Source organism: Ostrinia furnacalis, unplaced genomic scaffold (genome assembly GCF_004193835.3).
Source record: "Ostrinia furnacalis isolate ACB-3 unplaced genomic scaffold, ASM419383v2 OfSCF3206, whole genome shotgun sequence".
Classification (NCBI taxonomy): Eukaryota; Metazoa; Arthropoda; class Insecta; order Lepidoptera; family Crambidae; genus Ostrinia; species Ostrinia furnacalis.
This window is the reverse complement of record NW_021133445.1, coordinates 1140-145318: the sequence shown is the minus strand read 5'-3', so window position 1 is coordinate 145318 and position 144179 is coordinate 1140. Positions and strand designations below refer to the sequence as shown.

The 144179-nt window shown below is 35.8% G+C and overlaps 8 protein-coding genes across 20 annotated transcripts in view; 4 read left to right on the top strand and 4 right to left on the bottom strand.

The window, feature by feature from the left end:
* Nucleotides 1–20441, bottom strand: part of FDL (fused lobes) — a 110125-nt gene extending 89684 nt beyond the window's left edge. For both annotated transcript variants that reach the window (XM_028311115.1, XM_028311114.1), the window contains exons 1-2: nt 19842–20441; nt 1517–1567 (exon numbers count right to left, since the gene is read on the bottom strand). The gene's annotated coding sequence lies outside the window, so the exon portion shown is untranslated. The remainder of the gene's footprint in view (nt 1–1516; nt 1568–19841) is intronic.
* A 2079-nt stretch (nt 20442–22520) lies between these two features.
* LOC114357507 (uncharacterized oxidoreductase YjmC) lies at nt 22521–31540 on the bottom strand. Of its 3 annotated transcripts, none has more exons than XM_028311129.1 (9): nt 31406–31539; nt 28318–28477; nt 26783–26971; nt 26117–26232; nt 25598–25696; nt 24515–24601; nt 24156–24264; nt 23469–23629; nt 22521–22789 (listed from the first exon to the last, which is right to left on the bottom strand). In XM_028311129.1, the coding sequence occupies exons 2-9, from the start codon at nt 28466–28468 to the stop codon at nt 22622–22624; spliced, it is 1080 nt and encodes a 359-aa protein (XP_028166930.1). In that variant the 5' UTR covers nt 28469–28477; nt 31406–31539; the 3' UTR covers nt 22521–22621. The 3 variants fall into 3 exon arrangements, with proteins under 3 accessions (XP_028166930.1, XP_028166929.1, XP_028166931.1); XM_028311128.1 differs by lacking the exon at nt 31406–31539 and adding an exon at nt 29060–29083; XM_028311130.1 differs by lacking the exon at nt 28318–28477 and having other exon boundaries at nt 31406–31540.
* A 1576-nt stretch (nt 31541–33116) lies between these two features.
* On the top strand, nt 33117–41629 carry LOC114357513 ((2R)-3-sulfolactate dehydrogenase (NADP(+))). Its single transcript, XM_028311148.1, has 9 exons — nt 33117–33204; nt 34240–34408; nt 38062–38250; nt 39432–39547; nt 39852–39950; nt 40066–40152; nt 40333–40441; nt 40821–40981; nt 41371–41629. Exons 2-9 carry the CDS (start codon nt 34258–34260, stop codon nt 41530–41532), a joined length of 1074 nt encoding a protein of 357 aa, XP_028166949.1. The 5' UTR covers nt 33117–33204; nt 34240–34257; the 3' UTR covers nt 41533–41629.
* Nucleotides 41630–58714: 17085 nt separating this feature from the next.
* On the top strand, nt 58715–113354 carry CSP9 (chemosensory protein 9). Of its 2 annotated transcripts, XM_028311125.1 has the most exons (6): nt 58715–59088; nt 91680–91886; nt 98838–98973; nt 109044–109169; nt 109893–109970; nt 112549–113354. In XM_028311125.1, the coding sequence occupies exons 1-5, from the start codon at nt 58878–58880 to the stop codon at nt 109963–109965; spliced, it is 753 nt and encodes a 250-aa protein (XP_028166926.1). In that variant the 5' UTR covers nt 58715–58877; the 3' UTR covers nt 109966–109970; nt 112549–113354. The 2 variants fall into 2 exon arrangements, with proteins under 2 accessions (XP_028166926.1, XP_028166925.1); XM_028311124.1 differs by lacking the exon at nt 109893–109970.
* A 6697-nt stretch (nt 113355–120051) lies between these two features.
* Nucleotides 120052–121335, bottom strand: Dhpr (dihydropteridine reductase). The gene has a single exon (XM_028311138.1). The coding sequence runs from the start codon at nt 121040–121042 to the stop codon at nt 120338–120340; it is 705 nt and encodes a 234-aa protein (XP_028166939.1). The 5' UTR covers nt 121043–121335; the 3' UTR covers nt 120052–120337.
* A 1344-nt stretch (nt 121336–122679) lies between these two features.
* LOC114357512 (ninjurin-2) lies at nt 122680–129830 on the bottom strand. 9 transcript variants are annotated; one of them, XM_028311142.1, is made up of 4 exons: nt 129564–129830; nt 126338–126514; nt 125181–125288; nt 123132–123865 (listed from the first exon to the last, which is right to left on the bottom strand). In XM_028311142.1, the coding sequence occupies exons 1-4, from the start codon at nt 129603–129605 to the stop codon at nt 123626–123628; spliced, it is 567 nt and encodes a 188-aa protein (XP_028166943.1). In that variant the 5' UTR covers nt 129606–129830; the 3' UTR covers nt 123132–123625. The 9 variants fall into 9 exon arrangements, 7 of the variants coding, with proteins under 7 accessions (XP_028166947.1, XP_028166943.1, XP_028166941.1 ...); XM_028311140.1 differs by lacking the exon at nt 129564–129830 and adding an exon at nt 128652–128970; XM_028311141.1 differs by lacking the exon at nt 129564–129830 and adding an exon at nt 128652–128970 and having other exon boundaries at nt 125181–125225.
* Nucleotides 129831–132015: 2185 nt separating this feature from the next.
* Nucleotides 132016–136620, top strand: LOC114357510 (uncharacterized). Its single transcript, XM_028311139.1, has 6 exons — nt 132016–132384; nt 132612–132735; nt 132975–133261; nt 133484–133659; nt 135373–135505; nt 135824–136620. The coding sequence occupies exons 1-6, from the start codon at nt 132262–132264 to the stop codon at nt 136538–136540; spliced, it is 1560 nt and encodes a 519-aa protein (XP_028166940.1). The 5' UTR covers nt 132016–132261; the 3' UTR covers nt 136541–136620.
* Nucleotides 136621–136876: 256 nt separating this feature from the next.
* On the top strand, nt 136877–139192 carry LOC114357506 (uncharacterized). Its single transcript, XM_028311127.1, has one exon. It carries the CDS (start codon nt 136951–136953, stop codon nt 139126–139128), a length of 2178 nt encoding a protein of 725 aa, XP_028166928.1. The 5' UTR covers nt 136877–136950; the 3' UTR covers nt 139129–139192.
* The last annotated feature ends 4987 nt before the right edge of the window (nt 139193–144179 follow it).

Here is a 144179-nt window from a genome sequence, read left to right as displayed (position 1 = left end):
AAGTCTCTACTAGGTATTTTTACTTGAAAGTAGGTACCAAATTTTTACCAAACATTTTGCTGTCGTTCGCGACTATTTTAGAGCCAAGGCAGAAACAGTTACTACCCGCCAATCATGACTAAGTACTGTATGGCTGGATGCCTGCTAAAAATAAAGTCGGTGCCTTTTCACTCCAAAATAGTAACCCACAAATTCAGTCTAAATTGAACGGCTGCTACAGTATAAAATAGCAGGCTCAGTACGCTCGATGGGACATCAAACTAAACACTGCGTCAACGTGAATGTATATTCGTAGAATCATTTATTGTCTCATAGATTTAATACGCGATTCGTAAACATTACAAACATCAATTAATACCTCAAAAATTTACTTAAAATTGTTAAGTATCTTAATATCGCCAACATAAAAATTCCCCTAAAGATCGCGTGAATGGAGGCAATAGCCAATTTGACAAATGGCTGTGCGTGGAGGGCCAAGTCATCTTCGTGTATGCTACCTTACTCCACCCAGAAATAGTCGGTTGTCAAAGATTTGAGTCGATTATAACACCAAAAATGTATTTAATACTAGCGGCCGCCCGCGACTTCGTACGCGTGGACCCCGTTTTACCCTTAGGGGTGAAGTTTCGAGTTTTTTAGGGTATACCCGGAAATTATTCAAACTTTTCTCGCTGTAAAAACCATCCTTGGACTTCAACAAACATTTTAAAAAAAGAATTGGTAAAATTGGTCCAGGCGTTGTTGAGTTATGCGCTTACCAACACATTTTGCGATTCATTTTTATATTATAGAAGATTATTTTCTTATAGAAGTTTCAGACAATTAAGCGTTTAATTGTAAGATAAGAAGGTCCACTTTTGTCGGTTTCCGACACAATTTAAGATAAGTGGAGTTTTAACATTATATTTTATAGTAACTTTTTTACTACTGGCTGGCTTGCACCATCTTACTTTAACTTTGACAAACATCAAAAATCTGTCCAACTCCATACAAAATGCACCGGTTATCGTCATAGTTACCGTTAAAGTTAGGTGGTGCAACTCGGCCTAAGCTTATCAAACCTATGAAAGAAAAATTTTGCAGTTTATCTGACGGATAAATATGTATATCAGGGAATTGATTTTAAGCACTTAGGCCGAGTTGCACCACCTAACTTTAACAGTTACTAACTATAGCGATAACCGGTGCTTTTTGTATGGAGTTTGACAGATTTTTGACATTTGTTACAGTTAAAATAAGATGGTGCAACCCACCCTTAATGGTGTATGGTTAAAGCTTACTGTCAAGTCCCATCTTTCTAGATAACACAATATATCCAGTATCCACGTAACGATAAGAGCTTACTGCCTTAACTTCCACTGTGAGGGTACTCAGCCATTTTCAGGGAAGAGCAGCATTTTTTGCTACCCCTGCATTCTGCAATCCTGTTAGTTGGCCACTCGGGCTGCGTCCAAGGGCCCTTATTGCAGCCTCCTGCTCCTAGAAAATGTTGTAATTTAAAGCCTAGATTACTTACTATTTGGTTGTGGTCGCCATTATTCGTGCTGTCGACATTTCATTGATTTATCTGAAACAAAATTGAGATTATTAATTTCTAATTTATGTAAGTACGTGTGATTTCACAATAAATAAACAGAATTAGAATTTAATTTACCAGAGGCTTTTGCACATTCTAGTTCGGTGGTAATGTAAGGTTTAAGTACCCTTTTTTATCCACAACGAGGAAGCTCTTGGCCTGTATCTCACTTGATGGTAAGTGATCAGGCCGAAGGCGGAAGCGAGCTTCACCCGGAATCCTCAACCACCGAGGAGGCTTTCTTACCTCTACTGCCGGAACACAACGATGCTGTTAACATTGTTGTTATGGCGACTGTCTTAGGTAAGATGGTAGTAGCTAGCCAGGCGGGCTTAGAACAAGCCCTACCACCAACCAAACAGAACAGAAAAATCTGCCCCCACTGGGAATCGAACCCGGGACCTCTGCGTCTGAAGCAGGTGGTCTTACTACTAGACCACAGAGGCGGTCAAACCTACTGGTTTTAGCGACATACAAACAACATAAGATATCAAGATAGATCTTACTATATTTTACATAAATTATAATACTTGTGTATAGCTATTTAATCTACAAAACTGCAAGACATGTGCCCTCCTCCAATACATTTAATGGATGTCATTTACAGAGCTCCGCAATCTGACAATGAAAATGGGAAGCATTTTCTTATTGACATGAAAGAAAAAATATATCCCTGAAAATTCCAATCGAAAGAAAACGCACTTTATCACAACCAAACAAGGTTCATTTTAAGTGAAATAAAATGCATATTTCACAAACAGTCGTCAATAAGGGAAGTAAAAAATATTACACCATAATCGACTTTTTATTGTGATGTTCATTAACTTAAATTATGTAATAAAGGCTGATAAATTGCAAAAATATTCTTTGAGAAGAATTGGTGATAACGAGTTTCCTTATACAGTCGGCTGCATATTAGAATCTCGTTTTTGTTGCAAATTCGCACCTATTACCATACCACAGGTGTTTAGCTACATTTGCCGTCGGTACAGTCACCAACATAAGAGAAATAGGCTTTGAAATACAATACATTCGTCTGAATAATGTTTTGGATTTATATCCTGTTTTTTCTTTTTCTTTCTTTCAAAGCATATTCCTTTGAATTAGGAATAATTATAAATAAACTAAAATATAATAATTAACTGTAATGGTCCAAGAAAGTATAAGGTAATAAGATTATAAAAGAAACTGATTAGCATATCCATTATGCTTTACTCGTACAATATGGCCATCAATTTTATGGTTCCGGTGTTTAATATTAAAATATAAAAAGTACTTAACCTAACTGCGGGCCGATTAAAAATTTACGTTAAAAGGTCAGAGTTGAATAACATTGCATTGTTTTCCTTTTAATTTCCAGGAAAATGTGTAACTTATTAAGGGCTGATTTTTCAATCGTCAGATATCTTTTATCTGAAGAATAAGTTTGGCACATTGACAGTTTCAGTATGGGAAATATGTCAAAATGACAAGGTTATTCTTCAGATAAAAGATATCTGAGGATTGAAAAATCAGCCCTAAATGAAATAGGAAAAAATAACTTCCACCGATAAATGGACGTAAGTAAAGCCTTTCCTCATTTCAGTCAAAAGTTGAAACGATGCTTCGTCGTCTCAGCCAAATGACGTCCACTGCTGGACAAAGGCCTCCCCCAAGGTTTTCCACAATGAACGGTCCTGCGCTGCCCGGATCCAACGAAACGATGCTTAGTTAGGGATAATGTCAACTCAAATGACTGTTAAAGATTCCTATTATAAGCGTAACAGGTAGAGACAAAAAAGTAGAAACTTTTGTAATTAACAAACAATTTTCTATTACAGAAGTCTCACATTCATGGGATAAATTAACGTGATTTCATTTCCATCCTTGCCAGCCGTCCCTACTCCCTGTATACTCGAGTTCTAAGCAAAATACGTAGCATGTAACAGTGCAAGTGCGCCGTTAAGTGGCCTCAAGAATTTCTGCTGAGGATCTCTTGTAGGGACTCCATAAGACTAGTGTCAGGCGACAGAGGAATAAATATCCATTATTACAGAAATAGATAAAATAAAAAATAAATACGTTCAGTCCCTTTCCTTTAGTAGAACGGCACGATATTTCTTTGCCAGGTATAGGTGTTGGCGACAAAACATTTTCCATTTCTGTAGCTAACATTCTGTACAGCTACAGAAATGGAAAATGCTTAGCTTTAAATACACAACTGTATTTCAGATCACTTATAAAAGCTACGCAACCGAATTATATCCAAAAAACAAGATGGCTAACACCGTTGCTAGGCTGCAGTCCATAGACCATGGCCTAGCATCGGTGTTACCAGATCTGTCGCCAACAATAGGTACCTACGGGACTTATCCCACCACTGTAACTCCTGTATAGGCTGACTACACAGCCAGGATCTACAGCATAGCCTTCAATAAAACCTAACCAGTGAAGGTCGAGTAGTCCCGGGGATAGCTTGAATCTACAGCGAATTTAACCAGAAATTTCGAAATCCGAGTATAATGACAACTTCTCTCCGTTGCAAACGAGAGACGGGAGAGTGATTTGGTAGGTAGGTAAAGATTGTTTGTTTAGGTTTACAATGTGCGTGTGTATAATGGAAAAACTTTAGTTATTTTTTTCTAAATAGCCTCAAACATCCTTGACATTAGGCACATGATAATGGAACCGCAAACGCTGCTCATCGAAGCTTGAAACTTGTAAAATAACTTGTTGATAACAAATAATGGCTATAATAACAAACAGTCACGCTGCTCGTGTCGTTTGGAGCAGATGATTGTTATGTGTTGGAAAAATAAAGTTAAATGGGTCCGATTAATAATATTACGTAACTCACACGACCTTCGAGTCGTTTTGGTCGAGTATATCTACGTTCCTGTACCTACATCTAATCTAGAGACAGCAGAGCAACCATATTCCTAAGCAATAACCTTTACTGAAGACTATTCCTATTTCGAACAGTGGCAGTGTGCTTACCAGTTTACGTTAGGTGTGCTCGCTAGCGAGTGCATAAAAAAATCAATGAAGATTTTAGTTCCTGAAAGTAGCTGCTAGAGGCGTTGTACAATGTCTTATACAGGGTGGAAACGTTAAGTGATCTCACTCGATTATTTCTAAACTATACAAGATATTGAAAAACTGGTTACTAATCCTGAAAGTGCTTCATGAGCTCTTTTAAACGGTACCAATAATAGGTTACAGAATAAACTGGGTCTATCTGAAAATTCAATGATTCCAGCTTCCATACTAAATGTATGCCAGACACACAATATCAGAAGTGTATTTTTTTTTATTTAATAATAAACTTTTAAAATAAACTCGTAAATTGTATTGTTATTTTAAATTATTCATGGAAAACATTGGTTTAGGCTTTTCTTGCTATAATATTGTCAAGAGATGAGTGTCATGACTGTGGTTGTACTAAATGTATGGAAGAAGGGAACATTGAATTTTTGGATAGATCCAGTTTATTCTGTAACCTATTTTTGATGCCATTGGATACACCTTGTGAAGCACTTTTAGAATCAGTAATCAGTTTTACCATATCATCTGTAGTTTTTAAAATAATGTGACTTTACCAAATGTATGGAAGCTGGAAACATTGAATTTTCGGATAGATCCAGTTTATTCTGTAACCTATTATTAATACCGTTTGATAGAGCTCATGAAGCACTTTCAGGATCAGTAACTAGTTTGTTGATATCTTGTATAGTTTAGAAATAATCGAGTGAGATCACTTATCGTTTCCACCCTGTATATTATGTCATTTTTACGCAGTCGCTCGCTGGCAAACTCACTCAACTCAGCGTCAAATAGTTCGTGACACTCAAAGTTGCAAAAAAGTTCGCGACACGTCTTTGTTACAATTGGAATAAGGTTGTATTGTCAACTTTTTGGCCACTTACACAGGTAAATAAAGTTACCTAATAGGTATGTAGATTCACAAAACCCAATTGATGAGGGTAAAGGATTACGAAATTATGGCGATGATGTTCTACGTATTCGTAATTCAATTCAAGTCGTATACCAACTGTCCCGTTTGCTGAATGATTTGTGGTGGCACCAATCCGACTGAAGTTTATGCGCTTTCACCGGCCTGAACGGATTCTAGCCGGAATTATCTGGATTAAACCAGTTTAACGAGCAAACCTTGTTATTCCCAGGTATGCTACGGTGAGCTTCAGGATAAATCAATTTTCTCGTAATTAATCTTTTTTAGGGTTCCATAAAAAATAAGAATACTTATTGGATCACTTCTCTTGGATATCAAGACTTTTTATTCAAAATCACGGGATGACATTAAAAGGCTTTGCTCTACGATGTCCTGAAGTTGTAAAAAAAAGTTTCAGTGCAGATGTAATCTGGACTCGTTGGGAATCAAAGTATGAACTTACATCACTGAATCCGATAATAATTTTGATAAAGTAATGTCCACGTGGACATAGTAATTGAAGAATAAAGGCAAGTAATGTAAGATATGACGAAGGTACCAGAAGAAAGAGTGGGAAAACTAAAAGAGTAATTAATGACAATTATGAGTATGAGTTTGATTACGGAATCCTTAGTTCGCGAATCCAACTCGCACTTGACCAGTTTTTTGTAGGTACTGTTGAGGACACCTACGCTCTCATTATGGGCGCAAATAAAAAACACGGTTTTAAAATATCCACAATTTACTTTGAATTCATTTCAAGTACCTACCTACCTAGTTTTTCTATAAATAGCGAACAATAAGTACCTAAGTACATAATATGATGATGTTGACGCCCGTTGTTTGATTGACTGTGTTGTGGGAAGCTAGAGTGCAATTAAAATACACTATACTATATTATATCTACTATACTTATGTAACATGTAACTATTAATTAATCCTTGATTGCAAAGTGAAATAATAGGTAATGTTAGATAATTGGGTAGTCGACATCACACATTAATGACGTACTTATAATTTTTGAACGATAAGAGCCCTACATAGGTATGGAAAGAAAGTTACGTGTATAATGTAACTTTCTCGTCAAAATATTTGACTAGTCATTGATTCCACTACACTATAAGTAATAATACAGATAGGTTATGCATATACTTAGCCAATAATTTATTTTATTTTAGGTTTGAGGAAAGAAGTAAGGAAGGAAACTTGGAATTATTGGTTTAATGGTGTCAAATAGGTTACATAGAGACTGTTCTATCTCCTTTCAATATATTTTTATATTTTGTTTGAAATACTGCTTTATTAGCCTGAACAGTAACTTCGTAACTGCTGGCGTGTGATTACGCCATAATGTTATCATAACGGATGACATACGTAAACATATATTGTGAACAACTATTACCGCTATTATTCGCCCGAACAAACAATCTTGTTTACGCTACCGCATGAGCCGCGTTTTGAAATTCAATTTAAAAATTGTTTGTGAATAGCAAGTTTACATGGCCTCGAAAAAATAGGGTTTGTTTTCCATTTGTACTTTTCTTTCAGCCGCTTTCATGATGTTTGTTGATACAGTTCGTAAATAGATTGGCTTTCAAAACAAGCGGATGATACCTCTTAATTAGGTAGTTGAAATGGCTTCTATAAAGCTTTCTTTTTTGTTTACTTACTCGTACTTGGGTTATTTATACCTACCTATAAATAACTTAAAAAGTTTTGTACGTCAGCTTATACTTTTAAATATACCTATCATTGGTCGCTTACATAGGTACCTAATCTACTATATAAAAATAAGTCGGGTTTTCCTCCCTGACGCTATAACTCCAGAACGCACGAACCGATTTCCACGGTTTTGCATTCGTTGGAAAGGTCTCGGGCTCCGTGAGGTTTATAGCAAAGAAAATTCGGGAAAAGGGGGTAAAACAGGATCCACGCGTACGAAGTCGCGGGCGGCCGCTAGTACATTATGCAATTCACATTTTCCATAGGTAGATAAGACTTATTAAAAGACGATTCAATCCCAACGAGTAGCAGCCTCCACTTTCTTTCAATTGTAATAGCAGCATATGCATAGGACATCGCCTCTATCAATATCTGTATTTTTTAACCTCAACGCGGAAGCCCTTGGCCGTGCATCACACCTGATGGAAATTCTTGGAAAAAATTAAGCAGTCATAGAACTAAGTATCTTGTGGGTGGACGTCCCTCGCTGCGTTTTCCGGTACGTGGCCTCCACTCCAGAATCTTGCTACCACATCGGACCGACGACCCATCGGTCTTGCTGGACCGACGACATCATAAAGGTATCAGGAAGGCCCTGGACGCAGGCCGCTACCAACCGGGTAACATGGAAAGCATAGGGGGAGGCCTATGTTCTGCAGTGGATGTCCTATGGCTGAGATGATGATGATGATGATGATGATGATGAGAGGTCTAAAATGCAGTCGATGCCAGACATCGGCGTAGGGAGAACAAGTCGATGCGTGATTAACGAATACAGAAGACGTCACATTTATACCAAATAAGACTCCTAACCATAACTTTATGTAAATTAAATGACACATCAAGTTTGCAGTTCCCACTTCACGAAGGAAGCAATGGCGTGAAGGAAATAAGCAAATTACGCGACGAATGGGCCAACGCCGACCTCAAAGTGTAACTCGGTTACAGGGGCACGAATGGGGCATAAAATTACAATAATAATTAAATATGTGTAGTAATCATTCGTTGGTGATTTTACAGCAAATAAAATGACTAAATTTAAATTTAAACTACGAGTTTATTTCCAGAGTAGGCGCAAGTTTTACAATTAATATCGAGAACATGTTTTGCATATATTGAAAAAGATTCCGTTTAAATAACTCAACACATAGGTTATATTATTATTATCGATAATATACTTTTGTAATAAGTAAAATGTGCGATTAAGATGATGGCAGATTAATCGGTCCCAGAAAAAGCAAATGCAGCTTAAAGTTTATGCAACAGATTTCCCCAAACGATAAAACCTTGATTGGCCTTTGAAGTCACTGGTAGCTAAGCATCTTCACGGATGAAGAGAAAAATCAGGCGGAACCTTTGATCTTAAGAGGACTGCGTGAACTGCGTCACCGCTCTGAAAGAAATGTGGTTTAGAATTTAGTATTAATTTTTTATGTGTTTATCAATTTACATACTTTATAGACTCGTTATTAGCGGTAAGTTACGTGTGCATTGTACACAATTTTAAGGATTCTCCATAATTTAATTTTAGGTCAATGGAATGGAATATTTTGAGAGGCTGAATTTTTTACTTGATGCGAAACGACTACGAGTATAACCTTGCAAGCCTTTTTCTAAAAAACAAACAATAAAGCAACTAACAATGCATCCGAAAAAAGAGCGCGTTTGTTTACTCATGTCGTCATGCTTTAACAATAGACACGGCACGGGCAAAGAAACCGTTATTAGGAAGTATTGATAATTGTAAGCTGTTATGTGAGAAAACTTATTGTTTCCGACTACAGGAACGTCGTCTATTGCATAAACAGATTTCCCGGTATTGTCTTATATTTTGTCCGAAATTTCGAGCCTATTGTCCGTATGGACAGCGCACTGGTATAGAAAATTGGCAATAAACGTCTCGGAGTAGTGATGTGACTCTACTAGGCCAAAAAGTGGGACAAAACCCGAAATAGCTTCAAAATTATATGGCTTGTAAATTTTCCCATTACAGCAAATTAATGAAACTTATGTCATAATTCAACTAACATGTAAACCTCTTCTATTTCTGAAAACTACATTAAAATTCGTTGAGTGGTTCGAAAGATCTTAGGGCACAAATAGCGAGAGTGACTTTGTTTGATACTATGTAAAAAAAAGATACAGAGCAGTTACTTCCAGACGTTTCTGTAAGATTTAGGTCATAATCCTACGGAAATTTTCTAAAATTAAAATCAAAATTAAATTACGTTTAAAGTAATTTACCGCTGTCCCATCCGCTGTGTCCCATTCAATCCGGGACAGTAAAAGCCCGTATCTTGGTCGCACTAGCCTGGCCGGTACTGTCCCCTGTCCGCCTGCAGGCTGGCTCGAGGTTGTACCGAAGTATGCTGGGACCAAGTCGGCCGGCAGTGTACTAGGATAGTCCATTATTGAATTTGTGTACCACAGTCGCCTTGTAGGTAGAGGACAGATTTGAGAGCTCAATTAGGGGATTAAACGCTTAACCTACCTAAAAAACTTAAATATTTTTTAACGAAACTGAAAAAATTTAAATAAATTTATTTATTATTATTATTAAACTGAAAACTATTTTTTGCTTAGCCCAAAGGTAAACAGGCAGAGAATGCCCAATGGCATTAAGTTTGCCTTGTGTACCAATTATAATATGCCATTAAAGCTTAAATAAATAAGAAATCTTAAAAGGCACGCACTAAATTTCAATTGAACTAAAATTAATTAAATGTAGAGTAATAAAAATAAACTGACCATAAACAAAGATTGAACGCTATGATAGTCTAAAAAACTGCTGACGTAGTCAAATAAGTAAGCAAGAAACTTTATTCGTGGTTTCAGGAAATACAAAAACTTTGGAGATGGCGCTGAGAGTCAACTTGGAAGAGATAGTGTTTCGGGTCAAACAGTTCTTTGGAATTTGAAATTAAAAACATCGATAGTATATTAAAACCAAGCTTATTTTCACATGTACTCTTGCGCTGTCACATTTTTGTAGTAAAAAAACTTTTTTTTTATGGGACAAGAGGCAAACGAGCAGACGGATCACCTGATGGTAAATGATTTCCGTCGCCCATGGACACCTACAGGCCCGCATCCTACAAGTAAATAGAAGGTTACAGTGTCAAGCTTGAACTGCCCTCTATTACAAGCGATTTAACAGGAATCGACATGAGTGGGTATAGGTAGACCAAAATGTAGTTAATTAACATCAATCCGATGAACGAACTTTACCCAGAGTTGTGAAGCAGGAAACAGACCAGCATCTTGCTCTACTTAGGTATCTCTGTTAATTACTCATTATAAGTTCGAGCAATTGAGAATGTTACTAGGTATGCAAAATCACTTAAAACCTATGTTACAGTTAAGCTTTTACATTTACAAATACATTAGTTTTTATTTCATTCAAAAATACCCAGTAGTTATGATTTTATAGGCATTCAAAGTTCGCTTAAATATTGAGTCCCGCCGACGGTCACGTGACCCCGCGTGACGTACATTCACAGTGTCCGCTCACTAGAAAACGGATATAAACATACTTAAATACATTTTTTTTTGTAAATACAAACTTATTATACATATTAACACCCAGACCCATCACAGAAATTAAAATTGAACCTAACCCAAACTTGATGCGATTGTGTCGTTTTATTGCGAATTACCTTCCAGCTCCATCATTAGACCCTGATTACTATATAGAATTAAAATACTCATCAATACAAAACGAACGAGCCCAAACTCGATGCATTTAAGTCGTTTTATTATAGAGTTCCTATGGCCACCTTCCAGCTCCATCATCAGATCAGCTCCATGTCATCATAATATTGCACGGTCATCCAAATCACATGTGTTTGCGAAATTTCAGCTTAATCGGTTGCCTGGAAGTGGGTCTTAATTCAGCTTGCAAGATTCCACCCATACAAATATGAGCCAGTCACTGTAATATGACGTCACGCGCATAAAATGGCGGGCCGGCCGCCGCCCGCACTTTTAAAATTCAATATCTTGGAAACTAATTGACGTATCAAAATAATTCTTTCACGTGTATTTTTTATTTTTAACAGAGAATACAGAAAGCTAAAAAACAAAATTAGTGAACATTCTTCATTAACTAAGGGCCGCCATTTTGAGGATCCTTTCCTGATTTTTACTATGAATTTATAGATTACTAGCTGACTCAGCGAACTTCGTTCCGACTATGTTTATCAGAAATTATGTATGACTAGCGGCCGCCCGCGACTTCGTACGCGTGAATCCCGTTTTTCCCGCTAATTCCCGTTCCCGTGGGAATTTCGGGAATTCCTTTCTTAGTGCACCTCTACGGTACCTAAGCTACGTCCCTTCCAAATTTCAAGTGCCTACGTTTAGCCGTTTAGGCTGTGCGTTGATCTGTCAGTCAGTCAGTCAGTTTCTCCTTTTATATATTTAGATTTAATTGAGATTTTTTTTTTCAAATCAGGCCAGTAGAATCGGAGCCCATTCAATACAAACAAATAATCAAATCTTTCCCTCTTTACAATATTAGTGTAGACAATATGGCAGGCTTGATATTTATGCGATATTAGCCAGTAATTTCAATTCTACAAACAAACGATAGTCACGGTCAAATCGCTAAAATATCGTTATTTCGCTACCACAACCGAACACGAAGAATCGCCAAAACGAAATGCATTAGTTGTCGCTACGTGTTAGCTATTTTGGTATTTGCGCTTGCTATCACTTGCTATTATCGTATTTTCAGTCTTACCACAGATTAGGCAACGTTTAAAGAAGAGTTAAAATAACAAAGTGTATATTAACTAAGTACGGGAACCATAAAATGGTTGTAAATACCTACCATGTTACCTTTAATGACCAATATCTTAAGTGTTTGAGTAGGTACAGGTTAACGACATTCAGTATCCGAGAGAGCATTCACCTGAAAAATGGGGTAAAAATAAGTTAAGTGACAGCCCTGAGCTATTTGGGTTTCTTGAATTAAGCTAACTAGTCACATTTAGCGAGTAAGTCACTGATCACTCCAAGTTTGTATCTGAATCATTGGATAACTTAGTATTTAGGAGAGATGGATGGCTTCCCGTCACTACGATACCTAAAGTATCTCCAAATGTAGCTTTTGAAGACAAACTTTATGGTGATCTGTGTGCTTACCATGAGTTGACGTTAGGTGTGCTCGCTAGCGACTACGTATAAAAATGACATTAATTGTATGACATATTGTGCAGCGCCCCTAGCGGCTACTTTCAAGAAACAAAATATTCATAGAGATTTTTGACGTACTCGCTAGCGAGCACACCTAACGTAAACTCATGGTAGGTGCACAGTGCTTTTAACGTCAAAACAAGTCACGTTTTATAGGTAATTATAGTTATTCCTCAAGGAAGTAGGTACATAATACAAGAACGAATAATTAGACTACTATTCTCAGACGTTGTTATCAGAGATTTCCTACCTAATCCTTACTTTTATTCTTTTTTTGTCTTTTCAGCTTATTTTTTAAAATTGAAGGAATTTTATGTTGCCAATGTTCTTAATTAATGTCTTATTCTTTTTTTTCCGGCAATGTATTTTCTTAAAAGAATAAATTACTTATGACTTATTTATTTAGCTCGTCTAATAAAAATATTCTCATTCACCAATATTACCGCCATGCTTTATTATATTTGATTAACGTATTTGCCAGTCTGATGAGCGGATATTGGAGTGGTGATAAAATGAGAAATTAATATCGTCGGGATTCTGTCACTGTATGAAATACCAATAAAGTAATCTTTATTTTAATAATCATCAATAACGGAAAAAAAAGAATTGAAAGCATTAGAACTATTTTCGACTTCTACCCGGATGGAGTATTGGAGTCGCGGGCAAAAGAATATTCAAATAAAAAACATTGCCAATTGATATTTAACTAACGCAATAAATAACCTCGTAATTAAACTTATAATAAACTAGCTTTCCGCCCGCGGCTTCGCCCGCGTGGAATTTTGTCTGTCACAGAAAAACTTTATCGCGCGCGTCCCTGTTTCAAAAACCGGGATAAAAACTATCCTATGTTCTTTCCCGGGACTCAAACTATCTCTATGCCAAATTTCATCAAAATCGGTTGCGAGGTTTAAGCGGGAAAGCGTAACAGACAGACAGACAGACAGACAGACAGAGTTACTTTCGCATTTATAATATTATATAGTTGGGATTAGCGAGAAACTTAAAGTAATTACACCCAATCACATTAACATAAGTTGATCAATATAATTCAGGTTAAAAGTAAAATAACAATATCAATTGAATAATGAAAATGGTTATAGGTACAGTCGCGGAATGAAAAGGTTCGTCACCTTAGTGTCGGTTTTCGCTTGCACTAGGTACCTACTGTAAGAGTCAAACCTGCCAACATAACAGTGCAAGAAACAGTGCTGCTAACATTTAAATAAATATGACGTTTCCTAAAGAATAAGGTTTTGCTTGTTTAATTTTCTATCCCATGCAATGTTACAAAATGTAGTTTTTTTTTTATTTAATAGAAATAATAATGGCAGGTTGAACCGACAAGAAGGTTTTAGTTTGTCAATCATAATAATCTTGACAAGATAAATCGTCAAACAACTTTGATCTGAATAATTTTTAACTTTACTGACGAACAGTTAAAGATTATTTTCTCTAACTCGAGATTATTCTGTAACATAGTTTCAAAAGGTAATATGTGCTCGCGATTCGTTGAAGGAATCAATTTGAAAACTGACGAACCTTTTCATTCCGTGACTGTACATAACGTGAGAAATTATCTTCGCAAAAGACTGAATGAATTACAGGATTAAAAAAAATATTATAAACTACCTATTCTGGTAAAGGTAAGCCTATAGACGTCCAACTTTGGTCTCATCAAATCATTTTTGTTGTATTATGTAAATTGGAATATGCATATTCCTTTAGCACAGCGTGCATTAAAATACCTTACTTGAGAGTTGCCAGACCTTGATTATTCAAATACTTGCAGACGCTTCGGGGTAAAGGCGATTATGAACTTCCCACTAAGTGTATCGCTTACATTTTGGGTCTAAAACAAAGTGTGACAGTGTTTAAACACACGCGTTTGAAGGTGTTGCCATGTGTGAAAATATTCGACGAGATTACAAAGTTATTTTATGACTTGATTGATGCAGAGATGCTGTGAGAGTAAGAAAAAGCATGGTGCGGAAAAGTTTGTCGACATTCCACCAGCTCGCACTAAACGTTTCGATAACTCTCTTATAATGCGAACAGTTAGGAACTGGATTTCGCTGTATCTGTTTATTGCCATAGTTTTTACTAATAGTTGTATATAATATTGTCCATAAATACTAGTTCCTTTCTACTTTATGTAGAGTCGTCTGCGGCGCAGCTTAAGTGTCCTAAATGTCTCTCTTAAAAGCATTTTGAGCGGACAGTTGCAAGGAAAGGCTAATTTATAACGCGAATGTGTTTTAGAGAATGTTTTTTAAGTATAAAATAATGCTGCCGCAAGGAGGGGCTGGCCGCCGCAAGCGTCAAGGCACACTATATCCTCATTACGCGAATTAGCGACTTTCTACCTGAAAGTTACTAATTACCTACCCATTCTTAAAACACTTTTTATTTAAATTAATCTGTAAATATTCGTGTGTTTATGAATAATATTTTCATGATTACCACTGAAACACTGTTTTTACAGTCGATTTTTTCGTGTCCTATTACCACTTCACTGACTGTTCACTGATTAACTGGCAAATTACTTAATCAATCAATTGGAAATAGTGTACCCTAACGTTTCCAATTACATTGATGTATGTGAAACAATTAACATCATTCATTTCATTATTACTTGAGAAACTGAAAACAAAATAAGCAAACATAGAATACGCTAATCGGGGGGACTACGAGTAAAAAAATAATTTATTGTGGGGGACAAAAGCACCAAGGGACCACTAGATTTTCCCCTGGTTTTCGCTAGTCATAATAAAGAAATTAAAAATCTTTCATTTCAAATACAAGTTCCACATTTTCGAATTGTCACTAATGGGTAATTGTTAAGTAATTACCGTGTCATAAGATGAAGTGACCGTATCTAATTAACCCTCGTGAGTGATATGATCTCTTTACAACTTGAACCAATTGGTTATTGAGGCGACTTTTGTCAACCTTTTTGTTATTTTTATGACTTGTATTGATAGACTTCTAGCTCATAGGTAGGTAGGTACACTTATGTATTTTTTATGGGTTTATATTAAACTTGGATACTGATACTTAAGCATACTTTTAAGTTTATCAAGGTAAAGGTAAAACCAAGTAACATTTAGATAAGTTTCTATTTTTTATTTTTAACTTCGATTTCTTTACAATATGTGAGCTTTTTTACATTATGTATTTTCCCTTGCGACGTCGGAATAAATTAATTAGGTACCTATTGCCTGATTTTATTTTTAGCAGGAAAACAAAGCAGGAACATATTATTTATCAAGAATGTACTTTGGGCATGTAAGCGCCATCTGGAGTAACTAAGTGGATACGCAAAAGCTCCCAAGCTCTGCAAAGTTCTAAAGCGTCGCTTCTTGGTTTAACTATTTGTAGAGACAAAACAGAGATGGCGCTCTGCAAAATTATTATTTTTTTCAGTCGCAAAGCAAAGGCTATAGCAATCCTTCAAGTACAATCGCCAGCACTTCATCATTTTAGCCATAGTAACATTGATTTCCTTATTATAATAACATTATTTTGATAAGTAGCGGAAAACCATAAAATGATTTAAATAATGGGTATTTTTGATGACCATTGTTTAATGTAACCCACTTTTTATTTATTTATTTATTAATATTTAGGTACCCTAATTAAATTTTTAAGCTAAATTAATTTATTATTCTCTCTACAAAATATGACTGTCTTTCAAGTTTCAACTTCAATTGCAAAGTGAAGTTTGTTTTCAAATCTTGCTAATGTTTATATAATCTACGAGAGCGAGAATAGTCGAGTCCTACAATGCATGGACTAGAATAAAAAAACTTTTTTTTATATCTTTGAAGGTGTTCCTAATCAAAGTAATTTCATTTGTGTGTGTGTTATCAGTGGTTGAAATTTCGTCGCACTCGATACTGAATAGAGTGAATACTGACTGATTGGTAATCAAAATGTCACGGTCAAGGCCCGTTTATTATCGCACGGTTGCTTACATAAAAATAATGAAAGAAACAAGCTCATTATCATGTTTATTGGTTAGAACTGTACCTACGTAGTTACGAGATCAAAAGAGGTCGCCATAAGCCTAGGCGCAAACCACCAACTTTTAGTTGGCCGATAGTTGGGCCCGATTTGAATTTGTATGAAGAATCGGCCGATACCAAATCGGTGTAATGTACGCACTTTCATACAATGTCCTTAACTGATTAACAGCCCGACCTAACTATCGGCCAACTAAAAATCAGTGGTCTGAGCCTAGGCTAATGCACTCCAAAATTGGCTAGGTTTCGAAGTCGATGCGACTAGTTAGTTTTCAATTGCCTTTCACTAACGATTATAAGCCAACGTCCTCGCGATTGGGAAACATATTGTACACAATGACTGTGACAGACATTGCGCAACTTCTTTCCAAGGAATTTTCTAAAATATGTTGGATTTATAACATAAAAAGCTGTCTTTATAAATCCGTAACTAAACTGTTTGTAAAAGTGCAAGCGATGCATGTAAAAGCAAAGCGTGAAATGATCGAGTAGAACGTAAGACTGCATCGTGCTTTCCATCAAAGCTATGTGAGGACAAGGACAATGGAAATAATAAAAGGTTCATCCTTTTTTCTTCAGGAGTTGCTGCTAAACGCTTTTTATAGAACACGACATTCGACAGTCAGACACACATCGAAATGCAGATTATTTGATCAAATGTAAATTATGTAGGTAGGTAGGTACCTACGTCTTATCTTAATGTAATATTCTGTGACGTAAGTTAATTTCAAACGGAAAATCCATTTCAAATCTTATCGAAAACTTACGGTACAGATTAAATCAATTTCATTCATCAAAACGTGAAGTGCCATAATGCTCTGCTATTTTTTTTTTAGAATTGATTATTTTTGTGCCATATTATGCACAGGTCAGTTTCAATCAGGGTTCGAAAATATCCGATATTTATTATAAATATCAAAATATCGGATATTTATGATATATATCCGATATATATCAACTTTGATATATATCAATTTTGTATGAAAGCCATACTATTATTTTATTGTATTATTCATGAATACTATTGCATAAGTGTTACATAAACATGTTTTTAAAACTTAAAATCAGACAAATAAAGCAAAAACATAAAATTTCTTTTAAATACGGCAAAATCAACTAAAAAAATAAAAATCTTATGTCAAAAGTACAAATACAGTAACAAATTTTAAAAGTTGATATACCTATATCATAAAAACCGGCTTGATATATATCCCTTGATATATATCCTCGAACCCTGGTTTCAATCATACATAGGTTTTTTTTAAAACTCTTAAAATTCAATTAACACACTAACAATAAGTTACCCATCACTAAGTAGGGAAGCCAATGTATTTAAAACAGCAATCCTCCAGGACTATCTGAAGGGTTGTCTGGAGGAGATCGTTTTATAGTGATAAGACCGCCTAAATTGTGCCTTACTTCGTAACCATTTCATATCATCTTAATTCCTACGTAGTATTTATCACGTAAAAAATCGATTAGTGACATAATAAATTATCGATAAATGTTCGAATTTCTCGTCACGCCTCCATTAATGCCTTGATAATAAGAAAATACAATCGTTATCTAGCAAAACAAAACAAACGGTAGCTCTGAAACTATCGAATGAACAAGCAGTAGTGATAATAAAGTCACATGGCAATCAGCAATCAAACGGTGTACCCATACGACTAGTAATAAAATACAGTCGCAGCATAGCATCTGGTTTCATTATGAAACGTCAACGAGTAATCGACCCGCGTCGAGTAACGTCAACAAAATAGGTTAGCGTGTGAACTGTGTGCAGGAAGGCGCGCAGGGCGCTGGTATCTCCTGCCTCCGCGCGAGAGATAGCCTCTTCCTGAGCCACTACCTACTAAACAAAACATAATCTACTCTATTATTTTAACATTCCAAAATTTTACTATTGAATTTGTTGTATCCACAATGGTAAGTTGTCATCCGGGACTACTAAGCCTTCACTAGAAGCCAAACTGTAGATCCTGGCTATACAAAAACATTACTCAAACTCCAGCATTAGACCTCGAATTTTAATATTTTGATGACTGCAGATTTGAATCGATTCTTAGGTGTCATTTCATAGTTTATAGGCTTAAGATTATGAGTCAAATAGATTACAGTTAGAGTCTAGAGAGAATATGGCAGGCAATATACCATATATTGCAGAATAGAACCCTAGTTACATTTGTGGTACAATGAGATTATTTGACACAAATAAAATGTTGTTGTTATCAAAACTTAAATCTCCAATCACTTAGAGTTACTTTTAATCATAGTTTATACGTTTATTCATAGTTTTTTTATGTCAAAATATTTAAGTTTGGATATGAATTAAACTTCGAACAAAAAAAAACATCTTTGATTAAAGTTTCATGCATCTTCGTCTTAAAGCTAATTTTAATTATTTATCTTCAAAACTATTAAAAAATAATTGAATAAACAAATAAATGAGTTAATTTCATACACCATTTCAGGGTTTTATTTGGTTTTAATATGGATACCCTTCAATATTATAGCACAATATCATAGTTTGCTCTTATGTTCAGCAGTTTGTAAGGTCCTATATTAAACGGACCAAACGGACAAAAGTAAAAAAAGTAATGGTACGCAAAATAGAAACAAGTACAGATTTTAAGATGTTTTATTTATTAGGCAAGTTAATTACCATACATTAGTATGTTAACAGTTACAATGCCTTTAATTACAAACAGGTAGTTATCGGTGATAAGCTACTTTTATGGTCCGTGTTAAAAATAATGGTTATCGGCAAAGAACAATTTCTTTATGGTTGTTAGCAATCAATATATGATTTGAAGTCGTTCAACTTTTATTGCTTTTTTTATTACTATTTTAAAATTATTGGAATAAATATTCCTACAATTTTGTACTTAAATAATATGCCACTGAAATACATGTCTGAATTAAAAACTTATAGAGGTAGAAAGTTTATAATAAAAGTTTAGTTTTTCTTCAATTAATTTTGTGCTCACCAGTGAATACAGGAACTATTTTTAAGTAAGTAACTAATTACAGTACATTTTGTTTTGGCATGTAATAATTGGTATCAGTTCAGGATGCTGATGGAATCCGATAAGGTAGGGAATAAGTAGTTCGGATGTAGGACGTTTTCTAGGTTTCAATCTCATTATTCAGGATTCACAGGAAACGGTGCAAGTAGGCGATCATTTTGGATAACCAAAAACTCAATTTTGGAGTCAATTAGGTATATCTTGGTATTAGGATATGATGAAGGAACCTGAAACAGAGGATGGATACAAAGTATTTCCAGGTAAGGTTTAGGTTAAGATGGACGTAGGATTTTGTTAAATTAAGTACCCAATTCAAGGCGGAAGAGACAAGTAGGAACTCAATTTTAAAACAATGTACTTACCACAGAAGTGAAGCAGACGTATCCTCGTTTAGCCAATTCAAAGTGGCAGTAAATAACGCACAAAGCACCCACACAAATCCACTGATTGTCTGGACTCGTAATAACAAAATTACTAATATTATTTATCAAAACAAGATCCCACTGTCACTAAGTCGGGTTACGATTCATACACTGTTATTTAATTTCAACATTTATCTCTTTTTATCATCACTAACTTCCGTCACTGAAGCTGCTGGTTTAATTGAACTTTAATCAATCCGTCATACGAGTCCTTTTAATTTAAATTTTCGTTTTTTTACCGATTCTATCAAAACAACAATGACGTTTGACAGAAACAGGTTAACCTCACGCTCACTCGCATCAAAAAATCCTTCACGATTTAGAAGAGAAAGCTTTGATTTATATAAAAATATATCTGTAACACTTTGTGTTTCACACTTTATTTAAAATAATTTAAACTTGCTTAAAATCACGATATATTGGAGTTATCCAACACAAATTATGCGCACGCAAAAGACTTTTCCCGGGAGAAGAATCGGGTATGAGCAAGCGAGATGGCGAGACAACCGTACCAAGCGGCGACGACGACGGGTTGACTGCTCGCAAAAAAAGGCGACAGAGACAGACAAAACGAATGAACGAATGAACTGATTGTTGAAGGCGCGGTCAGTACTTTTGATGATGATGTTATTGTTTGAGTTGTTTGGTCAGTAAGTTAAACATTATTAAAAAGGTACGGCTACTTATTGTAGGTATGTTTAATAAGTAAGTTATTTACCTATAATATTCTTTATTAACCCTCCCAACGCTACAAACAACTCAACAGCTGATGAATTTTGAATGTAAAAAGTTAACAGTGCGAACTCATTCGATTTTCTGTAAATAATAAACTGTCTGCAAAAGTCGGGATCCAGAATTTTTGGGTTCATTAATGAAGAAATTATTTTAAAATTAGGTCACACTTGTTTCAATTTCCCTCGTGGACTATCTGCATATTAATTACCTATTCATTCAAGAAACAATTTTCACCCCAATGAACTCCTTGCTAGTCACAATCGCCTCCTGGGGGGTCGATATATTCTCAGATACTTAGATCACTTTAGGTCATTGCAATCAAGAAGCACGTCACTTGCTCGTGAACACCACGAGTGTGTAAAATATTTATGGTTGCAGGGAGTCATTGAATGCAGAGCCATCGACCGTTGTGTGTGACCTTTCTGCCGAATAAATGAGTTATCACCTAATAATGCAGCAACTTTGGCAACGCCTAGCGGGAGCACTTTTTAGGCCATTCAGAAATAGACCGGTGTCGTAACTACGCGTGGAGTTCAGTTTGAATTAGAACCAAGTCAAGTGCCATGTATCGTGGTGATATTATGTAAACTATAGGTACCTACATACTTTCTTGGTACCTATTTATCTACTCTGTTAGTTCTATAAAACGTAGTAGGTAGTACCTACTTAGTAGCGAGTAAATGTTTAGCCTAACAAGCCTTATAACGCATTAGGCATAATTCTTTATAAGGCAGAGGAAATATTGCTCCTCCAATATTTTTACCTATACATTGTCTTTTAACGTCCAAAAAAATGAAAAAATCTCAACTTGCTATGATCGTTTTAAGCGAAATGTTAGATTATATTTTTATTAGTTTTGTAATTAAATTCTGGTTTTCCTTTATCAAGACTAGGTACCACGCTCTACGAAGCGTGAAAATGACGTTTGGATTTACTTATTTAAAATTACTTATAAGAGAAAAATAACGGTAGATAAAAGGGTTAAGTAACTTAGTAGGATAAAATAGGTTTCCAAAGAAAGCCAGTAGCAGTTATAATTTCTCTTCAGATAATTTACGACTAAGTATTTTCAGCTTTGTTAAATCGTGTTTGAATCGATATATAAGCGAGAAATCCAAGATAGTTTAAGGTCGGTAACCAATTAACGTTAAACCCATAATTAAAACTGTTGTAAAAAACGCAGACCCTACTATGTAGGTAGGCATGGTAATTGAACTTTCACCTGCGTTATGGGACTGTTGCATTGCGGAATTCACGTGTAATGTATACCTAGGTACTATAGGTCTTTCTTTTGTTTGATAATCTGATTTTACTTCTGTTTGCTGTTTTGTGTCATGTGTCCTACTAACAGGATCCAATTTTTTTTTCTCATTGCGAAATTCTGTTATTAACAACAGTTTACAGTACCTTTTTAGTTTTTATTACGGTTTTCGAAAAAGAGGAAAGTGTATTGCCAATTGCCGGCAACTGTTACATTTATTTGTATTAAATATTTTGTTAATTACTGGCAAAACTGGTAATGTAAATATGAAATTGATCTTACCTACTACGAAGAAAAAAATCTCTGAGCAGCGCTGAATGGTAAAATGTCGGGCAATGTTCATATTGAAACAATTTTCTTCGTTTTCAAAAACTAAGTCTTCGAAAATATGTCTTGAAATCAGTCCAAGAGAAAGAAGAAAATCGAAATAAAAGATTAAGAAATGTGCAATAACGTTTAATTATATCAGTATAAAATATTTATATTTAGATAGCTAATATCACACAATCTTTTTTAGAATATAAAATAATGAAGATATGTCGAAATGGCACTAATACATAATGTATTTAGGTATATTTATACCTATTTTTCTGTTATTCATTGAACAAAAAAATTAATCAATGTTAATGTTTGAGGCTCATTTTATTCATAACAACATTTTACTGTAAGTAATAAATGCAGAGTTCTAATATTCAAATTCTATAAACTTAATCTGCAGATGTCACTAGTTGTCTGGTATCACTTCCATGGGCTTAACTTTCAGTCTTTCCGCCAGGGCGGCGCTAGAGTCAATCTGTTGCTGGACATACGATACTGTGCCGCGCGCATCAGTTTCTTTTGCCGACTTCTTCTCCTTGTCTCCAGGCGCTAAAACTGGTAGGTTAGGATCCGTCTGGAAAAATAGAAAATACCTTTAAAAAACCAATGGAGGTAACAATTTTTTAGTCATACACTCTACATTACGGTTAATCTTTGTTGTTCTTCTATGATGATGATCTATCTCTATATTAAAATATTGAAAATGAATATTATTAATTTGCTCACATATCTTAATTACTTAATGCTAGTTATTATATTATAGAGACATCTAATAAATAAAGATCTTCATATTTTACTTCGCTAAACTAAATAAGAAACATAATAGGTTTTCTCAATAATTAAATTATTACCAAATACCAATTAACTATAAGGTTTATAAATATTTCAAAAAAATAATTAGTTAATTCAATTATTTTAGTTCCAAAAACCATCACGCGAAAGCTATAGGGTTAAAAATTGAATGAATGAATGAACGGTAACGGTACCACAAAGGCATAAACGGTACAGTTTTGTTTGTTTCTGACACAGGGATTATTAGAGGTTTCTGTCCATATCTGTGGGTTTCTGACTTTGTTATCACCATTCAGCTTTCACCAAAATCACAACCAAAATAGCCCTAGAAAACACCAAACTATTGACACTAGGTAAGTACTTTTAAAAATTGCATGTGCAAGCTTTAAAATAAACTGTCAAGCCAAAATACTGCTTATCATGCTTAAAGTGAGGTTTGTGTGTAGAATTCCAGTTCGTACCGGTTCTAGTTGCCTCCAGTGTTGTATGGCCTCAGTAAGGCGATCTCCAAAGCCGGGGGCGAAGCACTCAGGGTCGACAGCCACGAAGCAGTGTCCCAGGTTGGCAGCGCCGCCTGTTCCGGCGTGGGACCACGAGCGCACGTGGTGCCCGAAGTTTGAACCTGACAAGAAATTGATAATATTCTATAGGTCGAGATACAGAGCACGTGGTCGAGACGAAATAGAGATGACTTCACCTAATATGGCAGTGGATAGTGATTCAATCTTGATTTTTGTTTTTAATGTCACATTAATTGTATCCTATCTACCTACCTACTAGCTAGACGAACTTAATGCCATAAAGTATTCTCAGCCGTTTACCCTTGAGCTAAGCAGAAAAAAATAGTTACAAAATCGCACGTGTTAAATTAAGTTAGCTATGTTACAAAAGCACAACGTTAAGGTAAGTAGGTAGGTAGGTACCTACTTATGAAAGTAGGTAGGTAGGTAGTTCTCATTCGTTTAGTCAAAGTTCTCATTCATTAAAGTATTTTGTACCATTCAATGTTTTTGCTGTTACTTCATTTTGCATATTATGAGACATCTTTATAAATGCAGTCTCTACTCTAATCTGCCTGGCTGTCATGCATGAAGCGCCATCTTTCTGTAGACTGTGGAACTATTCTCGGGTATTCATAATATTCTTACCAGCAGAAATTCCGCAGAACAATTCCACCATAGCTGCCAGTCCGAATCCTTTGTATCCTGAGGTCTGCTCTCCTCCACCCAATGGCATCAAACATGCTGTGTTGTAGCCCTGTAAAATAATACCTAAATCATTTTTCCAGAAAATAAATATTTTTGGCATCCTCGAGTGTTTAATGGCTAACTGCCAGAGCTATTAATAAAGTCAGTAAAACCGATAATCCATTCTAAGCGGTAATTCCAGACGTATCTAAAATATATCGTGAACTGCGTGCATGCATAGACCAGTGTAGGTACTCGTATAGTAGCTTTTACGTGCACTTTTATATTTATTGTGGGAAGAATTGGAGGTAGTTACTAACCAGTTCAGCATCTGTCGTCTCCTTGCCATCAGGTCCTTGTGCCCACCCTCTTGGTATGGGTTCTCCTTTTCTTCGCTGCATTTCGATCTGTAAAAGTATTTATTTACTAGCGGCCGCCCGCGACTTCGTACGCGTGGATCCCGTTTTACCCCCTTCATCTATCTTACGCGGTTTAGATTTTTTCATACAAATGTTTTTTTCCGCTAACTCCCGTTCCCGTGGGAATTTCGCAATATCCTGTTGTAACTAAGCTTCAAGTTTACTAAGGTACCTGCATGCCAAATTTCAAGCGTCTAACTTAAGCGGTTTAGATTTTTCATACAAATGTTTTTTCCCACTAACTCCCGTTCCCGTGGGAATTTTGCAATATCCTGTTGTAACTAAGCTTTAAGTTTACTAAGGTACCTGCATGCCGAATTTCAAGCGTCTAACTTAAGCGGTTCAGATTTTTCATACAAAACGATTTTCCCGCTAATTCCCATTCCCGTGGGAATTCCTAAGTATCCTATAACCTGCCCAGGAGTATGAAGAATAATTGTACCAAGTTTCGTTAAAATCCGTCGAGTAGTTTTTGTTTCTATAAGGAACATACAGACAGACAGACAGACAGACAGACAGACAGACAGACAGACAAAAATTTTACTGATTGCATTTTTGGCATCAGTATCGATCACTAATCACCCCCTGATAGTTATTTTGAAAATATATTTAATGTACAGAATTGACCTCTCTACAGATTTATTATAAGTATAGATTAGTCTGAATATAATAAAAATGTAAGGCTTCATTTCTTATCATTTACTTAGGAAAGGGCTAGAAATAAACCCCATCTTGAGGGGCTTGTAGGCCCGTCGCGCCGTGTAGGCGGGCAATCGCCGGGAGGGGTTTTGGTAGTGAAGGCTTTGCCCGGAATTCCACAGTTCCTTTCCACTTAAGGCGATTGTCGGAGACCACGGTCTCATAAGTATGCCCTGTCCTTCTGACTTTGTGAGCTCCACATAACCTACCCTGTCCTCGCAGGGTAGGTAGGTATATATAATTTGATACATTATCCCCGAAAAAAAATCTCTAGAATAAACTTGCCTTGCCAACTGCGACGGCTGTTGTAGCCATGTCCAAGTAGAATGATTCGCCCTGCGACGCTGGCGCCACCACGGACATAGGATTTGTCCCGAGAGCAGACTGGAAGGTAAAGAAACAAACATTACCATACAATAATTAAATAAATTAGGTAGGATAAAACTTATAAACTCTTGGAAATTTTCGTATTTCGTCACTGATATTAGTAGCTTTTGTTTTTAGAGTTTTATCAGCATTCAGCACTTGAAATACGAAATCAGTGATTGATAAGTAAGTAGGTACTACCTATATCATCCATTATTTACAGGTATGAATAGCCCTATCTATCCTGCCATTAGTGTACCTACGCAATATACTCAAAATCCATGATATTGTGCGTACACAGCCTAACTAAACAGTGAGAATAACTAGCTACCCTACCTATAGCCGTGTCTTCTCTACATGATGCGTTTAATTCATTTTGACGTGAACATTTCCACTTATTTACTTTAGTCGATGTACACAGTGTTGTGTGACGTTTACCTGTTTACTCCTCGTAGGAGCCAAGAGAGGCGATGTGTTCGTGAACGCCATGCCTATCAGCCCCTTGTCTGCTGCCTTCTGCGCCCACCAGCCTGCCATGCCGTTGTGGTTTGACCCTGAAATATCCATCAAATTGTACAGTCTCTATCCAAGAACCAATAACCAGATAATTTGTTGTTGATTTTGATTTTGATCTTGAAATATTCGTCAAATTATAAACAATCTATCGAATCTAGAATAGAATAGAACATTTTAGAAATCTACACGTGCTTTTTGATTCGACTGAATTCTCTGGTACCTAGCGCTCTATTGCCTTAGATAGAGTCAGCATATTTATCTTTAATAGTTATGAGTTATGTATTATTATGGCGTCTCTGAAAGCTAACAAAATCAACCTATGTCATTTCGAATTGAAAGATTTGGAAAGCCAAGAATTAAAGAAATGTGATTAGAAATATTGTCTTCTGTAGAAGACTTGGCGTAGAGGGCACGGAAACGTTTATCTTCTATAGACGACCGTGGCGCTGAAAAGGTATACCTAAATATAAGACACTTTTCAGGAACTGTTTTTACGTCTAAAGGTCTAACCTGCGGGATATTTGACAACTAACATTAAAGCCCAAACTCTGTTCTTGTAACCATCAACTGTTTTTGTAATTAACATACCTTTTACAGTAACCCATCCAACGCCAGTATTCTTCGCCTTGCTGATGGCCACATCCATGGCGAAGTGGCTGGCAGTGGCTCCCAGCACATTATTGGCGTCGATCCACGCGGTCGAAGGGCTCTCCTTCAGGATCTTCGGCTCGTTGTTCGGCTGGCAAGCACCGCTTACTATGTCGTTGACGTACATTTCTGAAATCAAATGATAGGACTTACAAGACTTACTGCTGCTAGCACTCTCTTCGAGGATATTTCTGCTTGCAAATGGTGGTGTTAGTTTCAACTTACTTGTACATGATTATCTGCTATTTGGTCTTTTTTTTAAGTATAGGGTAAAAACGTGAATGACAAGTAAAAACTATTGTGGAAAGGGTTGTAGTTTTGAATCCCGCAAGGGACACATGTAATGTCACGCTTTAATAAAGTAAAAAAAGTTATTTTATATGGTTATGTTTAAAAGTAATATGATTCCGTTATCAAGTACTGGTACAGGTCCTGCTAAGTTTAGTTAATAATTGGTATGATATAGTTGGAATAATTTAACTAGTTTTTCAATTGAAACTGCTTTCTAATTTCTAAACTAGTTTTCCTTGTATTATATTTTTAGTACTACCAATTTTCCCTTAAATAGACGCTGGCTCTCTCTACGCACTATTTGCGGAGAACTAATCGCCGGGCATTGACTCTACTGAAAGCAGTCTTTCAAGTTTAAATTATTTATTTTGCCCACCAAATGTAGATACAAAGTGTTATCGACTCTCTTTATAGGCACTTTCCACGGTCGTTATTTGGAATCACTAGGACAGATGGCTATCTAATCACTTATAGGTATGTCTGCTTTGAACATACTAATCATACATTGACGTGGCAAATGATCCTGCTGTAAAACAATGAACAGACTTTTAAACGATCATTAAAAAACTCATTAAAATTCATCGTAAGTGTTAGATCTTAAACAATTCCTGAGATGACTCGCTAATAAGGAAGTCGTAGATTCACACTTCGTTTGTAGTTTATAGCGGTTACACTTAGCAGGAAGATGCTATACTTATACTTATAAGGAATGAAAAATAATAGAGCAGTTAGTATTACAAAAATGCAAAAGTTATGAAATTCACGCCGCGTGCAGAATTTTTCATTTTATAAGTATTAGAGCAACACCCAGTAGATCATGATCTGAAATTTGTTCTAGAATGAACCAGATTAGTGCCATGTTATCCTGTCTTAATCTTTCCACTTAATCAATTCAATTTGTCTTATAAGAATCACCAAAAGCATCCTTATTATGAGTAGGTATTGGTTGAATTGATCACCACAAGATAGGGAGAAAAGTCGCAAGAAATAAAGACAGTTCGATTAAGCGTTACCTAGGTCATCTAAGATCTAAGGCTGAGTTGCACCACCTTATTTTAACCGTAACAATAACAATTACCGGTGCTTTTTGTATGGAGTTTGACACATTTTTGACGTTTGTGAAAGTTAAAGTAAGATGGTGCAACTCAGCCTAAGAATACAAAGAAAAATCGTCTCAAACTAACCAAGTCTATTCAGACCATGGCTGGGATGCCCCAGCCTATCAGCCTGTATGAGCAGCTCGGCTTGCTGCTCAGCTGCCTTCGCCGCTGCCCCTGCTGCCTTCAGGCAGTCCGTCATGAAGCGGAACGCGTCTGCTGTCGCTACCTTGCCCATTTTGATAAACTGCAATAAAGAAAACCAGTGCAATTTGAAAAATATTTCATTTCTAGTTACATTTAAGGCACATTTTTCACTACTTCTATTCATTGCTACGTACGTAGTGAAGGTTTTGTATGAGGCACGGACTGGTTAACAACCATGTCCAATATACAGGGTGTCCAAAAATGTTTACAAAGAAAGTCCAGATACCATTATTTTCTTCGTGTTGCCTTTTCATATGACATATTATTTGACACTTGTGTAGTCAATAAACATATTGTAGGTTATTCAGTTTTTTTAAATTGCATAGCTACTTGATACCATGTGACACCATACCAGTGTACGACGAACCAATAAAGATTTGTGACAACGATGTGTTATTTTTATTTCATGCAGAATAGTCAGGAAATTAATTACACAAAAAAACGGTAAGTTAGGTAACAATAAGCTATTTGTACAGCTGTGTACTAATACCTAGATACTAACAAACTGCAGTGGCACTAATTATAAAATAATATTAAATAGGCAGCATTAAGTTTTCTGTCCTTTTAAATTGACAGTTAAAGCAGTCATCTATCTACTGCGAAGCTATCTTTAAAAACTCACCATTTTTTCACCAGGCCTTGGAAACTATAAGTAATATCAAAATTATAGTTAGACTTTCAAATCCTATCAGAAATCAGAATCATACGTGTACCGAACCCAAGTTATAGTATACCTACTTAGGTACGCCCGTATTCACAAACATTACTGAGGTCTCACAGTGCGCGTGGACGCACAGGGTGACACACGAACCAATCACAGCCACAGAGTTCTATTCAACGCTGTGCGTTCGATTTATCGTTTGTGAATATGGGCGAAAATATTGTAAGTAGAAAACAGCACGTTAAACTTAGCACTGTAGGATTTTATGTAGTTGTAATTGGGACTATTTTGTAACAAAAACTTATAGTCTGATGTGCTGCCGTCTACGCCATGGTTAACCTTGAGGGCCGCCGTTTAAACCATTATAAAGTTTGCTATTTTTATTTGAGACGATACCGCGCTTCGCTGTACCGAATACCTACACGTCCTTCGTCAAAATAAACTATCAGACATCGTTCTGTGTGCTTACCATGAGTTTACATTACGTGCGCTTGCTAGGGACTGTGTAAAAAAATGACAAAAAATGTATGACAGATTGTACAGCGCCACTAGGGGCTACTTTCAAGAACTTCATAGATGTCTTCATAGATGTTTTTGAGTATAGTATAGTCTGATTTGCTGCCGTCTACGCCATGGTTAACCTTGAGGGCCGCCGTTTAAACCATTATAAAGTTTGCTTGTTTTTGACGTAGGTACTCGCTAGCGAGAACACCTAACGTAAACTCATGAGTTTACGTCTGATAAAATGACAAAGGTTTGGTTAAAAACAAAAAACAATTGAGTGACTTCATACCTAAACCCAAAAACACATTTAAAGTGACGCATCAATTAAAACTGAGTTTAAAATTGCACGTCTGTTGATGATTGTTGATATAGTTAATTAGCTCTTCATATAAATTAGTGAGATAGAAGTATTATTGCAACAATAAAAAAAAAAAAAAAAACTAGTACAGTTTGGTGTGCTATCCTTGTACTTATTACGATAATAAAACTTGTTGGTCTACGTTAGTGTTTAACTAGCGACCTGCCCCGGCTTCGCACGGGTAGGTACCTACTATAAACCGTCCCCTTGAATCACTCTATCTTTAAAAAAACCGCATCAAAATCCTTTGCGTAGTTTTAAAGATCTTTCTAAGCATACGTAGGGACAGAGAGCGGAAAGCGAAAAGTTTTATACTAACTATGTAGTAATAATCACAGAATTTTTCCCCTTAATGTGGTACCTACTTAATTATGTAGTCATCCTGTGTTTCAGGTAGGTATGTAAGTATTTGTAATATGTATTTTGGGTAGGAATGCCTACCTTTCCCTACTTATGTACTTTGAATGGATGACAGCACATGCACACTGTAGCATCTTATGGAGTTGTAACAAGTTCTATTTTCCTGTAACAAGTTCTATTTTCCAAAAAAATATAGTCTGATGATAAGATGATGTCAAAAATCCCTACTTAAATGATGTCATAAATGCTTTTAGATCATAATTTACTGCAATAACTGTTATGGACATGTTTGTTATAAGCTATTGGTAGAAAATGTTTCGCGCATTAAGTGCGGCTTTTGTTCCTACATTGAAAAAAGTAGAATGTTTACAGTTCAATAAAGTATGAACACATAGCTACATGCCTACGAATGAATGTGGATTACGAAAATATGTAAATAACCAGACCGATTTACATATTTATATGTAAATAACGACCGGTATTTACCTACATAATTTAAGTAAGCAAAAAATATGTACCTAGGTACAATCGCCCGCCAGCACATCAGACTTTAATATTTTATCGTAAAATAGAACGTATTCCTATCACATAAGATGTCACAATGTTTTGTAGATTGCATTTTACTATTTGTTCTACCAGTACTTTAACCTTGACATTGGGAAATGTCCTGCCAAACGTATTTTCATCTTTGTTTGCCAAGCTTTTGCCCACACATATGGAAATGTTATCAATGTTATTAAAAAACTTTGTTTACTACATTTTGGACTTATCAGATATAAATAATATCATTATGAATTCATTTGATATCTAATATTTGGTTAATATTGAAATTGTCCCATAAGAACTAACAAATACAATGTAAACCAAAACAAACATTTGTACAGTAAACATTCATTTTTGTTGAAAAATAGCACTTATAGCAACCACAAAAGTACCATTTAAAGTTAAACTTAATGTGCTGTGAAGTCTGTACCTAGATGTTTTAGTTTGCAGACATAATGACGCGTTTTTTTGTTTTCTAAAACCGACTTTATTTCTTTTTTACTTTTAATAACTGTTCCTGGCAGGTTATAAAAAAAACTTACCACTATTTAATTGGCTGAAACAGCAGTAATTTTCTTAATAACAATTACTGTAATTTGTGTAATATACTCGTAGGTACGTGATCACGGCACGCGCGGCCTCGGCTGCGAACTACGGCTTACTGACAGTTCTGTATGATAAAATTCAAGGCAAAAGAGCTATGACTCTAGTTTCTGTAACTTGTTTGTATAAATACGAATTTTGACCGATAACGGATAATGTAAGGTTAGCCTAGCAACTGTTAGGTAAATAGTTTTAATTGAGTTTTTAATAGCAGCTGCAGATAAGTAAATAAATGAGCGATATTGCTCGAGCCGGTCTATGAAAGATAAATGCGGTTGATTTTAGTGTTTTTAGCTTATGACTATGACTTGTAAGGATTAGTACGCTCCATAGTTTACTAATGTGAATTAAGATCCATGGAGAATCTTTATCTTATTCTGGGTGTATTTTTAACTGTCTATTTTAAACGGTCTCTCCCTTCAAGGGTTGCTTGGAAGAGATAACATCCTAGGGATAGGATCGCCTAAAGTGTGCCATTCCAATTTTATTATATTCCTTCTGATTATCTGTTCCCTACAACTAGGTTTAGTGTCAAAGGTCAAACTGTCAGTCTATCATCATCATCAAAATAATTTCAGCCATAGGACGTCCACTGCTGAACATAGGCCTCCCCCAATGATTTCCACAATGGCCGGTTGGTGGCGGCCTGCATCCAGCGCCTTCCCGCTACCTTTATGAGGTCGTCGGTCCACCTTGTGGGTGGACAAATCTATCAATCAGTTGTTTTAAGAGAAAAAGGTTAATATTTATTGCATCACGAATTTAACCGACTATCAAACATTTGCGAAAGACGAATTTAAGGCGTAAGTCACACACGTACAGTACCTACTGTCTCCTAATATTGTGTCTGCTGGACTGCAGTGATTCAATCAAGAAGTGCACTCATTCAGTTTCCTGCAAATGCACCAGGAGTCTAATTATTCAATTCAACAACTATTACGAACGCTTTCATTAACACAATTTGTGCACATCCATCAGCGGCTCACAAAGGCAGTCGTTCCATCGCGTAGTATTGGTGCAGCAATGGATGCTAACAATCTGTCAAAAATAAAACGATTGCGATGGATGCTGAATTACATAATGAAGAAGGTCGTCCCCATTCCCATTGAGTTAGCGGTCGATACTTTAGTGCGCATGTCTGAAAATGGCGGACTGGTGGCGCGAAGACGCAGTAGCGCGGTGAAATATGCTAACGGTATGATTCAGGTTCGATTCCTGGTCAGATCATAAAAAGATATTTGGAATTGTATCGTATTGGGGTGTGATTAGCGCTCCGATTAAATTCTGCTACTTCGTGTCCCAATATTTCAGTTCCTTTTCGAAATTATGCATGGTCATCTCATACTACTAACACTAAGGCTGGGTTGCACCATCTTTAACTTTGACAAAAGTTAAAAATTTGTCAAACTCCATATAAAAATCGTTACAGTCACGGTTATAGTTAGGTGGTGCAACTCAGTTTGATACAATAAAATTGGTGATTGTCTGTAATTTAATCACAATAAAAGCCTAGCCATTTTCTAAGAAAATCTTTTCATCCGTAATTCAGCTGTATTTTGATTGTTCGGAGAATAATCAGAAACCAAACAAAGAGCAAAATTTGTAAATACTTAGTAAATGATAAGCATTAATAACCACACTTATCTTAAATTAATCAGTTGTGTTGTAACACATCTGCCAGGCACATGTGATTGATGTAATAATAAAGTTATACTTCTTGTGGACTTGTGGGAAAAAGGTACTTATTTAATTTTAAATAGCTTTTTATGCAACGTATGTAACGTAGTTTATGCCAATAACCTTTTGTCTTCTTTAGCTGAGTTGCACCACTAAACTTTAACGGTAAACTATAACGATAACCGGTGTTTTTGTATTTTTGACGTTTGTGAAAGTTAAAGTAAGTAGTTGTAAAGCACAAAATATTGTTTAATCCCAATCTGGAGAAAACACAAAAACAGTCTCTACTTTAATAAATTTTGGAAAAAAGTCATTCAGTGTCGGACTGCCGATTCGAGGATATACACGTACAATGGTTTTTGCATTATTATTTTATTTTCACCTTTATTTTTGCATTTAACAAATGTGTCGTTTTTGTAAGTTTTTCTTGTGAATGCTACAATCTACAATGTAACCTTGTTGGTAATCAAATAAAAAAAAAATACTCATGAAAAATCTTAAGAAAGTTATTAATAATTTATTAGAAACTGCTCTTACTTTCGCCTAGCCTTCAAAGTCAGTGGTTGAAATCGTATACGTCCTATAATATGAAGGAATTCAAAGGGTGTTTGTTTATCACTTGACTCTAAAGAGATATAAATATATACACTTCATTACTATTCTTATCAAAAACTAAACATATCGTGATAACTGATAATATTTTATTTTTGAAGACTACAAAGTGTATCAAGCGAGCAAGTGCATTGTTTGTTTTCATAGATTGACTCTATGTAGGGTTACAGAATAAATAAGTAGTTATAATAATCAGCAAGTAAGTAATTAATAAGTATAAGTAGAATGTCTTACTTATTTACTGTACTCTAATAGAAAGGCTAACTTAAGTAATTACCTAAGTTTAAGTCAACAAACGTTTTATTTTCTGCGATAAAAATGATAGTGAAATTTAAATGCAAGTATTTAAAATTGTCTTTTGGAGTCAAACTGGGTTTAAAATGTTCTTTTTGTGTTTTGTCAGCAGTATATTGATCTACTTTTCGCACACCCTGTATTTATCAAAGGTTTATCATTTCAAGTATAAAACTAGCACTTTCTCTAGGCCTGACACTTTGTCAAGATGCCCGAGGTTCGTGTGGACGAGGTACAGAGGTTCATGGAGGAAGCCCTGAGGGCCGCGGGCGCTCCGCCCTCGGAGGCGGAGGCCCACGCTGCCCTGCTGCTGCATGCTGACACTACAGGGCATTTTAGCCATGGCTTGAACAGACTAGGTGAGTTTATTAATGTTTTTTCTATCGTATGGGTTGCTTGCTGGTAGGGCAACTGAAGTTGGACCTGGATCCCTAGACATTTTTAAATTATGTGACCATTTTAACCTTTAACCGACGACGTGCGGTCTCACAGACCGCTCTGGTTTTTGAAATTTCTGGATTGCAATGTTCTACTTACTCCCGTGTCCCGAGCGTCTCAGTACCTTCGAGTTTAGTTGCCCATACACCATTACAGGTAGTGGTTACATCGATAACCGCAGTTTTGACAAGATAATTTGATTTAAAGTTCAACAGCGGTCTGTGGGACCGCACGTCGCAGACTACGTGACTTTTTTGTACCATACTAAAACTTGCGTTTTTGTTATAGACGACTCTTTTTTTGTAAAAATGATGGATCCTGGGCCACCACAATCTAGGAAAAGACATTTCCTAATGATATATTGATATTTGGACATAATATTTTGTAAAAGATGGTAGTCTGTAAAAAAAATCCGCGAAACGGGTGGTAAAGCAAACTGTGACATCTATTCTAGGCTCTGACATGCCAAATCAGCCTGATGTCATTGCACCAGCTGCAAAAAAGACGTACCTTTTAGTCCACCTAAATTTAAAACGAAATTATCTTACAGGTGTTACCTATGCATACCGAAAATGCTTGGCATGCGGTAAAAAAAAATGTCCTGATTGTGCCTAATGTTTACCCTACGTCAAAATTTTTGTGTGCATGTAATGTACGTGTCATTTATTTTTATTTCATAAATTATGTTCACTATATTTAGGAAGGAGTATAGTTTTTCTTGCTTTGATTAAAATTTACAAGTTATACAGGTATTATTGAGCTCTAGTGTAATTTCAATGAAATTAAGGGTCAAAAAAGTTTTAGCCATATTTAAATAAATAATATACATTGATTCCTCACAAATTATACGTATGTTTATTTGTAATACTATAATGTTCTCAAAAAATATAAAACCAATATACTTTTATACAAAAAATGATTACTTTTTGAGTAAACAGTAGGAGCGGTCCCACAGACCGCACGTCGCAGACGGCGTGACAAAAAAATCACGTCGTCGGTTAAAGGTTAATTTCGAAATCGCTTCGCTTTAGTGTTTTTTGTTGAAGTCACATAGCTCCGTGAAGCAATTTCGAATCTGAAACTGTCACGGGTGGTGGTTAGTCTAGGAACCCAAGTAGCAACAGATTATCTTCATAAGGCATTGAAGATATCTTGAAGACTAATAGCCTAATTCCAGCCGTTGTCTTGGCCAAGACAATAGTCGCACTCAAGAAATCTTGAAGTTATGCCCCAAGACAATGGTAAGCAAAAAAGGGCACAATCCTTTGGAGATCACTGAGACAGAGTTAAGACAACGCTTAAGGCAGACTTAAACCCTAATTAAGAGTGTAGTTTTAAGAATTTCTAAACAAGTACTATAATATATCTTATAGTATGACTGTAGACAAGGAAATAGAGTTGAAGATATCTTGAATACTTATTTAAGACTGATAATTATTTTTACAGCTAAGGTTTATTTAACTTCATGTAGAACTATGTAAGACACTTTTTATTAAAGAGGAACTTAATTTAGAAAACAATGTGATCTTTAACACTATATCAACTTTAGATAAAGGTTAATGAAAATGGCGATGAAATTATTTTAATAACTAATTTATTTATGTCTAGAAAAGACCTAAAATGACATTTTTGCATAAGAAATATAAAACGCAGTGTGGTTTCTCGTGTAAAATCAATGGATAATGTTATAAAACAAGAGGGCCTTGAAAAAAACCTAATAAGATCAATAAAATATTACGAAATTGTATTGTATAAAGAAAACTTTGAGGTTATAAAATAATATTTTATTTTATGCAAACGTTCTTAGACATTTATACAACTAGAAAAAGTGTAACAAAGACGTACTTTAATTTAAATGTCGTCTTGTTATGATATTATTGGTTAATTTCTGATTTATTTTTTGTTACACATAGCTCATAATGGCGGTAATTCTAATTTGTCTAAATGTAGCAAGAATACAGAAGATTTTGAATTTGTAAGTTTAGTAAAGAAAGAGTTGAGTCAAGTTGTACTTTACATAGTATTAGTTTAGAAAAATTAGATTTAACTTACACTTAAAATTCACTTGATGAAGCATTACTTAAGTGCATGTGGTATCAAGTAGATCTTTAGTTTTATTTAGTTAAAACTAGATAGTTTTCATTCTGTAATAGTCTTGCTAAATTATTGGTGCTGCTATACATTAGAGAACAATTCATTTACTAACTTATTTATTAATTACATGATTTTTCCCTCGACTTTGACGGTGTGGAAGTCGAAAATGGTTGTAATAGGACTAATTGGTTTCTACGTTTCTAGTTTTGTTATAACATAAAGGGGAAAGTTCGGTATATTATACTGGCGGATAAATTGCACCACCCTCATATTTCGTAAAGTATTCTTTGAACTCTGTAATTGCAACACAACAATTCATTGAATATCAGCCATATGATTTTTGCCGTGTTAATTACACACACATGACGTATTTTATTGTAAAAAGTTTTTATTTAATTGTTTTTATGGAACTTTTAACAATTTATAATTGTGTTTTTAACACACAGTGTTTCTAATAATTTATATAAATTATTAGAAACATTTTTTGGTAATTATTATTATATTAAGATTTTTTTAAAGTACCTACTGTCACCTAGTTAGTTAAATTGTATAATATCATGTTGTACCCAACTTTACCATACAATTTAGAAAATATTTTAGACAATATTCTACAATATTTTAATCATATTTTGAGTTGAGAGATAATAGCATAATTTAGTTCGCGAGCGACCGCACGCATTTTGTATCAAAAATTAATACAATAAGCTGCGCATGCAGTTGGCCGCGGCGGGCGTGCATTACCTTGAATTAATAGGCGTGATCCTGTTTTATCGAAATCGTCCTGTTAAGTGTATTTTTTCTCAAAATGTAATAATTCTAGTAAAAAAGTAATTAACTTAATCTTCAGAAAACTATTTCTAGGACAATGGTCTTTAAAAAGTCCTGAGTAAATCTACGAATACTTTATTTACTTTGCAACAGTTAAATATTACTTCATCTATACTATTTAGTATTAAGTGAGCATACAAAAAATCTTAATTTAGTAAAAGAGGTTTTTTTTTAACTTAAGCTAAGAATAACTTAAGACCAAATTATCTAAAGAATTCCTAACTTGGTTTTGGGTATTCTTAATTTGCTTAAGTAGCGCTCGATGAAGAATATAAAGTCTTAAAGAAAAAAATCTCTATTCTAAGTTTATTTGGTTTTAGCTTAAGTGTAAATTTAGATAGAGTTAAGACAAGTAAGATTTTGCCCTTAATACCAATTGCTACTTGGGAAGAGTGTAAGTTAATGGGAATTGGGAAAGGAAGGAAATCGGTCCTTATTCACTTCAAACCTTACTGTTTTTTGTTGACAGTTTAGTTCCCTTGCGACAAATTTGACCTATACTTGTTGGGTGTTTAATAGGTACATTATCTGAAATACACTCGAAGTTCTGAAATATCTCTCTTGCTCAGCAATTAACGAGATAAAGACGTTTTAAAGTTTTTATCGGGACAAACTTACAAACTTGGCATATTAATTATTTAAAACTTTTTAGTTTTCTACATAAACGACATCAAGAAAGGCGCCGTGAACGCCAACGCCAAGCCAACGATATTGAAGGAAGCTGCCGCCACAGCGTGGGTGGACGGCGGGAGCGGCCTGGGAGCCACCGTGGGCAACTTCTGCATGGACCTGGCCATCAAGAAGGCGAGGGAATCCGGTGTTGGAGTCGTCTCTGCCAAAGGCAAGTGTTCAAATCTTTTGTTCTTGGTTTAAACTGTACCTACATACTCCCAACTCCAAGGTATAACTGCTTATTGTTCTGCATGGACCTGACCATTAAGAAGGCGAGGGAATCCGGTGTTGGAGTCGTCTCTGCTAAAGGCAAGTACTTTCTTTTCCTCCCACCCTTGACCTCCCTTTTCTCCTTATTTCAAGCTGTAGGTACATACTCCTAACTCCAAGGTAAAACTGCTTATTGTTCTGCATGCACCAGGCCATCAAGAAGGCGAGGGAATCCGGCGTTGGAGTCGTCTGCCAAAGGCAAGTACCTGAAATTTTTTCAGTCTTTGTAACTGAACTTTATGCATACTTTTTTAATCGTAGTAAGTATATTACCAACGATCAAGACATCCTCCGCGGTCGTTTTGGTCTACGAAGCCGTGCCAAGAAGCTCCCTGAGACCTAGGAACTATAGAAACTGTATTATAGAAATATTTTTTCATAAATTTAAAATTGTCAGGGCCTGTACGCTTATAATGAGAATACAACGTAATAACCGCAATGTATCAATAACAAACTTGAGATAATTAGTTACATTTACTGTAACTGACAATGTTGTTAAATAAAGACTAAGAATAAATATCCGCCAGATAAGAAAAACACATAGGTATTTATTGTTTCTAAGTGAGAAAGGTGACTTATTCGACTTAGTTAAAAATAAGAGCAAAATGCTTTTGTTTGCTGTCTGACCGGTGTGTCCACCAAATCTTCCATTTAATTTTGGAGGGCGTGCTCCTGCAGAAGAAACTATGACCAATGATGATGACGAATGATGACTGATGACTTATTTATTGATAACTAGTGACCTTTTTTATACTGGAACCCTTATTAGGTACATTGTGTGTTTCTTTTATGTTTCTTATATAAATCATTGATTACCTATTAATATAAAAATGTTTGGAATGTTTAACTGCCTAGCTCGCATCAATACTTATGACTATGTATATTTTAATAACTTTAAAGACTGTAAACCCTTGAAAAGTGGCTGACAATAGTGATTGAGTTTCTTGCGCTGCTTCTTCTCAGCAGCGGCCCATTTATTGTCCCGAAGCAGTGGTAGGGTTAATACTGGGACGTGTAAAAGTGCTTTTTAAAAGCCTATTTGCAAAAATAAATGAGTTTTTTTATTTATGTTCATTGTAGGTTGCACACATTTCGGGATGGCAGGCTATTGGGCGCTGAAGGCAGAGCGGCAGGGCCTCATTGGACTGGCCTTCACGAATTCTTCGCCAGTTATGGTGCCAACCAGGGCTAAAGATGTAAGGCTTTTACATTTCTGTATGTAATACGCAATTATTACAAATCATTAATGTTAAGTTTAATCAAATAAGGCTATGAAAGCTAAGTAGAGCATATAATAATGTACCTTTTGCAAAACAATGATATTGGCGACGACCTGATAAAGGTAGCAGGAATGCGCTGGATGCAGGCCGCTACCAACCGTGCGATGTGGAAGTCACAGCAGTGGAAGTCCTGTGGCTGAAATGATGACGATGATGATGATATTGGCTTTTCAGAATTTTTCTCCTAAGTGTGTGTATTTATCTTCTTTTTTTTTCAAAGGCAGCTATGGGAACAAACCCCATAGCGTTTTTTGCGCCCGCAGCAAACGGTGATTCATTAGGAGTGGACATGGCAAGCACAGCAGTGGCTTTGGGGAAGGTATGAAACAATTTATAAATTATTTGTTTATTTTACTTAACGTGCATGAGAAGATGCTGAAAAAAGTTTAAAGAAAGAAGAAGAAATCTTCGCTCACAATAAGTCTTAATTTCAGATAGAAGTCCAAATTCACAAGGGAGAACCAATACCAGAGGGGTGGGCTTACGGTCCGGACGGGAAACCAACCACAGATGCACAGTTGGTAAATATTCAGTATTTCTTTTATAGCATAAAATAGACGCCAATCAAAGCTAAAACAAGATTCAAAACTTGTATATGGTAACTAGTAGTACTTACATAAGATATGTGCCATATGATTATCTAGGTGCGCTGGTAGAGTCCAAAAGATTAATGTAAAGGCATTTTCTTCAATTTTCCACAGGCCTTCGACACTTATCGCCTAATGCCCCTCGGCGGTATGGAAGCAACTAGCGGGTACAAGGGATATGGCCTGTCTGCGGCTATCGAAGTACTATGCGGTGGACTTTCTGGTTAGCTTAGTATAACATTAGTTTACCTATCATATCATTTTCTTGCACCACACACACTGAAAAACGGCATAATGTCCACAAATGTGCAAGTATTGTAAACTGTATACTGTAATAATTTAATATGTTGGGCCAAATAAAATATTTTCTTTCTTTCTTTCTTTCTTTCTTTCTTAATGCTGAGGTGGGTCCCATTGCAATGGGCATCGCTATTGCGAGAAAGTGGCACTGCAAAGATACACTTTTGTTTTTTCTTTCTTAATATTTGTAACAACATATTATTAGGTGCTACTGTTCTTTCTTGTGTAATCTTCTTTCTTTCTTTCAATTAGCAACAGCAAACTCCCATGACGTAAAATTGTTGCATGTACTAAACTTGCAGGTGCCAACATGTCGTACCAGAACGGTCCGTGGAGCATCGAAGGTGCTGCCAGCGCACCTAACTTGGGACAGTGCTTCATGGCCATCGACCCGGGACAGTTCGCCCCTGGCTTCGGCGAACGTATAGCAGCGGGACTGCAACACTGGAGAAGCTTAGAACCGGTATCATAAAAATATGCCTCAAGAATATCTGGGCAAGATTTATTTTCCAGTGACGAAAATCATCGCTATGACGACAAGGCTGTGTTTACACGCGCGGGAAAATTTATTTATCCGAGTTTTACATCAATGCAATGCTTTATTTACCTGCGAACACGCTTTTGGTTCGGGAAAACAACTTTTCAAATCTTAAGGTTTTTTTTGGGTGACTGGGAATCAATCTCACCACTTTTGATTTTATTTAGAGTTGGAAACCCTAGTGAACTTATGAAGTTTTAAGTGCAAGTATAGCGGGCCTTTAACACGTTAGTCTTCACACGGCTTACCGCTAAGACCCAAACTAGATTTTGTAGACTTTTGTTAATTTTTTTATAGTAATATTTTTTTTCTAGATGGACCCATCCCTGCCAGTGCTAGCGCCTGGAGACAAGGAACGCGCCAACGCGGAACAAACCAAGAAGAAAGGAACAATCTCGTACGCCCGGAACATGATCGATATGTACGCGCGAGTGGCGCAGCATCTAGGCGTGAAGCCGATGGAAGTCTTGGAATAAACGAAAGAAGGAAAATTCCTTTGTTTTTTTGGCCCTCATTATAACATGACAGTAACAGTCGTCTATTCCTAATGTTCACCTGGAGGACAACGAAACTGAATTCGTTTGTTTCGATTTCCAGTGTCCTCCAGTCCCAGGCCCAGCGAGAAAATTGTAGCGTTGTCCAATGGTACCTACTAAGTAAGGGATAAAAAGTATTGTCTTTTTAAAAATCAGTTACCTTATTATTATAGCACGTAGTAAGATTCTGGTTCACTTAACATACTATTAGAAACAGTTAAAAACGTTACACTGGGTAAGGAGCCTAGTCTCAAATCTGAAAATGTAGGTTAGTAAGGTGAAGAAGCATCTAAGAAGGCAGACCGTTAAATAGCTGAGCGCTAGCTTCTTATCACTTCCAACTCCAAGCATGGGAGGAGACTACCTAGTTACCTACTCTTCGTACAGCACAAAAAATAAATCAAAGTATTTACAAGACACAAAAAAGGCTGGTATGAAAGTAATTATTACAAATGATAGAGCAAGCCATTTTTGAGACATGGTATAAAAAGGGATATTTTATTTTGTGAAAATAGTTTTGGAATGCAACTTACAACAGTTAACTACTTATTTTTAAAAGTTTGGTACTCGAGTTATATTTTATTTTATAAATTGAATTCAGATTATTGTTTTTTTGCGAGAGTAATTCAGTAATTTTTTCTGCATCTAGGAAAACCTCAAGTAGAGATTGTTTTCTAGTGATAAGACTTTAAACTGTACTTTTCCTTTTTAGGAATTTAGCAAGCGATCCCTTCTTCACACACCTTAGAAAAATAAAATCAAGCGATATTTCGCTTACCTTGTTGTATCGTATCGCATGTATGGTATGCGCACATTACGCCGATTCGATTTGGCCGATTCTTCATACAAATTAAAATCGGGCCCAACTATCGGCCAACTAAAAATCGGTGGTCTGCGCCTAGTCTTTTATTGTGTCTTGTCAACCTAAATCTGATGTACTAGACATGTAAAACACACGTGGGCGACAGTAGCCAGTTGGCTTGTCTGTCCCGTTATTATCAATCGCTTAGCACAAAGGACGCGCAAATATTCCTTTCTCTGCAATTTACGCCCACTTTCTCCCACATAAGTATCTTCTATGCATAATGTAGGTAATACAATTCTAGAAAGTGTGGTTTACTACTAGAAATAAAATTTACATTATGTCTAAACAGAAAAAGATGTTTAAGGTAAGTTAGTACCAAGGGGACAGCAAAGGAGGCAGAAAACCCCATATAAAAATTTAGTGAAAAATTAAAAAAAGTCAGATGTTATTAATACCTATTCAGACCTTTTTCATGGCACCTCAGGATCTACTATTACTTCAGGATAACATATTATCGCCGAAACAAGTGTGTAAATCCTTGGGGGAGGCTTTTGTCCAGCTGTGGTCGTCATTTAACTGAATCGAACGAAGTGCTGAAGAAGAAATTCGGGCACTTGTCACAAAACGCTTTCTTGTTAGAATGAATGAAGCTGCCGGTGTTATTTATGCGACGAATCCTACATACAAAGACATACATGATAATTCCAACACTACTAATATGCTATAGTTTATAATAGGTACTGTGTGGGCGCTTCATAGATAATAACACACGTTAATTTCCATTCTAAACGAGTTTTCACTGTTTTAATTTAATGATCCAAATAAAAACAAAGATAATGTTTTTATAATTAAGACAACCTTTTACATTTACAAAGTTAATTGATTCAAGATTATTTTTGCATGGATCTTCTTTGAATTATAATTTAACTATGATTGATGAGTTAAATACTCGTAGCTGCTCTTTCCTCAAAACAAAAAATCCAGACCTGAGGCTTGTATCAAGAGTTTTATTTTATTTTTTACGCTGGCAACTTTTAAAGGGCTCCAGAAAAGCCGTTGCTGTTAATGGACCAGGTATAAAGAAGATCAAACCAGATTCCTTATAAGTTGCTGACATTTTTTACGGTGATCACGCGTTGGACTGGCACGACAATGATTGTTTTAATGGACAGGAATGCAAGCAGAAATAAAGTATTATTAAGTACTTTTTAAATGTTGATTAATCTTGGCTTGGATATATTGAAAGTTAATCTTGTTCTTCTATTTCTGTTCTGTTATTAACCCATTTACAAACACAATTATCTACTCGTACCTAAATTAATTAGATAAAAGTATCTTAAAAAATTGCTCATAGTTTAGAGTTGTGAGCTCAGCTTTCATAAGCATAATCCTCACAATAGGAGAAGAAAAAGGTTGAAGTTATCATATTTAAAAGACAGTTCGAATGGAGATCCCTAAAGTATTATGCAACTCTACATTGCCCTGCTAAATCATTTTATTTTTCAATAAAGCTCTTATTGCGTCACAAGTTTCTTTAAACTTATTTGTCTTTCTAGACTTTTCGTTAATCCAACATAATTAATACACTTTTTGCTCCAAATGCGTTAAAAAGGTTTGCGAAGGTCAAAATACAATCCTCCCGTTTCAAACAAGACGACTTCGAGACGTCCTTATGAGGACATAAATTAGTTAAACGACGAGTGAGACATTAGCCCGTATTTTAAAGCTAAATCATTTTTTTATAATAACGAAAATATTCCGGACAAGGCAATTTGCGTCTTATAATTAACACGTAGAGAACAAGTTAGCTTGCATCTGCTTTGATGGATGCTGCGAATCGTTGCAGAATACGGGTCCGAGAATATAAAAACACCAATTATCTGTAGAGCAAAACATCTTTATGATGGCAAAAAATAGCGACGATATGATTTAATGTAATACAAGCTTATATTTACAGTCAATAGCACATCAGATTTTTCATTTTTGTTACAAAATAACACTTATTACAACTAAATTAAATCATTAACCTGTTTTTTAAGCTTGATGAGCTTACGAGTAATCGGCCATTCTCAGATGAGCTAGTTTTTGCGTGTCCGGGCTGTTAAATCGTTAAAAATGACAAATTATAGACATGCAAGTATTTTTATATGTTACTTAACAACCCTATCCAGTTGTGCATTAAATCATAGGCCTCTATTTTAAGTATTTGTGTCTAAATTAATTTCATGAAACCCTGTTCTCTAATTACCGTTACGCGTCCGCACACCGACTTAATGTTAAAAGTTGGCTGTAATTTTTATGTCGTAAAGATTTGGTTTACTCCATTCAACATTTTAAAGAGTATAAAAGATTGTCTTATGCATGGCAAAATATCTATTCAATAGAACCATTCTGTAAATAATTAGAATTAAAAAACTGCTTGTCCGAGCGAAAATCCTAATTCCCGTGACGTTTTTTGTTTTTGGGCACACAAGCCTAAATAATAATATTTGACACATCATTTGCGCGCGTGGCGTGAGCCCTTAGTTAGTTCTATGACCTGTAAGCAAGTAGACGTCTATTGCGTTGGCGTACCGTCGATGAATCGCGTAAGAGTATAATTACCATATCTTTGGTTTTCAATTTTTCTATTTACCATGTCCTTATTTTTAAACTAGATTTTTGAAGGTAGATCCACGTTGTTGATTTAAATAGAATCAGTATGTTGGCCTCCATACGTTATAGTAAGACAGTATTTGCATACCCTGCAGATTTTGGAAATTTTGAAGAAAAACTATCGTTTTCTAATTTCCATGTACTAATTACCATATATTTATAATCACCGTTGTATGAAGTTATTACCTACAAATTGCACTCACGATTGAATAAGTATGATTATAAAATACCTAGACTTTCGCATAACAACTTTACGGACTTTTCTTCCAATCTGACATCAAAATTTTGAAAAGCTTTCGTTATAGTTACCTCGAACTAGATTCGATTTCATGACGAATGTTCAGCTTCAGTTGCTGCATGGTTGTTGGATTTTAGAGTATATTTTAACCCCTAAGGTAACCCCACAAAAAAAAGATAGCTGGAGTGAAATCGGGGCTTCCTGATGGCCAGGAGATGTCCCCTGCGTGAAACATGTCTCGTACCAGATATTTATTTTTACTATTAATATAATTGATATTAACATGTTAAATCATTAATTAATTCTAATATAATACCATTAAAATCTATCCATGTTAACTTTGCCCTAAGAAGATGAGATTGTCCAACAGTAACACTTACCTAGCGTGATCACATTAAGAACAAAAGGGAACAAATGAACAGACAATGGGCCTTTTTAAAACGAGAGTGTTTAGGCACTTTGTACCATCCTAGACTGCATTCTACCTGCTTTGTTATGCAAAAAACTTCGTGATATGCAATGGATACTGGGCAGAAGAAGCTTGGAGAACAAACAAAATACAAATGCATCCTAAAACCCATGTAGACATTTATGGCATCGACCGGTTTACAAAGTCCACTGAAGTGATACCAAACGTCAAAGAGGATGTAGAAAATTCCTGTAAAGCTTACAAACAAAGACTAGACCGTCATGAAATCTATTTGCTGCATCCCTTCTAAGTTCTGAGAATTCTGCATTCAGGCTCAGGAGAAAGCGATTAGCATCAATCTGAAAACTTATTGTAAAAGAATCGAGGTGACAAATCATGGGATATGCAGAGCTGGAACTGTCATTATTACAAATTCAATTTAGTCTGATAATGGGTGATGGCTGCTCACAGATAGATTAAAAAGAGGAAAAAACACTAATATCATTAATACATTTTTCGATTTATGCATATCCAAAAAGTCAAATTTCCTGATCCATTATCTGTATCCATCGTTTGTACCACATTTAAAGCAAATTGCAAAATTCAGATTCTGATTCAGCTAAATGCTCTCATTTTAAATGTGACACATAGCCCCTTCTTGCTGAAACTAAGTGTTCCTGTTATAGCCTCGATTCTTGCAGTATACTGAAAATATAATGATACAATAAATAATAGAAATTAGTGTTCTTCTTTTTGCAAAGGGCTATTAAGAGTACCTACAGCTTTTTATATGACGCTATTATTTGTGTACAAATTTATCAATGCATGATGTTGTTTTTTTTGCTATTTTACATATATTTTCTAATTACCGTTAGATTAAGTATTAGCCTTATCTAATTACCATGACCATAAAATTTTTGGATCTCATTTACGCGAAAACCGCTTTGAATAATTTGACGCCTTTACGATTGTTAGATTCGTACTTTTCATGTGTTTTATATTTAAATGCGTTTAAGTCAATTAAGCCAAATTTCAAAAATAATATGGTAATTAGGCTGAGAACGCCTAATCGTGAGAATAGCCGTAATAAAGATCTGCACCCTACAAATAGAGTCCAACAGTACACATATTTTGTCAATACAATGTTAAAAGCGTAAAGAATGTTAACAAAGAATCATTGATTAATTCGAAATTTGCTAATTAGGTAAGAAGAATGCTAATCAATCATTCATTAATTCGAAGTTTGCTAATTAGGTAAAAAAATAATTTAGTTAGGTTTTTACTTAGGTAGTTTCAAATGTTACTTTATGTTAATCCTTTGGCAATAATCGGAGTTTGTTATGATTTGTGAAAATGTATTCTGTCAAGTAACTACGAGTATTAACATAATGACAGTGAAAGAAATCTAAAGGCTTTCATCTCAAGGATTTAAGGCCGGGTAGCAGAGAAAATGGCGAAAATGAGGTTTTCATTTTTCATTTTTAAGGTACTAAACAGTAAAATTAAAGGCTAATGTNTGCAATTTTAGTATGATATTTTTATTTATTAATAAACAAAAAGACTGAACAAAATTGATGCGTGTACTGATTAATGTAATTAACCACATGCAAAGTTTCGTGTTTTGCAACAACTATAATTTATTATCCAAGCTCTAAATAATCGCTACTAAGAGTAACTGATCATAAAATGTTTTTCCAATCGCTCAAGCTCCCGAGGATCTAACGATAGGTTGGGTGACGTAATCTTGAAAATTCCGGAAGGTCGGGTGACGCCTCTTTGAACCGTGTTTACTTTGGCAGTTATATTTTATATTTATTCGATTCTAAAATATATTCCCAAAAATTCTGAAAGTTGTTTTAATTTGTATCACTTGGATATGATTTGTATTAGAAAGTGCTGTGAGTGTGACGCTTGAACGGAAGGAAGTCAACCTAACCTAACCAACTGGTATTTCTATACTGTGTAGCCGCGAGAGCTCTTTGGCGCGCTGTCTTCGGCGAAGTATTGCGCGCGCAGATTTTGACAGCGCGAAATACCTACTTTAGCAGAAATACCAAGCCTTAAATGGCAACAAACCGGAATGAGGAGAAAGGACCTGCCATAGCAATGCATTCAGTGCAACGCTGAACGCTGCCAACTTTCTCTCGATCAACTTTATGGCAGCTGTCCAAACTGATGTAGGCTACTGATGGGTTTATTGAACTAAGAAATCTTGCATAGTCATTTGTTTTTCCAGGATATTGTCTTCTTACAATATATGGCAACATTAGGTTTAATATTACCCTCAAACGAGGGTAACACGTACACCTACCTACTTGGATCAGTCTTTTATTTCAAACATCAACGATCCGTGTTTATTGGGACACTGTATGCCCTTTATGGAACTAATCTAGCCGCAAATCTAACCAGTAGGCCTAAGATGCGCGCCGTGATAACTTTTATCGACGTCAAAATGTATGGGCAAAATCGACAAAATGGCGTGATAACAGCTTATCGCGGTGCGCATCTTAGGCCTACAGGGAAGGCCTAGTTAGTCTCGGGAAAGTTAAACTGTTATTATAAAGATCCGTTACGAAAGTTTTTAAAAGAAAATTACAAGAGGTTTGAGCTTAGGTTTTCCGCCCATCAGTGCAAGGCAGATAGCATAATGATGACAAAGATATACATGAGCTTTAAGATATAGGACATGCCTATTGTAGGACAGTATAACATTATAAATAATACAACAAGTGCCATAAATTCCAGACTCCAGTAATGAGAACAATGTGTAAATCACAGATATAGATAGGTATATCTGTGGTGTAAATCGATCAATAATTGTGTCACTCAATTATTCGAATCGAAATTATTCCCCTCACACTGGTATTGACGCGTAGTTGTGCACCTGAGGTTTGTCACGTTGCTACATCATGTGAGCATCCAAGTTAACATTATGGAAATTAGTAATCAATTGAATGATAAACACCATGACTTTGATGGTGATAAAAATGCAATAAAGTGCTTAACGCTAAAAACATCACACAAAGCTTCACATTTAGGTTCACAGACGTCTAAAAATAATTAAATGATTGCTACACGGAAAAATACAGAATTAATATGTGCTGCAAATTGAATGAACTATAAATTTATAAACAATACTGTTTAACTTCACACGATTATAGCCAATGTTACGAGTGTAGGTACAGATACATGCCTTTAATAAAAATTTACATATTAATTTTAAAAACACTTTAATAGCGTTAATATTGTTTTTGACCGATTGACTGATGATAAAATTTTCACAGCCTTCTTGCCTACCTCATAAAGGAGTATCGAGTTAAGATATAGATTTTTAGAGCTATATTATATACTTGTAGCTGGTGGTAGATTTAAGAATTTTATATACTCAACTATTGCAAGCAAAGTTAAGTTTACCTACTTCAGGATTATTTATGTCTACTCATAAAGCAAGCTTCCCTTAGTAAATGCTTCCCTTAGTATTCCCCCATGTAAATTCAGAAAACACACGCTCTTGCAAAATAACACATATAAAACTTCATAAGATGCTAGTGTTTACCTTGGAATTCCGTTGTCCTTACAAGCACACGTAGTGTACATCATCATCATCTCAGCCATAGGACGTCCACTTCTGAACATAGACCCCCAATGCTATCCATGTTGCCCGGTTGGTAGCGGCCTGCGTCACGTAGTGTACGTTATGAGGTAATAATAATGGATATACCTTCATGCTAGAGGTAGTGGTACTCACACCTTAGACAAAATTTTCCACAAAGGAAAAGGAACTGGTCGACTCGTGCAAAGACGGTAATTTCTCAGTCAGGCTTTCTCTTTAAGAGCTAAAATCTGCCACCATTAGGTAACCGAACCACTGGCTAATAGGTGCTTGAGTTAGGCTTTGTCCACAACCAAAACTAATGACTATTGTCAGTCAGTAATTACTAATTAGTCAATTTTAATCCTGATTAAACCTACCGTCTATTTACTCTTTAATTTGGTGCCTCACTTGGTAGGTGTTAGCCAAAGACCTTTGGCAACTCCTTAGATCACTAAAAAGTATTAGTTTCTTAAAATACTCATGCCTGCCATAGTTTAAAAAATACGTAGTTGGTGTCCGAAACATTTCACTAAGTCTTCAAAAGCATTCACTCTACATTAGGGATGTTATGGATATGTAGTTTCGGTTACGGATATTGGAATGATATAAGTTCTAAGAACATTGTTACTAACTCTACTAATATAGTCTCTAAGTTCAAATTGTTACTAACCAAACTATGGACTGCTTTTGTCAGAAAATAAATGATTTTTATTTTTATTTTATTTATAAGTATGGAAAGATATTTTTTTATATCGGATATCCGAAAGTTTCGGTTACGGTTATGGATATCCATAACATCCCTGCTCTACATAATAATGTATTCAGGCAGTTGATAACCTATGGGAAGAAAAATCTTTGTCGTAAACACTAATTTGTAAAGGTAGAGCCAAAGTAAAGCCTTGTGAACCAGCCTTTTCCGCTAATTATGCAATAAATTCATAAATGTAACCGCGGTCACAGTGGAGAAAGTGATTCTGTGGCTTTTAGAGCCTAGCCAATTAATATCCTAACATCAGAAGTCAATATTATGTAAACATTATTCAAGTGTCGATTTAATCCCGGAAGTGAGACATGTAAATAATTTGACAAAAAATATCTTGTTTATGTATCTCGAAATAAAATTCCAGCTGTTTCAGAAAAGGGTTTTTCGTCCGCGACTACCTACATCATTCGAGTTCATAAATAAGCCTTCGAACCTATGAGGCAGTGAAAAAAAAAATTCGCAATACAACGTTCGTCGCTACAGCGGCATTCGAAATTACGTAGGGGACCCCTTTTTAAGAGCTGTCAAAATTCTGTCTTCCTTTTTTTATGGCAAAGGGAGACGTTACAATTTCACGTAGTCAATGGTTAATGATTCTAAAAAAAAATTATTTTAGACGAACCTGAAAAATCACGGTTCAGGGAATTAGACTTACCTACGCGTATTTTGAACTTGTGTTTTAGAATTATTAGTTAATAGTGCCAACTATTATTTAGTATAGTAGGTACTTATTCGTACCTATGTCACCGATGATTAAGTATTCGCGCACATTGCAACAAATCATCGCAATCACATTCTTGTAATCATTGCGCTTTGTGTGACGCGTTTCACATAGATCTACTTGTAGGTATGTTTCCCAAGAACATCGTTTGAGATATCCCGCCCATCCAATTGCATCGCAGATGCAAGTGCATTATTTAGGGTCAAGACGCCTGTTTGCGTCCATTGCTCTATTCGCGCCGAAACGACGGACTACTGTTTACCAACGGTGGAAAATGGAAAACCATACCATACCGACACACTAACCAAACTGAAAGCCTCTATGATTACAGGTGACTCTCATATAGGTAATGGGACAATTTTTAAGTATTTTCATAGAGTGAGTTGACGTAGGTTTAGGTGGGCTGCACTAGGGCATTGAGTTGACCACCAACAGTGAAGGATGGCGAGACATCGTTAGGCGAGCAAGATCCGCCCACAACAAATCACAAATCATGACGACCACGATCCTTCTGACAACAACAGTGTAACGAATGAAAAGAAGAATGAGTAGGTGGACGAGAACAGGCGGAATTACCTTGAATGCAATTATGCAGTCGGTCGCCGGATGTGCAGCGAAGCGCGACCGTTGCTTCAGTTGATAACTATGCATTTTATAACACTGGTAACGCGTTAGCGCATCGTTGTATAAAATTACCACATGGATGAAAATAGACTAATTTAAATTTATGTTTGAAGATCTAAATTCCGGACGTCCACCCACAAGGTGCACCGACGACCACCTCATAAAGGTAGAAGGAAGACGCTGGATGCAGGCCGCTACCAACCGATCATTTTTTTTTTTTTATCCACAACGAGGAAGCTCTTAACCTCTTATGGAAATCAAAGGGGGAGGCGGGGAGGCCTATGTTCAGCAGTAACGTCCTATGGACGAAATGATAATGATGATCTAAATTCAAATAAATATTATACAAACTACAGCACTTAAGACAAGTATTTTTTGCAAATTCCTTCCGAAATGAATCTGTAATAACGAAATATGAAAAGAGATGTGTATGAACACAGTCATCTTCTCTACTCTTCGCTTTGGTGGAAACCGGGCCACAGAGAATAGAAAAGCTAGAATTTCGTAGTGATAGAATAAAAACTTTTAAAATAATTGATGACACTAGTTTCACCAGTATGCCTAGGATAGGATGCACTGCGATAAACTTTTATAGCGCCATTTTATCGATTTTACGTGATAAGCCCATACATTTGTCGACAAATATTATCGATAAAATTTTATCACGGTGCGCATCCTAGCCCGGCTGATCAACGTCAACATAATTTATTTTATGTTTTCACGTCAATATTACATTCTGTTTACGGAAGTGTACTTTCCTATTCTAAGAATAATTTAGCTGCAAAGATGCAATTTATTGCAAGTGCATATGTAATTTCATTCTGACAGTTAGTGTAGGTGTATCCAGCATCTATTTGAAGTATTACTTATGTATTTAATCGACCACCTGCAATGGAATCGCGAGTCGAGTTTATATACCTTGATTTTTTAGAATCCAGCAGAGATGTAAACAAACACTTTCATACACAATTACACCATAATCACTTACGTGTTCATAATATCATACACGTTATTTAACAAGCCCATGAAACCAACTTTATTTTCACGTTTATACAAGTTTGAAATCAATCTTTGAAACAAATTATTTTAGCAAAATACGTGGACGATGAAAATTTGTGAGATTGTCAAATTGACTTGACGTTTAAAATCATGTGTTATCTCCATATTGTCTATGACTTGTCTCTGACACATCAGTGCCGTAACCTGTGAGTCATAGACAATAATCTGTAAATTTAATCGATATTATTGTAAGTATTCACTTATTCCGATTACTGATTAATTTTAAATAAAAAATATTATACGATACTTTGTTTAGTTTTCCAGCGATAACTTCGACAATATTGGAGATAACGTAAATTTATTTTTCTACTTTTAGTGTTTACTTTTTCGGAGTCAGTTTAAGTTTTAGTCGGTTTTATTTAAACGAAATTATTTTACTTTTTTATGCAATTATGCTTACGTATTGTTCCAAATGTTTATTTTTAAGAAAATAAACAACTTCTTTCAATGAGGGTTTTCGCGATTGAAACATCCGCCAGATGGCAATACGTAGACGCGAGGTCCAAATGCTGCATGATTGGTTATTTTTGACATGACCAAAATCCACCAATCACGCAGCAAGCAACAGCAAGCAACAGAAGTTTAATAACTTTACGGAAATCATTGATTGTTTTACTGTCCAGTGTGTTTTTTGATTACATCTGTGAATACAGTTTGTTTCCTGTTCTCGAAAATTTCATAATCAGTTCACATTCAATGTTGCGACTTTGTTGCATATTTTTAGTATTTTGACGATCACCCGGCGATGATACGCAAGTACTACAACATTTCACTTCGCGATTAACGAGAGGTTTTGTCGCATCACTAGTTCACAGACTAAAAATATTTTTATGTCAGTTGGCCATATTTGATGACATTTCTGCTGATTTCTAAAAAATTAGACTGTAGGGTTATGCACATAACAGATAACAATATGAGAACGGCTTTGTCTTATTATCTTTCAAATTAAATAAATTCTCACTTCTCTGTAAACACACAGGAATAATTAATTTCGGAATGAATGAAATCAGATATTGAAATTCTTTAGTATCGCTTTGAAATCATTAGATGTACCTATTAATCTTCGGAATTTTACAAAAGAAACCTAGTGAACTCCAGTGAACTCTCAATATTTGAGCCTAACATGATTAAAAAATGTATGAAAATTTTAGTTTTTGAACGTTTCCCGCTAGGGGCGCTGTACAATCCGTCATACATGAAATGTCATTTTGATGAAAACTCACACTCAGCCCTCGCTATTAATCCATTCAACAATACCTAGGTAACTGGACTGAAAGTTACGGAACCCTCTCCTTGACTTTAGTTCGCTCACGACTGTATTTATTTTGTATTTTATAAATGAATCTTGAGAAAATAGCCACAGGTAAGATTAAAATGAAGTATCGTGTAAAGATTCAATGCATTAATAGGTAGGTAAGTACCTACTCGAAGATACACTATTTCTCTTTTACTTAAATAAGTTTATTCTCGGAAAGTAAATTGCTCTGTCCATCGCATGAGCTCTATCTTTAGTTGTTACATTAGATTAAGGCAAATTATTATAACTAACTATATAAAATGTTTCTTCTTTCGTATTGAAACCATTAAGCACCATGTTCGTTGGTTGATTCGATTAAAAAAGTAGATTACTGATTAACTTTCACGCAAGTAGAAAAATACTTATTACCCTTTAACATTTTATGAAATGTAACGTCATAGAGAAGTATGGACTCAAATTACTTACTTCAAAGAGAACATCTAACTAATATGTACTTATTATTATTCTGTGCTAATATTATAAAGAGCACACTAGCGCCGCCAAGACAGCTAGGAGTCGGAGTGGTCGCCATGGCCGAAATCAGTCGGATGGATCAATCAATCAATAGAGCAAAGATTTGATTGTTTGAGGAGAGAATAGGCGAAGCTACTGGACCGATTTGTCTACTATAAAATGCGGCATTGCTGTTCAAAGTAGTCCATCGCCTAAAATTACGAACGGTCTGATAAGCAGACGCATTATGACTTCAATTTAACTGGTCTGCCTCATAATTGGAAGGGTGAAATCAATTTCACAAGAATGTATTACCTGCTGAAATTACTTTCATCGAAGTTGGTAAGATAAAAAAGACCTAGACAAGACTATTTCGACTTTAAATAAGATTATTATAACCTGTTAAACTTGACATAAGTCGCTATGAAAAATGTGGGAACTTTTATTTCAATCCTCTCCTCATCTTATTGTAGAGATCATAGAGTTATTGAGCCGCCCTATTGATCAAATTTATCAAGCCTACCTATACAGGGTGTTAGGTAAATGGGTATATGAGCCGACACTAGCCCATGTTAACATGGGCATATAAATGGTATGGTGAAGTCAGAAATTTGATATCATCATTTTATTTTTTTTAATTTTCATACAAAATAAATTTTATAAAATCCGATTTGTATGAAAATTAAAATAATTAAAATGAAGATATCAATTTTCTGACTTCACCATACCATTTATATGCCCATGCTAACATGGGCTAGAGTCGGCTCATATACCCATCTACCTAACATGCTGTAGATGCAGTTCTAGGCACAGAACTGACTTGAAATTAAATAAGATCGTGTTGAAGAGATGGACTATTCTACTTGCTTACAGATAAAACAGTAGTTAGAAAACTGGTTCATAGTAACGAAATATCACAGTAAAACTACTTAATTAATAGGCGCCAATGCAATAAAGTAGTTTTAACTGTCATTGCGGTAAAAACTAAATGCCATTAATGATTAGTTTCCGATTTATTTAATTGTTGAAAAGAATGTGATCAAAACAATCTAAGAAACGAGTAATACCTAACTAAGTAATTAGTTTCTAATACTTTTCCAATAAACTCGTTAGGATTTTTGTTTTACAGGTAATACCACAGAATAATAACAAGTGTAATACCTAGACCTCTTTGATTCCTATTATAATGACTTGACATTGTATTACCATCCCGTTTAATCCAATAAAATCTATACTAATATTATAAATGCGAAAGTAACTCTGTCTGTCTTGCTTTCACGCCTAAACCACTAAACCGATTTTGATGAAATTTGGCATAGAGATAGTTTGAGTCCCGGGAAAGGGCATAGGATAGTTTTTATCCCGGTTTTTGAAACAGGGACGCGCGCGATAAAGTTTTACTGTGACAGACAAAATACTACGCGGGCGAAGCCGCGGGCGGAAAGCTAGTGTAAAATAAACGAGAACTGCAATAGTATTAATTGGTCCATTAATTTTATTACGGGTCATTTCGCCAAAATCTCTTTGAATGCACTATTCAACTAATTTAGAAACCTCCGATGCCTATTTATATTTTGTCACTGAAATACACAATTTGTTGGAAATACAAGAAAACAAGCATTTTGTGTCACTAATTCTGTAATTGGAGAACCACCTCCTTTTTTGAAGTCGGTAAAAAATAGTTTATAGAAAACAGAAAGTGAATAAAGACAATATATCTCAATAAAAGTAGAACTCAACAATTAGCACCATTAATGGCCGATTGGCCTGTTTCAATAAACTTTTCAAAAACCTGTGTCGAAGACTTTCTACAGAATTTACGATTTTGTTAACTACGTGCGCCGCGCCACGTTCTAATAGCGGGGCAGGATCATAAAAACGATAAAAAACCAAAAGAAAAAGGCTACAAGCCATTTTGAACCTGTATTTATATTTTTCGAATATTGGAGAGCATTGGCACTCCATTCGTACTTGAAACATGTTTTCTGACATAAATATTTAAAGAGAAGATAAAGTACTTAAAATTACAAGCAAACAAAAGTTTACAAAATATCATTATACATCTTTTATTTAAGCCATTTGCTGTCTCTACACATTTATCGTTCACATTGTTTTCAAGCATGCTTAAAAACAAATAAAGTGTCTCCTAAATATGAGACAAAACTAGAGAAAGTTACATGTGCGAAATTCTTGCATTAATTTGTTAGTTTATAATGCTCTGCTTGAGCTTTACTATTCTATGTTTGAGTGCTAATTTTCTTGCATATTTTTGACACACACATTTGAGATTGGCATCAATTTACGGAGCAGTAAGGTATCGTATACACAATGCAACTCCTTTTATCCAATCATAGAGTCATCATCATTTCAGCCTTAGGACGTCCACTGCTGAACATAGGTACAACATATAAATGATTTCCATATTGACCAGTTGGAAGCGGCTTGCATCCAGTGCTTTCCTACCAATCATAGAATCCGTCCGCTTTTCACTGGCGGAAAGTCGAACCCTAACTTCGAACTCCTATGTTATTCTGATTTATTTCATTGCGGGCCCAATGACAGTTTAACTTTCCCCCGGAACAAACTTGGCCTTCCCTGGTTGGGTTTTTATTGGCGGTCTAGCTGTAGATCCTGGCTACACAGGAGTTGCAGCGGTGGGAACGAGAGGTACGTGGGAATAGTTCCGTACCAATCATAGAAAAATAAGAATAAATATCCTCCGACCTCTACCTATACTTAATGCCTACGTTACAGTTCGTCACTATAATATGTAGTGCGATACCACATCGTGTGTGCTTAGCGTAACGTGGGAAAGTTGTTCAACTCATTAATATAGGATATTATGATTTTGTACAAGTAACCCACATTCTGCACGGCACGTGTCTGTGTCACGTGACTTTGACGAGGTTGTGCCAAAACATCAACATGTCAAATTAAAAGTCCTTACTGATAAGTCAATGGAGAAGTTTTTGAGCACATTAATTTACAGAGTTAAGACTCCCCAATTAACAATTAGCCATCTACCACTAATCACATAGTTAATTCACACATTATACATTAATAAAGAAAATATGACAGTAGGTACAAGAAGTAAATACTGCTTGTGCGAATTATAGAGTCGGCATGTCGTGAGCATTACCGCAAATATACTTTAAAATCATAGTCATTTATTTGCCTGAAGTTGCCTGCAACTTATAGCTGTGCCCGCGACTTCGTACGCGTGAAAACCCGTTTTCGCAACATTTTTCATTATTGCTCTACTCTTATTTTATCGTAGCGTGATGTTGTATAGCCTAGAGCCTTCCTCGATAAATGGGCTATCTAACACTGATTTTTCAAATCGGACCAGTAGTTCCGGAGATTAGCGCGTTCAAGTAAACAAACAAACAAACAAACCTTTATAATATTAGTATAGATTATGGTGACATGAGAAGATCAACTTATGAAGATGTCTACGAAATCTCAAAACAATCATGGAGGTGGACGTTCCAAGCTGCTGCCCCCACACAATAGGATGGAAGGCTGTTTTCTATATCCAAAGTTACGTTACCCGTTACAATTTGATTGTATCTGTATTAGGTGACGTAAACCGTCTGGTCGGAAACGTTACAAAATGTTAATGTGAACTTGTTTTTTTAAATTATAAACCATTGTTTTGTGCAATAAATGATGAGTTCACCATTGTTGGAGAGATTGGATGCTGTAATTGTTAATCTATATTGTAATTATTAGTTAGGTTGTGAATGCAAAATAGAATTATGTAATTCAATTTTTAACATATGCCAAATTGCTAACTTCCATGTCCTCGTACATTTATTAATGGGTAATTTTATTTCCCTACCAAGTATTCATGTGGAAAATCCAGAAAAATATTGATGAAAATGATATTATGTAGGTTGTATATCGATGATAACTTTTCCTTCGATTGTATTGTATTGCATGGTATGAGATAAGTGTATAACTACCTAACTACATAATTGTATTATACTTCCTCAGTGCATTTTATGGTCTTGTACCTATGTAGTGCGTGATATAAATTATGCATACAGCTGGATATTTTATAACTTCCCTCTTATGTTCTGTTATTGATTGACATTACCTGGTCCCTATAGTTCTTCCTGTAGTTATACTTATAAGTTTTCCACCCACAATGTATCTGATTAAACAGCGCTGGTCAAAAGTGAAATTTGTCTATTAAGATTTTCTCAGTGAGGTTGTATATTTTTTACATATGTACCTAGTTAAATGAGCAATCTGATCATGAACTGAGCATTCTGATTTTTCCTTTTACGCATAATCAAATTATGCAAAAATAGGTCTCATAGTTAATGATCCATAGAGCTAAAACCCATAAGATAAATGTTACTTTTGTGTATTTTTTTCATCCGAGAACTCAATTAGTATGTGTACATAATGTACATAAGAAATTGAGCGAAGCCTACTTCCGAACTTTCCACGCCCTTTACCAAAGAAAGCGCATAGCCGCAAACGCAGTCTTTATCTTATAACGCGGAGGTCACTCGCGCGCACGCCATAATACGTCGAACGCGCCAACCGCGCGCGCGCAACTTTGGCGCGGACTCGCTCAAAACAAACGCGAATCGTTTTCGAACTTCGAAAATCAAATTTGAAAATTTAAAAGTGGCTTTTGTTTTTTTGTGTCAAAATGCGTGCTGTGTTGTTACTCTGTGCTTGTGCAGCAGCAGTCTGCGGGCAGAACTTGGACTCGAACAGAATGGCCAGGATGCCGAAATATGATGAGAGATACGATTACCTGGATGTAGACGCGTTGTTCAACAGTAAGAGACTGGTGAGGAACTATGTGGACTGCCTCATCAATGCTCAGAGGTGCACTCCGGAGGGGAAGCAGTTGAAACGTGAGTAGAAGTCTAGCATTGAGAATATTAGGCTTAAAGAACTTTATTTCCCAGAAGAATTTATGAATAATAGGGAGAAGATAGCCAGAAGAATCAAGGCATATTGTAGGAATACTATTTTACGAGTAATTTGCGGTCTTAGGCAATAATTATTGTTCTACATTGTCTTGATTTTTTTACATTACTTACATGTCTACTGCTATCAAGCTCTACTTACCTTAATCACTAACCTACAGTTGACATTGGTAGTTACATATTTTCTCTGTGCTTTTAACTTTCAAAGATTACTCTCGTACGTGAAGTTTGGCATTGAAGTTTTCTACAATTTTCTCTGAATGAAATCGTTGAACAAACTTAGTCATCTAATTATTACGAACTTGAATTTACTACAGAGAGAAGCGTAGATCAAAAATATTATGATAAATGAATGTAGAGTTCTTTAGAAAGGTAGCTAAAAACGATTTCTATTTTTATTTATATGACCTTATAACTATAATATTATGCACTTGTATGCATTTGCATGATTAGATAGGTCAAGGCGTCGTCTAATACATTCATGAGGACGGATTAAGGTCAGGATTTAGTTTCTTTAACGTAACAGATCTTTAATGACCTTGTCTGTATTATTACATCTTGTTACCGTTTTTATAAATACGACAATAAGTCAATAATCTATGTTATTTAAACGCGAAAGTTTGTATGGATGTCTGGATGTCAACTGTATTGTTACTCTTTCACGCAAAAACTACTGAACACGATTTTGATGAAACGTTATAAATTATAGAGTTGTCTGTGTAAATTACAAAAATACTTTTAATATAATTAATTTTATAGAGTCTATAAATTATTAAATACTTGCGGATATAAATATGAAATACAGTTTACACTAGTTTAGGAGCCAGGATTTCAATAAAAAATGTTACAGTGTATTTAAAAAGCTAGCTATTTCTATTTCTTCTACAATTTTAGTTCAGATAATGGCAAAATCAGTATTATAAATATAGAGAAGTATGGACAATAAAATACAATCTAAAATGCAGAAGTAGAGACAATCACAATCATTATTTAACCTGACCGCATGCGGAAAGAGTGAGATATTATTTAAATCAAATCAGGAAGCAAAATATGGTTTCGGTCTGCCACTGTTGCACAAACAAACCAGTATAATTATTTAAATATTGTATTGAATAATGCTTGCGTCTAGTCTAGTTGACAAGTGCTATCTTATAGAAGTAACATAAAAGAAACATTGTAAGTACCTACTAAAGGTGAATTTATAGCTTATTATTGCCTAAGTATGCTTTTAAGCTCTCGATAGAGAGAGAGAGAGACATATTTTTAGTGCTCAGAGACCATTACAATCTATTCATAAGTCTTCAAACAAAACTATTTAGATGGTTAAAGAGGTTAAATTAATTTTCCCTCTAGAAAGTTAGGTCCGATCTTCTTCTCAATTTCTTTTCTTCTACACTATAGCTAACTAAAATAATTATAAAGGAAATTGAAAGGTAACAAAGCATACGAAAGAATAGACTCGGTCTACAGGTATTTATAAAAATGTTTACTAGTAAGGACTGACCCAGAGCTAAGACCGTTTAAAACAGTTGCTAACTCCATTTCTGTGCTGACCTTTATTAAGCTGATTTTAAATACGTACAAATCTACTACGACGACTCTGGTAAAGAAAGAACCTTTTAAAAGTTATAGGGATGGACTAAAATGCATATTGTTTTAAACTTTCATGGTCACTATCATAATTATTATTACTGTTGTTAAAACTCATTAAAAACTCATTTATTTCTGTAAATAGGCTTAAAAAAAGCACTTTTACACGTCCCAGTATTAACCCTACCACTGCTTCAGGACAAAAATGGGCCAGTGCTGAGAAGAAGCAGCGCAAGAAACTCAGTCACTATTGTCAGCCTCTTTTTCAAAGGTTTACATGCTTTAAAATGTACAAAGTTATAAATATTTATGCGAGCTAGGCAGTAACGTATCCCAAACATTTTTATCTTTTAAATAATCATCGACTTTATAGTAGCCCTTTTTCATTAAGGTACTTTTAATATGTGCTTTGAATTTATGAATGGGTAGTTCTACAACAGTTTGTGGTAATTGTGTAATTGTGTGTCGAGAACAGTTGCGAGAAAATTATGAGTTGGTGAACGGTGGTACGGGAGGCAATTGTAATAAAAGACTGCGAAAGAGGATAGACCGATATGTCTGCTCATAACATCTCACCCGCAAGTTTCCTCAGTAACTCCGTGACCATGGTGCTTGCAACAGTGCCGAAATATCGGAAACTCAAAATTAATGTACATGGCAGTAATCCCGTCAGTAATAAAAAGGACTAAACTGTAATTAGAGATGTTAATTTTACTCTTTAACAACGGATTTTAGGATCTTTGTCTCTCAAGTTGCATCAGTTACCTACTTGTAACTGTACCGAATCATTAGTGTGTAAGCCTTTACCATCAAAAACAATACTTGTCAAAAAAACCAAGTCTCGCAACTCAGTTGTTCTACGGTAAAAAGTTGTGAGATCCATGTAATACCAAGTCCAGGCCAGGAAATCTTTAACGTTTTACATAAATGTGAGTCAGTCAGTGAGTGACAAAATTAAGTAACTTTGACCCGTTATAATTCTTAAACTACTGGTTCAAATTGAATGAAATTTTAAATATACCGTGTCTTTACAATGCCTGCATAGCTAATGAAAATTCAGCCTTCTAGTTTTATCCACAACGAAGTTACAGGCGGTCGAAAATGGCCTGAATTGCTTCGAGAAAAGGATGGTACGGCCGTGCCGCTTTTTTGCTCGACTTGGTGACAGATACTGTAACCATGAAATTAATACTTCGCTTTATCGTATTTAGTTTTAAAGCGACAAAAATAAAATCTTGCCTTGAGTTAACCTCCACAAAAACGAATGGATAACACTTTAAAACAAAAGCTCGTTTTAAAAACAAAAAGCAATTTTAAAAATGTTTCTTTGTAGGTATCATTTAGTTCCAAAACTCGTTAAAATGCCATTCAATCCATCTAAGAAATAATTAATCATAATTAAATTATTAAGATGTTATTATCTAAGGCTGGTCTTGGATGCATCGTAATATTTACTTACTTAATTAGTATTTTAAAGGTCACTTAAAAGCCTTGGACTGAGAAATAAAACTATTTTATTAGGTCCGTTTCTAGAAGTTTCATATTTTCTTACTTACATTCAGGTTCAGACTTTAAATTATTTATAATAATTCTGAATTTAAGTAAGTTATCAACAATACTGCAGTGTGATTCTGTAAAAAACTTACTCTAGACATCGCATGTGTAAATCCGCAGTGAGTTTTTAGATTAGAATTCTAAAAACTCGATAAGAAGTCGATAATTTACTTTAGTGCTACACTTTTTTTTTAAACATTTGACCAAAAAATAAGTTATATGTGTTACACATAATAAAAAACCCTGGTTTTCCAATAAATAATCTGCTAACTGAAAAAAATTGAAGCATAGGTATTATTTAAAAAAACATTTTGGTTCTCATATTTAGGCGGTTGTCTCTACCAAATGGTAAAGAATAAAGGGTAATTAGAGAAACTTCAAACATCTGCACAACTGGTCTATTAATTAAAACATCATGAAATGACAACGTGCCACAATAATTGCTATGGCCTTTATTTATTAGTTAAATGTAATATCCAGTTGCCATTTAGCTTCCTGTTTTTTGTACTTGTTTTGATAGGCATAACCACAATTCCAGTTATAAACATTATTGCAAAAATACATACAATTACTTATTTATTAAACTCGCATAAGTATGACCCAGACTGGAAACAATTTAGGTTTGTTAGTAGATAGGTAGGTAAGTACATAAAGATTAATTGTAATTAACAAAGCTTTTTAACTGACTTTTAGAGTAGGCGCACACCGTTGATTTTTCGTCGGCCGATAGTTTAGTCGGGCTGTTGATCAGTATGGGCATGTATGGGAGTGCGCACACTACGCCGATTCGATTTAGCCGATTCTTCATACAATTTGAAATCGGGCACAACTATCGGCCAACTAAAAATCAACGGTGTGCGCCTACTCTAAGTCTTAAGCATCTTAGTTAGCTAGTTAAGATAGAAAAGCGATTGAAAGATCCAATATTTTGAAATTATACTGGTGTTAGAGCCTATGCCATTGAAAAATCATCAAAATTCTTAGGTAAGTAGACTAAAAAATTTGACTATAGGCTTTAGTATAGTTTAGTTAAGTAAGTCTCCTAATACAGTTTATTAATAAATTAATTATTATTAACGATAAAGGCACTAGTCATAGTGTTAAATACAAATGACACGCCCTTACAAAATCACGTGACCTTCACTGTAGCTGTCAAAGTTAATGAGAGGTGACTGACCGACTGAGATTTTTTTATTCGGGCGTAAATTAAAGTTAACTTTAGGTTAATTACTTGAAGAAAATGGCGAAAATGAGGTTTTCATTTTTCATTTTTGAGGTACTAAACAGTAAAATAAAAGGCTAAGATTTTTTTTGGGCATAGTTGAGGATATTTTCTAGGGCTATTAACGGATGGAAACACGATTTGATGAAGTTGACTCGATAGAATAAATTCCCAAAGTTACCTCTATTCGTTTTCTAATAATGGTTTTATTTTTAAAATAAGCGATTTGAGATTCTGAATCTTTTACTAAACTAAAGTTCAGAAATAACTTGAGGGCTTTTAACGGATGAAATTTTTATATTGCGTCTTATTTAGTTACTATGTTAAAAAATGTGGAAAAAATCGCCCATGACGGCTTGGACAATCTCAATCAGTCGCGCGGTGGCGCTTACGGAGGACGGACGCGNAAGCCGGCGCAGAACTTCCAGAAGGTCGGGCGACGCCACGGCCACTTTGAACAGTGTTTACTTCTGCAGTTATATTTTATATTTATTCGATTCTAGAATATATTCCCAAAAAGTCTGAAAGGTGTTTTAATTTGTATCACATGGATATGATTTCTAGTAGAAAGTGTTGTGAGTGTGACGCTTGAAGGGAAGGAAGTCAACCTAACCTAACCAACTGCGTATTTCTATACTGTGTAGCTGGAAATTGTGGCGGGAGCTCTTTGACGCGTTGTTTTCGGCGAAGAATTGCGCGCGCAGATTTTGACAGCGCGAAATACCTACTTTAGAAGAAATACCAAGCCTTAAGACGGCTTTTAAAAAATATCCCATACTATTTTTGATTTTTAACCAATTGTAAACTCAAAATAATGTTCTGTTGTTCTTTTACGCAATTTACGCAAGTATTAATTAATTAAAAGAAAGGTATTAATGAATCTTTTACTATTTACGAGATAAACTTAGATTTTTTTCATATCATGCCTCCAATCTGAGAGCCTTATTAGATCCTCGATCCCTCAAAGGAATCTCCTCTAGTCTTTGGAGATATCGCAATCACGTGACCTTAAAAGGTGAACGACCGTATAACAGTAGTCCCGCCATCTTACATTTTACAATGAATGAAAGTTGTTTAGTGTTTGTTTACTATTTCGCGCGCATTCCTCGCGCGACACAGATCCGTAAGGTCGGCGCGTGCGCGTCGCGATAGGGTTGCCAGGTGTCCGGCTTTAGCCGGACATGTTTAGCTTTTTAGGGACTTGTCCGGCGTGTCCGTCTTTTATTAGGCTTATTATGTGGCTGCTGCGGCAGTCGAAACTCGAGCCACAGAATAATGTTCATTCAAAGATGATAGTACCCACTCATGAGCTATGACGCTAATTGCCCCCCAAAGTAATATGGTACGTTAGCTGTTAAAAGATGTGTCCGGCGTTTAGGGTAAAATGTCCGGCCAAATGAAGCACAGAGTCCGGCTTTTGTGTTTTTTGGACCCGGCAACCCTAGTCGCGAGATAGACAGTTCGGTGGCGATGTTATTCAAGTTTATTTGTATAAAAGACTGTCAGTTTCTTTTGACTGCTAACTTTATAGTTAACATAAAACTTAATTTTTACTAGCTGTAATAAAGTTGATCTGATAAAATAACAAGAACTGGGTTATTAAATGAACTCAATGGTTAGTTACTATGTGAAATTTGACACCATAGGGCTTATTTTAAACGTGAGCAAATTGCTTTTCTAATTGAGTTCAAAGTTTAAGTACCTGGGGTAAAGATCTAGAGCAGAGTAAACTCAACTTGTAACTATGAACATAATTTTACAATACAAACTGGTAGTAAGTTGCGTGCTTAGTAACAACCAAAGAGGCTAAGAAGTTGACAAACAGCAAGAGGATTTAAGACACTATTTAAAGCACAGATGTAACGGCTAAATAATGTAAAAATAAATAAATAAATAAAATAAAAATAAACACAACCTTATTCCAATTGTAACAAAGACGTGTTGCTAATTTGGCTACTTGGGTGCCACAAACTATTTGATGCTGACTCTACTTACCAGCTAACGAATTTCTGTTTGTAATGGTCCAGAACGACTAAGTATGACTTATTGCGAGTATTAAATGCGTACTTACTTAAAGTATAATTTTCTAAGCTGATCCAAGCAGGTTTAGGTATGTATGTCCTCGAGGTATGCGTTCCTAAGAGATTTTCCGACAGTACCTTTTGACACAAAAAATACGATTTAAAGTATTTTTTTCTACTCAATACGATCTAAATTATGTTGTCTTGGATATTCTTTTAATACCAATTTATGTAACAGTTATTATCCACTTTTTCTCAGTATAATTAAAAACCCAATTGTTTTCTGGTTTTATGCTGTAATTGTTATTGTAATGCTTATAGGCATTTATTGTTACATCGTTTAATGAATACTAATGTAATAAACTATAGAATTCTTCAACAGATAATATAGTATTAATCACGATTCCATAGAAGTGATTATTCATTTGTCTCACATGCATAGGTATCTAATGATTTCTTCAAGTGTGTCTGCAAGACAAATGTGTCTACCATATGCACTCGATGGTCTACCATATTAAGAAATTAGGTAGCAACAAACAAAAATAATAAAATGCATTTTATTTTACCACGAGGCACAAAGACCATGTTTTAGAAAGTAATAATTTCTTTTTTACAAAGTTAACATTATTTTTTGCTCGTTAAAACCTCCGCACCGTTTTTAAGCTTCACAAGTGGGTTCGTTATCTTACATTCAGGACTTTAATAATACGGACTGATTGCATCAGGTTTGGTAGGTATACATGGAGATAACAATGTTTACTAACTATATGTCTTGTTATCCCGCATTGTATGTAGATATTTCCGGAGATACGGACATATCGTTTCTTATTATTTTTTTATGCACAACAAGGCAGGTACTTATTTGACTACAATCGCACCTGGATATCAATCTGATGGATAGATATCTGAATACCTAGATTGAATGAAATCCGAATATGGTTAAATCGCGACTCTCCCATAGAATTTGTTTGGGACAGGCAACTTAATACGACTAACTATACACTGTCTAAAAATGAACGACATTGGAATTTGAAAAACTGATCTTATATTTCATGAACTCATTGACTAGAAATATTGTTTTCAAAGGCTCTACTATAGTGTCTCTAGTGAAAACCAATTTTCTAATTTTATGAAAATGAGTTTTCACTACGCGGTTTTCAGGCTTCAATGAGGTGTTTTCTCAAAAAACGTGATAATTCGATGCTTTCCGATATAAAATTGATGCATTGTTGCAATTTTTACAATACAGCTTGTTAACCTGTATGTCGCCGTGTTCGTGACTAAGCTTTCACGGTCGCAGGTGCGGCACCGGAGTTAGATAACACAAGTATAATGCCGTGCTCTACCTGACTGGGTCGATTATAGGAACGTCTTATGTCGACGCACTTCGGGCCACTAGTGGTGTCCCACTTGGCAAATGGGCCACCGACCACAGCCACCGGTGGCCAGAGACGGCGACTTAACACACTTTTGTATTTGCGAGTCGAGGACACTACTGTAGCGAGTTGCCGCCACCAGATTTACGTGTGCGCGGCGCGTCTATATAAAATATATTAAAAAGTATGTGAAGTCGCCGTCGCTAGCCACCGGTGGTTGTGGTCGGTGGCCCATTTGCGCCGAGCCTTGTAGTGGTAAGCCACGACCATGTGGCTGCCAAAGCCAAAGAAAAAATGACACACATTCGTTACTTTTTGCGGTTCAAGTTATACTACGGAATAGCGTAACGGTAACTCTACTAATTAAATATTAGCAGTCATGTACCTACATTTTGTTTGTTGAGTGACTTTATCATTTTTAATTTTAATTATTCCTTTTTTTAGAATGTAAGTACTGTTTCAGTTAAAGGTACTAGTGCCTTCAAGCTCTATACTAGGGTTTCCATATCTATACTTTTCTTTTTAAATTTTCTGACCTGATTCGGCACAGGTTTTTAATTTGTAATAGCCACTAATGTGCTACGTTTTGAAACTAATGTGGTCAAGCGGCAATGCCAAGTAAATGTTGCGATTCGGTCACATAATACTTCTAAGATAATTCAATTTCTTTTAAAGGTTAGAAAACAGTTATTAATTAATCTTTCATGTAACTTAAAGGGCACTTGCAAGAGGCAAGTTTGTATCTGTAATTGAACTGTTGCTACACAAACATTTTTCTATATTTCAATCAGATATTAACAAAGCTGAGTAGTTATTTTAAATTAAAATAGATAAATATGAAAATCCACAGTTCCCAAGTGTCTAAGCGCATACCTATCGTGTTCTTGTCACTAAAAAATTAATTAGACACGAAAAGAATAATTAAAATTCTATCATAGGCGTATGTTTTTGTCTGTATAGGTATTAGTAGTTGGTTAGCACTTACAACTACATCAGCGGTGTCCTAACGTGTCGACATTGTTCGCGCACGTTTACCAACAAGATTGGCTACTGTAGCCATGTGAGGGCACATGATAGGGCAGCCCAGCGTAGCCCTCTTATTGCGGACTAAAGGAATTTTGTCGTGGTTACCGTAGCCGAAAGCGGCTTGGGGAGTATATATATATGTATATAGTAGTTGGTTGGTGTCTGCAGTTTTGCAATAACTTAGATTGTAAATTCAGTAAGTCTATTTGAATTTGTATATGAAATTCAGATTAAAATTAGCTTTTTAGTTACCCGCTACCCGCTGCAATAAGTAGTATGTAATTACAGATGGGCTCTACCAAATTGGTTTAGAGCCTATTTTTGATTGCCAGATATCTTTTTAACTGGTGTTAGCTATCAAAGAGAACTTAACTAACCGTCAGCTGTGACAATTGGTTAGTGAGTCACGGTGGACACGGCTCGTTATCAATCGACTTAACCAAATCTGGAGTAAGGTTACCCACCTCCATTACGTTACGCGACCTGGAAAGCTAATACTTACTTATACCTTGGTAGGTGGTACCTAGCGGTATAGAATTAAAATTAAAATTCAAAATTCAAATATTTTATTCAGTTCATAGGCCCTTTCCAGGGCACTTATATACGTCCCAAATATACATAGCTTGCCCTACCACCACTTCGGGACAACATATGGACTGGTGCTGAGAAGAAGTGGCGGAAGAAACTCAGTCACCTTTAGACAAATGATAATTATGAAGGTAAATCATTAATTCTGAACTTCAGAACCCCTCAGAAGGTTCAGAGTCCGAATAATTTCGAGATCAATAAAATAATGTTTACTAACGGTGAACAATGAAGTTTTACGTGTAGGTAATTATTATGACTAACTACTAAAATATTTTTAACAAAAACATAGTATTTTTAAGTAATTCCTATACTCCTATTTAACATAGTTGACCCTGCGAACTCTACTTTAGTATTTCGTGTTATTTTTGTGTGATATCACGGTTTTGGAATTTCCTTTCATAAAACCAAATCTTTACTTCAGTGCTTATTGCCTTATTTTTGTAGCTAAAAGTTGTTTTAAAAACTAAAATAGATTTTCAGAATTAATTTCAGAGTAAATTAGGCTATTTAAAAGCATTTATGTAAAATACGACAATGTTGCACAACACGTATTTCACACATTTGTATCTCCATAAACTATTTATTTATTGCCCAATTAAATAGGTATTTACATTAAAATTCATAATATGCATCTTACAATAGTTGCAGAGATGATGCTAACTATGTATCTACAATTGTATAAAGTATAAATACATAATTATACAGCATAAACTACATGTTAAAATCATTATTTCCTTCATGCTAATAATAAGTGATCAGTACGATGCATCCGTGTAACGACTTTGATATTGCATTTCCTATGTAAATAATAATAAATTACTTACTTGTTTTGATGTGATAAGATAACATGCGAAAAAAAAATTATAAACTTATTTTTACATGAATTTGTGAAAAATAATGCGCGTGCTTTTTCACGCCAGCTCCTTCATTAATAAAAAAACTTTAATATACTGAAAGGACAGACGACGAAGTAATATATTTACAATATTTAGGTACATTAATTTCCTTGAAGACTGTTTATGTTGCTATGAGAAACTTGGAAGAGTTTTAATTATTACAATATTTTATATTCACACAATGTCAAAATTAAACCTTTGGCATATTTTTAAAACTTAGAAACCTTTAAAGCACACGTGTACCAAACGGCAGTATGAACTTTAAAAAGATGCAATAAGAGCCACTTAACAAACAAGGGTGTTGATAATAATAAAAATATGCATTCAAGCATAAAATTAAAATTAATTGTCTTTCAAAAATTTCCTGATTAGAGGTCGCGAGTGCATCCAATGAATTAGGTTTAAGTAATCAATCACATTTTTAACCTTGATCTGTTCTTTGAGCCACTTGAAATATTTGTGTAACAAAAAGATTCTTGAAATGCGTTTTAGATGTGCAATGCCTAAGTGCAATAATGCAAATATGCACACCACAGATTATTTCAGATAAGTTGTTTAATCTCGTACTTATGACTTTTAAGGTATGTTATGGGTAATGAGTACAATATTTATTTTGATGATGTTTTTGAATATTAAAAGGGGTTTATTTTCTACTCTTTCCGCACCGCACTGAACTGATTTTGATGAAACTTTTTAGACCATAGCTCATTCCATTACATTTGGGCTCATTAAACCCGGTCTCCTTTGGCGGAAGGTTACAAACAAAATTTTATTTATTTATTTATTTATTTTTGGGAAACATCGAAAAGTTTTATATTTCTTAGGGTGGATTCGACCAAACAATAAATATTAATCTCAGAATAAATCGTCAGTTTTGAGTTTTGACATATTTCCCATACTGAAACTGTCAATGTGTCAGTTAAACCAGGAGTTATTCTAGGATAAAAGTTTGGTCGAATCGGGCCTTAATTGTATTAAAACTAATAAAGCCAAACGTTTATTTTTTGGTAATACATAACTTCATTAAGTTAACAGTTAATGCCAGTACTAATAGCATTCCTAATTATTATGTAACAATGCCAAATTCAGCATTAAATGCGCTAACAGCTAGATAAAGCGGTTTAGAAGGCACCGGTTAGCCTTTGCAAGCTCGGACTGGTTCCCAACTGGAACCAGTATCGTGCCCTTCGTTAGCCACTTTTGCATTAAATATATTGTTGACTTTGTTGTGAATGTGACTTTGTACCTTTATTTAGATTTTGAACTTGGATTTACTACCGAGCTACTGGATTGTTCAAACAACAGATCAAAGCTCACTTCCAGCTTTAACTTGATCATCACTTTCTTCATAGTTTAACATCACAGCTTTCCCGTTACGGGAAAAAAGTAAAATTTTCAAAGAAAAATAAATCTAAGCCCTCAACGACTTAAATACTCCAAATAGAACAATATTGATTCTATGTTAGTTCTTGATAGTACGAAAATATAAATTACACGAATTGATTTTTTAGTAGGCCCATTTTTAAACTTTATTCGGTTTTGTTTTTATGATTACTAACCCTGTCTGATGTTTGCCTGTATCCTCCACCTCTTTATTTATTATGTGACATGCAATAAATAATTTGAATTTGTTTTTGAGTATAGTCGTATGGAAAATAGAGTTGCAAATGTTATAAAATTACATCATAGTTAGTCATGCTATCAGTCAGACTATACTTACTAGTCAGAACAAACCATTTAGCAGTAATTTATAAGTAAGTAAGTACTCATTTATCGATAATAATAAATTATAATTCAAACGCCGGCGCATCAAAGGCATTGGATGAGAGAGAAATTCTAATTGCTTATACTTCGATAATGTTACATCTACATCGTTTAGGTTCCGAAAAAGTAAATTGAGAAAAAATTTATAACCTAATAATTTATATGTTAAACTTTTTATTTAGTGCAAATCAATTTGCCTGTATCAATATGAATTTAATTATGATTATTATTTATACGTTACCAAAATACTTACACTGTTACTTTATCTCTTAAATGCTTGTACTTAATTCTCAAAAATATTCACGCCAAGTGATTGCATTTTACATCATCAATCAAAATCTATCGAATTCTAATCTGAAACTGTTCTGTTACTTATAGACTAGTTTAATAACTGTTCGCCTAACTGTTCTGACTCAGCCCAGTTCTGAATAGGTAACATTCCATAAAAACAAGTCTCCAAGATTTCCTATAGTATAAAATAAACAGCTTAATAAAATATGTGTTACGAGTAACCCACCTGCTTACAAATTAGATCGAGCGCATCACGATTGAATCATAGTCAATACCATAACGATCGATCATCAAGAACGCACTGCGTTAAGAATAACAATTTCTTTTGCAGTTTGCGGTTAGTGTCGCTAAAATTAAGATGGTTCTGACGTCAAAGGGGGGATATCCAGGACATTTTTTGCCACCAGGGCGGCGCCACTATGTCGTAGGAATGGTCTTATAGCATAGTATAGGACGTCGATTACTTATCAAATAAACCAAATTGTCTATCTTTTAATCAATTAATCATGACATGAATAAAATTGGTAGATCCTTATTTAGACATTTAAAATGGTGCCTTAGTCAACAAGCTGGTTTTCAAACACAAATTAATTCTATGATAGATAGTTTGATTGCGCTGAAAACTGGAACTCACTTCTACATTCTTATTCTTCCTTCTTCTTGTGCACAATAATGGATATTAATCTCTCCATTAAATATTTTTAACTAAAACTTTAGAAATTTTCCCTACTTCACAAAAAGTTTCACTTATCATGTTTCCATTCAACAAAGATAATTGCAGATCTACTTAGTTGGATAACAAATGACTAATTGATAGTTTTTGTTTAGTAAATGAAAAAAACTAGTTCATCTACTTATTAATCAGGTTATAATTAGTGTTGTGAAGTTGTGAAAGATGTATTAATTCTCATTATTAGATTATTACTGTTTGCGGTCGTTGTTATAACTAGAGGGCATATAGGGTTACAGAATAAGATAGTAGACTTAAGAGTCTCAGCTGGTAATGTTTTTTGGTTCGTCAAATTGTCATTGTCGCACAAAAACTTCAAAAAAATTTAAATTAGGGTCTATCTAGCACCTCTATCTCAAAGATAGAGAAACACAAACTTTTTAAAGTTTCTTCATACAAATCTCTTGCTATTTGTTATATTTAAAAGGGTGATGTTGGTCACATTAAAAATGTAGTTGCATTTTCCGATCAGAAAAGGGTTTACCTAAGTTAATTTGATAAACTTGTTGTGACGCACATAGTGGATGTTGATGCAAACCAGAGTCAGTAGGTAAATAAATCAGTTTTCAAAGATATATGATTTGATACAAGATGTAGAGTATTGTAGAGACGAGGTTTCCGGCGACTGGGACCGCAATTAACTAGGACCAGGGTCCCAATCGCCGGATCCCTAAAAATTAAATAATTTTCTTTCGGCGACTGGGACCACTCATAAATTTTAGTACTGTACCTACCGATTTTGGCTTGAATAATACATTGTTTTAAGTTATCTATGAGTGTACCTAGTCGCTGGAAGAAAAATATTATTTTTTATTGACCTCGGTCCCAGTTAATTGCGGTCCTAGTAGCCGGACACCTTGTAGAGACATGCGGTGCATTCAAGCAGCCAAACATGTTATGATGAAAATAAACGATATGCAACTGTTACCTACCTGTAACCTACCACAAAACCATTACATACTGCATATCCATATACTGTCGTATTAACGCTATGAGTAGGTAATACCCTACAGTATGTCTCGCTAGTGTGTCACTAGACCGCAGGTGAGCCTATTGTGTTATCATGGGAACCTGAGTCGCCTGAATGCACAGAGGAGTAGATCACCGCCGTAAGATAATGTAGAGTCATATTTTTCAACATTAGGTACTTATTTACTTGTAAAGTGGATCTTATTGTTACACAATTTTACACCTATTTGCATTTTTATTAACCCATCAAACCCCTAGCGGTCGATTAAGACTCTCATGTCTCTCGACTCGCGGAGACTTGAAGGGGTAATAGTTTATTTGAAATATCAATTATTTACATATTCCCTGGGGACTTTTGTGTGTGTTAAATAGATTTTACTAACGGTGAAGCTGTATACCTAATAAACCCTAGGCGCAGACCACCGATTTTTGTCGGCCGATAGCTTAGTCGGGCAGTTAATTATGGTCATGTATGGAAGTGCGCACATTACACCGATTGATTCTTCATACTAATTAAAATCGGGCCCAACTATTGGCAGACTAAAAATCAAAAATGCCAAGTCCTTTCTACAGTTTCTACACAGCAGTTCATCATCATCATCATCATGTCAGCCATAGGACGTCCACTGCTGAACATAGGCCTCCCCTAATGCTTTCCACATTGATCGATTGGTAGCGGCCTGCATCCAGCGCTTCCCTGCTACCTTCACGATGTCGTCGGTCCACCTTGTAGGTGGACGTCATAAAGGACGTCGAAAATAGTCCCTTAACTAAGTTACACGACCACGACAGTTATCCAATTATCTGCATATTATTTGGTCATCACCATTACGTCAATGTGCACTAACAGCATTGCATTCCAATCGTCGTCTAATATCACGATCAATTAATTATGAAAAGGGTAAGTCAAAGGCCGGTTTTTTAATTAAATTATTGACAGTATTTGTTAGTATAACCATAATAAATGAACCAAAAGTTAAAGTCGTTAAGTATTATATATATACAACTTACAATACAACAAATTACTTATAGTATAGTATTTGTTGTTATTTTTTAGGCATAATAAAACCTCAATAGGTACCTACATTATTATTCTGAGATAATACTCTAATGTCAGGGACATAATTCTGCAAATATTCCTAAAACTATTGTTAAAATACACAAGTTAATTCATTCATATCAAAGTGGCACTTTAACATACAAATTGAGTTTCCTTATTTGTTGGCAATAAACCATCATTGGATAAATTAGGTAGCATTTCATAATTGCTAAATGATACCACAGAATAACATTAAACGATACTAATCAAATGAGACCCTAAAAAATTATACCTAAGTACCTGACTGACCTTTTTTGACTTCTTTGCCCGCTGAAGGTTTTTTAATTCAAAGAATTAAAAAAAAACAGTCAAAAAAGTTGATAATACTGGACAAAACATTAAACCAAACAAATTAGTTATTTTAACGAGAAGGACCTTTGTCCGCGCCAGCATCCAACAACTAAAGCAGAAAATCGTAATAAAAAATATTTAATTTAGACTTAAATTAACACTATTTTTATTTTTTAAAACAAAACGTAGCTAAAGTTGCAGTTGCCAGTCTTAATACGGAAATCATTACAAAATTACTGATGCGATCGCCATGTGTGACTTGAACATAAGGTACCATTTTACGATAAAAGTCCACCTTTAATAAAATAAGAATCACTCGGAAATGCATAAAATATACTCAAAACTTAGCTTGATAGAACTGCTAAGTACAAGAATGCAATTAGTGGGAATAGCATGGCATTGTTAATTGGTTTTAATTCATGAAATAAATAAATATTTATTCGTAGGCCTGGTTAAACTAATTGTAAGTTATTTTAACGATATTATTGTTCTTGCACTAGGTCCCATAGCGGTTGCGAGTAGATATAATATGTATAAATAAAATATGCAAGTAATATAGGCTTGGACTATTCGCGGGTGTATTATTTTATAATAGATAAACCTTTGTGTCAATAACCGATATCTAATTAATAAGAGTAACAGGTGCCAATTAGGGATGTTATGGATAAGTAGTTTCGGTTATAGATACGGTTACGGATATAGGAATAATAATATTATACCGGTTTCGGTTACGGTTACGGATATCTGTGCTTTAGAATGCAATTTGCAATAGTTGTCCAACCCGGTTCATTCATGGCCACACACTTTACATCGAATTAAAATTAATAAAAATTGATACTTTTAATGGCATTATAAAGGTAAATCAAGCTGTTATGCCTTTACATATAATGCTATACAAAAAACAATTTAAACTGCCTACATCCGAACAGTAGCGGCGTAAGGGGGGGCGGTGGGGGCGGTCCGCCCCGGGTGCCAAGCATCAGGGGGTGACACAAGTCGCGCAGATATTAGTACTCACTGGCGCACATCTGCATGGCAAGTCTGCGGTCTATGTCATGATACGGGGGGAGGGGGTGCGATTGTNAAAATTAATAAAAATTGATACTTTTAATGGCATTATAAAGGTAAATCAAGCTGTTATGCCTTTACATATAATGCTATACAAAAAACAATTTAAACTGCCTACATCCGAACAGTAGCGGCGTAAGGGGGGGCGGTGGGGGCGGTCCGCCCCGGGTGCCAAGCATCAGGGGGTGACACAAGTCGCGCAGATATTAGTACTCACTGGCGCACATCTGCATGGCAAGTCTGCGGTCTATGTCATGATACGGGGGGAGGGGGTGCGATTGTCTTTCAATCTTCGAATCGGTAGGTAACCCCTAAAATCCTGGGGGTAGCAGGGGGTGCCTTAGGACTTATGAAGGGGGGAGGGGGGGTGATCGCCCCGGGTGCCAACCCATGCTACGCCGCCACTGCATCCGAAACTATCCGAAACTTTTGAATCGGTTACGGTTACGGTTTAGGATATTTTTTTCTTTCGGATATCCGAAAGTTTCGGTTACGGTTACGGATATCCATAAAATCCCTGGTGCCAATCACTGTAAGCAGATATTTTTTTATTGTATTCGGGCGTATTTGGTACAAAACTTAACTGCAAGTCCAAAGTATAGGTAGAGCTTATCTAGAGTTCTTCTAGGCATAATACCTATCTCCTACTGCAACCTATAGATAATATTTTATCATTTAACTACAATTTACATATTCTGGAGTTTCCCTCTCAATAGTTGTTATTCTCAACACATCATTTAAATACGTATGTTATTTATGACCGTTTTCCCATATATTTTCCTGTTTCTTCCAAACTTATTTTAAAATAAATTCAAACGTCATTGATGATGTTCCAATTCCAAAGCTGTTCTGCACAATTTTGATTTGTTACCTTCAGAATTAATTCTTTCCTGTTATTCTTCCAAATAAGAGAAACAAAATAAAAAGTTGTGTTCTGAAAATAAAATATTGATTTCAATTCCAATCAATGGTACATAATCACGATATCGGATTCATCTATACTAATATTATAANTCTTTTTGCTACGGAACCATTTTTAATTATTGCGTGCCCACTTTTTAATCCATTCGCCAGTTTTCACGTGTGAAAGTTGGCACCGACTTGCTATTCAGTTTCATTAAGTTTTTATACTTACTCGGTTTTATACGGCCGCCTCTAAGCGGTGGGGCGGGTGGCCTAGTGTTCCGAAGGTTTAGAGTTGGTTCCTAATTAGATGATTAGTTTTATAAGTCTAGTAGAGCTTAACTCGAGTCGAACCTTAATTTCGAACTCCTCCTATGTTCTTCTGATTAATTTTGTTGCGGGTCCAATGACAGTTTAGCTTTCCCCCGGGACAAACTTGACCTTCATTGGTTGGGTTTTTGTGGCGGTCAAGCTGTAGATCCTGGCTACACAGGAGTTGCAGTGGTGAGAACGAGAGGTGGGAATAGTCCCGTAGAGCTTAACTTAGTCATTGCCTGAGGAATGGGAGCGGCACGGGAGGGGTTATTGTAAATTATGACGTGACAGAGCATACAAGTCTGAAGTCTTGCTGACATTTGACGTAACAAAAAAAACTCTCCAGACGCTGACTGAGTTATCTTTAACTTTTTTTTTTTAGTAGCATATACTTATACCAAACATATTTATCAACGCGGGTGAAGCCACAGTGAGAAAATAGCAAAAAATAGTGAGTAAAAATTAATATGTAAGTATGTTAATACTACATCTGCATAAATCTTAAATTCGGTCCCACTTTTGACGCTAATCATTTTAGCAACTGTATAATTTGACAAAAGAGAGTGTATGATGTCACTAGACCCACATACAGGGTGTCCCAAAATTAGCACGTCACACTGACACTGGAGGTAGCCGAGTCTAAAACGCAAGCAAGTGTAGATACACGATAACCAAATTAGGAGTAATTAACAAAACTACGGCAATCAGAGCGAGAGGAAAGAGGAAATTTATATTTTGATGTGTTATAAACACAGCCTCGTTAAGCGAAAATAACTTTCATAGTCACTTTGATGATAATTTTTCTGCTCAGTTTGGTTGGTTTCCGGGCTAGCTTACCATCTTACCTAAGTCTGTCTCCATAACAACAACGTTAACCAGGCGCGGATCCACCGTTGTGGGCACTGTGGGCATGCCCACAACCCTAATTTGCTTGTTTTAATTATCATCTATTATAAGATCGATAGGCTGATGATAAAAACAGCTGACTGATGAGCCTTTAAAAATCGAGCGTGATTTGGAACACAGCCGTTCCACTGAAACGCCGCCGCCACCGACCACTTGGCGCTACTAGCGTGCCTGCCCAAGTCCAGTTTGATTTGATGATGTAAAAAATATCAAATTAAAAAATTTGTTCAAAACATAGATAAGTCCATGATTGTTCATGAGTTAGTTCGTACTCCAATCCAACTCTCACTTTGCTTATTTTTGGTGGCCGTGCCCACAACCTTTTTTGACGGCTGGATCCGCGCCTGACGTTAACATCATTTTAGTGTTTCGAAAGTTGGTAAGAATAGTCAGTTCCTCTGTGGTAGAGGATTCTGGATGAAGCTCGCTTCCACCTTCAGCCTCATCAAGTGAGAGGCAGGTCAAGAGTTTTTCGTTGTGATAAAAAATTACGACGACACATGAAATTAAAAATGTGGAGGATTTGACCTAGGTACACTCCCCATGTTGCTGGCGCGTTGGGGAGGCGATATCTTTGCACCATTTTACTTTAACTTTGACAAATCTGTCAAACAAAAACCACCGGTTATCTTTATAGTTACGGTCAAAGTTAGGTTTAGGTGGTGCAACTCAGCATATGTGATGGTGATGAAATATTAATACTCATAAATAAAGAACCCATGTGTGAGCCACGTCTAAATAGATTTTACTAACACAAAACCAGCTGTTCAAGTAAATAAACTAGTGGCAGAAAAAATGCGTTAAAGTAAACAAAACTGTAGTTGCGACGCGACTCGTTGCTGTTGACGTAGATTAGCAGCATTAAACTGTTGAATGGAGTTTAAACACAGGTGGGCGTGACGTAAAATAAATTGGGGCAAACATCATCCAAACAAATTGGAAATCGTTCATCGCTGTTGCTGTGTTATCATCATAATCATCAGGTCATTTTTTTACCACAATCGCACCTGGTGCTAAGTGGGATGCAGTCTAGGATGGTACATATCTGCCCTGTAAGTACCTATTCACTCTCGCCTTGAAAAGGCCCGGATTATAGTCTTCGGGAAGGACAGCAGCAGGCAGCGAATTCCAGTCCCTAGCTGTTCGTATTAATAAAAGAGTTGTCGAAACGCTTAGTGCGAGCTGGTGAAATGTCGACATTTAATCTGCACTGCAGCAGCATGATACTCTCTGCTTTAGCAGAGGCAACTGGAGTAGGAGCCGAGGGCCGGCCTGTTAACATATTAGCCTGCCTTTTATGATATCCACTTGAAGATTGGGGTGCATGGTCTATTCTATTCTGATGGAACCAAAACTACTCACACCGGCAGATTTAGCGGAACGCAAAAAAAAGTATGAAAATAAGGAAAATTACTACTGATCTATGAAATATTTATTATACAAAATAAAGAGATAATTAAAATAAAATAAAATAACATATATTTTTTAAATATTTAGTCGTTTTTTAGGGTTCCGTAGCCAAAATGGCAAAAACGGAACCCTTATAGTTTCGTCATGTCCGTCTGTCCGTCTGTCCGTCTGTCCGTCTGTCCGTCTGTCGATCATGCCTCCAGTCGTTCAAGACCCAATCACGATATTCACGTGAAAAGTTCAATATGTTTTTTCGGTGCTGTGTCACAAGTTGGAGCTTTCTCGGGTATGCACGACCCTATACCAACTTCAGTAAATCTCCTGTGAACTGTGGGCTCAGTCACTCTTACTCCTCGAGTGTCTTTAAGGTTATTTCTGGCTTGAACAGCAGGTAACCGCGACTTTCTGAAAACTCGAAGTTGTAAAAAACGGTCATCCCGTCGCGAAGTACGCCTTTTTCTGACTTGAACCCTCCTCCTAACGACAGAAATGATCAATCTGTACCGTTGGTTACTGCCATGGGTGGTCGATACTGATCAACGACGTCTTACGGCAGCCGATTTGTATGCATGGCCGTTACTTCTCATTTCATCTGCCTTAATGATTTCTGACGGTGCTAAGCTGGGCATAATAAACCCTTATAAGTAACTGAATGCTTACACAACAATATTCTCAGAAAAAAACATCTTTCACGTAAAAGAAATCCAAATTAGCAAAAGCTTCATTCAATTCAAAACACTCAACGAAACTGTTGATGGGGTAATTTAAACAAAATAATTAAAAAAATATACTGTTGGCAATTATTTTTTTCATATTTAGAATTAAATTAAAAAATAATGTCATAATTAGGCATTTTTTTCCTAAAATAATGATGATATTGATGCTTTTTTTTCCGTTCCTCTAAATCTGCCGGTGTGTGTAGTCGACGTCGTTAGTCGCTAGCAAGTAAGAAGACCTTACTTTACAGTGGCGCGTGGCGCTAAAGTGAGTGCTAAAACGAAATCCCTCATTAATTAATACCCTATGACAATCCTTAATGATTTATAGATTTATATTGAAATTTATCCTTTTCAAACTTCAGTTTTCAAAACATGTTCCCTAAATTGAGATGTCTCGCATACTTACCCAGCCTCCCACGCATACTTACACAGGTTTTAATTATCATTTATCAGGCAGCGTAATTATAGTCCAATTTCAAACTTCCTATCGTCAGTTGGAAGGAATTTTACCCTAAATTGAAATGTCTCGCATAGTTTTGACACAGCCTGAATCCCAGGCATACTTGCAGACTTTAATTTATCATTTATCAGGTATTAATTAATCTTTTATCAGGAAGCTATAATGAAGGCATCTACGACGGAATGTTCGCATTTCACCCGAGGAAATCGATTGTGACAGACCGACAAATTCTCTCACGTTCAGTTAACCACAGCGTAGGTGGATCAACCAACCCATTTATCTACAGTAAGAAAAGACAATATCTCGTATTCTTACATAATATACCTGGTTTTAAAACATACAAAACTACATTATAAACACTTTCAAATCTCGCCCTCATTATTGTGTGACGTTCTGCCTTTAAAATTTGGCTTGATAATAAAAAAAGACAACAAAAAAAAACAAATAAAAAAGAATGAAAATTATGATTATTTTTAAATTTATTAAGGTACAGCAACTTTTTGTGATAATACTTTTATGTGAAAAAACATAATTACCTATTCACCCAACTTCTTATATTTTCGAGCAAACTCTTATGAATGAAAAAAGCTGAATAATACCTACTACAACTACTACTTCTATTAACTTACTACTACCACAGAATAATAATAAGTACTACGTCTACTACTAACAAAATTAGAACAGTGCTTCTTACAATAATTTCCTTCTACAAAAGACTGGCACAAGAACCTTTGCTGTTCTTTCCAGGCTGTGCCCTTACTTGCAACAATGTCTACTATTAGCGGGTGGAAGTGTTTTCATTTACATCCAAATCAAGGCGATACTATGATATTATGGTCATAGAAGATTTATTACTAATTCAGACGTGAAAACTTTGAGATACCTAAATGAACTCTATCGATTAATATAACACGTGGGATTATAAATCTAACGGTGGTTTAAGCACATTACATGGCTCAGTTAAGTACATCACCTAACTTTAACTGTAACTATAAAAATAACTGGTGATTTTTTGTATGGAATTTGACAGATTTTTGACGTTTGTTAAAGTTAAAGTAAGATGCCTAACCTAACCTAAAAAAGATTACTAGTGTGGTGTTACGGTTAGATTAGACTAAGCTGACCGAGTATAAACATTTATGGAGACATTTATATTATTATAATAATTATTCTTAGCTATAGTCGTAATATGTTTAATAAGCTGCATTTATTAATCTCAATGACCTAATTGGATTAATTATGTAGTTATCACTGTGGTAAACCCACTTTTAACTTAAGCATAAAATATTTACTTGGAAGAATTAACAGGGATACGTATTATTGATTGGTTTGTACGAAAATATGGTTAATGTAATTGAATTCATACGATTGAATAAACATAATGAAATTCTTAATTAATTTATAATTAATCACATTCAAAATCGTTGGTTGTGTGTATTTTTTAATAATTACACTTTTTTAATCACGCACACGCAAACATTTTTATTCAAAATGTTTTTAAAGCGTCAAAAAACATGCATTTACCTAATCACCGGAAGCGATACGGCGACGTTTGCAAAAAATATTCAACGAAACTGTAAAACGCTAGTCTGAAAGTCCAAGGCCAGTGAAATATAACAAAATTTCCTTTTTTTTTAGCTTAGTATGATTTATCAATAACAACAACAACTGCACGCAGGAAGATATTATTATAATGAATGCTACTAACAACGCCACTCTAGTAGCGAAGTTTAGACGTTTAGGAAAAAAAAGTGATGTAGTGCTACATCACTTTTTTCCTTTTTTATGCAGAACAAGGCAGGTTTTTCACCGAAATCGCACCTGATGTTATGTGAGATGCAGTATTGGATGGTACATGCTACTATTTTGTTTCATTTGCCCACGGAACACTCATCTAAATCTATAAAAGTGAAAGGTGACTGACTCACTCACTCATCACGAAATCTCAGAAACTACAAGTGCTAGGAGTCTTAAATTTTGCATTGAGGTTCCTTTTAGAACGTAGGTGCTCACTAAGACGGGATTTTGCAAAATTCAACCCCTAAGACGGTAAAACGGGATCCACGCGTATGAAGTCGCGGGCGGCCGCTAGTAGATTACAACCCACAGACAGGGGATTACGCTAGACCACAGTGCGGTTAATACCTGTATTTGTAGAGCTTCATAAAATATTGACCGGTTGGTAGAGGCCTGCATCTAGCGCCTCCCTGCTTTGAATTAAAATTCTTATACATTACCACTAAAGGACAGAATCTATTTAACCGAGTTTGGAGTTTTACCGTTGTTTTGTACTACGGTCCTAACGCCCGTATTCACAAACGATGCTTGCTTAAGTGAAGCAGCAAATCGAATGCACAGCGTTGAATAGAGCTCTATAATTGGTTCTAGTGTCACCCTGTGCGTCCAAGCGCACTGTGAGACCTCATAGTAATGTTTGTGAATACGGGCGTAAGCCTATTTTTGAATGTACACACATGTAAATCATAAATGTTGTAATCATGATTACGTAATCACAAACTCTGTGCGTCCCGCATCAAAAACAGGAAAGCTTCTAAAATTAACTTCATTACGTAAGAACTGAAGGCGAAAATAGTCTGCAGATTTCATACGCGTTTTGCATGTGTTACACACTTGTTGTGTCCTTGACTTTGCTCTGAAAAGAGCTAAAAATGATGTTAATCACTCAATAACAAAGTGACAAAGGTGACTGAGTTTGTTTCGCCACTTCTTCTATGTATATGTGCCCATTATCCTCTGTGGTATCAGTACTCAACGTTCGAATAATCTTTAGTAGGTAAAGCCTGGTCCGTGAGTACGTAGAATTTTGTCCAATGACCCCAAGCTACCCATCCTTATCGCTCGCGCGTAGTTATGTTGCTGTCGCGCTCGCACACCCACTGCGGGCGCGCGTCGCACAGTCGCGACAGCAATATAATTACGGCTTTAGTAATAATCCTACTACGCAAGAAATGTAAACTGTTAACATTATGACGTCTGCAGCAATGTGTTCTGTTTTTGGGCATATTGCTGCGACACCGGCCCCGCCCCCTTTTCACATCTCCCTTAAGTTTCTGTGATCTGTGTTTGTACCGTCTGGGGATCCAACCCGCTACCTTTGGCATAGTAGTCCGTACGCGAACCACTAGTGTGGCCAGCCAATCAATATCATCAATAAATGCAATAAATGCATTTTATTTCATTTGATTAGTATTGCACAATATTGGCATGTAGGAAGCAAATTATAACGTTGAATGATTTATTTGAAGTGAAATTAAAGTAATCTGAAATCTATTCATATACTTAATTAATCCGAAATCTATCAATATTTTATAAGTGAAATAATAACGAGGCCTGTTTCAGAACTTGCTAACCTATTATGAACCTATATTTCTCAGTAAAAGTACTAACTTGATTGGTTTGAATGTGTGGCTCTATATTTAAATGCATTGTACGAGTACACTCTCTACCTATCCATAACATGGATATCACATTTTTATTTCAGACAAGGTCGTCTAAGTTAAAAACTTAACATTGAAAAAAAAATTAGACGAAGATATTGAGACTTTGTTTAGAAACCTGTTTTGAACCTCTACTCACTGTTTACTAATTAAAATATGCACTGTTTTGTTTCTTTCCACAGCAAATTAATTAACAATAAGACTACTTTAAGTTTAAAACGGAAGCAATGTTTATTTTAGTAAGTCTTTGAGGTACAATCAACACACCAGAATAAACATTTTTGTAACAAACAAAATAGCGTCTTCAACTACACACATTGTTTAGCTAAATATACTACATTATATGTAAATATTTAAGAGAAAAGCTGCCTGGACCACAACCCCATGTGTTGAAACTTAAAAGTAAATAAATAAGACTATGTGAGTAATTAATAATACCACAGACAATATAATAATATAATACAATCGACAGCACGTTAGTTATTAAATTATACACTTACTGTTATGTCTACCTACTTAAGATAGCTGTCTTTTGTTTTTTTAAGTATGTACTTTTAAATTTAATGCTTGAAGATAAATTAAGTAAGTTTCAAATCCGCATTTCACTATAAAATAGCTACATTTTAATGTATCTGACAAGGTTGCCAGTCGACCCTGACAGTAATTTTCGTAATAATATTTATCTTTCAACTCCTAAGTGCACTTTACCTACTTTTTATGACAGCATGTCTGTAAACCTATAAACTAGGCATGCAGAATAAAATTACTATAATAGCACACTGACAAACATTATAGGCGTAGAAAACTTGTAGAAGTGAGAGGCAAATTATGTATAAATTAAAAATGTATTTAGTTCATTATTATCATGACATGTTTTTCTGAGTTATGTGCATTAATTTCTAAATTAATGTGTTCAAAACATTCATATCAGTTTTCCAATGCAGTTTTACGGGATTCAGTAATGCAGAGTCGCAAAAAACGGGATATCTCCGTGGGAAAAGAGCCCTTAGGTACTTTAAACTGAAAGTTAGGTATTTTTTATATGATATCTGACAACAGATGGCATATCTGGTCATACAGACTTGACCATCATCATCAATTCAGTCATAGGACGTCCACAGCACAGGTCTCCCCCAATGATTTCCATAATGGTGTTTCTTTATGAGATCGAATCAGAAATGAGGAGATCCGTAAACGAGCAAAAGTCGCTGACATAGCCCGACGGATTAGCAAGCTGAAGTGGCAATGGGTAGGGCACATAGTAGGTACGCAGAACTGACGGCCAATGGCGTAGCAAGGTTCCTTGTATCCCACAAGGAATAGATCTAGGGATTTTACTCCACAATTGGAAACCACCTTGAAAAATATTCTCAAAACTGCCTTGTCATCTTGAAAGTGCTCTTACTTTTACGCTTCTTAAGCAATAGAGTTTATAAGAAAGAGTTATTTTATTTTAAACTGCTTAATCTCTTCGCAGTCTACGAGCATATGGGACAAGGTGAAAATGATAACTTATTTACATAATTTATTTATTTATTTTTTTATTTATTTACACTTTTGCACATACAACTGTACAGTGGCGGACTTAATGCCAGGTGGCATTATCTGCCAGTCAACCACAGGTCGAGCAGAGAGACTAAGGCGGTGTAATAAATATGACGTTTAATGAATATACTTACATAGCATTAGATAAAATAAATAACATACGAATACATATTAATATAATAGACATACACCTAGATACATAAACATAATAATAATATTGGCGTACACATAACACCTGTCAGAGATAAGAGAAAAAAAAAAAAAAAAAAAAAAAAATTTTCATCCCTCAGTTACATGTATGGGGGGCCCCACCCCCAATTCTTTTTTTTACTATTTAGTGTCATAATTTTGTAGCGGTTCATACAACACATATTCCCATCAAATTTCATCACTGTAGTACTTATAGTTTCCGAGTAAATCGGCTGTGACAGACGGACAGACGGACAGACGGACAGACGGACAGACGGACAGACGGACAGACGGACAGACGGACATGACGAAACTATAAGGGTTCCGTTTTTGCCATTTTGGCTACGGAACCCTAAAAAGAATAAAAGTTACAAACTAATCATTAATTGTTGTGTACTACTATACAGGGTGTTAGGTAAATGGGTATATGAGCCGACACTAGCCCATGGACATGGACATATAAACGGTATGGTGAAGTCAGAAATTTAATATCATTTAATTTTTTTTAATTTTCATACAAAATTAATTTCAAAAATCCGATTTGTATGAAAAATAAAATAATTAAAATTAAGATATCAATTTTCTGATTTCACCATTCTATTTATATGACCATGTTAACATGGGCTAGTGTCGGCTCATATACCCATTTACCTAACACCCTGTAGATATCTTTACAGTAAAACTATAGATATATTTTATTAACCGAATCTCTTTTAAGTGAGGTAATTACAGCCACAACAGTCGGCAGAAGATTATGTGAAATTAAGTGAAGATCTTGTAATTGCTTTTAAATTGCAAGGTAAGTAAAATGCAATCATCTTTAGAACCCGTTTTGAAGTGGTTTAGTGGGATTCCGTGGGAGGCACTACCCCATAGCTAGCGACCACCATACCACTACAAAGTACGCCTATTACCGAGGTACAGTCGGCATCAAATATACAGGGTGTCCCAAAAACAATGGATAACCCTGTAACCATCGATAGGCCTCGCCATGGTCTCCCTAACGTCCAATTTTGACCCCAGTAAAAATATCACCGTTTTCAAGATTTTTAAGTTTTTGTGCATTTTTAGAAAATTGCCACCTGCGATTACTTTTTCTCATGCCATTTCTACAAATGAGGATACTTTTCAATCTAGTTTTTTTCCTTATCACAAGGGATAGTTGGGCTATCAAAAGAAAAGATTAAAGTTCAACAAACTAGTTTAAAAGTATGAAAATTTTAAGAAATTGCAGAGAAGAAGGAAAAATTAATTCATTGTCTTGCACTTTTGATCAGCCGTCGTGTAAAAAAAATGTAGGAAGACCATCGTGCCCATTACCTTAAAAACTTCCTTGGTTAATTGAGATTCTAAAAAGGTATCACAAGCCTATGTATTCTGTATTATTTTTATCTTATGGCTACTTGAATAGCAACTAGTATGAAAACTGCAAAAATGAGTTTTTCTCGTAATAGTTAAACTAGGACTGCATAGTGGCATTAAATACAAATGGATAATTTTTAGCGTAGGAATTTTAATAAAGCAACATTTTATCATCATCATCATCATCATTTCAGCCATAGGACGTCCACTGCTGAACATAGGCCTGTACCCCAATGATTTTCATAATGACCGCTTGGTAGCGGCCTGCATCCAGCACCTTCCTGCTTACCTTTATGAGGTCGTCGGTCCACTTTGTAGGTGGACGTCCTACGATGCGCTTTCCGGTACGTAGTCTCCACTTTAACCCTGCTGCCTCAGTTCTGCAAACTACTGTGCTCTGCCCATTGCCACTTCAGCTTGCTGATCCGTCGAACTATGTCAGCGACTTTAGTCCGTTTACGGATCTCCTAATTTCTGATACTGTTTCGTGAAGAAACCCGAGCATAGCCCCTTCCATAGCACGCTGTCCAAAAAATCCACGTTTCCGAGCCGTGTATTATCACGGGTATCTGTCTATAGGCACATTTATAAGGTTTAAAACAAAAATTAAGTAATCACAAAAACGCAGAACGGACGGCCAATGGGGCAACAGGGTTCAAGTGGAGGCTACGTACCGGAAAGCGCATCGTAGGACGTCCACCTACAAAGTGGACCGACGACCTCATAAAGGTAAGCAGGAAGGTGCTGGATGCAGGCCGCTACCAAGCGGTCATTATGAAAATCATTGGGGTACAGGCCTATGTTCAGCAGTGGACGTCCTATGGCTGAAATGATAATGATGATGATGATAAAATGTTGCTTTATTAAAATTCCTACGCTAAAAATTATCCATTTGTATTTAATGCCACTATGCAGTCCTAGTTTAACTATTACGAGAAAAACTCATTTTTGCAGTTTTCATACTAGTTGCTATTCAAGTAGCCATAAGATAAAAATAATACAGAATACATAGGCTTGTGATACCTTTTTAGAATCTCAATTAATTAAGGAAGTTTTTAAGGTAATGGGCACGATGGTCTTCCTACATTTTTTTTACACGACGGCTGATCAAAAGTGCAAGACAATGAATTAATTTTTCCTTCTTCTCTGCAATTTCTTAAAATTTTCATACTTTTAAACTAGTTTGTTGAACTTTAATCTTTTCTTTTGATAGTCCAACTATCCCTTGTGATAAGGAAAAAAACTAGATTGAAAAGTATCCTCATTTGTAGAAATGGCATGAGAAAAAGTAATCGCAGGTGGCAATTTTCTAAAAATGCACAAAAACTTAAAAATCTTGAAAACGGTGATATTTTTACTGGGGTCAAAATTGGACGTTAGGGAGACCATGGCGAGGTCTATCGATGGTTACAGGGTTATCCATTGTTTTTGGGACACCCTGTATGTATAGTTCGAGACACTCAAAGTAGCCAAAAAGTTCGCAACACGTCTTTGTTATAATAGGCTATTTTCCTAAAAAAATATGGTTGTATTGTCAATGTTTTGCCCACTTTAGGTGTCACGAACTATTTGACGCTGACTGTACATGGATGTTAGTCTTTCTGAGTAATTACCCAGAAAGAAGCAATAAGTTAAATTGTAAGTGCAAGTAATTAAGCCATTAAGAGAGATGTCCCTTTTTGCTGTCAGGTGGATTTTTAATATTTAGCGAGTAATAACATCATGCATTCTCATTCCAACAGTTAGCCTTTGTATGTCTTAAGCCATATATGCCCAGAGGCACGACCAAATGGTACAAGTTCTCTTGCGATGCCGATAAAAGAAACTGTAAATATGCCAAATTACATAAAAATCTGAGATTTATGTAGTTTTGGGCATATATGGAAGGGTCCTAACTACACCTACTTAATTGAACGTATCTATAAAATTGATCTATTAATTTTTGTGCACATTTTTAGTTGGTATAATCACGTAGGTACTATGATCCATTTGACTTTATAAACATTCGACTTTTAGAGCAGAAATAATTTTACATTTAGGACTTTTCCTAAATTTTCCGATTATTATTTATTATTCAATGTGAGTTCTTAGACAATCACCTATCCTCCGAGAGACCGAGACAACTTAACCAGCCGGGCCGGGCTAGGATGCGCGCCGTGATAAAAGCCATCGATGATTTTAGACTACAAACGAGCTATGGGCTTATCGCGTAGAATGGATAAAATGTGATATAGGTACGCATATCGCGACGCGCATCCTAGGCCTACTGGTTGAGTTTCCTGGGTGCCAAATAATTTTAGTTAACAACAGTTTTAGTATCGCAAAACCGTCCTGGGTAGGAGCTCCACAATTCCTCGTCTATGCAAGTTATTGAATGAGCACAGTGTGGCGGTGGATTTATTCTTTGATAGCCGTCAACAGTTTAGAAAGGCAGTCATGGAGACTTTTGAACATGTTTGAATGAGTTGTAAATTGTAATGATTAACAGACTTTTTATTGTTTTCTTTTCTTTTCCTTTAAATAATTAGCAAACATTTAATATTATGTAAGCGGTGTTTACCTTAATATAGCTATACATTTACATTATTGAATTGTCAAAGTGTCTGTGCAAATATTGATGTAATAGTTGTTGGTGAACCTAAATAAATAAATAAATAAATAAGTAGGTTAAAGAACTGGGGCTGTATTCCCCCATAGGTCATGTCCCCATTAAAGGGGGCAGAGGTTCTCTAATGTAGAGCCTGCATTGTCTCGGACTCGCTACCATTAAAAGTTCTTCAACCGTCATCACTCTAAAGATTATCTTCAATTACGTTTCTTCTCACTCTAATTACTCTCACGTAATTAAGCTAATCTGTAATAAGGTAAATGACACATTTATCAACTGTACTACATCGTTAAAATAATAGTGGCTTTGTGAGTCGCCTCATTATACATTTTTTAATTGTACGCTTAAGTAGTCGCCGAGGAATGTAGGTACAGCTGACGGCATATCAAGCTAAATATTGTGGCACCTAGTGGAGTTGTAATAAAAGCGATTTTTCAACAAAATTTTATAATCTGATGTGCTGTGGATTAGTTGGATATTTGCGGAAGGAAAATCTTTAGAATTGCTCTTATGAAATAGTAAAGTTAGGGTACAATTAGTGCTTGTTACTACAAGAATTATCGTTGCGATACAAGAATGTAAATTATCTTACTAATAAGTAGTTATAGGTAGAATGGCTGGTTGACATTGCTTATATAGCCACCATAGCCCAACGGTGAAGTGTATCTATCCCACCGCCGCTCGACTATTGTGGTGAGCCCACTCGTAACACAAGCTTATTTAGCTTACCTCGAGGGGCGAAAGGGACTATTAGTAATTTGTGCAATACAAATTGCTAATATTTTTTTTTAAATCTACCTAATGAGTATCAATTAGGTTCTATGTAAACTTCATTTATTATAATAATAGGACATTAAATATCGTCAAATGAATAATGCGTGAAACGTAAACAAAGTTGACAAATTCTCACGGATGTCTCTGAGATAGCAATCGTCATGCCTCGTCTATCTCAAAATAAAATCATCAAAATAAGTATGATGATAACACTCGAGTGTTTCCTACTTATTTAATTAGAGAACTAAGTATTATGTGTCTGTACTGACACTTGTATTTTGTAATAATGGTTACTGAATTCATTAGTAATGTTTAAAGACGCATTTAAATCATGATTAATATAACAATGTGTTCTCATTAATAATTTGTAGTTACAGTACCTATCTATTGAAAATGTTTACAATACAGTCAAGCTTATGAATGTTTCTATTCTTGTTTGTATATTTTGTAAGCATGTACGACAACAATTAAGTCCCAATTTTCCTCTCAAACCTGATAGTCCTGATACAGAATATTATCATAAAGTCAATAAAACTCCTTGGATAATTCTACTTGTATAATTGAGACTGAAAACCTGAGATTAACATGAACTTGACTTGAATTTTTATAGTGGTTGCTGAAGTACCCAAGGTTACATATTGGGTTTTCCACTAAAACCATAATCAGGACCTCACATTCTATAGCCACAATTAGTACTGAGCGTGCGCACTTTGTTTTATTTACTTTTAGCATGTAGTACTCGTTAGTTATGTGTAGTTATGTCCATAAAGTTTTTATAAGTGTTATGTAGTTTAGGATTTGATTGACAGCGGATCATTTGCTTCATTATTTGTGTCGATCAAACATGTCGATGAATCTTGATAAATTGTTAAGTGGTATTGCGATATAATTCAACCTGCTTAATTTTAATGCGCAACCATCATTGAAGGAGATATCAACAATTAATCAATGATAAAATTGACATGAGAAAATTGTGAATCCTAAAATATTATCCATCTGATGACTAATAAGTATTTTTGTTGGCAACGCACATTGCACAAGCTATACAAAGCCAATAATCAAAAAAAAAGTATTGTGCAGTAGTTAGCCTATTTGAAAAAACTAAAGATACTTCGATTTTTTGCTAATGGATCTATGGGAGTTGGGAATGTTTGTTTGACTGAAAATTGTAAATATTTAATTAAAACGGATGCGATGTAGGTAAGTATATAGTTTTATAAGAGTTTTGGAAAAAAATAAAACTGAACAGTGAACGCATTTCCGTGGGTTTAGTTTTCTTAAATAATATAGTTAGATCGCATTACTGAAAAGAAAAAAATTGAAGCGCCTTTAATCGTCAGCAACGCAAACTAGCATTTTCACACTAAATTTTTTCCTTCCAGGGATACTGCCAGAAGCGCTCCGAACAAAGTGCATCAGATGCACCGAGCGGCAAAAGAAGACAGCTGTGAAGGTGATCAAGCGGCTGAAATACGAGTTCCCAGAGGAGTGGGCCAAGCTGTCCTCCCGGTGGGACCCCACGGGGGACTTCACGCGGTACTTCGAAGAGTTCCTGGCCAATGAGAGCTTTAACACCATTTCTGGATCGGGTAAGTCGAATTCACAAACGGCCGCTACCGACCGCGCAACATAGCATTGGGGGAGGCCTATGTTCAGCAGTGGACGTCCTATGGCTGAGATGATGATGATGATGATTCACAAACGATGCTTGCTTAACCTCGTAAGACCGAAGAGTAAATTTTGTCGACTTCTAAGTATCGCCGAATGTGCTTTCAGAAGAACGAATAATTTGTAGTAGTAAACGCCGAGCACTTCGAGTAAAAAAAATTCTATGTTAGAGATTTTCTTTTGCATTCATATTTTCAGGGGCCCTATATAATAGTGCATAGAGCTTATTTTAGGTGAAAAATAATAAAAAAAAAATTTCTCTTAAAAGAACATTCGGTATTACAGACTTTAAAAAGGAAAAGTAAACAAATTGTATTTTATACTTTAAAGTAAAACATAAATGTAAACTTCTTAATAAATTAATACTACATAAAGATACAATAATGATATTATTAAATGTAACTGAAAAGGTACAACGGTTTTAATTTTATTTAATGTTTCATAATTAGTACTTTTAAAAGTACTATCGGTTTTATAACATACACTAATGATGGGTTAGAATGTATAAAAAGTAAAGTGAATATTCATGTTAATTATAATATTTACTAAACTAAAAATCAGAACGTTCTCATGGTAAATTTTCTCAATCATATCATAATTTTAAAAGTCCAATACTCAATCCCATCTCAATAGAAAAAATATACAAAAATAAAACTTTCACCATCAAGACCGAATGTTCCTTGCAAAGAACTATTATTTTCAAACTAAAAAAAATCTTACAAAACTTGTTCAAATTGGGAAAAATATTTTTTTTGCTTGTTTAGCAGTGTCTTAACTTAAATTATACTGGTCAGTTTTGCAATTAAACTACGTTTACGTGAAGAAAAAAAATTAATCGCACATCACGTCTTCTCGGACGAACCACCTTGTCAAAGAAAAATGATAATTTGACAGTGACATTTTGTTTTTTTTATTTTAATTAGTTCAGATACCTGATTTTGAATACTTTAAGCCATAGACTATCACTCTTTTTTTTCGATAGGCGCGAATTTTTAGGGTTCCGTAGCCAAAATGGCAAAAACGGAACCCTTATAGTTTCGTCATGTCCGTCTGTCCGTCTGTCCGTCTGTCCGTCTGTCCGTCTGTCCGTCTGTCCGTCTGTCCGTCTGTCACAGCCGATTTACTCGGAAACTATAAGTACTACAGTGATGAAATTTGATGGGAATATGTGTTGTATGAACCGCTACAAAATTATGACACTAAATAGTAAAAAAAAGAATTGGGGGTGGGGCCCCCCATACATGTAACTGAGGGATGAAAATTTTTTTTCGATGTACATACCCGTGTGGGGTATCAATGGAAAGGTCTTTTAAAATGATATAAAGTTTTCTAAAAAACATTTTTCTTAAAGTGAACGGTTTTTGAGATATCAGCTCTCAAAGTCGTAAAAAGTATGTCCCCCCCCCTCTATTTTTATAACTACGGGGTATAAAATTCTAAAAAAAATAGAGGTGATGCATGCTAATTAACTCTTTCAACGATTTTTGAACTTAAATTTATCGCTAAAGTTTTTGTTCCTCTGAAGGCACATCCGGCGATACTTCGAAATCACCTCTGAAAATGTCTCGGCGTTACTGACTACAAAGTTTTAGTTCCTTCTGTGGCACATCCGGGCTTACGAGGTTAAGGCTAGGATTTACCGCCTCGATGCCGTGCATTTGTTTACCTCAGCCCCCGCACACCTCGCACTGACACTCGCGCTGACACTCGCGCGACGCGTTGACGCCACAGTGTAAAAAACAAACCGTAAGTTGGATGACGGTTTACGTAATCTTCAAATAGTTAATAAATAAATAATAAAATTAAATATCCTTCGACATAATATTTTAACACTGCGCCTCTAGTCTCAAACTAAGCAAAGCTTGTACTATGGGATATGAAAATACTTAAATAACATAACATAAATAAATAAATATTATGGTTAGAAACCGTGCATAGTGCAGTCCACACAGCTTATGACCGCAGTCTGTGGAGGAACACTATCTGTGGTCGCGATCCTCATCAGTGAGGGACCGAGGAAGAAGAAGAATGGTTAGAAAACACCCAGCCCGAAACAAATATTATTATAATGTTCATGCACACAAATGTTTGTCAATCAATAATGTCAAATGAAAGATGATAATATTAAGTCAAACAAATACTTTTTACCGACAAAAATAGTAAATGATCACAAAAATTTAAATTCCATTTTAATATGAAATACTAATGTTCTTTTACATTTTGCTATTCTATTTAAGCAAATGACTCTAAATTAATCATTGTAAACCCAGAAATAGTAAACAATCCTCAAAACAACTTGCCTAGAGGTCCTCGTCTGACCTTTTAGAATTTGTAACTCAGATTCAAGCAGTAAACTTCTAAAATAATTATTTATGGTATCAATTAAATAACTGTATCGCCATCTAGTTTTATAATTCAGCATGTTTAAAAATTTGTGAAACATCAGAATTGATGACTCGCCTTATATTCTTTCATCATCAAAAAGTACCTAAAATTATCATCTAATTGTAAATTATGGCAACTATTTCCTCATAATTATTTGAAAATATAAGGCAAAAATGTTTAAGTTTTACAAAACTATGAAGAGCAGATATCTCGAAAACCATACAAGATATTATCGAAAAACTTGACTGATAAAAGTAGTAAATTAAATGAGTTTTCATTTTGTTGCAATAGTCATATCGCTAGGACGCATAGTTATTTATTTAGACAGTTTCTGAGATATAAGCGAAAAACCCAATAATGGGACCTTCAAAGGCTGCGATCGAGAACTTTTGTCATTCACTTAAGTTACAAGTGTTTTATAAGTTCGGCGATTTTTGTTTGTTAGGAAAAATGGATAAAAAAATCAAAATCAAAAATATTTATTCAGTTTAGACCACAAGTGGCACTTATGAACGTCAAAATATAGTAAATAATAAAAAAAAGAAAAGGTAGCCCTTATGGGGTACTATACATATGTCTCCTTACCTTTTGGGCCCTACCAGCGCTTCGACACAAACATATGGCAAGTGCTGAGAAGAAACGCCGGAACAAACTCCTTACGATCAAAGAATTTGAATCAAGTTTTGCTTATAAAATGAAATTAAAAGTGTTTGAAATGTTAAAAATGGACTTTGGTGAGTCTGCTGTGAGTGAATCAAGGGTTTACGAGTGGTAAAATCGTATCTAAGAAGACCATGAAGGCATAGAAGATGACGAGCGCTCTGGACGCACCAGCATATCAACAACCGATGAAAATGTGAAAAAACAGAAAGAAGTGGTTATGAAACACCGTCGAATCACAATTTTATTGGGGAAGATGCTGATGATGTTAGCATATCGTTTGACTCCATGCTATGAATATTTTTTGGATTTTTGTCGGTATGAAACACATGGCAACAAAATTGCTGAATTTTGAGCGAAAGTGGCGGCAAATTTTTGCTAAAACAATACTGTAACAATGTTCCAGTCTCCAAATTTACCAGAAATGGCTGTGTATGACTAGTTTCTATTTCCGTGAATAAAAATAACTTTAAAGGGTCATCGTTTTACAGACATAAGTGACATTAAACACGCGTCGCCGATCGATGTAAAGGCTATCTCAAAGATCGACTTTGAGAAGTATTTTGAGAATTGGAAGAAGCGCTAACACACGTGTATAATGTATAATAGGGACTATTTTAAAAGTTTAAATACTAATGTAGATCAATAAATAAATACTTTTCTGAAAAAACGAAAATTCCCGTTATTTTTTTAACAGATTAGTACATAGGGTTGCCAGGTCCAAAATCACAAAAGCCGGACTCTGTGCCTCATTTGGCCGCACATTTTACTTTAAAATTAGTGTCATAACTCACGAAGTACTATCATCATCGGTTGCCCAACATCCTGATGCGTGCGCATGATATTATTCCGTAGCTCGGATTTCTTTCGCATAAAAAGCCTAACAAAAGCCGGACAGGCTGGACAAGACAATATTTGGCCAGACAAGACCGTAAAAAGCCAAACATGTCCGGCTAAAGCCGGACACCTGGCAACCCGATACATACATATATAAATGATGTCATATTAATCAAATTTACTAAATCATAATTATTTCATAATAACCGGTAATTATTCATAATTTTTATCACATTTACCGTAACATATAAATCAGGAGGACAAGTCATAATAAATATTGTTCTTTATTTGACGCTTTCTTTGGAATAGTTAAGTGGCATTTAAAAGAAGGCGAATTAGTATATTAGAACTTTAGAAGCCTTTTATATTCCCGTGGCTTAGTTTTAAAATCAAGGTTAGATACCGTGGAAAAATAATAATAATAAACAAATTTATTTCTGTATAAAAACAGCCTAAAATATTATTATATCAGAGGCTTGACTCACAATTTCCCATAAATAAATTAATTTTAACTCATTGGTTTTATTTTGGAAAATGTACTATGTATCATGATTGAAAATTCTTAGCTTTCTCCAGTAATACTGATATTATTATACTGTGACTCGCCACCCGCCAGACAGAGGTGATTTTGTCAAAAATATTGACAAGTCGCGAACTGTCACAGGAATAAAACTGACACGCGTCCGTCCTCCGTAAGCGCCACCGCGCGACTGATTAAGATTGTCCAAGCCGTCATGGCCGATTTTTTCACATTTTTTCAACATAGTAACTAAATAAGACGCAATAACAAAAGTTTGAAAAGTTGTCGACCTAGAAAATACAAAGTCCTATCTATTAGTATATATTTTAAGTGTAAAATGTTAAAAATGAATATATGAGAGTAAAACAAAAAAGCTGTCGACGTACTTCTTTGGGATTTTTTTTTATCGGACAAACTATGCAATATCGTGTTTTGGAAAAGTTGTCGCCCTAGTTAAAGATATTAACTTACTCGTACAATTTTTTGTTTGCTAAAATATCTTTTCATTTAGAAGCTATCTGCAAACAAAATCGGTCAAATATCGACAATTTGGGAAATCATGGCCTTAAGTGAAGCAGCAATGCTATGCGAAGTCGAACGCAAAGCGTTGAATAGATAGAGCTCTGTGATTGGTTCGTGTGTGTCACTCCGCCACTCAAGTATTGCGTATGAATAGGTTTTGGGACACTGCGTCCACGGGCACCGTGAGACCTCATAGTGATGTTTATGTCTCATGTATAGATCAGTGTTTTCTAAGCTCCCAGAGTCTGCGAACTGAACTTTCAGTTGTACTCATCTCAATGTGATAACTTCTTTTAAAACTGTATTAAGTACCACCTATTACTTAGTTGAATTTTTACAGTTAATTTCTTGAAGCTTCATAAAGCTCTGCAGTCTGCCTGGTTAAAATAAATATTGCGGGATTTTATATGTAGCGTGACAGAAAAGATTTGGTAATGAAACAAAGTGTACAAAAGTGTACAATCTGACGTTCTGTTGACTTTACATGCTCTGTTTAGGTTTTGTAATTGGCGCGATTGTTGAACCAATTTAACATACTACCAGGTATTATTAGATCACGGATTAGTGTACAGTACAATGTGGACCGTGCCATTGAGGACGAGTAAGTAGTACTTACTCTAAGTAGCTTATCCAGTCACGGAAGATGGTTCACGGGCAACTAGCAGGTGTAAACGAAAATGAAACGCATTGAACATACAATACCCACTATAGTACTCACAGTCACAAACAATACCAAAGATAATTGTCCGTCTGTGTCTCACAGCTGAGTAACACGGTACTTCTTTTCATAATGTTGGTTACGCTCTTTAAAACTCATTAGAAAAACTACATAACAAGTTTTTGCTGATGTTTGTGACAACCTTCGCGTTTATGGTTTACAAGTTCATGATCAACTCCTCGTTAACAGTTACTCATATGCTCGTATTCAAACGTCGGTGACGAATAAAAACCTCGTAAGAAGTTATTTTTTATGGTTATTGACTTATTGAAGGAAATCTCCAATCCCATTACGAATACAATTTGATTTAAGCGCCAATTATTGACTAACTTCAAGACACAATTTTATTCAAAAAGACACTTACCCTAAGCCCTGAAAACCGGATTTTTTAATTTGCTGTAATTCAACAAGACTTAGTTGAGTTAAAATCGATGATAAATAGTTATTCCCTTAGTTCTAGGGTTCCTATGTCACTCGAAATATGAGTAACCCAGTTAGAAAAGAGATGTTAATGTAATAGTGCTGGTGGAAAGAAAAAAATAGTCTTTGTTTGATCACATAAGCAACACGGTACTTTAGAAAAGAAGGCAACCCATTATTCATTGAATTTTCGCGAAAATTTCTCTTTAGGGGCATTAACCTCGGCCGTTCGATATGACCTAAGAAGAAACGAAGCCGCACACGTGACTGCACGTGTCGACGCTAACTTTCCAGTCCGCAATTTACACTAATGTGATAAACGAGAAAGTTCGCAACAATAGATAGATGGAGGGATGTTTGTTACTCCTAAGTACTGGATGGATTTTGCTGAAGCTTTACAAACACATTACAGCAGAGTAGCACTTAAGTTATGTATAATTAGTAGGTATATCTTTTGCTGTAATCCACACGAGCGAAACTGCGTTAAACGACCATAAACTTTTTTTTAAAGATTATTATTAATTTGTTATTTCACTACAAATTACTAATACTCTCGTAATCCCGTTAACCCCTCGTACAAAGCTAAATATTATTATGCTTGTATCACAAGTGAGCTCACCACAATAGTCGAGCGGCGGCGGGGACCGAACCCACGTTCCCCGGATGGGTCCACTCGTGGCTTCAAAAATTAACTATGCGCTATTTGTTGAATTGTATAACTTTTTGTAGCTTTCACACCAATTAACCTAGCCTGAAATTAGGGAAATATTGTATTAAAATGACTACAACGGAACCATTCTCACATTGCAGCAGACGGCAACGACGCCGCCGGTCCGTCGTCCATCCCGCCGGTTCCTCCCAGGTTGCCGGCGGCGCCGCCCTCCACGCCGCCGCCTCTACCAGTAGAGCCTGTCTCTACATCGCCTAAACCCGTCATTTTAAATAGGTAAGCTGGTTAAAAAAACTCATAAAACTCATTTATTTTGAAAAATAGGCTTTTAAAAAACACTTTTACACGTCCCAGTATTAACCCTAACACTGCTTCGGGACAAAAAATGGGCCAGTGCTGAGAAAAAGCAGCGCAAGAAACTCAGTCACTATTGTCATCCTCTTTTTCAAGGGTTTACAGTCTTTAAAATATAGCTCCTTCCCGGTTGTTGTTTTTGCTATTTTCAACTATATTGACTTTTAAAAATAAAATGTGTTATGTTTTTTGCACCTTATGCAAATGGGTACATAATTGAATCGCATAAAAGTTCTAATTCTGTTTAATTACTTTCAATATATTCCAAGTTATTGTCGTAAAATTGAATGATCAAACGAACTTACCAAGTGAAGTTCGATCTAAATTATCCTGTTTTCGCCGAAGAGATTTAAGTTACCATGTAGTAGTACCCCTGTACGACAACCCAATCCGCACACAATATTCAGCGTAGTAGTATTAAAAAAACAAAAGAGCGGGCAACCCCACCCCTACCACGCTGTGGGCTCGGTGTCCGAGCGGTCTCATTATATTTAGAGAAGAGATGACATTGACGTTTACCTCCAGGGAAGAAGATATAGAAATCTTCGGGTTGGGAGGGACCTTAAATCTCTTCGGCGAAAACAGGATAATTTAGATCGAACTTCACTTGGTAAGTTCGTTTGATCATTCAATTTGATCGGTAATGCAACTCGTCGCAGGATTTCGGAGTTATCGAGATAAGAATATGATTACCCCGACCTTGGTTCAGTGCACGATTGATTTACTCTATCCTGTTTTTTTAGGTTTCTTTACATGGAAAGTTCTTGAGAATGTACAGGAATAATGGTCCATGTAACCGCATTTTTGTGTATTAAAACATATGGGATTCAACTTACAGATTGGGCAGGGCTCAGGATAAACCTTAATTTTTTGACTACCCCGACCTTGATTACCCCGACTTTTGTCACCGAGTAATCAATAATACTGTAATTTTACTAATGAATAATTAACTAAATAACGTTTAACAGGCAAAATTACCCTTTACTAAAATGAAATCCTATCTCCTATTAATACATAATATTATCCCTCAAAATTGGCAAGACCCCTGGACTCGACCTTATCACCGCTGAAATGCTGTAAGCCGATGTAAACTCCACCGTTAACGTCCTGATACCTGTCTTCGAAAACATCTGGATGGAAGAGGAAGTCCCAGACGACTGGCATAAGGGGCTTCTAATTATTGTGCCGAAAAAAGGGTAAAACAAGGGTATCAGTACCGGAAGACCCAAGAGATGCGATCTGGAGTGAAGAATTGCACACCGTTGGTGCAGAGGAAGTCCAACAAGTCCACAATTTCACTTACCTCGGGAGCATCGTTTCAGAGCCTGGAGTTACGGAAGAAACGTGGAAGGTCACTAAGGTTATCTCGCACCAGCTGCAGATCTTCTTCAGCCGCTGTCTTCGCCGAATTCTCCAAAATCTTCAAACGACGAACTTTTGGAACGCTGCCACGAAATACCGATCGTTCAGCAGAATAAACGCTGCAAGTGGAACTGGATCGGCCACACTCTCCGAAGGGACCCCGATCACATCCCCAAGCAGGCTCTAAATTGGAACCCCCAGGGAAAATGCAAACTTGGTCGTGCCAAAAAAACATGGCGGCGCACTTATAAGACTTGGAGCGAGATCAAACGCGAAGCTCAAGACCGAATGCGATGGAGGACTGTTGTGGACGCCTTCTGTCCTATATAGGAGACATAGGACATTGAGTCACTAATATTATATGTATAATGTATACAACGTGTCCCAAAATTCAAGGATAAGCCGGCGCCGCAGGGTGGACATAGTCATGACTACTTTAGGAAAAATAAGAAAAAAAATCTATCTCAATTATTTTTTAAGTTTCACAATAAATTATGAAACTCGTCGAAAATTGACACCCCTTATGATATTTTACATTACCACGACTACAATTTTTCAAATACTTCAGTTTTTTTTGTTTGTATCGGCAACTTAAGTAGTGCTGCTGTCCACCCCAATTCTTAAAACCCTCAGAATCCTTGCAATTTTTACACAAAAGTTAATCAAAATATGATATTTCCTTAAAATTTTGAACGATTTTTACTTACACTCCACTTTGACTCGTCGTTTTGTAAAAAAACAGTATGAACACTACTGCGGCAAGTTTTTTATAAAGTTGACGCAACTATCCAAGATTCCGAAATGGTATAATACTCTAAGAAAACTAGTCGCAAAAAAGATATGCGTACCATTTTTACAAGCATTTCGCTTGTAAGTTAGTATGAGATAAATCTTGCAATTGAATTTAAAACCAGTTCTCCTTAACCAATTGAGCTGAAATTTTGGTATACTTGTGTAAGTACGATGACAATGCAATATTATGGTACCACTGAGCTGGATGGAGTATGGAGGTGGCCATAGGAACTCTTAACGAAACGGCGGAATTACATCTAGTTTGGGTTCGTTGGACTTGTCTTTTCGAGCACTTTAGTGCTAGACGATGTTCAGGGTCCTGATGATGAAGTCAAGAGGTGGCAGGAGCTGGCCATAGGAACTCCTAAACGAAACGGCGGAAGCTTATCGAGTTTGGGTTCGTTGGATTTGTCTTAAAAAATGGCTACTGGGTAACATCTCGCATTACCTCGGAGCAAAAGAATGGCTACTGGGTAACATCTCGCATTACCTCGGAGCAAAAAAATGGCTACTGGTTAACATCGCGCGTTAACTTGGAGCTAAAAATGGGTCAAAGTTACGCGTCGTGTCACAACGCTTATAATAAAAATGTACGAGCACTTGCACAAAATAGTTGTTACAACCAACCTTTTGTTGGGTCTAATTCTCGTCACTACACTGCACAACTTAAAATAATTACGTTTTTTGTCGGTAAAAACGTCCTGGTGACGTCACTTAAGCATTTTTCTTATACTGCGTGCGGTCGTTGCGCGTGCGCACAAAGGAATGAGACCGCTCGGACACCGAGCCCACAGCGTGGTAGGGGTGGGGTTGCCCGCTCTTTTGTTTTTTTAATACTACTACGCTGAATATTGTGTGCGGATTGGGTTGTCGTACAGGGGTACTACTACATGGTAAAATAAATCTCGGAGGCGAAAGCAGGATAATTGACAACATAATCTCTAAAATGTATAAGCAAACAAAACAACTTTTTGATATTATTAGAATCAGATGTGCATCTTGATATCATTAATGCTAAATTAATGGCCTTGTTCTCTTGCTGCATATCCAAAAATAGAGCTTTATCAAAACAATCTTTATTTTTTAGAAGACCCGTATATTTCCATGCAAATACAGCGCAGCGAACATTTGCAAAACTCGAATCTGCAACATTACCAACTTACTTTGCATATTATGGAGGGCAAATTGATAAAACGCATTAAGAGACGTATTTACGAGTATTTATACTATGAAGTGTTTACTAATATACGTAAAATTCTTTATATGTGAATGCGTCCTTAGATTGTAGAGTTGGTATAGATACTCCTTCCATACATATAATAGGTATGTATGCGTAGCCGCAGGAAAACTAGATTTTACTTGTTACAATAACATTTAACAAGTACATTGGATAAATTGTAGAAAAACTTAAGGAAATCATAACATAGCAACATAGTTTATATGGGCTGGTTAGACATTATCATAAATACAGTGTGAGTCACATTAAAGTGTACATATGAAAATAGATGAAACTAGACCTATTTTTATCGACAAAAAAGAGGTCAAAACATTTTTGAGATTTTTTTTTAATTTTTTATAGAATTTTTTTTCTTCCAAGTACTTATTGTAAAGAAAACGTAATAACTTTTAAACTAAGCGGTATATCCTGATAAAATAAAAACAGTAATAATGCTAAATAACAGGCGATACTAAAAAAATACATAAAATACACAAAAAAGGCCAACAAATAATAAAAAAATGATACTTTTTGAAAAAAAATTGCTTTTAAATTCGGGTTTTTTTGCTTATTTGATAAATTTATCTAAAAAATGCCCCTATAACAGGTAATTTTTAATACTTTGTATTACTCTCTATCGTAAAATCTTTGTAAAACCAAAAATCGCATGTCTCTATCCCTATCACAACATTTGCTATGATCGTTTGAACAAAGGCCTGCCACAACTTTATTCTCCGCTACAGGTAGAGAAAATTTTAATTTTAACTAAAATGCTTATTTTACTTCGAAATCATTTGTTTTTATTTGAAATCTAACTTGTCTTTATGAAAATTACAAATCTAGAGCCATTTTCAGTTTCGTTGTTAACGAAGCGTTGAATGGCGCGCCCGGAGAGGCTTAGTTCAAACGATCATTGCAAACGTTGTGATAGAGATAGAGACATACGATTTTTGGTTTTACGAAGGTAATACGATAGAGAATAACACAAAGTAATAAAAACCACCGGTTATAGGGGCATTTTTTGGAGAAATTTATCAAATAACCAAAAAAACACGAATTTAAATGCAGATTTTTTTCAAAAAGTATCATTTTTTATTATTTGTTGGCCTTTTTTGTGTATTTTATGTATTTTTTTAGTATTGCCTGTTATTAAGCATTATTACTGTTTTTATTTTATCAGGATATACCGTTTAGTTTAAAAGTTATTACGTTTTCTTTACAATAAGTAACTGGAAGAAAAAAAATTCTATAAAAAATTAAAAAAAAAACTCAAAAATTTTTTGACCTCTTTTTTGTCGATAAAAATAGGTCTAGTTTCATCTATTTTCATATGTACACTTTAACGTGACTCACACTGTATAGTAATTTAAAAGTAGTTGTACATGAGTTTTGAACTAGAGTAAGACTCAATACTAGCCAATAATTTATTAAGATTTATTCTTGAGAGTAGATTAATTCTTAGTTATCGCATTAATAGAGCCTATAATATGTATTCACAAACGGTGCTTGTACTTAAATGAAGCAGCAACGCAGCGTTGAATAGAGCTCTGTGATTGGTTCGTGTGTGTCACTCCGCTGAAAATATTGTCTATAGGACTTTATTTATTTATTTACTTTATTTATTTATAGGTTTTTGGGACCCTGTGCGTCCACGCGCACTGTGATACCTCATAGTAATGTTTGTGAATACGGGTGTAAATCTCAGTCATCATTCGACCTGCAGTGGTCATTACATCATTTGATTGTACGAGTAGTTATGCATTCATACATTTGCGTGCGACCGAATACTTAGATCGTGTCGATAATCGGTTAGCGTTACAAAACACAGGTTAGGCGGTGTTATGGTTAAATAAAACGAATTCAATAGATGCACATAGCATTGAAGGGTTAACAAACATTTTGTATTTTTGAAAAGTCGCTTAAGGCATAAGATATATGTATTAAAGAGCAATAAAGTCTAGGTACCTAGTTACTTTAAACTGTGCTATCCTCCATTCTGTAGGATTCTAATAATTCTAGAAGAGTCTAAAATAAAAGGGTATACTTATTTCGACTCTATCAACTTAACCACTTGTCAATTACTTAACAATGTTATAAAAGCCTTATACATAATACATGTTGATTGTTGATATAAAAGATTGAAATACGAATCTGATGATAAAAAACAATAAGTAACTAATAACATTTATTACGGAAAAGTTTGCGATTAAACCACCTTCAGAGTTTCAAGATTGGCCTCTAAAGCGTCGTAATTATGTCTTTAAGTCTGCGTTTTCGCTAAAAATATAGGTACATTATAGTATTATACTTACATGTATTCACGATAAAGCTGCCGACCTTTACTTATATAACAAGGCTTTTAGAACGTTACATATGATACGAGGTGATCGATTGCAAGTTAATTGTGGCAGAATGGATTTAATGCCCCGCAGCATTGTACTAAACGCCTGAATTGCAAACACATTTCAACACACGCATCTTCATTTCACATGCACTAGGTTTTTGCCGCCATTTTGGTTGCAATCGGCTAATCATCCATCACACGATGCACTAGCCGATCACAATAGAGTCAATTTACTAGCAAGTGTGTTGAAAATTGGTACCTACGCGAGCTTCGTTTGACATTTTTCCGATAGGTGTTGCGGGACAGTTTTGTCCCTTAGTGTACCTATACTGTCCTTGTACTCATAGGCTTCTAGCTCACGGTCTTTTTAGACTTACGGGGCTCCTGTACTTTTACAACAATTAGACTATTGCTACCTCTGAACCTACCGAAGTACACATTATCCGTGGCAAAGCGGGAGACAAATTACTGAGAAAATTTATTATCTTCTTTTAAACGAGTACGGACAAATCTGATACTCAGATCGCCTTTAGGCTGAAATCAGTCTCACTTAACCAATTTGAGCCCACTATCCTATTTAAATCATTTCATGCTTGTCAATCACTGTAAATTTGAATTAAATGTCCAAAGAATGTTATGTGGGTGATAGTTTACTAACTTAATGGTATTTTTTGCTTTAGGTTACATTACAAAAGATTACTTAACCGTGTCCGACACCCATCAACACGAAACACCTTTTAGATACGATGTAATATCGCTATTAACACTAATTTCATCGAATAAAATGGGGAATGCTCATGGTGAAATAGATAATTATTTAATTACTTACTTACCTTAGACCTTAGATAATACGTAACTTTTTGTAGGCATCGATTCACTTTTGCAAGTTCTTTGTAGCTATGGACTTCTGACGATCAAAGAAGAAGTTAAAGAAGATTAAAGCAATTTTATTGTAAAAGAAATCAATTCATGTATCGCTAGCTCTACAATTAAGTCTGTATTTACCATAGGAATTCTAAATACTGGTCGACATGCCTATATATCTAATGAAAATGTAGCAAACTTAGTTTTATAATCGTCTAAGAATAGAAAAAACAGATAATCCGTATCCTTAACTCCTATGCTAATTACTTTATTGTTATGTATAATTGATAATGGTATCACTGTATACTCGTAATTGTCTCGTGCTGGACGTCACATAAAAAACTGACTTTTCAAGGAAAACCGTTTAAAACTGTCAATTCTATGAAAAATCGACCGTCTAACGTCTCTCCAATTAGCGCTATTCTTGCGTAAACGCATTTGGAACAATGCAGTAGTATTCCCGTGCCTATCGCCGTTGCATGTCTGTAGAAAATTTAATCTTATGTGAAAGGTCAATTGTTAGTGCATTCTCTTACAAATTGCTTCTAATATCCTTGAATGCAGCTTTCGTACTAAAATACTAGATAATTATTTAGTGCATTCTCTTCCAAATAGCTTATGCATCCTTGAATATGACTTTTGCGTCTTAAAATACTGTATTTTGGTATTTGTATGAACATAAGGCATTGATGTTAAACATTTGCCATATTGTTACGTACCAAGCTTTAAGCTTTTGCCCGCGGCTGAAAAAAATGTTGATTCTGCGACAAATACTCGTATTTCGTCGTGGTTTATATGAAAGATCAATGTAACAGACTGACAGATTAAATTATTAGTATGAAGGAATACGATAAAGTCACAGTCCGAAATTGAATAGGAAGTAGAAACAGCCACAAAACCACTTCAGGTTTTTTATACCGTTTTTGTCACTTTAAATAAATGGAACTTTACCAACTACTTGTCACCTTATGTCTACTTTAACTTTAATTGAGCCTTTTGTTAGTCGCAGGCGAGTCATAACACAAAAGTGTGATGAAGTGGCGACATGTTTATTAACACTAAAGAAGATAAACTATCATGTAGTGTACTTCATAAAAAAGAACTTAACTTGAAACATGTTACTACTTTTTACAAGCCTTTTTCCATTGAGAAATAGTTATACAGTACATAACAGTTGTACATAACGTATGCAAGTAGATTTTCATTTTCATGCTCTATGTATTCATTATTTTAATAACATATGTAGGCATAATTAATGTTTAATTGCATTTTAATAATTTAATTACGCGTGTTAGATATTAATTCGGTTTGATTTACGAAGCATGCATGCCTAATTTAATTATGCAATGTTTTATTACCTACTTATGGGTAATAATTTATTATCTATGGCTAAGAAAAGTTTAAGGGAAATCTTATGATTTATGTGTATCCTACATTTAGAATCAATTTATAGTGGATTACTTTAATAGCACAATGAAACTAGCAACTTTTTGCTCCAATTATGTCCACTAAGTTGTTGGTCAGTTTATGGCGTTCGTATAATAACTTAATTCGTATAATGGCGTAAGTAATGGTTTGTAACATTAAATATTATTACATGGTGTTGGCATAAGTATTTATAGAGTCATTTAGCTAACACCTTCTAAATTCGTGCGAAAACAAATCTATTTTTTTTTATAACATTTCACTATAGTCTAATTTTGCAATCGCCAGTAACTTTTCAAAATTCAAAAGAAATAAGTCAAATTAATAAGACACATTTTAATAGGCTGGTAATTAAGTAAGATAATAATAATTTAAATAAGATAAATCGTTACAAAAACCAACAAAAATGCAAATTTTGTGCAGTATAGCACAAAAAATCTTACCAGCTATCATAATTTATGAAGTCATATTGTTATTATCATTAACTACAGTGAATTTAAACATGTCATAGTTAAACACCTGCGTATTGCAAAACCACAAGTTTGTGTTACAATTTGTCTGCCATCCAAAAGACATCAACGCTTCAGTGAACACTTGGCGCATTTTGTATAATTTTGAATCCATTATTATCAAATTCAAATAGTTTAATCAGTACATACGGCCACACTGTTAACTATCCATTTCCGTTTTTGCATCAAATGGTGATTCTTTGCGATAGAACGAGATGACATGACTGGCAATGTGCAGCTAACACTGTTGCCGATAGTACATAGGCCCTTTCCTGGGCACTTATACACGTCCCAAATATAGCTTGCCCTACCACCACTTCGGGACAACATTATTGGCTGGTGCTGAGAAGAAGTGGCGGAAGAAACTCAGTCACCTTTGTCATGAACACACATGTAAATATGAGTCCTCTATTATACCACTGGTATAAAGATTCGTGTCTTCTACGTTATAAGTTGATAGAGAATATTTGATTGCAAGTAAATACAGATTTTTTTGTTTTTACAATACAAATCTATCCTGTCTTATAATTTCATGTCATGTATTGATGGCTCACTAACTATTACGAGTGTAAAGTTTGTTTTTGTTATTTAAATTGTATATCCTTAACAAATTGACTGTCAAAGAATGAAAACCAAAATAAAGCCTGCGATTTTAGAAGGCCATTGACTTTCAAATTTTTGAAACCGGTACTAATCAAAAATAAAAAGGTGTCTCGAGGGCAAAGAACTTTGAAAAAAATTAACAAACAAAATTGCAAATACAATTTTGAAGTTCTCGAGTGTGTAGGTGTATTATTCAAAAACGCAATTCATCAAACATAAAACGAACACGCCTTAAATATGTATTGAAAAATGATTACATCCATACAAATACTTTTTTTTTCATCTTAACTTTTTTGTCTACACAGGTAATGTCTTAGGATAGATAAAATAATTTATTTATTTGGTCTTATTTATCTATTTTTTGCGACAGGTTGAATAATCACATGTCATCGATCGAATTTAATGTTACTTTACCTAGAGACGGTCGTTTTCAATTAAAATTGCATTTTGCAGTCACTAAAACCTCTTTTTAAAGCTCCATTGCACGCACAGAAGCACGCATCATCCTCCTTTTATGTGAAGAAATAAATAGATCTATCTTCATTTTCTTGTTCCTTATCTTCATTTTAATAACGATAACATTTTTCCTTTTTACTCACACAACGAAGAAGCTCTTGGCCTCTCACCTGTACCTCTAGTAGGAAAAACTTTCGAGTTCGTTTCGTTGCGTATTCAAAGTGTCATCGAAAAATTTTGTATGAAAAATTAAACAGCGCCCCCTAGGGCGGCTATAATATAGGGGGCGCTGTTTAATTTTTCATACAAAATTTTTCGATGACACTTTGAATACGCAACGAAACAAACTCGAAAGTTTTTCCTACTAGAGGTACTGATGCATGGTATTGACGATATTAACCAAAGCTGTTTTCAATTCCAGGTTCGGAGATGACGGTGAGCTGATGATGGGGAGTCCCTCCTCCGCCGCCCTCACCCCCCGCCCCTCCACCGCGCGGCCGCCGCTTTCCCCCACCACCGCGCGCCCCCCACCCCCGCCGCCGCCAAGGTGAATGAACGGACATAATTTGACTGGCAGTTGCCTTGTATAGACGTATTTTTTGTAGCCACCGTAGTTAGGTAGTTGGTGTTCAATGGTAGAGTTTGAATGAGGGTTTTCGCGATTGAAAAATCCGCCAGGTGGCAATACGTAGACGGCTGCATGATTGGTGGATTTTGACATATCTGTCAATGTCATGTCAAAAATAATCAATCATGCAGCATTTGGACCTCCCGTCTACGTATTGCCATCTGGCGGATTTTTCAATCGCGAAAACCCTCATTTTGACGCAATCACGATTTTTGTGGATTAGTTGCTTGTATTATATTAAAATTTTATTCTGATGATGCTTGAAATTAAGATAAAGATGCTTTTGTAGAATTTCCAATTACTTAAGTATTCACAGATTACGCCTAATATAAATAGTGCTGTAAATATCTATACAAAAATCATGGCTGAGTCCTTCCTTATAGAGCTATTTCTTTAGATTTTACTTAGCGTAACCTGGAGCTACTGTGTAAGATATCATTGTGTTTTAATGGTTTTCAAAAAATCTTTAGAAATAGCACTATTATCACTTACTAAAGCTTCCTAGTAATAATTTGAAGCAGTAGTTAGTCAATTCAGAAGTCATGATCAGGGTTATCTATCTTTCAAGTGACTGTCACTCAAAGAAGAACACCTAAAAGGCCCTAATTGAAGTAATAATTTTATTTTGACAATTTTATTCAGGTTATGGAGAATAAAAGTCGAGAGAGAAATCCTCTTAGGCTTCCTTATTAGAGAAACAACGTACTATTTCTAAGAAAGGTATTTTTCGAATTTCCTTATAAATGTTTTGATGCATTGTGAATGTCCTACAGCAAGCTATCTAAAATTATGTATACTTATGTACTTTAATTAGAATATTGATTATTTCATATACATACGTACTTATTGAGTATTTACTTAAAGATAACCCATATCATAATTATATTTTATTTTATAAATGTACTTATAATTTTAAAGGCAAAATTTGAATACTAACTCTATTTTTAAGTAGGTACTTATAATATTATTTTAAAATTCTAATTTTGTCTTTAAGTTTGCGTGCGCTATCTATTTACTCTCACACTAAAACTACTATACTTATCCATACTTAATAACACATCATACTTACCAAAAGGGTGTCAGGGGCAAGTTCAAGATAGTCAAAACAGTGCATTCAAAACGGAGCTTAATCTTTTTCAATTTAAGACTCGTAATAATATGCAATAAAAAAATTGAATTTGAATTTAATATCATGAGTGAAGCCTGTGAGTAGGTACTTGAATTTAAATAATGCAAATGAGACCAATCACAGCATTGAATTATTTCTTGAGTGTAAAATCATACTTCAGCTGAGTATTTTCAAAGAGCTTTTCCTTGCGCCCTGTTGACTACCTGATAACTCATAATCATTAATTTATTCATAACAGAATTCCTCACAACTCATACTACCAAATACTTTCTTTAACTCTATCATCACATACCTACTTACGTAAGTACAAAACTATTCTTACCTACTGACATAATACTTTACAAAATCTGTATTTTTGGCATGTGGTAAAGTTTTGAATTAATGTTTTAAATATTTTGTAGCATGTTCGTAATTTGCATGATTTACTTACTATTAATATTCAAACGCTAGTCTTTCATTAGGATAACATTATTTATTAACAGTCAGATATCATCTTTAACTTGTTAAAACTAAAAATAAAAATTTATAATATAATGGACATAATGCATGCTCATGTATGCATGTAATACATTGACTTGTTGGTAATTCTGAATAAATATTAAAAGGGTATTTAAATAAATTATGTTTTTGAATTATGTATAAAATGCTATTAGAATTACAATAGCTATCAATCAATGGATTATTCCTGACTTGATAAAAATATAATGATTTAGAAGTATTTATTGATACTTATTTAAAACAGAATACTATAAATTATAATTGCAAATAACTCCAGGCTTTTGTATCATCATCACAATTACAAACCATTTAAGGAATCGGATTACAGTGGAATAAATAATAACTATTGAACGTTATGATTGACGTAAAGTAATTTGTTCAGCAATTATTCAAGAATTTGTGCTATGCGAAACGGATTCGCATCTTTGAAAGCATAAGCTGATGAAATAAAACTCTAGGTTGGTTCCATACATTGGCCTTCCATTTGCGTCTCTTTAGAACCTTTTACCTTCCTGAGTGCTATTACTTTTTGTCTATCAACTATCCAACCGAATTCGTTGCGGGTTCAATGCCAGTTAAACTTTCCCCCGGGACAAACTTGACCTTCACCGGTAAAGTTTTTATTCGCGATCAAGCTGTACATCCTTGCTACACAGGAGTTGCAGTGGTGGAAACGAGAAGTGAGGATAGTCCCGAAACTATTCGACCGATTCTTTGACCAATTAAAAGAAAATTTTTTCCTTAATAATTTGGGTAAGGATTACTAGAATTGGTTCGTTGCTGAAAGTGACAAATTTGCTCTACATTTACGTTGCATTTTTCTGGTTAATGCTAGGTATTTATTCAGGTCTCACGTTACAATTTACATAGATTTACTACTTATTATTGCAATTCACAAAGACATGTCAGCAACTCTAGGTTATTAGTTTCTCAGCACAAAACTACAAAACATGTTGACACAAAAACAAAATAACCACGAACATATCAAAACGCCAGTAGATAGCAAAACCGCATGCTTACCTAGCATAGCATATAGCTTGTAGCACGAAGACTAAACCTACTTTTTACCCTGGGTAGCAGGAGCATCTTGCACTACTTGCATCGGTTGTTGCATGAATGCATTGCAGGGCAGCACGGGACTCCTGCAAGGTACTCCTTACGGTTAGTAGTCATAGTTCATTCAGATTTGGACTACAAAATAAAAACTCTTGGTCTATCTGGTTATTTTAAGATTAAATCACACTATAATCAGTTGGTAGTAACTAGACGTTTTAAGGAGTTTTCCATTCCACAGAATGTCTTATTTTTAATTTGAGTTGTAAATTACTAAATTACGCGAACGGAGTAATTCCTGAAAAAAAGGCACGACCAAAACAATCAATCGTGTAAAATTAATAAATCCTATACTTTGTAAATACTATGTAGGTACCTACTATATTATGCTTTAAAGTCTGGAGTATCAAATAGATAATATAAGTATTATGTTTTTCTTTAGTGAACATCATTTGTTTATCCATTAGATAACTATTTACAAGTTTTCATAATAATTTCGTCATTTTGGGAGAGCATGAGGTGCATGGGTGCTCAATATTCTGTGTCTGTGTTTGTCTACCCTGAAAATTCATCTTAAATTAACTATAGAAACTAATTATTATTCCTACAATTTTTCAGACCGACCCAAACGTCGTGGGTGTCCGCGAGTTCAGACGCGATGCCAACACGTTTCCCACTGCGGCCGACCAACGACATTCCAAGACCTTACACCACAGCCATCACATTCATAGACCAGATAGGGTATAAGATAATCAGGACCACCGAACTGGTCACGGATATACTGAAAAACACAGTCCGAGCTGTCGTTGGGCGGTAGACTGTGATGGACTATCCTGAGGATTGTAGATTTGGTTTAAAACAAAGAATTCGCTACAATACCAAACCTGAATCATAAGCTAAGTGAATGAATCAGAAGTCAACCGTTATATCAAATAACAAAAATGTTACTGATTTCAGATTATTATTAAAAAATACAGTGATTTCAGGATAGTGTGTCGGAGATAGTGGATAACGCTTAATTCAGGCGTAGGGTTTCCTACACATTTTATTGAGTTAATTGAGATTAAAAATGCCTATAGGTATAAATAGTGGTTAGTACCACCGACTAAGTATATCCATACAAATGGATACTACGAGTATAATAAAGTTATTAAAAAGGAGATACGAGTATGTCCGGTAAAAGATAGATCTCTCGTATTATTTAAGGAAAACGCCAGAAGTCATATTATTAACGTTTAAATTGTAATACTTTGTTTTATTTTTCGACTTCACCAAGCCAAGTGGATTATATTTTTTTGTTCTTTGTAATTATTTTTAATAGTCGGCATGTTTTTAAGAGTTTGATAACAACGACAGAGTCAATTTATACTTCCTCAAGTGTTTACAACTGCGTAGGTATTAAGTTATTTATATCTTTTCCTTCTTATTACACAAATGAGCATAAATAGCTAAGAATGTGTTTACGTGCTTTGATACTAATTTCATAGCTCGATAGTATCATAAGTTCCTTAGATTGTAAGTCAGCCATGACAATGAACTATTTTTACAGTAACTGTTGTTTTATTTAAACCCTGTTAATAATATAGAGTAAAAAACACTTTGCCTGAGAGTACCAACTACTTAAGGCTTGGTATTTCTTCTAAAGTAGGTATTTCGCGCTGTCAAAATCTGCGCGCGCAATTCTTCGCCGAAAACAGCGCGTCAAAGAGCTCCCGCCACAATGTCCAGCTACACAGTATAGAAATACGCAGTTGGTTAGGTTAGGTTGACTTCCTTCCCTTCAAGCGTCACACTCACAACACTTTCTAATAGAAATCATATCCAAGTGATACAAATTAAAACACCTTTCAGACTTTTTGGGAATATATTCTAGAATCGAATAAATATTAAAATATAACTGCAGAAGTAAACACGGTTCAAAGTGGCCGTGGCGTCGTCCGACCTTCTGGAAGTTCTGCGCCGGCTTAAGAATTTCAAGATTACGTCGAGCGATTGGATTTTTTTTTTATGATAAGTTACTCTTAGTAGCGATTATTTAGAGCTTGGATAATAAATTTAATTATAGTTGTTGCAATTCACGAAGCTTTGCATGTGGTTAATAACATTAATCAGTATAGGTACGCATCAATTTTGTTCAGTCTCTTTGTTTATTAATAAATAAAAATATCATACGAAAATTGCAGAAACATATTTGTTTGTATTGGTCTGGGTGTTTTCTTTCTATAATATGTATGACATATGTACGTGGTTCTGTACCTATCGAAAATTGCTATGAGCATCACACGCGATTACCTGCGTACCTCTGTGCACTCATGGGAGTTTAAGCAGAGGTCCCTAGAGTTTGACTTTGAGCTTTGTTTATAGTCATTACGAAGCAGACTGATGGGAAACTGCACTGTCTTGAATTCGAAAGGGTAATTTGACGGTGTTTGGGGAATTCTAGGAATAAATACAGAGTCTCCTCATTGAGATTGAGACATTTCAATTTGAGATTTCACTTGACATTGAACACAATCTGAAATGGAGTTTTCAAACACTTGTAAAAATAAAAAGTCGGTTCACCCGGGTACGAGCAAGATGTACAAGGATTTGAAGGTGAACTTCTGGTGGAATAACATGAAAAAGGATGTCGCTGAATTTGTAGCTAAGTGTTTGACGTGCCAGCAGGTCAAAATCGAGCATCAGAGGCCAGCCGGGATGTTAGCAACCACTTCCGATTCCTGAATGGAAGTGGGAGGACATCTCGATGGATTTTGTTGTTGGAATGCCGAGGGCAAGATCGGGAATGAATATGATTTGGGTGGTCGTCGACCGATTGACCAAATCCGCTCATTTCCTTGGGATCAAGGATACTTGGGGACCGGAGAGGCTAGCGCGGTTATTCATTGAAGAGATTGTCCGACTTCACGGTACGCCTAAGAGTATATTATCGGATAGGGACGGTCGGTTTGTCTCTCATTTTTGGAGAGCAGTACATAAGGCTTTGGGGACAACGTTGCGGTTTAGTACGGCCTATCATCCGCAGACCGATGGCCAATCAGAGAGGACGATTCAGACGTTAGAGGACATGCTGCGGGCATGTGCCTTGGATTGGAGTGCCGACTGGGAAATGCATTTACCTCTGATAGAGTTCACGTATAATAACAGTTGGCACGCTTCGATTAAAATGGCGCCTTTTGAGGCTTTGTACGGACGGAAATGTAGATCGCCTCTCTGTTGGAACGATGCTGCGGAGTTGATAGGGACCGAACCTGATATTCTAGTTGAGACGAGGGATAAGATCGCGGTTATTCGAGAGAGGTTATTGACGGCTCAGAGTCGTCAGAAATCCTATGCCGATGTGCGGAGGCGTCCGTTGGAATTTGAAGTCGGAGATCACGTGTTGTTGAAGGTGTCCCCAACCCGAGGTATCTTCCGTTTCGGGAAGAAAGGGAAGCTAAGTCCGCGTTATATCGGGCCGTTCGAGATATTGGACAGAGTTGGAGACTTAGCGTACCGTTTGGCATTGCCGCCTGCCTTGAGTCACGTTCACAACGTATTCCACGTGTCTCAATTGAGAAAGTACATTCCGGACCCGAGTCACGTCATCGACTATGGAGAGATTGAGGTGGCTAGCGACGTCACCTACGTGGAGCGTCCGGTTAAAATTTTGGAGTATCGTGTGAAGAAGCTATGCAACAAAGACCATCTCCTTGGTTAAAGTGCAATGGTCTCGACATGGAGTCGAAGAGGCCACTTGGGAGACGGAAGAGGATATGCGTTCGAGACACCCCGAGTTGTTTTAATTTTTAAGTTTCGGGACGAAACTTCTTTTAAGAGGGGTAGTATGTAATATCCAGATATTACGTGTATGTTTTTGGAATGATATTACAACGCATATTCCTTGAAATGAGATTTTTGTTACAATTTATTTATATAAATTCGTATTTCCGTTAATGTGATTGTGGTGAATTACATTAGAAATCGTATTATTGTTACGTTATTATTTTGGATGAGTATTTGATGTTTAAACGAAGTGTTGGGACGAAACACAGCTGAAATCGGGCCAAAAACGGAAGAAAATAGAAGTGTTGACAGTCAGGCATGGGTTGCATTGGAGTCCGATCGATCGGATTGGAAAGGGATCGATCGGAGTCACCGTCGGACAAGTACAGCGATTCACAGGCATCGATCGGACTGGAGTCCGACCGATCGGATTGTAACACTGGTATTATTATACTGTGACTCATCAAAGTCATCATTGTCAAAAATATTGACAAATCGAGAACTGTCACGGCCAAAAAACTGACACGCGTCCGTCCTCCGTAAGCGCCACCGCGCGACTGATTGAGATTGTCCAAGCCGTCATGGGCGATTTTTTCCACATTTTTTAACATAGTAACTAAATAAGACGCAATATAAAAATTTCATCCGTTAAAAGCCCTCAAGTTATTTCTGAACTTTAGTTTAGTAAAAGATTCAGAATCTCAAATCGCTTATTTTAAAAATAAAACCATAATTAGAAAACGAATAGAGGTAACTTTGGGAATTTATTCTATCGAGTCAACTTCATCAAATCGTGTTTCCATCCGTTAATAGCCCTAGAAAATATCCTCAACTATGCCCAAAAAAAATCTTAGCCTTTTATTTTACTGTTTAGTACCTCAAAAATGAAAAATGAAAACCTCATTTTCGCCATTTTCTCTGTTACCCGGCCTTAACCTCGACTACCTGACGAACGAATCTCCAAATCATGATGATGGATTTCGCATCCTCATAGCCTAAGTAAGTAGGTACTTATTTGGTATGTAAGTACTTACTTACTCGAATGTTTCATTAAATATAATAAGTATGCAAAAATCCTAAACAACAGAAGTAATGTAAGATTGGATTACTAATGTTTGGCCAAAAAACGTTTCCCAAATTATCACATCGCAAACAACGTTTCCCAAATTTTCATTTGGCAAATTTTCATTTGACAAAACAACTTATTGCAAATTTTTAATTCGCAAATGTCTATTTTGGCATATTATTGTTTACCAAATTATTGTTTGGCAAAGTATGTTTTGCCAAATATTTCATATGGCAAAAATATTTCACGATAAACAATTTACAAAATAATTTGATTGGTGCATAGAATGGATTACAAATAAGCTTGTGGTTATTATTTTGTTTAGTGGGTAGTTAATATAATTTTTTTTCTTAATTGATTTTCATATTTCATTCTTTTCATCGAAATTTCCAAATGATTCATTAACAATGAAGGTGATTGTAGCGCTCGGCGGCCGCTGCCGCGGCACGCTTCGCTCGCCTTCGCGCGTTAAGGGTCACTGTTCTAACCTAACCTACTATTTTCTGCAATACCTACTTTCTGCAACCGTACTGTTTTCTGCAATCTCTTTGTTTTACATAAAATTCTTGTGAAAACCATGATCATATGCATATGCTTTGATTTGTGGGTAACGGTGGGTAAGTACGTGAAGTGAATTTGACCAAACAAATTGGTTGGGATATAATATTTGGCAAAATAAAACATTTGCTATATAAACATTTGCCAAGTAAAAATTGGCCAAATGATAATTTGACCAAATGAATTAGTTGCGAAAAGTACAGTTGCTAAAAGTTCATTTGGGAAATGAAACTTTGGCGATAAGTTGTTTGCGAAGTGAAATTTGGCGAAAAGTAATTTGGCCAAACGGAAGGATACCGTAAGATTAGTTATTTATATTTATGTGAACTTCAAATAGATAGCCAAGCCAGCGCCTGATGGGTGGCACTCCTATGTTATTACACTATATCAAAATAATGCGGAGCTGTTTTAGTAAGGAGAAGTTTACATATTTTATTTGGTGAACTGAATTTGATGTTACTTTTTTAAATCGTATAGTCAACAAACAGCGCATTCTACAAGTTGATCCTTCGATCTTAATAGAGAGAGACCTTCATATGTTTGTCCATGACTAAATTAAGTAAATTAGGTACTTTCAGGTATTTTCTTTTTCTTAAACCGACTACCCTACATTTAGTAAGGTATTAGTCTACACTTGAATACTACTAAAAGATTTCCCTTGTTAGCCTCTTGAAACTAAGCCATTAAATAAATATATTGCATCATCTATTCCACTGAAGGTTTCGATTACAGATCCATTGAAACTCGACCGCTACAGATAAAACTGAAACTCTAGGACATGCAACCTGAAATAATTATCGTATTTAGAACAAAATATTTATGATAAAATTAGCAAAAATTAAATTTAAAAAAATTACAAATATTTCTTAAAGGAATTTTATAAGTATGGCGGCTTTTAGTCCACTTTCCAAAAGGCTTGCTGAAAGTGAAAGTGGTTCGTTGTCACTCTCATTCTAGTTACGTGACAACCGATAAAGTTAAACCATTCACAAACCAGTAACGAATAATGTTAATTTTAGTGAGTTTGTTCCGGCGTTTCTTCTCAGCACTTGCCATATGTTTGTCTCGAAGCGCTGGTAGGGCCCAAAAGATAAGGAGACATGTAAAGTGCCCCATAAGGGCTACCTTTTTCTTTTTTTATTATTTTCTATTGACGTTCATAAGTGCCACTTGTGGTCTAAACTGAATAAATATTTTTGATTTTGATTTTGATTTTGATTTTGAGTAAGCGAATGTTACATCATTGAGAAAAATTGTAACAGAACGGTGAAAGGCAAGCAGAAAACCTAGGTAATTTATTAGGAGTTATACGCTGCTGTATCATCTGATTTAATTTGATATTGTCTATGATTGTATACGACTTTATTGCTGCTCATGGGACTTTCCATGATGCCCATCTTTACCTTAACACTTTATTTTGGGTATTCATTTTGTTGCACTCTCATACTTTGTCCCAGGACTAGGTCAACCTTTACTGGTTCGGCTTAAGTAGGCAGGTAATTGACAGATAAGCTGGTGTTTCTAGAGATAGGGTGTACTCGTAGTATCTCTACCAAAGATTACTTCACATGAACAGGAGTGGTGGGTACGAGAGGTAGTCGATACCTAAGAGTTCCTTATTGGCATAGCCTTCCCCATCTTCACCTCGAATCTTCTTGAGGTGCTAGCGACTTTATATTTTATGTAGGTATAGGGATCGTATTCGTCGTTCCTTATTAATCCTACATGAAGGAAAAACCTAACGACGCTTGCCAAAAGGCACGTTCTACACTCAAGAGCCTATGCAAATAGCCTATTTAAACGAAGATTTATTAAACCCCACCAGTCTAGATTTAGCGGAAAAACTAGCCCTTTCTATTTTAACTTTTGCTTGATTAAGTTTATGCTCAAAGCTCAAATATAAATTTAAATAGATTAGATAAATATTATTGGGCGGACGTAATTAAAAGCTGTGGACCTCGTCATTAAACCGGCTACAGATCAAAATCTATAAAAACACTATTAATGTTAATTTTGGACACAAATGCAGAAATAATCAGAAACTCCGCTGCTTCTGATTACATGAACAATTTTAAAATAATCGACTGGAAGGTGCAAAGTTAAATAACTAAAAGAGGTCAAGTTCTAAACAACCATCGCGTGAAACTTCGTGACGGCTTGGTGCATTCGCCGGCATTGAAACATAATCAAACAACTGAATTTAGACAGCAAAAAAATAGTAAATACTTAGTATTAACAATGTAAAATGTACTGACGAATTAATTTTTAGTATCACCATCCATTCAAATAACGCGCCAAAATGACGCGTAATAAGGAAACTAATTTATAAAACAGTCAACAAGTTTCATTTGGGACTTTTGCTGCATTTACGTCATCAAATGATTCAGTTCAGGTGTTATGCAGGCTATTGGGGGAATTTTACAAAAGTATGTAGTATTATGAATAACAAAAACTAATTAAATGTATTGTCTAAATGTAAGGTATTTTGCCACTGAAACTGACAGAACTAAAGCTTTATAAATACCTATCAAATCATTATTAAATAAATAAAATGCATGTTTTAGTTATCAAATACAATTTTACATCATACTTAAATGGGCAAGAACATTAAATTTTATCTTGAGGTTCACACAATTATCAACAATGCCTTTATAGTGGTTGACCTTCATTATCAGACTCATTTGCTTTGAATTAGTCTCATGATTGTAATAAATTAATAAAAAAAAGCCAGATCAGATCACAACATTTATTATTAAATATTTTTCTGGATATATCACATCAAAGTTTATATTTTGCATCACATTTAAAGATATAGACAGACTCAGTACACACATACACATCCAAACTATGAGATTTGTTCCCTTATTGTCTGAAAATATACTTAACAATCTAACATTAAAAGCATATAAGAAAATGCTTCATATAAATACAATAAATTCATTATTGTGCAACACAATATTATTACTTTGTTTCACTTTTTAAGTATGCAATCACATCAATATTCTAGTTTGGCAAGATTTACTGGACAATCAGATCGGTGACATTGTCTTTTGTGACAAGGGCAACCAAGCTACCACTTGGGGGCCGCTCTTCACCCTTGATCCACTTGTCAAACAGCTGAGCCACGAAGGGCAGAGGTGTCCACGAACTGAAGTCAGCTTTTGGCATCCATTTTCTGTTCATCTCTGTGTCGAGTGTAACTGGCAAGATGGCAACGGCCAGTGAGTTTTCAGGAAGACCAGAATCTTTAGCACCAAGAGATTTTGTGAGTTGGTGTACAGCACCTTTAGCTAGGCCATATCCGATCATACCGGGCGTCCCTTCCAAGGCAGCCTTTGCGCCAGTTAAAGCCAAGAGGCCTCCAGGGGTTAAGTATTTAGCAGCGACTGTAGCCGAAATGGTGGAGCTCCATACTGACTGGCGCCACATCAAGTCAGTCTGCTTGCTCAGATCCTTGGCAGCGTTGCCGCCGGCCCAGCCACCGGCCACGCAAATCACAGCATTCACTTTCTGACCTTGCAACGCGGCGCCGAGCTCGTTCACTACGTATTCCTCTTGCTGGACCCACGAAGCATCCTTGGGCACGGTGATGTTAACATCCGCGCTGTCGTTGGGGTTCAAATCGACGCTCGCCACCCACCAGTTGGCAGATTTGAAGTGGTTAACGCAAGCTGCGCCGAGCGCTCCACGGCCTCCATACACTACGATCCTTCCGCTGGCCATTATTACGTCTTGCTCCTGTCACTTTTCGGACCCAACTGATTCAATATCGAGGGCGGCTTGGCGCAAACTCGTTATCTTCGCGCCGCGGTTAACCTCGAATACCTATCACTTTATTTTTTGTCGCCGAACGCTACGCTAAGACAATCTATTATGTGACGTATTGTTATATGTGTAAGCAGGATTGGCTGTTAGAGTTGCCTACTATCAATGATAAAAGTTTATTGATTTACACAGCAAAAAGTTAAAAGTTCGACAAATCGATTCGCAACAAATTGGGTCAATGAATGACATTATTTTGACAGTTGGTTGACTGACAGTGACATTTCATCGTTTGCGTTTTGATTTTCCATCGCCGCTGACCTCAACTATACGTTTTTTTGGAAAGAATAAAATTATACGTATAATTAATAAAAAGCTGATTATTATACAGTGTAAATATTCAAAGACAAGTCACTAAAATATTGTGATTGGTTGTGGTAAAATATCTTTTTAGGTTTAAGTTTTTTTTTTTATGTTAACCTTTTCAGCGCCACGGTCTTCTTTAAAAGTCAACCGTTGCCGTGCCCTCCACGCACCATCACACCACGTTTTCTTTAAGACAATATCTAATCACAACATTTCATGGGTAGGTTTAACATACTATTTGTAAATAAAAATAAAGAAAGAGAGTGTAAAATATTTTATTTTAGTACTTAAAATTATAGAATAACACAAATATTTATGTTAGGGTCAGGGAGGCAACAGTGACTCACTTTTTTTTCGAAGCTTAATAAAAATAGATATCGCTTTAATATTGGCCTAAAATTTGCTCACATTTTAGATACACTATTGAACTGTAACTGAGCACTCATGATTCTACATTATTTACTACTTATGTCAAAGTAGGAACCTAAAACAAAAAAATGATAATTGAGCCACTGTGGACTACTAGGTGTACACACTGACTCACTACCGTGGTACACAGTATTAACGTGGTAAGGCAGTATTTATATGAAAAGAAAATGCCCATTCCGCGTAGTTTTTTATTAGAAATAATAACAAAACTGCACAAGCTATTCTTATTATAATCAACAATTCAACACGACTCTTAGTACTTTTATTGCTACCTATAAGATCTTAAGTCATCTCAATCTCTTCGTTATTTATTTTTTCCCTATTTTTCTGTCGGTTTTTTTTCGTGGCTTTCTGTGAATAAAAAACAAAATTCGATTTACAGTTATAAAATATTGAATTCGTATAAAGTATTAAAATTGAGTCACTGTGTACTTCTACGCCATTTTGTAAATATTTGATCAGAAAAACCAACATGTAAAACAAATTAGTCAAAATTCGGATTAAAGACAATTGATACAAGACCTACTATCCGATAAATATAACGGCTATTACCTATAGCAACAAACAAAGACATGAAAACAATCGAAACTCACCTTAGAATGTAATTTAGAGGGCGCGAAAACAAAAAACATTCCCTCACCCTTCCGCACGGCACTTGACCGGCGAGCAAACTGGTTTAAACGTGTTCGGGTACAAAGACCTTTGAATCGGTAAAAGAGACAAATATATATTCCTATGCCTTCAGGTCGAAACATGACTGAGCCACTGTAGCCGACCGAGTCACTGTTGCCTCCTTGACCCTACATAAAGATAGTGTAAAGTGCAACTGATGATTAAGTATTTAAATAGTACCCTCTACTCGCTTTATCACTTTATTTCATCATTCTAGGTATCATTAAATAATAATAGGAGGTAAAAAGAGATTCTTTACCACGTATCACTATTAAACATAAACTAGTTACATATAGGTAGGTAGGTTGTATTATTAACTATATCTATTAGTACATCTATCTAGTATAATATGTACTTAGATAAACCTGCCTTCTTAATATCACCTTTCGGCTGGCTCAGTACATTAAAAGTAAAGCTTTTTGAGTGAACGAAAAACAAGTAAACATAAAAAAACATCTAAATAAAATAAAAAGAACAAGAAAAAAAAACTAAATAAAAATCTAATCAAAACCCCTCCTCAGCTCTGGCAATGGCAAAGCTGTCTATTTGAATAGAGTACAAGATGCTGATGATGATGTTAAGAGTGATGCTCATCACTTTGAAGGCCAGACTCGTGTTGTTCAGGATCTCTGCTTTGCGATGGTCAGGCTGATGGTTAATGTTAAAGATGCTGCTCAGCACCAGAGCGACTATCGCGGAGACAACCTACAGTGAAACAAAAATAAAAGTAAATAAAAAAACAAAAACAAACGGAAAATCAATCATAAATTAAAAAAAAAAACAAAAACAAGAAAAAATAATCAAGGAAACACAAAATAATTGAAATTAAGTTAAATAAAATCTGATTTAGGTGATTAATAATGATTGATGTGTTGAAACCTTATTATAATTTATTATACCTACTTATACTTAATTCATAAATCCTAGTGAACTGTAGGTACGTTACATTAATTCAAATGAAGTTAAGTTAACTTAAGTTAATTAGGCTATCAAATTCTACCGTAACATTTAGGTAGGTATTTATTTATTATAAATTAAATGGCACTAAACTTATGATTTGAAATGAAAACTCTACGCCTAATTTGGCTTGTTCGACTTGACGAACCAATCATAAAAATTAGACGTGATGTTGTTCAACAAATCTTTTTCAGAGAGCGCGGGGTCAAGACCGAACGTCATTTTGATGACGTCACAAAAGACCACGCAGGTCATGAGACCGACCGAGGTGTGGTAGAGCCAGAGAGATATCTTCTTTTCAGTCTCACTCCTGTCCACGTCCAAAAACGTCATCACGATCGCCAAGACACCCGCGCTCGCCTGTAGAAAATGACACTATAATTTAGGGTTCCGTAGTTTTTAATGTAGTTTACAATAAACTAGCTCACATAGCTCGCAGAGCTGATAGCCACTGGGACAGAAAAGTTCTCAAGTGACGACCACGACTCGGAAAACGTAGTGTGGGCAGGCCTCCCCTCCCACTAGGTGGACCGACAAGGTGAGGTGCCTGGATGTGGGCGACTCAGGACCGGTCTTTGTGGAAATCCTTGGGGGAGGCCTTTGTCCAGCAGTGGATGTCATTCGGCTGAAACGAACAATAAAACTGAAAATCATAAAACAAATGGTAGAGTCGATATTTAGAGTGACGGTATGATATCATTAGGACACTTTCATAACTGCTTGCAATAGTACAACAAAACATAAATGAGTAAGGTATTTAATTATACTTAATGAGGTGCTAAGTAATACGGATCAATATTTCAAATGCAGTAAATTAATAAGTTAAATTATTTATTCTGGTTGTTTCATAATAAGCATCATTATTTCACTTTGAAATAGTTTTAAATGTACCTCTACTAACTGTATTTTCAACCGACTTCAAAAAAAGGAGGAGGTTCTCAATTCGACGCGTATGTTTTTTTTTTTTTTTTTTTTTCTTATTTATTAGGACGAATTATTAATATTTATGTAGGTATACCATGATTGATACTTTTGGAGTCGGTGCAGGCAAACTTTACATGTTTCATAATCTTGGCACCGACTCCAGAAGTATCAATCATGGTATACCTACATAAATATTAATAATTCGTCCTAATAAATAAGTAGGTAATTAGTAATTATTATTCAACTTTTTAGTGTAGGTTTTTTGGAGTCGGTTTTTTTTTTTTTTATAAAATTTAACTTATTTAATATGAAGTATTCTCAGAATAAAATAAAAGTAATCTTATGTACTTTTGAAATGCAACATTTTTACAAGTTATTATGAAAAGCCAAACAAAACCCATGACAATTAAACTTTAAACATGCAGGTAAATAGAAATCAAGTCAAGGTAAATAAGTATAATTACAAACCTAAATTAAATATTCCGTTTTGCTACGCGAGAGCGAGTTTTGATCACGATACCGTTTTTCTGTAAATGTATAGCTACCTACTACTTAACTAATATCTTAATATTCACAGCATTTTTCACGAGCTAAATCTTAAAGCTAATAAAATGAGTATTTTCTAAGACCCTGTAACATTGCCTACCCTCAAATACTCGCTATTTATGTATTTCAGACGTTCTAACACTAAAGGGCTGTTCGAATACTCAATGCCGAATGCCGAAATGACGATATTGATGACTGAAATTACGAAAATGAATATGACGATGACGTCATTGAGGATCACAGCCGAGGGCTGCTCATCGAGGTCATTCAGGTCCATGCCGCCAATGACGACAAAAAGCAGCCCCACCAGAAGCTAAAACAAAGGAATTTTGAAAGACTTTACTTACTTGGAAAACTTTCATTTTTGTTTCATTATTTGAATCGTTCTTTAAGCTTTTGCAATTAAAACTACCAAACTGATTAATTGTGTTAGTTAGCATTTCAAGTAGGTACCTAAATGAGAGATATGAATGAATGAAATTACTACGGTATTATTAGAATTTTACAACAATTTAGATGCCTACAAGTAATAAAAAATATAAGCAATTTGGAGTAGTAATAATACGTACCTACATTTTCATTCAAACCCGGATGTAGAGCAATGTAAACAAATACCAGACATTAATAAAGCTAAAACTGATTCCTAATTGCAATCAAATACACGAAAACGCAAGTTCCTTGACCACAAAACTAGGTTAAACATAATCCAGCTCAAGGTATCTTGCCAGCGAGGAGTCGAAGGCAGCCACCATCACGTTAAGCATGGTGATTACGAAGGCTACAGCCGTGGTGAAGTAGTTGATGCCAAGGGCTGACGCTCGGTGCCGGGGCAGGTGGAAGCGGCAGTCTCGGAGCAGGTTCAGAGAGAGGAGCACCATCCCCATACCCACCTACATAGAGCTGTGATTAGACTTTGCAGATGAAGGCACACTGATTCTGCGAACATCCTGTAGGTACCGAATGTCTGGGAGTTCTAAAGCTAGATTATTTCATTACCTATCTTACCTTGATTACCTATTATGCTTCTAGGTCCAAAGAAACTGGGAATTCACTTAGCAGAAGTTCTGAAAGTTTACTGCATAGGAACCTCGAAGTGGTGCATCTCCTTCTGCCCTGGTCATATCTTATTTTAGGCATATTACCCTTACATAATAAGCTCCTGAATCTCTTGATAAGTTGCTGAAAATCTAATGAAATGGATATTTCGGCAGATGAATAGGTTCTATACAAGTTTTTCTGACGAAGAATATTCAGGTGTTACCTGTTACAGGCACCTGGAAAGACCTTTTGGTAACAGTAATTGCGTAGATGCTGCGGTTCGACAGTAAAGTAAAACGGTATTTAAAAGATCTGCTAACCCACCTGCAACACTATAGAGATGGATATGAGCACCACCAGGAGCGTGTAGAACTCGTGCTTGGGCCCGACCTGGAGCACGTACTTCAGCTGGGACGCGTTGGAGGTCAGCAGGGCGATGTCCAGCATGCCCTGCGCCACTGTCTTCTTCGTTGCATAGCGGTTGGCGTCCAGACCTTTGACCTGGTAATAAAATCATTAAAAAAAGAATATTACTAATTTGTGGTGCACAAACCTTATCAGCTACTCTAAATTAATGTGCTTGTGTTATGATATGAATGGGTTTAACACAACAGTAAGGCGGACTCCCGACCCTCGGCAAATTCGGGCTAGGCAGTCTTGTACTAGCACCATGTAGAGTCAGACGATCCTATTTGTCGACAGTGGTTTGGTTTTACTATTTATGTAATGATTTTTTGCTAATTAAAAAACTGTCTGAAATATGCAATTAATAATTATAAGGACTCTACATGATTTCTTTACAAACATGTTAACATTTTTTAAATGAATACCCATGTCAGTCATATTAGCAGCCAACACAATAACATGTTTATAAAAACCTGTATGAAAACTTTAAAATTATAATGAATTTTATTGTTAACAAAAATATTTATTAGTATTTGGTTTACCAACTGATCATGCATTACTTATAATAATAAATCTTTGGACAATTTCACACAGCGCCAGCTAGCCCCAAAGTAAGCAACTTAATGCTTGTGTTATGGGTGCTAGCTTAACGGATATACTACTTATATACTTTTTTTTTAAATACATAAATATTATACATAGTCACACCCAGACCCGTCACAGAAATTAAAATTCATCATTTCAATTTCTGCCCGGCCGGGAATCGAACCCGGGACCTCTCGGCATAGTAGTCCGTTCTGAACCACTACACCAAACGGCCGACTTATAATGATTGATATTATTATTTACGTAGGCATGTAGTAATTTCAAATTTCAATTAGTAATGAAAACCACCGGAAATTGCAACACGTACCTACCTACTTGGAACTTACTACAAGAATCGTAAGTAAATTTATTACCTACTTAAACGGTTATTTAACCATCTGATGAAACCTAAATAATAATGTAAGTAATAAAAAAATCGGAAGTGTTAAATTAAGACTGAGTTGCACCATCTTAAATCTGTCAAACTCCATATAAAAAGCACCGGTTATTGTTAATGTTACGGTTAAAATAAGGTGGTGCAACTCAACCTTACATTGTTAATTTTTATTATAAAGGTTACAGCTGATTTAGGATAGGCACATAAGTACCTAACCCATTTAAGTGTTATAATTAAGTCCGCTACTTAAGTAGGTATAAGTTACGTACCTCTAAGTAGAAAATAAGGCAAAAGCAGAAATGGATTTTACTCGTAGCTGCGTGAAAGAGTTCACCATCACCACCATCTTGTACAATTTCATGGGACACCATTTTATTAGATGATTTGTCAGATTAAAATACCGGCCTACTTAAGTACCTACTTACTTATTGTATCGAATGTATGAAGGATGATCATTTTATCACTAAACCTAATAATGATCTAAAACAATGAAATAGACGCTAGGTCTTTATAAACTCTACGTTATTTCAGGTTGAAATCAAAGCATTCTTTGTTAAATATTACAATATTCTATCTAGCTAAGTATGGCAGCGGCTTTGAGGCGGGCTTACGTCCAAGAGAGGACTGGAAGATGCCACAGTGTATTTATAACTTGATATTGTAATGTAAAATGTAATAATAAGCACTTAGTCGAAAAATTATGAATGTAAATTGGGACCTAATAATAACTAGGCTAAGCTGACTGAATGAAAGAATGAATTGCGTGTTTCACGCTTTTATGAATGAAAGCCATAAACGTAAGTACCTATTTAAGATTTTAATCTAATTAGTTGAATACTCTCTGCTATTTACGCTTGGTAGGATATTTTTACGCTTTTAAATATTTTTAAACCTATTTTAATAACGTAAGAACCGAATGTATAAGTGAACCAATTGCGATTATTAATTTTCTATTAGAGAAAACTTTAACGTTACTTTGACTTCAATGCTGTTTTCTACATATACGCAAACTCATTTAGGTAAATTCAATTCAATTTAATAGCCTCATACATGAGTGACTGTCACCCCGAGACATGAAGGTACCCACACCTGACGTGACCTTTTACCTACCTACTACCAAATACCTACTTATCAACACATGCCCTAGGGCAAAAAAAGCAGCCTTAGAGACGCCATCACGACACCAAAATAACAAAGCACGATAGTCAATTCTTCATAAAACGTTTAAGAAATCAATAAATTGGTACTAACGATGGCACTTAATTCATTCCGCCCCACCACAATTTCTTCCACATTCACGGTGGGGGTGTCACTTTCACTTTCACAACCCTCACTCCGTTTGTCCAATTTATCGTCAGCCATTGTTAATTATTTTCCAATAACTATACAAAATACAACAAATGAAAAAAACGTTAACTTGGTAGCGTGCGGGCGCCCACTGATTCGGCTGTTGAAAATCTGAAGGAAGTAAAACTTCCTACCGAGTACCGACAAGGCCAGAACAATGCATTATTCAGTCATTATCCAAGATATTGTTTTACTCGTAAAATCACGTAGTAGTTCTGGTAGAGTAAGTACCTAACTACCTGCCCAGACTGATTGGGCAATGATCTTTTAATGTAAGTACTTAAGTTCAGTCTTGAGTGCCAGTGCAATTGTAAGTAATACCAAATACCTACTTAAAAACAAAAAACTTAGATTTGAATTAAGTATTATACAGGTTTTACCGCGATTAATACGCGGATAGTGCAACCCGGTTTAAATGTCAGGCAAATACTATTAAGTATTTCATTATTAATTACCTATCCGCGTTAAAACCTGTTTAAATAAATTCAATTATGCAACGCGAAAGTTTAAAATTAAACTAAGATTTTCCGGAAAAAAAATTGTGCCAATATCCCTCCATAATGCGTTAAACACCACACTAAATGCTGTCTAAAAATTGCCTACATACTTAAGTACTTATTTAGTTTTAAAAGAGATCGATGAATGAAATCTAGGGGACTGGCTGCGTTTTCTTAGTTTAGTTAATGTTTGTTTTAGTTAAGTTTAGAATTTTTGATCATAAAATATTTATTAACTAGTACATAGTAAATGAATGATCGATAGATATTAATAGGTATTAATGAATAGTTTATTTCTAAGGCAAGCAGCCCAACATACCCCATTTCGCAGACCAGCAGGTAGAATTGCAGCCATTTTCATAATAATAACACACTAACTATTAAAATATCTTCAGTTACTCATAACTTGTGATTTTGTCCAGGTTTGATACATTTTCGAAGCATTTTTCAATTTCACAATTTTACAACTTGGGAATCACAACTTGTCTGTATCGGTGACAAAGTGGCTATGATGACAAAATCGATGGCGTTACCTGACAACGAAGTAAACACAACAACTCAATAAACCCAATACCCATAAATATTGCTTTTTCGAGGTCACTAACGAACCACGTAAGTATTTTAGTTGACTTACACGCAATAATTATTTAATAAACTCCCGATTTTGCCTACTAAAGTCTAGACAGGTAAGTAGGTGTAATTAGGAACTTAATTTAAAATCTACTTATAATGCGACGTGTAGTGAGATTAAACGAAAATATTTCCAATTAGAACAATACGAGCTAGGCATCTGTTAAAATCCCTTTCGGGAGTCAAACCCGAGAACTCTAGTGCTAAAAGCGTCAATAGTTACGATATCCATAATTGATTCTAGGTTCATAGTTCATTATATTATAAGTTATTTGTATGATTAAATAGACATGTTTCAGATTTAATAACCTACTTAAGTTTCCATGTAAAGTTAGCACCATTGTGCTACAGTAAACTTAGTAATAGGTAGTAGGTACCTACGTACAAAAAACAGTGAACAAATTTTAGGGAGAGTAGGTATGTACCTATTTTAGGTAGGCACCTAATACCTAATAAAATAACCTGAAGATGAGCAGAGAATCCTTTCCATTCTATTACCCAAGCTAGCGACCATTCGGTAAATTATTTTCTCCTTGCAAATGCAGCATCTAAATCCTTTGGCTAATGTAAATCCAAAGCGAAAAAAAGTTATTTTGAATAACGCCCACAACGTTTCTTCAAGTACCATTATTTTGTAATCATAACTAAATACAAAAACGAATTTTAATAACACAGTAGGGGAACCTGTTGAACCTTGGACAGAGTTGTACCTAAAACAATTGTATATATTTTTTAAATTATGCGGTTTTATGAAAAGTTGTCTAGGGTATTACATACGTTATTTGTCAACATTAACGTGAAGTTAGCTAAGATTCGCCGACGCCGTGCAAGTACAAGAAAAAATGGTAATTTAATATTTTACACTGACGCAGTGAGTTTTTGGAGGTTTACTTCATGTCAGTTTATGAAAAATGTTGCACGTTTGACAAAACGGTTATAGTTAGAACATAATCTTTATATATCTAGCTACTGGACGATATGAGTTTCAGATCCTAAGCTCAAATGGAAGTGGGTTTATTATGCTTATTAAGTGAAGTAGTCGTAATGTTGTACCTTGACCACCCAACTAGCGATGTACCTTGGTCACTGATTTTCATTACGTTTTAATGAGAATTTTATGGTAATAAAAAAAAACATATTATACTGTTATAGATACAATGCCCGGAAGACCTCAAAATAGCAATTTAAAGTCTGTTTTTGATATATTTTTTTTTAATTTCTAATGTTTTTTAAATTTACGTTTAATGTATCTTCATATGACTTTTTTAAGATTATTTTTGTTGATAAAGCGGTTTTAATGGATATTTTGCTAGAATTTATGTTAAATGATAAGAAATAAAAAAACTAGATTGCAAGTTAAAGCCACTCCAGCGCGTATTTTGTCCTACACGACATAACATATCAACATTCAACAAAATTTTCTAGAAAAAATGTTGAATTTTTGTTGATTGTGTAAGGCTAAACATGGACTGGAGAGCCGGCTTAAAGTTAAGTGACTTGTTGCCAAAAAATTGTGAAAAATAATTAGTACAAAAAACATGGATGAGGATCTTTTTAAAAAAATACTTTTACTTAGATATTGTTGCTAATAACTGTAATAATTGGTATTTCAAATAATAATTTAACAGAAAATTAACAAATTGAAGCGAATATAAGCATTTATTTAAATTTAAATAGGTACAACGTACACGGTCCAAGGTACATCTGGTTTGTTGTACCTAGGACAGTTTTCCCTTTTTTTTTCTAGCAGCTAGTATGCCCAAATTTTTAAAATTATACACAATTTTATGAATGAATTATGTAGTTAATTAAATGATCTTTAAATATAACTGCACTAGACAAGTTTAACTATCACCATTATTTTTCAAAAAATCAAAATTCGAAAAACTGGCCTAAGTACAACAGGTTCCCCTATTAGAAAAACTTTTCAAAAACGGCGCGCCTACACACAAGTTAACTTGACTGATATTTCAAATGGTTACATTAATTTGGCATCAGTGTGTAAGAATTTGTTTATTTCATAATATTAACAGAAACTTAATTAACATAAAAAGCACCTTTAAATTAATTTGTTTATAAAGTTTTATTTTTTTTTAAACAGCTTGAAATGAAACGGTGTCCCAGTGCCCGCCTGTTCGTTCGACTCTTCTTCCTTCCGTCTGTCAAAAATGTTTCCATTCTTTCGATGGCTTGTATTGTTTGCGTAAATACAAACAAAAATGTTTTTGTATGTGAAATAGTTTTTAGTTTTGTCTATTATATAGTGTAAAAGTTATATTTTGTTAGTGCTTTTATTATTGTTTTAATACTATGTGAAAACCATTCCACTCCAAAGTGGAGAAATCTCAGTGTTACGGAGCTTGAGGAGAGCACCTAAATTTTACCAGATGCTGCCTTCTATGCCAATATTGTTCACCCGGGAAAGTCAGGATGCGTTTGGGAATAAAATTGAACCAAGCACGAGCTTTTTTAATCCAAATACATTTATAAAACCTGCGATTCAACCCGAGGTGAGACGAAAGAATTTGTGTGATTTCTACGTAATTCTGATCGGATATCATTTGTTTTGTTTTGAAAATAGATAATTCCTAATTTAATTAACACGAACATCCTTAGGTTACTAGCAATTACGTTTAAATTATGCTGCTAATTTTACATTTTCCGTAATCATAACGTAGAGAGTCGCCATTTTTTAACAGCCGTAAATACAGTGATAAAATTAAGTGTCAAATTTCAGCCTCCTCTTCAGAAAGTTTTGGTTGTAGAGCCTGTCAAAACTGCTCCGAAAGAGACGAAACCCAAGACTAGTGTGAAGAAAAAAGAGGATCCGCCTAAATTTGATAACAATGCTTTAGAAACAGGTGAGTATTGGAATCAAGCAACAAGTTCATGACATCTTGTCTGATTAATTTATCAGTATAAAAATACACTATATTATTATCCTTGCCAAACATTACAAATTATGTTTGTTGTCTATTAGATTGTTTTTTTGTTTTAGATACCATCCCAATTTTCTTAACAATTTTATAATTCTATTTTGAGAATATTTCAATGTTATGACTAAATTCTATTACAATTAACCTAGTTCCTTTCATTTCAGCTTTAGTTAAGTCTTATTACTCTAAAGTACAATCACGGTTTTCTTCCAATCCATCGGTGCCTAACAACAAATTTATCCAGTTCCAAAATATATTGAAAACATTTGATCCAAACAAAGAGACTCCGGTGGAACTTTACAAGAGAATCGAGCAGTTGTTCGGTGATGAGCACTCGGATATTCTTGAAGACTTTCTATTGTTTTTGAAGCCAGGCCAAGCTGCCAGTGTGGGTAGATTTATGGACCATTTCATGTTGGTCCAGATGACCAGCTTTATAGAACTTTTACATGTAAGTGTGCTGTTTAAATTGCACTATTTGTAATCTTGTAATACTCTCTGATGAACAAATAAGGACAATTTTAAGAACTAAATAACAATTTTCTGCTATTCATTTGATGTATATGATGCCTAGTTACTAATACACAGATCTGGCATCAGAGAATCAGCTATTTTTGTAAATCTTGACCTAGACTAAACCATGACCTACATTCACCATAACCTAAATTTTCAGAGTGTGTTTTATCGCAAGCCAACTGTCCTGAGGAAGATATTACGAGCTATTACTGCCGGCATCAACAGCGGCAGCAGTGAGGTGATGAAGTCACGGGTTCTGCCCCATTTGAGGTCCAATCCCCGGCTGAGTGAGATGTTCAAATCCTTGTTCCCTGATGAGCGGCCTCCAGACAGGTAAATCTTTTAAAAATACATTTTACCTTGTATCTTTCATGCATAATTCAAGGAAAGAATACATGAATATTTTATTTACTATGTCTTATGCGAATTTTTCAGAGCTAAATCTAGATCTTAAGTAGCTGTATTTATAAAGATATACCTAGTTTTTTTTAAATTTGATATCAGTTTGTTTTGTTGTGTGTTGTGTCTAGGGGTAACCTTAGTCCTTCAAATCTGTGCAGATTTGTTTTCAACATAAATCATAGAACAGTATAGAACCACATACTAGCTGTACTTTAAGAAATTTTTTAGAGGAATCTTTTATTATATCCAATCCATGGCAGACAATACCATGTTTCATTCTGCTAGATGTGGCACGACGACGACGCGACGCGTTATTATCGGTCCAATCAACGGATAAGTCTACTTTGATCACCTATGGATTTGATCACCCAGGTGATCAAAGGACACCTAAGGCATTTCGTCCACGGGTCGACTTTCTTGCGATTTAAGTATGATACGGGTATCCTACGGGTCGACGGGAAGCGCTCTCGACGCAATCACGCATCGCGTCGGATATCAGTCTCGCGCGACTCGTGCTAGTCGCATGACGTCAAGCATTATGGCGAACGTGCAAAAAAATATTATTTGTGCAAGAAGTGGAGAAACATGCATCAAATCCAGGTGATCGAAGTGAAATAGACTTTATTATCGCGTTCGCACTTATAACACTACACCTACGTACCCCACATTGGCCCCTTAATATTGCACCATTAATTATTGACCTGGTGAACTCCCCCTTCATTCCCCTCGATTCCCCTTTGATTGTATCAGAAACACCAACATTGTGTGGAACCCTCGCACTCACCCGCACATCTCCTCGCGTTCGCACCAGTTTCGTGTGACGTCACGGCTGCCGGGTGCGCAGTTAAGTCGACCAATGTGCCCTGCCCAGCCCTCAGTTTTGCTTCATCTGATGCAGCATATTTGACTAATGGATATCACTTGTTCTAAGTATCCTCCTCTCCCAAAAGGCGAGACCCATACTAAAAACTGGGGGGGGCCTTCTGCTAACCCCGAAATCGGTGTACAGTAGTACAGTAGCGGCATACAGCCGCGTGTTTACAAACCTAGTGCCAGGCTTTCTCCATGAGCCTACTGCGCACCCTCTTACTTGGTTCTGTTTTTATAAAAGGAAGACAATCTCTCGTCTTGCCAAAGTAGCATTTTCAGACTACTATACTGTATGCCAAAAAACCTGACGCGAATTCAATCGCACACACTTCGCTCTAGCTCCCAGTTCTCAGCAATCGTCTGTCAGTTTCACAATCAGCTACCTCACACCTTGGGGCTTGCGCCTTTTTACCAAATGCGTGCACCTCGAAGTATTTTTAAATTTCCATTTCTCTAAAAGAACGAACGCACGACTTCTGCCCAAGACGTCTATAAAGTAGATTAGGATTGTCGTTTCTTGGATGAATCAACCAGATTCAATCGTGGTCTTCTGAAATGTAAAATGATATGGAATCATTCTTCTTTTTAGAAGATCATGATTGGCTTCGGGCGAGTTGTCTAGCAGTCGATCTGATTGGGCTATCAGAGGCGTCAACTGCCAGGCTCATTAAGTTAGACATTCAGTCAACTCCCATGATTAAAAACGTGATATTAAAGTAATTTTTCACAAAATAATTACTAGACTTAGCTGTTTACATGAGACTATTGTTACAGCGCATACGACACAGGAGTGGATGCGATCCCCGAGTCGTTGTTATCGGAAAGCGTTCGATATGAGACCTTGGAGTTCCAAGAAGAGACTGACGCGAAGAAGAAAATTGAAGCCACTGAAGGACTAGACACAATGGTAAGAAAAAACAATTTGGATGTTATTTTTATGTGCATGTTATTTATTTCTTTCTGATTTATTTATACCATTTTCCAATTTTTCGGCCCTGATTAAATTGAGCAAGTTCTGGTTCAAGTCTTGCACAGGTCTATTGTAAGCATCATTAGCACATGTGTTTGTGCATAATTTTTTAGAACTCTAGCATTCTAAAAAAACACAATCGTGTTACTTTTTAACATAACGGAAGATAAAAGCGGTTTTAATGCCACGATAGACGAAGCATGCTGCTGGAAGGTGAGTATCAGTTTTTTAATAGTTCCAATTCTTTCCTTTCAGTATCTCCACGGCCGAGTATTTCTTCAGCACGGCAGGCTTCTCAGGTCAGCAAACGTTGAGTTTCCATACAGCAAGGAACCTTACCGGGTGCACGCCCGACGTCTAGCCCCTGCCCAGTGCCACCTCTCACCTCCAGAATCCGACGACGAAAGGGCATCACCCAAGCGCACCAGAAATTCTAAAGTACCCCCCAAAAAACCCAAAAAACAACTCAAGTCCCCAACCAAAAACGCGAAAGACGTTAACGATAACACAAAAGTTAAAGATATCGTCACAAACGTTCTCAACAGCCCGAAAACGGTGAAAAACAAACAGCAAAACAAGAAAAATAAAGAGAAAAAGGACGACGCGAAACAAGACACGCAGAAGAGAGAGAGAAAAGACAGCAAAAATTCAACTTGCCAGAAAAAGGACGAGGGCTCGAAACCAAAGCAGCCTAAAATTGACCCAGTGTGTACAGAAATCAAAGCAGTTATTAAAAGCAGTAGTTGTGCGGAACCAGTGTGCACAGAGGTTAGAACAGAAGTAAAGAGTAATAGCTGGACGCGGGAGGAGGACAAAACTATGTTGCAAGTGCTAAAAGGTGAAGCTGATACTGAGCAAGTCTTCGAAAGAGTGAGAGAGTTGCTTCCTCACCGCTCCGTAACAGAGATCAAGGAACGATTCTGCCACGTCATGACCCTACTGCAGCAAATGGCTGTCGGAGAAGTCACTTAGCGCTAAGGAAATTAATTAATCTGTAAGCGAAAATAGTATTTATAATTTTTGTAAAAATAAATTGTTATTTTTACTTTGAACTTTCATGTTGTTTTCCTTTTACCCCGATAGGATTAGTAATCAATTGTTATCATTTTTAGAACTTTTAACTTTGTTCAGATTCCTTCTTCACAAAATACCAACCGAATTGAAAAGCTCCTCCTTTTTGAAGTCGGATAAAAAAGGGCCCTCTCTATCATAAGTTGTTGTTTAAGTACCAAAAAGTTTATAAAACGTAATAGGTAATTACATCCTCTTTGAAGTTTCTAATATCTATGTCAAAATGTAACATCAACCAAAACATCAACATCTCAAACTGATGGATTGTTTTTGACATGTTTTATTTTGTTAATTTTTGTAAATAAAGTCTCATGTTTCGATTGAGCGATAACTATTACCAACGAGAATGCTACCTCAAGCAGGAGCAAGTGCCGACACAAAGCGTGATGATAAAAAAGATGTCTCCGCCGCTGGCAAACGTTTACTTCAAGTCCATGATCCCGAAGCTCAAAGTGCTGGCTGGTCTTGAGCCGCCCATGAAAGGAGGAGGCAGCGATTGGTACATCCCTCCTCAGGAGCTACTAGAAGGCAAGATTTCTCTCAAGCCCATGAAAAAAGAACACCTAACAAAACTAGGCTTCAATGGAATTGATTACTTCGGCGAGAAAATTGTTGCACATCATCACAAATGCATGGACGAAGAAAAGGCCCAAGTGCTCCTCGAAAGCGACATAAACTGGAAAAGAACCATCGAAGCTAGCTGCAGGCAGCAGTGGGAAGATACCTCCAGGGAAGCAGCACGACGAAACACAGAAAAAATCCAAAGCGCCTTCCGCGAATTCACCACTCTGTACACAACGTCCATTGCCAAAGTAGAAAGCCTTCTTTTTGATGCCACTATTGAAGAAATAAAGAGAATTAGAGAAGAAACGTTTCAAAAAATGGATGAACATTATAAAACCCTTTTGAAAGAACAAGCGACTATGTTATACGATAGATACACCGAGAAACTTAACGTAGAAAAGGCTAGATTGAAACAAAAATTCATACGAAACGTGGAACAAACGCGCAGCCAAATGGGTGCACAACTGCATGATATTCAAGAGGAAAAACACACAGCCATAGAGAAACTGAGAAACCTATTTGAATGCCAGAACTTAGCCTGTCAAGTATACGTAGCGCTGAAAGAGCGAGAGGAGTGTGAAAAAGAAATAGCACTTTCTAAACATAAACACGAAAAACAAGCTAAAGTTTTGAAGGAAAAGATTGCTATGAAAGATTTTGAAATCCGACTCGCAAAGGAGAAAGAGAAGAAGCGTAAAGAATTCAACAAAATATGGCAAAAGAAAATTTGCGAAGTGGTGAAAAAATTCCAAATGTTTGTATCGTATTGTCTGAACTCTTTGCCAGAACACGCAGAGTTCTTTATGAACATGGAAAAATTAATGTTGTTGCAGCTCAACGAAGCAATGGAGAATCCTAGTGCTGAAAGCATTTTTATCACAGAAGAAAACTTGTTCCATACTCCAGTTCCAAGACCGCATCCTTTCTTTCTCTTTTGCGACAAAGGATACAAGCCACATTTAAATCAAGATCTATGTCCGAAGCACTGCACGTCCAGCGCTTCACAACTCCCCGTTATAGTCGTCAACAAAAGGTGTATTTACGCTGCTTGTGATAACTTTGAGGTGTTCTCCGATAAAATTAAGCAGTACATTCATGGGCGTCGCGGAGAAGACGTTGATTTTCTAGACGACCACGACTACACTTATAACATACCTGTGACTTTTACGCATTCACAGCAGTTGCTGGAGTTAAAAATGGAAAGTTCTTTGATGCAAATCTTGCAAAAGGAACATCCGAATATAAAGCAAGTGCAAACCCAGTGCTGTATATGCAAGATACCTCATTGCTTCTGTAGTCGGCTAGAAGCGGAGAAGATTCCTTCAGTCGTTCGCCTTGAGCCTGTAGAGGAGCCGCCTTTGCGTTTGATTCCGTCCGGCAACAAGTTAGATACGAGAAGTGCCGAGTTGATTCACGAACGAGAGCCTAAAGTGGAGAGTTACATCGATTACATGGAGCCGAAGAAATGCAACTGCGCCGGAAGAGCAAAAAAGAATATACGGGAACATTTACCGGCGTACATGAGGAATGTGTCTAGATTTTACCCTCCAGACTTGCCCCATTATGAGCCTTGCTCCGTCGCGGCTTTGAAGAAGTTGGTCAAAAAAGCTCAAGGCAGGCGTTCTCCGCCGGAACTTATCAGAATTCCTTCGAGAACTAAGGAAGTGAGCACGCAGTACTCCGACCAAGAGTTCGATTTGTTGTGCACTTGCTTCTCAGACGAAGAAATTGACCGGCTGTTCAAAGAAATCTTTGCTAGGCCTGGCGACTTCCATTTTGTTGATGGATCTGTTACTGCTAGCCACTTGGAAAGGCAAACAAGTTCGTTTGCGACGCATCGGGCACATTCACTGAGGAATTTGATGGCCGCTTCGCCACATCTAGAAGAAATATTCAAAAAGACAGGATGCGACTTTGACGATTAAAATAATTGGTACCTAATGTAAAATAAAAATGATTAAATCAATATTACTATTTTAATCTCTACAAACTTTTAGTACAGTCAGAGTCAATTAGTTCGTGACACCCAAAGTAGCCTATAAGTTCGCGAACGTCTATGGATGTTATATCAACTTTTCGGCGCTGACTGTACCTACCCTACACATATTTAAGAGGAAGTGCTTCTAATGAAATTCAGTCTTTTTCGAAGTATTACGGGCCATTATGTAGTCACTACGATAGCATCGCGTGCTTATCGGATAAAACAACAGTCTTCATATTGTGATAATATTTAAAGTATCCGGATAAGTAAGGTGTGTAGTACACGTTAGGGGCTTATTCCACTATTCGATTCGATTAGTGATCTTTTTGTTCACTATTCCCCGTTATATTAGGATTTTATTTTTAACATTATAAGCTCCATTGGCGTTAACGGGGAATAGTGAACAAAAAATTCACTAATCCCCGTTGACGGGGATTGTCAATGGGGAATAGTGAAATAAGCCACGCTAGGGACACATACATCACTCTAACACATGAGCATAACCGAATAGGGAGCAGCTTCCTATTCCCATAAAATATTGTTTTTAGGAGGAAACAAATGTGTCGAATTGAAACTGCCTATAACATATTTAAGCTGACAATGATTCAGTTTCTTGCTTGCGCTGTTTCTTTTTAGCACTAGCCCACCCCACAAGGGTTGCAGTGTAGTGAGTTATTGCTTAATAAGAAGAAATATGTATGTTTGGATGTGTAAAAGGCCAATTTACTGAAACTGTGTACCTATTTCTTAATGTTGTTGCCTAATAAAACCAAAAAAGTAAATGGAAGATTTAGGGCTGATTTTTCAATCGTCGGATAACTTTTAACTAAAGAATAAGTTTGGCACATTGACAGTTTCAGTATGGAAAATATGTCAAAATGACAAGTTTATTCTTCAGTTAAAAGTTATGTGACGATTGAAAAATCGGCCCTTAGGCATATAAATGAAACACAATTTTAGTCTATAAAACTTTTTTTTATTAAAAATCACTGCGATTGTGTAATGTCGACGAAGATGCGCAAACGCATCGACGCCGAGCGTCGCTTACGCACAGGATCTGGCAAATACAGTTAACAATACTCTATATCATATGATCTTACATCCCGCCGGGCGGGCGATACATTCACAAACATTATTTGATTACAACTAAATGTAAGCGAATCGGAAAACAAATGCTGTCGAATCTATGTATTGAAATACAAAATAAATACATTTATTACATTCGGTGTAAAATTTACCCAGAATATCTGCGCAGTTTTACTTGCGCGTACAAACATTACATATTTTATAATTATATAAGAGATTGTATTAGACACGTGAACCTAGCGACATCGTGAGACCCGACTCCGTTACACCCATTCGGATACTAAACCGATTAAATTCTTAATTAGTAATGTCAGTCCTAGAACTTGACACCGGGCACCGCTGCCGCCGCCGACGCCTATGTGTGGCCGAGTGTGCCCCGAATGCAAACATGTGCATGTGGATTGAGTGATCCTTGCTTCAATCTTAACAAAAATCGAGGAAGTTTTACTTAAAATATGTTAAAACATTGCGATGAAGTTTAAAAATTTGTTAAACCTAAGATAAAAATGTTATGGCCAATAAATAGGAGCACTCATACCGCACGCTTTAAGAAAACGTCAACATGTTTATTTGAGAAAATAAAGCCTTTCCACTTCTTTTTATAGTATAGAAAAATTGTTAAGAATATGTTAAAACTATTAACAAATTCAGAAATTCCTTGCACGTCCCGTTCCAAAGTTATGACGATTATTTAGGATCACTCACACCGCACACGGGCCGTACGAGTGCTCTTCAAAATAATGACTTTTTATTAATAAATACGTTTTATTTCTGTTGGGAAATGTGTGCAAACTGACGAGCGAATTTGTTAAAGAATAAGTGTGACAAAACTTAAAAGCTGAAGGAAGAAATTAACCTTTATTCTTTCCTCCAATATGCCGTGTGAGTGATCCTTACTTTTACCTCTTGTCAAAGATCAACGTACGCATGACACATGTCAGCAGAGCACCGTGCGACGTGACCTCACTCTGGAACGCCTCGAGTCGTGCGAGTTGACATCGTAGGAAGCCATTGGAGCCTTCGTTTATCAATTGTTTTATCGTTTGTATTTTGTTTCTTACCTCCCACTCTAGCGCCGAAAGCCACGCCCACCGCGCACAGCGAGTTGAATTTGAACGATTCGTGCGCGGCGATTTATAGTAGTTTTCAAATACTCATAGAAAAAAAATTACAATGAATTATTTTAAATTTCAAAGTAAATATTTTAGATAAGATATTCTTCTATTATATTAAGCTTTTTTTGTGTTGAATAAAGGAAGAATATTGGTGAAAAAATCACTTTGATTTTTGGGTATTTCACGTTCTTTTAATTTGTGATTTCTTAGTGTAAAATGCTTAAATCTAAAAATTTTCTCAGATAACTATTTGCCCAAGGATCTATGCTATAGGATATATATGTTTGTTAAATCGTTTTCACAGTGTTTTTATAAAAATTTCAGCTTGTAAACTGACGCTAAAGTGGAAATTTACAAAACCTGTGTGGACTTATCTGGATAGAATTCTTAAATGCTAAACTAATCGCAATATTTTCTCAATTAACTATTTAGACGACGAAATTGTCTAACTATTACGGCCCGTGTGCGGTGTGAGTGATCCTAAATAATCGTCATAACTTTGGAACGGGACGTGCAAGGAATTTCTGAATTTGTTAATAGTTTTAACATATTCTTAACAATTTTTCTATACTATAAAAAGAAGTGGAAAGGCTTTATTTTCTCAAATAAACATGTTGACGTTTTCTTAAAGCGTGCGGTATGAGTGCTCCTATTTATTGGCCATAACATTTTTATCTTAGGTTTAACAAATTTTTAAACTTCATCGCAATGTTTTAACATATTTTAAGTAAAACTTCCTCGATTTTTGTTAAGATTGAAGCAAGGATCACTCAATCCACATGCACATAATGCAAACTTATCACAGTACTGTACGATTGCTATCGCGCTTACGTTTTTAAGCTTGAGATTAATTTTGGACCGCAGCTGATAACTGAAAGTCGGCAGACTTTCTTTTGTCTTTCATCATCCGCTCGATCTAAACGCAAACGCGATAGTAAAAGTACAGCGTCAAAAACACACATTCCGGGTTCCCTGGTAAATGCGGGGTCGAAGTAATACTGGTATCTGTTTTGGTATAAGTCCAAGCTGGCGCGAACAGATCGAAATAGTGCCTACTCGTGTTTACTAATATTTAAACCTATCAAATATCATAGTAGAATTTTAGATCCGAGTCCATAATATAACAAATGTAAATTATCGGCTCGAATACAACCCCGCTACACATAAGGCCAGCCACATAAGAGAGAACAAAACAGGTATTCCCACCGATCGTACATTATCCCAAAATTATACGACTCAAAATTATAGCAGGGCTGTATAATTGTGATTCTGTTCTTTTATCCCGCCAGCCGTAAGTTTAGTTCTCCGCTATACCCGTCTCTGTCTGATGCCAGCATCTCGGGATGTGCGAGAGAGGCGGGTATAGATCGTTTCATCCACGAAGACGGGCCCCACCAATTTTAGATCCGAGTAATCCGAGCGTCATTATTGTAGCGTGTGCACTCATGGATGATTTAACGTGTACCGATAACACTCAAACATTGTCAATCACTCAATGGTGGGGCGCGTCTTCGTGGATGAAAAGATCTAAAGTCCGGTCGCCGAGCACGTAGAATTTCGTCCAATAACCCCAAGCTACCGTGTCGCGCTAGCACACTCACTGATCCGCCCGTCGCACAGTCGCGACAGCAATATAATTACGCGCGAGCGATAAGGATGGGTAGCTTGGGGTCATTGGACGAAATTCTACGAGGTCGGCGACCGGACTTTAAACAGTGGAACACGCGCGGGACGGTGGTGCGGTGTCGGGGCGGCGGCCTCGTGTCGGCGCTTAGCTGTAGAGGTCGTCGTCGCCGCCCTCCTCTTGGAACGTGGGCTGGTCGCCGCCCGACGTGCCCGTGCCGCCTGCCGCGCCGCCGCTCGTCGGGAATCTGAAGCGAAAGAACAGGTTTAGTAAGCAATGAGAATGGTACTCGGTGAGCGCTGAAGTGCTAGGAGTATCGCATTTGCAATAGGATAGGGCCACTACAGAGTAACGCCAACTGGTGAGCACAAATATAAGTAATACGCTCGCAGTTTGCCGCACACCCTGTCTGAGGTGTTTGTAATTCAATGGCAGCAGCACTTTGGTGGCAATCACCAAAGTTATGCAAACCTACGCCGCGATCGGCAATGGATAGGTGAACGTATATGGGTCATTCCACAAAAATATGTCAACTCTTAGTCCGCGCCACATTTCACATGAAATATTTGTTAATATTTTATTCCAAAATTGTTAAATAACAGCTCACAATGTGCTTTATTCATCACCCATTTATATTTTTTGAAACTATTTTTAAAACATCTTAAATTCCTTTTGAATGACCCAAAACGTCATTCCCTAGGCATGTCCGTACTCCAAAAGTTTGTGTTTTGGGACCCACATTTATAAAAACATCAACTTTATCCTTTGTTTTAATTAACGAATAATCTATTTAAATGTATATTACACCAAATTCTATTAATATTTTGCGGTTTCAATAAACAATAATTTGATTTTCTTTAGTTGAAAAAGAGTCTACAGTTTTTAGCGTCATTCCCTCGCCACGCACTGATTTTATAATTTTGCGCTTTAATATGTATTTAGAGTGAATGACATTTAGTTGAGTTTAAAGTACGATACGAAGTTATCCTCAGACCATACTGGCTTTGCGGTAGCCGTTTTTTTTTAAAGTACGATACGAAGTTATCCTCAGACCATACTGGCTTTGCGGTAGCAGTTTTTTGAATTAGTGCAAACGTGCCAGTTGTTACCGAAACATGTGTTAATCCAGTCACTTCGTCAGTCCCTAGTTGAGTAGCTTTATTGATTATA

What these genes read in the sequence shown, in the direction of transcription:
- LOC114357507 (XM_028311128.1), bottom strand. An exon ending in CCATGGTCTGAATAGACTTG is followed by an intron (nt 26,972 to 28,317) that starts GTTAGTTTGAGA and finishes ATTTGATTTCAG; the next exon opens with AAATGTACGTCAACGACATA. An exon ending in AGACGACAGATGCTGAACTG is followed by an intron (nt 24,265 to 24,514) that starts GTTAGTAACTAC and finishes ATTATTTTACAG; the next exon opens with GGCTACAACACAGCATGTTT.
- LOC114357513 (XM_028311148.1), top strand. Translation starts at nt 34,258, where the DNA reads ATGCCCGAGGTTCGTGTGGACGAGGTACAGAGGTTCATGGAGGAAGCC. An exon ending in CAACCACAGATGCACAGTTG is followed by an intron (nt 40,153 to 40,332) that starts GTAAATATTCAG and finishes AATTTTCCACAG; the next exon opens with GCCTTCGACACTTATCGCCT. An exon ending in ACTGGAGAAGCTTAGAACCG is followed by an intron (nt 40,982 to 41,370) that starts GTATCATAAAAA and finishes TTTTTTTTCTAG; the next exon opens with ATGGACCCATCCCTGCCAGT.
- CSP9 (XM_028311124.1), top strand. Translation starts at nt 58,878, where the DNA reads ATGCGTGCTGTGTTGTTACTCTGTGCTTGTGCAGCAGCAGTCTGCGGG. An exon ending in GGAGGGGAAGCAGTTGAAAC is followed by an intron (nt 59,089 to 91,679) that starts GTGAGTAGAAGT and finishes TTTTCCTTCCAG; the next exon opens with GGATACTGCCAGAAGCGCTC. An exon ending in TAACACCATTTCTGGATCGG is followed by an intron (nt 91,887 to 98,837) that starts GTAAGTCGAATT and finishes CTCACATTGCAG; the next exon opens with CAGACGGCAACGACGCCGCC.
- Dhpr (XM_028311138.1), bottom strand. Translation starts at nt 121,042, where the DNA reads ATGGCCAGCGGAAGGATCGTAGTGTATGGAGGCCGTGGAGCGCTCGGC.
- LOC114357512 (XM_028311140.1), bottom strand. Translation starts at nt 128,762, where the DNA reads ATGGCTGACGATAAATTGGACAAACGGAGTGAGGGTTGTGAAAGTGAA. An exon ending in GGAATGAATTAAGTGCCATC is followed by an intron (nt 126,515 to 128,651) that starts GTTAGTACCAAT and finishes TTTTATTACCAG; the next exon opens with GTCAAAGGTCTGGACGCCAA. An exon ending in TCATCGTCATATTCATTTTC is followed by an intron (nt 123,866 to 125,180) that starts GTAATTTCAGTC and finishes CATTTTCTACAG; the next exon opens with GCGAGCGCGGGTGTCTTGGC.
- LOC114357510 (XM_028311139.1), top strand. Translation starts at nt 132,262, where the DNA reads ATGCTGCCTTCTATGCCAATATTGTTCACCCGGGAAAGTCAGGATGCG. An exon ending in GCTTTATAGAACTTTTACAT is followed by an intron (nt 133,262 to 133,483) that starts GTAAGTGTGCTG and finishes CTAAATTTTCAG; the next exon opens with AGTGTGTTTTATCGCAAGCC. An exon ending in GATGAGCGGCCTCCAGACAG is followed by an intron (nt 133,660 to 135,372) that starts GTAAATCTTTTA and finishes CTATTGTTACAG; the next exon opens with CGCATACGACACAGGAGTGG.
- LOC114357506 (XM_028311127.1), top strand. Translation starts at nt 136,951, where the DNA reads ATGTTTCGATTGAGCGATAACTATTACCAACGAGAATGCTACCTCAAG.